The sequence below is a fragment of the Caloenas nicobarica genome, chromosome 4 (genome assembly GCF_036013445.1).
Source record: "Caloenas nicobarica isolate bCalNic1 chromosome 4, bCalNic1.hap1, whole genome shotgun sequence".
NCBI classification, from domain to species: domain Eukaryota; kingdom Metazoa; phylum Chordata; class Aves; order Columbiformes; family Columbidae; genus Caloenas; species Caloenas nicobarica.
The window spans coordinates 79,341,604-79,464,247 of record NC_088248.1 but is presented as its reverse complement, the minus strand read 5'-3'; the positions used below and the strand labels follow the sequence as shown (position 1 = coordinate 79,464,247).

Genomic DNA, 122,644 nt, shown 5'->3' with positions numbered 1-122,644 from the left:
GAGGTTCTCAGGACACAGGGCAGTGCCAGGGGCAGGGGAACAGTTGGACTCGATGATCTTGAGGGTCTGTTCCAACCAAAATGATTATGATCCTATGGTCCCGGCCCTGCTGGGAGAAGCATGAGGGTGAGGAAGGGCCCGTGGAGCCCAGCGCGGCTGTTCTGGCCTGAGGCAGCCCCCAGCACGGGTGGGGAGATGGGGCGAGGTGCTGATCCCCACACAGAAACAGCAGCAGTGTCACCAAGCAGAAACCCCACCAGCCCCGCGGGTGCAACCCACAGCTCTCCAGTCCCGTGGCAGAGAGGGAACAGAGCCCGGCAGAGCCGGGGCGGCGAGCAAGGACGTGACACGTGGGCAAAGGGAATGACACTTGGCTCTTGCAGCTCCACAGGTGCTCAGGTCCCACCCGCAGCACAGGCAGCTCCAGCTCCTCCCGGTGCTGCGGGCAGACCCCCTGTGCAGGGCCGGGCAGCAGCGGGGCCGGCCCTGGCTCAGCACGAGAACACGCTGCGGTCAGCGCTGCCGGAGCAGCGACGTGAGAAACGCGTCCGGCGTCTCAGCTATTTCCCCTGCGCAGCCGGCGGGGGCTGGTGCCAGGGGAGCAAATTCCTCCGGCGAGGCCAGGGCGGCCTGAAAGGAGCCCTGTTCTCCAGGCAGGGGGAGCGGCTCCCGCCACAGCACCCCAGGAACTGTGCGTCTTTCATCTCCTAAAAATAACAGGCAGGGCCGAGGGCTGGGGAGCCCCGTCATGGGCAGGGCCTGGCTGGACGGACACATTCCTCCAGCTGGAGCTGGGCCGGACACAGCCCTGCAGGCAGCCCTGCCTGTGGTCCTGTGTGCAGCCTGCAGCCCTGGCCGGAGGGGCGCGGGGGCTCTTCCAGGACAGCAAGGAGTGTCTGGAGCTCCTCCTTCCCAGCAGGGCCGGCCGGGCTCCAGCCACCAGCTGCAGAGCGCAGAGAGGGCGCCGGCTGTCCCCAGGGCCCGGCTCCTGCGTGGGAGCAGCATTGCAGCACGGGGGGCACAGGGCTGGGGGGGAACGCGGGGCTGGGGGGTGACACGAGCAGCACCGATGCAGCAGCACAGCCCTGTCCCAGCTCGCGCATCCCGTCCTCCCACACGTCAGGGCCAGCGAGATGCTCTCGGCCGCCTCCGAGCCCAGGGACTCCCTTCCAGCACAGCCAGAGCTGCTGCGCGGGTGCAGACGTGGGTTCAGAGCTCAGACACACGGTGCTGGAGGTCCCTACAAAAGTGCTTTATTTGAGTTCAGAGGGAACGGTTGTACCACGAGTCCACCCCAGCACCGGGCCAGGCCCCTCTGCCCGCCCCTTCCAGCCCCTCAGTCTCTCCCTGACCACCAGACACGTCCTGCGTCCTTGGCTCCGGTGGCACCGCCAGCCCACGCCCGGCAGCACCGCTACTCCGTCACCTCGGGGACGACGCTCACCAGCAGCGTGTCGTAGCCGCGCCGCACCAGCAAGGCCAGGCTCTGCTGCGTCCGCACGGCCTCGTACACGTCCTCCGCGCGCCGCGACGGCTGCCCATTGATCTCCAGCACCACATCGCCCGCCTTCAGCCCTGCCCTGCGGGGACAGCGGTGACAGGAGCACACGGTGAGCGGGGGGACGCTCGGCTCCGTCTCCCCAGCAGGAAGGAGCACTGGGCACCACCACAGGCTGAAGCTGCCGCGCCGGGCAGCCCTCCTGCCACCACGGCACCCGGCCCGGGCAGGGTCACCACTGGTTTCTGCTGCAGACTGGAGGCCCCAGCCCTGCTGCTCTGGAGCTAAACACGTCCCACCCCGCTTAGCTGCTCCCTCACGGCACCCTCGAGGCACGGGGCAGCACTTACTGATGGGCCGGGGAACCGATGATCACCCTGTGGATCAGCACCCCGTGCGCCACGTCGGGGAAGCTGGGGTCACGCAGCTTCAGCTCCGCCAGGATGCTGCAGGGGAGAATCACCGTCAGGCACAGCCGGGAGGCGGACGGGGCTGCAGGGGCAGCAGAGCACAGCAGGAACCTCCTCCTGCATCCTGAGCACAGAGCAGCCACAGACCCCGGGGACCCAAACCCCACCATGTTCCTGGCAAAAACCGGAGACAAAAGTCCTGACTGCACCAGGGAGAGCGGGGAATGGCAGAGCGGCTGCCAGCTGGCTGCTGGCGATGCACGGCCCAGCCCAGCGCCCGCGCCAGATCCCAGCGCCCGCACCAGATCCTAGAGCCTGCGCCAGATCCTAGAGCCCGCACCAGATCCCAGCACCCGCACCAGATCCTAGAGCCCGTGCCAGATCCCAGCGCCCGCACCAGATCCTAGAGCCCGCACCAGATCCCAGCACCCGCACCAGATCCTAGAGCCCGCACCAGATCCCAGCGCCCGCACCAGATCCTAGAGCCCGCACCAGATCCTAGAGCCCGCACCAGATCCCAGCGCCCGCACCAGATCCTAGAGCCCGCGCCAGATCCTAGAGCCCGCACCAGATCCCAGCGCCCACGCCAGATCCCAGCGCCTGCGCCAGATCCTAGAGCCCTCACCAGATCCTAGAGCCCTCACCAGATCCCAGCGCCCGCGCCAGACCGTCCTCCCCGGTACCAGACCCACCGTCCCCTGCTGCAGCTTCACTTCTCTGCCTCTGGCCAACACAACAAATGCTACACCCCTCTTTTTGCCAGATGTGTCAAGCAGTTGTAGCCACATCTCTCCACTGGAGTCTATAGACTAAACAGCCCCAGTTCCCCCAGTCTTCCCACAGATTACGTTTTCTAAACCTCATTTAAATTCTGCACCTTCCACTGCTCCTCTTTGGACTCTCCCCCTGCTCCTCACCCCTCGTGAAAGCACCAGAACCGGACACAGTGCTCCTGCGGGATGTCTCCAGAGCAGAGGGACTGTGCACCGTGTAGCACCATTCCTGCCCCAAACACAGCGTTCCTGCCCCAAACACGGCGTTCCTGCCCCCAAACACGGCGTTCCTGCCCCCAAACACCGCCCCAGCTCTGATGGGATGCTGAGGAGCTCGTACCCAACACTGAGGTTCTGCTTCTGCTTGTGCGAGGGCCAATTTCTCACCTTCCAAACAAGCACGTTCGGGCACTGTATTTTAAACACCCGATTCCAAGCTGAGCAACCCCTTGCTGGGAGATGTTCCCAGTGCCCGGGCACAAACAGGCCCTGCAGCCAGACGGCTCCCCAGGAGCAGCTGCCCGAGCCCGCGCTGGCTGCGCTGGGGCTGGACCTGCGCCCCAGGAGACACGTCTCCAGTGTTTCCCGCTGCTTCCCCAACAGACTCTGCCCTGCGGCCTGGCCAAGTCCCAGCACCATCTGCTGGGCACACGGACATCTGCTGGGCACCCAAATGTCTGCTGAACACCCAGACATCTGCTGGGCAACCAAATGTCTGCTGGGCAGGCCAGCAGTGCTGAGGGTGCTCTTCCGCACCCCATGGCCCAAATCCCGGGAGGCACAGAGAGCATCTGCTCCTCCCTTGGGCCGCTGAGACTGCCCGTGGTGTCCAGAGGTGCCCCTGCACCCAACCCACACGCAGGAGCCTCGGAGCTTTCACAAGGGCAGAGCACACCCCTGAAAGGCGTTTCTGTGGAGCATGGGACACCCACCAACCCCGCGGCACGCTGAGCCCCAGCAGAGGGTGAAGGTCTCCGGGAAGAGCCAGGACCAGTGCAGCTCTGCCCGTGGACAGCAGAGCTGCTCCCAGGGGTGACACAGGCCTCACGGCTCCAGCGCTCGCTGCACGCAGGGGCTGCTGGCAGAGGCTGAGGCCACAAGGGTGAGGAGCCTCAGGCCCACAGGAATTCAGCTCCTGCCCCTCGGCAGCGCCGTGCCGGCAGCACACGACTCCCAGCCTGCCTCCTCGCACCCGCCGCTCCCTGCGGCAAACCTGCCCCTTCTCGTCCGACAGTCCCGCGTTCTACACCTGTTCCTGCGCCACGGCAATTCACCAGCAGACCCCTCCTCCCACAGAGAACAACCTGCCCTGTTGTTTCATCACGACTTTTGGTTGGCATATTGCGTATCTGTTAATTACACAACGTTTCTGGTGGCTTTTCACTCATGCTGTTGTCAGGGCTCCTGATCAAACTCCTCCCAGTGACAATTACAGACTGATCTGGCACTCTGAGGGTTGGTTCAGAGACTTTTAATCTGCTTTTTATCTACAGGTTCTGCCACAGGTGTAGAAACTGGCAAGCTTCTAATTTACGCCTGACACAGCCTAGAGTCTAAACACAAGCACAAAGACATCTGAGAACAGATGCTCCAGCTGTGCAGACAACCCTCCCCAACCCGGGCACCCTCAGTTAGTTTGGAAGACCCGTCACGCGGCCGCCGCGCCCAGTGCGGCCGGTCTGCTGGCCCCAGACACGTACCTGGGCGTGAGCGTCAGCATCATCACCCCGATGTAGCGGCGCTTTGTCTCTGTGTTGCCGAACCAAGAGCCTGTTGAAGGGATGGACATCAAATGACAGGGCTCAAAACAGACACGTGCTCCCCAGAGCCCACGCACCTCACAGCAGACAGGGGGTCACTCCGAGTCCCTGCCAACAGCTTATTTATGTTCCTTTTGCCAGGTGGAGCTTTGCAGATATTGCAGACTCCGCTTTCTTGGTGTGAGCTGTCATTTTTTTGACTGAGAACACCACTCCATGGTGTCAACATGACAACCAGATAGCAAGAGTCTGCATTAAATAAATTATCACAAACACAAAGGAACAAAAACAAGCAATGTTCGACATGACCAAATTAACTGCCTGTCCTTCACAATACAGCTGAGCCCAGCCCCTGCATTTCCATCAGCACACAGGGCTGAGCAGCCCCACGTTCTGGGTCATCCTCTCCCTTTTGAACACGGACACACGGTTCATTTATTTCCCATACGCTGAGATCTAATGAAAAGTAGCAACGGGCAAAAAAAATATTCCTCACTTACTCCTGGGTACTTAAGCACAAGCTCCTTGGGACACTTCGTAAGTCTGTATCGCAGCAGGTGCCCCCAGCCCCCTCCTCGCCGTCCTGCGGCAGGGACCAGCAGCAGAGCGTCCCCGCGGCAGGGGGGCTCCCCGCCAGGAGGAACCTCCTCACCCCCAGATGCTCTCAGAAGGGCCCGGAGCTCAGCTGTGCCAGAGCCTTCCTCTTCCATCCTCCATCCTCCTCCTCCCTGCTCCCCCCGCCCATTAAGGGGGCACCCGACTCACCCTTGCGCTGCTCCTCCTTCTGCAGGAACTTGCGCAGCCGGTCGGAGGGGATGGCAAAGGAGATGCCCGATGTCACCTTCATGGTGTTGACCCCAATCACTTCGCCGTCCTGCTGGTGAAAGGCACCACGCTACCGCCTGCAACGGGGTGGAGGGGGAACCGCTGTCCCTGCTGCAACCCCCTGCGGCTGAACTGCAGCCCCCCCAGGCAGGGATCCCCCATCAGAGCCCGAACAGCTCAGGGTCCCCAGAACAGACACCACACAGGGCTCCCGCCCCAGGCTGACCCCCCACTCCTCCCCACAGCCCCCCAGCAGCCGCGGCACCCACGGGTGCTCCCGCTGAGGGACATCCCTGCCCTGGCTGGGGAGGGGGCACAGAACTCACCAGGTTGACGAGGGGGCCCCCAGAGTTCCCAAACTGCAGCGGGAAGAGAGCAGTGAACAGGCTGTGAAAGCCACATCCCGGCACTGCCGGAGCCGCGCGGGAGGCAGAGCCCAGAGACGGGTCAGGCCGGGAAACGCGGCCAGCGCCGGGGTGACCGGCCCGAATCCCCCATCTCCCCGCGCTCCACGTCCAGCTGCCTCCCCGGACCCCACAGCACCTGCGGCCCTTCCCCAGCTGCCCCCTCCCCACAGGGCAGGGACGAGGGGCAGGGACGAGGGGCAGGGACGAGGGGCAGGGACGAGGGGCAGGGACGAGGGGCAGGGACGAGGGGCAGGGACGAGGGGCAGGGACGAGGGGCAGGGACGAGGGGCAGGGACGAGGGGCCGCCCCGCGGGCTGCGCTCACATCGATGGCAGCGTCGGTCTGGATGTACTCCATGTCAGAGGCGGTCAGGCCCAGCTCCCGGCTGCCGCGCTGGGCCGAGCTGACGATGCCGGAGGTGATGGTGTTCTGCAGGGCGAACGGGCTGCCCATGGCCACCACGAACTCGCCCTGCCGCACCTCGCAGGAGCGCCCGAGGGGCAGCGTGGGCAGCGGGTGCTGCAAAGGAGGAGGGCGGTGAGCGGACGGCAGGGAGCGCAGGGAGCGTCTCCCTGGCCCCAGCGCGAACCTTCGCCTTGATCTTGATGGTGGCGATGTCCGCGACCTGGTCCACGTCCTGCACCACAGCGTCGTACTGCTCGCCGCTGGCCAGCTTCACCCGCACGCGCCGCCGGTTCGCCACCACGTGCGCGTTGGTCACAATGAGCCCGTCCGGAGACACCAGGAAGCCCGAGCCATTGGAGATGGGCACGTCACGGCCCGAAAAGGGATGTCTGCAAGGGGGCACGGGTCAGGGAGGGGTGGCGGGCAGGGGCCAGGCGGATGGGGTGGCCCAGAGGTCTCGAAGCGGGGGTAGTGAGGATGTCTGGGCAGCAGCACCACGGGGGAGGCTCCTCCGCTGTCCCTCGAGTCTGCAGCAGGGAACCCGCAGGAAGAACCGGAGCCTGCACGCAACACGCAGGCTGGATCCCGCGGGGACAAAGGGCGGGGGGACGTGCGGGAGCGGCAATTGAGGCGCTTTGGAAGGAGCAGGGAGGTGGGTCGGGAGGCTGTGACATGCCCGGACACACCGAGCCTGGCCTCAGAGCGGTAACAGCCACTCAGAGGCGGTGGGCACCTCTTGAGACAGCCAGACGGACACTTGGGACCACAGGCCCTGGTCCCCGCGGGGCACATCAGTCACCCTGACCTCTGCAGGATGGCCCGGTGCTGAGCGGGGCACAGCACACAGTGACAGGAGTCACAGGGAGGGCTGCGGTGATCAGCGCCCTTTTGCCTTGTTCCGCCCAGCTCCCGGTGTCCTGAGGCAGAGCCCATGGGAACGCAGCGTCACACAGAGGAAGGTCATGGGAGGGGACGCTGAAGCCAACGGGACACGCACAACCCACAGCACCGGACAGGATTCACACGAGGGGGCGGCCGATGTTCCTGCTCAGGTGTCACCGTGGGAAAGCGGGCTCCTGGTCACTGGAACAGGGCAAACGTTACACCAGCCTGCAAGGCTGCTGAGAACAAGGGTCCTGAAAACTGCACATTGGTCAGCTTCGTCCCCATTGCTGGGAAATGTGTGGAGCAAATGCTCTCAGAAACACTTCCCGGCACACAAGACGGGGACAGGGAGCAGCCGGGACAGACGTACAGCAGCTCGTCTGCTCAGCCAGCCCGGCTGCCGCGGGCAGAGCAGCAGCTCTGCTGGCACCGGGTGGGCAGCGGACACGGCTGCCCCGGGGAAACCTCCCAGCCTGCTCCCCGGGGCACCTGCGGCCGCGGGGGACACCTGCCAGCTGCTGGGGACACCTGCCAGCTGCTGGGGACACCTGCAGCTGTGGGGGACACCTGCCAGCCATGGAGGACACCTGCCAGCTGCTGGGGACACCTGCCAACTGCTGGGGACACCTGCCAACTGCTGGGGACACCTGCAGCCACGGGGGACACCTGCAGCCACGGGGGACACCTGCAGCCGCGGGGCACACGGGGGCTGGCAGCCCGGCAGGGGAACAGGCGGGACCAGCCAGGTGCAAATCCGGCTGGTGGCGGCTACTGCCACCGTGTCCCGGGGGCCGAGGGCAGCGACGCCACCACCGAGCGCTGCTGTCCCCTGGCGCGGGACGCGCGGGACAAACGATGGTTCTGGAGCCCAGAGCCGAAGCCACAGCCGTGCTCTGGGGCGGGCTGCCGGGGCTGCCGGGGCGGCTGTGCCCGAACGGCCCCGGGACGCGGCGGGGCGGCCGCGGCGGGTCCCTGCGGTGAAGGCGACACCGGCCGGCGGTGCACGGGGGAACGGGCCCGCCCCAGCCGGGCCGCAGGGGCCGGGCCGGGCGGAATGGCCTCGCGGGGCGGCGGCCGCCGGTGCCGGTACCTGCCCACGATCTCCACGTAGACCAGCGCCGGCGCCGTCTTCTCCACCACGTCGGCGATGAAGTTGAAGGCGGCGCGGGGCGAGGCGGGCGGCGGGGCGGGCACGGCGGCGCGCAGGGCGGGCAGGGCGGGCAGCGGGGCCCGCCGGGCCTCGCTCCCCCGGAGCCACAGCAGCACCAGCGCCGCCGCCCCGGCGCCCAGCGCCGCCGCCAGCGCCCGGGCCCCGGCGGACGGAGGAGGCGGAGGAGGCGGCGGCGCCGAGGCCCCGGCGGAGGGGCGCGGAGGCGCAGGGGGAGGAGGCGGCGCTAGGACCCCGGGGGGCCCGCACAGCGCCCGGCACCAGCACCGCGCGCGCGGGACCCGCGCCCCACGCGCCAGCGCCGCCATGCTGCTCCGGCGCGGGGCACGCCGGGAGCCGGAGTCCCGCCGGAAGCTGTGGTCCGCCGCGGGGCACGCTGGGAGCTGTGGTCCCGCCGGGAGCCGCAGGACAGCGGCCGGCGGGGGGAGGCGGGCGGGGTGTGCGGCGGAAGCAGCTCACCGGGATCACCGGGATCACCGGGCCCGCCAGCCCCTGCCCGGTGCCGGGGGGCCGCGGCGAGAGGGCGGGAGCAGGGGCGGGGCGGCGCGGTGCACACCGGGAAGGCGCTCCCAGGCTGCCCCGCGCGGGCGGGCGCGCGGCCGCGGGAAGATGGCGGCGGGCGCGGGGCGGCGCTGAGGCCGCGGCGCGGCGGGGATGGAGCCCCCGGGCCCGGGCCCCGAGCGGCTCTTCGACTCGCACCGGTGAGCGGCGGGGGCCTCGCCGGGCGTGTCGGGGGCGGCCCGGGAGTGCCGGGGTGTCCCCGGGGCGGCCCCGGGGCCCGCTGGGGAAGGGTCGTCCCGCAGGAGCTCTGGGCGGGGGGTCGGGGTGTCCGTGGGGCTGGTGGGGGCCCAGGGAGGGGCCGGTGTCTCGCTGGGCCCCGGGGGGCAGCCCGGGCTCCGGCCGCCCCGGGTGTCCTGGCCCGCTCAGGTCGCTCTGCTCCTTGGCCCTGCAGGTTCCCGACCGATGGGTTCCTGCTCCTGGCCCTGCTGCTGTACGCGCCCGTGGGGCTCTGCCTGCTCGTCCTGCGCCTATTCATCGGTGCCCACGTCTTCCTGGTCAGCTGCGCCCTGCCCGACAGCGTCTTGCGCCGGTGCGTGAGTGCGGGGCTGCGGTTCTGGGGGCTGTGGGGTGCGGGAGGGCTGCCCTGGCCCCGGGTCCTCAGCCACGGATGCCTCTTGTGGGGATGCACGGGGAGCTCTGCTCTCGGGACTCCTTGCCCAGGCCCCGTGAATGTGTCTTTCTGCCAAGACCAGAGCTGGTAGTTGCCTCTCGAATGCTCAACGGCTGATCTGAGACACTTGGATCAGCTGAGTCCTGAGTCCTGCTAAGAAATTCTATATGCAGCTGCTGCCCCGTGTTTTGTGCTGCAGTTACAGCTCTGTGGGCATCCTCCAGCCCCAGCTGCAGCCCCAAACAGCGCCTGTCCCCAACACCCGTCGTATCTTTGCACCACTGCCCTCCTGCAAGTCACATGAACTCCTGGGTCTCTGTTCCGGGTGTGAACACCAGCAGCGGCTCAGGCTGCAGGACCTGAGGAAATCGCTGTCCTGCCCTCTCAGGTTTATTGTACGTGTGATGTGCTCCGTGCTGGGCTTATTTGTGCGGCAAAGCGACCCCCGGCTTCGCGACGCTAGCGTGCGTGTGTACATCGCCAACCACGTGACACAGTTCGATCATAACGTCATCAACCTTCTGACCTCATGTAACACGGTGAGTGACACAGAGCCCTGCAGCAGCTCTGCAAGCAGCTCTCTCCGTAGAAGCGCAGACAGAGCTCCTCCAGCGTGGAGGCGTCGCCGTGTTCTTTGGTTCTTATTTGTTAACCCAGGATTGTACAAACTCTGAGTTTTTTCTGTGGTTCAGTGCCGCATTTTTGGGCTCTGCATGAGAAAATGAAATGGGGCGGGGAGGGACAGGGAGCGTTACTGTGGGTATTGGCTTTATGGAAAGAGAGGGGACAGACCCTGGAGCTGTGTCGTTTTCTGCCCCGTCAGAGTGGTGCTGTCAGGGCAGGTTTGCTGCAGGGTTTTCCTGCAGCGCCAGGTGCCACATCTGTGTGGAGACAGTGGCTGTGCAGGGAGCAGCGGGGCTCGGGTTGTGCTGCTGGGCTGGTAGTTGTGTAATGTCCCCTGCGCTCTTGTGAAATCCCTCCTGTGGAGTTCCTGAGGCAGCAGGCTCCGAACGTGCCTGGGAGTGAGCAGGCTGGTCCACGTCCTGAACAGCAGTAGATTTGCTCCTCACCTGGAGAAAAGTCACTTTTGACAGTGGCATGTCCTTTGCCCTGCTTGTCAAGAGCCATGAGGGAGAATGTGGGGAAATGTGGTTGTTGCCCAGGGCATTGGGAGGTTCATTTCTCTGGCAGACAGAACCAGTCTGGACTGAAGACTAGGCATTGAACCCTGGGGAATCGGGGCCAGAGCAGCTGCTGAGGCCCCGGAGGGGAACAGGGCACATTCCTGCCTGACTGTTCTCCCCGCAGCCCGCGCTGAACGCTGCCCCCGGATTCCTCTGCTGGTCGCGGGGGTTCCTGGAGCTGGGAGCCGGCAGCCGAGCAGAGGAGCTGGTGCATTCTCTGAAGGCGTATTCGTCCCACCAAGCCAACCCCCCACTGCTGCTCTTCCCGGAGGAGGCGGCCACCAATGGCCGGGCCGGCCTGCTGCACTTCAGGTACCAGGAATGGGCACCGTGGAGCAATGCTCGCATGGTGTTGGCTTTGGGGTCCCTCGTGGCCGCATTCTCCAGCTTTGGGGTCCCTCATGGCCGAATTCTCCAGCTCTGGGGTACCTAACAGCTGAATTCTCCCTTTCCAGCTCCTGGCCATTCTCCGTGGCAGACGTGGTGCAGCCCGTGGCCCTGCACGTCCAGAGGCCCTTGGTCACTGTGGTGAGTGGGGGCTCAGGGTGGGGGATTCTGGGGACGTGCGCTGTGGGGGTTCCTGGGGATGTGTGTTGTGGGGGTTCCCGGCTGTGCCCGTAGTTCTGCTGCTGCCCATGGTAGCTCAGCCTGGCCTCGTGTCCAGACTGCTCTTTGGTGCCTTTCCCAGGGATCTTCTGCTGAGTCCAGATCTTTTAGTCACTCTGGCAGTTTTGATAGATGTTTTAGCAGCTCAGCTGTTTAGCAGTGCCGTCTGGCTCCCATGTCTGCAGTATCTCTGTCTCATCTCTGTGAGCTCCCCTCCTCTAAGGTGCTTTGGCAGCAGCTCCAGCCGCCCTGGTGACCGGCCAGGTGCCGGCGGTCGTGCAGCGCTCTGGAGCAGGGTCTGGAACTCCCATCTCCAAATGCAGACACGTAACATGATGCCACATTAGTTTCAGAAAAGTGGCAAAGTTCATGAGCATGATACTGGTGCTGCTAAATAGATTGCAATAGAACTGTTCTCAGCTTATTTACAGAGCGAGATTTTGTTGAATTTCTTATTTCTTGATACGATTTATGGATCTACTTGATTACGTTTTATGTTTGTCTGACATTTTAGTTGATGCTCTCCTGTCCGTCTCTTTAGGCCAGTAGGGCACAGCGGATGGATTTAAAGCCCCTTACCAGCAGGTCACAAAACGTCGCTGCCCGCACTAACACACCAGTGTGCGGGTGTTCCCAGCGAGGCTGTGTCAGGGGTGGTTCTGTGCCAGTGCTGTTCAGCGCTGACACTGATGCTGCGGGTGACAACACTGAGATCTCTGCTGGGAAAGTTCGTGTTGGTGACTAATGAAGCAACCGGGTTATTGATTGTGACCCAGGGAACGGCCGTTACTTGTAGGTGTAACGTGGTCTGCGGGTGCGTAACGAGGAGTATCTGTCGAGGTGAGGAGCAGGGTGTGAGCTGGTGTGCGCAGTGGTGGAAACTGCTGTGATACGATGGCAGCTTTGGTCACCCCGCTGCTGGGGGGCAGCAGCAGAGCTCAGGGAGGGGTCAGCGTGATGCAGAACGCAGAGCAGCACCTTAAGGCTCTCAGCTTAATCACCTTATCAGAGAAGCGGCAGAGAGGTTATTGTGGGCAGCTGGTTGCATGTTGGAGAGGAGGCTGAAGAGTGAAGAATTCTTAGTTTTTTTCTGACAAAGCAGCAGTCTGCAGATGCTGGGACTATGTGTTGGGACTGCACACGTTCAGGTTTCAGTTAAGACACTGTTTTCTAACAGTGAGGATGCTTTACCTTTTTGAATGACGACCCCAGAGAAGTGGCAGAGCTGTCCCATTCTGGACAAATTTCTCATCTTTTTATAGTTTTGGCTCCTCTGAAAAGTTCTGTGATGTGCGACAGGGTGTATATTTGACTGTGCATCCTTAATGAATGTCGGGGAGAACAGCGAGCACACAACTGCAGAGCTGCGTGGAGATACTGGTTTAGTCATTTGTTGGCTCGGGTTTTCAGCTCCTGATGCCGAGCGGGACGTTTTGCCCCTGCAGCACACGGGCTCAGCAAGTCCTGGTGGGTTTGTCCTGTAGCTGTGAACCAGCAGGATCTTCCAAGGGCTGGAGCTGGGATACTAACAGTGGCTCAGTCAGCACTTTACAGCAAGCTTCCTTGGACACTTACGTGATATTTATCAGACACTGGGCTGAGCAAACCGCCACATTGGGGTTTAAGGATGAATTTTCTCCGGCTCCGACTGGCTGGACCCTCATCGGAGGCGGCTGCTCTGAGGCACGGAGCAGCGCAACTCAGGTCTGGCTGTCGGCATCACCGTAAGGCCTTTGGGTTTAGTTCCTCAGGTCTGTTTATCCGGCAGATAAGGTTTCTTCACGTTGCCCTCGGTGTGGTCGCTGGGCTTTTCTCATGTACAACAGCCCTTTCCCACTGTGGAACAAACCTGTCTGGGAAGCTGTGCTGCTGCGGTCGGGATGGTGTTGGGAGTAAAAGCGGCCAAATGAGCTGCACCATGAGCCGCGGACCTGCAGATGGTCTCACTGGCTTGTGGCTGTGCGGTCGCTGCGGGATAAAAGCAACCAGCTACAGAAATCCTGGAAACAACCTCCATTCAGTGGCAATTTCTTCAGAATCATTGGAAAGTGTAGATGTGGGGAATCTCTGGAAATCTTCAGCTTTCTGCTCGTGGTCAGACTGGATCCGAGGACGGTCCATCCGCACGGGGCTGTGTCTGCTGGAGGACAGAGAGCCTGTCGCCTTGGAACTCTGCTGCTGGCAGCGGAGCACTGCTGAGGGAAAGGGTATCTAATCGTTTTTAGAAATGAGAAGAAAGTAATGCATTACAGCTTGCCTTTAGTGAATTGTCTTCGAAGAGAAGAGTAGTTTGAGACTTCACAGTGCAGCCTGTTTGGAAATGGAGAGAAAAAGGGTATGGGGGCTGAGACATCACGTGGGCTGTTCCCATCAGAACACGGGAGGATTGTTCATGATTCTAAGGAAGCATTAATAGGTCTGAAGACATTTTTGGTCCCTTCCAAAGGCACAGTCTAGTAGAGAATGTCGGAATATCAAGGGAAATTCTGGCTGTTCTGGTGGGAGGAGCAGATGGCTTGGGGCAGGGGAAGCTGTGACTTGCACCCTGCCGGGCGCAGACCAGCAAAGGTGCAGCTGCCCTGGGTGTCCCTCGCTGTGCGCTGTGTTTGTGTTTCCTCTGCGCTGGGTTTGCGTTCCCTCCGTGTCTCTGCGCTGGGTTTGTGTTCCCCCGTGTCTCTGTGCTGGGTTTGTGTTCCCCCCGTATCTCCGTGCCCATGTAGCTGCTGCTGCCGAGGCTGAGCCGTGTTCTGCCCCTGCTTCCCCTGGAGACCCAACCAGCCCTGCGGTGCCATCTCACTGCACTCTCACTGTGCTCTCACTGTGCTCTCCTCCCCAGAGCGTCGCTGACTCCTCCTGGATCACAGAGCTGCTCTGGACCTTCTTTGCTCCCTTCACAGTTTATCAAGTAAGGTACTACGTCTCTTTCTCTCATTTGGGGCAGGGTTCAGGGTGGCCAGAGCACCTGACGTGTTTGCTGTTACAGTAAGAGATCTTTTGGTGTGCACTAACACGCGTGCCTGGTATGGTATCTCAGCATGGCTTTGCTCAGAGTCATTTGTCCGTGTGAGGTCCAGCTCCTGGACCAGCTTCTGAAGTGGAGGGGGCTCCTGGCTCCTGTGTTCTGTTGGTGAAGGAGAGGAGTCTCCCAGGGCTTTCGTGTCAGGTTTGCTGGGTGTATTTTTGAGGCAGCTGCTCTGCTGTGGTTCATCCCAGGACTGCTGGTCCTGTGGGTGGTTCCCTGCGGCAGCTCAGTCCGTGTGTCCTGCTCTTCCCTGCAGAGGTGGCTCAGGCACCGGCCAGGGCCCAGCTAAGCCCGACTGCCAGGGCAGCGCTGGGGCTCGGAGTCAGACTGAGGGGTCGGGGTGTTTCAGTAAAGGAAACTCTTGTGCGTAGCCTTCCCCAGCCACATCTGCTCGAGTCCTGCTGATCTGTTTTCTACTTCCATGTAAACAGCAGTGTCTCCTCATTTGGGGCCTTTCTGGGAACTTCCTTTGGGAGACACTTTGCATGTTACGCTTGAGTGCTAATAAAGATTCAGTCAGCCAGTTTTGTCTCTGGGCCATGCCTTGCCCTAGCGCTGAGGTTCGTTGCTCCTCGTGGAGTGAGCAGGGAGGGCTGGGGGCCACACGCTGCGGTGAACCCATGGGGCTGGTTCCCCAGCAGCCCCTGATGCTGCCAGCCCTGCGCTCTTGTCCCCATTCAGGTGGCTGCCGTCTGTCTCCAGACGAGCTGAAGAGCCAAGCGAGGATTTTGCGCTCCGAGTTCAGGAGGTAGGAGGATGGAGTGGGAGAGGGCTGTGAGGACTGCTGCGATTTGGGATGGTCCCAGAGAGCGGGGTGCAGGAGTTGCCAAGGGCATTGCTGGACGGGTGTATCAGTATGATGGGAACTGGCCCCTATTTATTGCCCCTTATTTTTTCCATGGCCTGTTTGTGACCCCCCATTTATCCTCCTGCCTGTTACCAAGGCTCTCCCCATCCAGTTCAAACCTTTCACTCCCTGTTCATAACACCACAAATCAAATAAAGCAATTGTTTCTCCACCTTTCCCTCATGTGCTGGCACTTCATAGCTCCTGTACCAAAGATCTCGTATCTCCCTGTCAGCCTGTTTTGGCAGGATGCTCTTGCCTACCCTGGTCCTTCATGTGCTCCAGGCAACACTGAAATGCACCACTGAGGCCCTGCAGAAATCAGTTCCCCGTGCTCTTGCCCTCGCCGTGGCTCCACGCAGGCCTGTACCGCTGACACCCCGCGAGACGGGGCCGCCGGGGCCGCGCGTCCTGCGTGTCCTGTACATGTGGCTGTTTGCGTTTCTGCAGCTCCTGGCCGTGGAGCTGGGTGTGGTATCCACACGGCTCACCGCAGCAGACAAAGCTGAGCACATGAAGAGGCTGAGACACACGTCGCTGCTCCCCTTCGCCCCTGGTAGGTTCCTGAGTGGTGTCCTGACTGCGGAACTGCTGCTTGGGCTTCGTTACTCAGGTGTGGGGGGAACGGAGCAGCACTTTCGGTCTCCTGGGGAGCAGGGGCTGCCCATGTGCTCCAGGCTGCGGCTGTCGCTGCCTGAGGGGCAGGCAGCACCGCTGTGAGTGCAGACACGATGGTCCCGTGCAGGATGTCTGGCTTTGTCGGACCAGCTCATCCTGGAGAAGCGCAGCTGTTGCAGCTCAGAGGCCGCGCACCTCTAGGCTGCCCCTGTGCCCACTGCTCTGCTCTTGCAGGCTCCAGCCAGCCCCTGGCAGCCCGGCTCCGGGTCCCCTCCGGCCTTGGCGCTGCTGAGGACATGCGGATCGTGGCGATGGCGCAGCGGGTGAAGGAGGTGCTGCCCCACGTGCCTCTGGAGGTCATCAGGACAGACCTGGGTAAGTGATGTTGGGGTGTGAGCATCACCATCCCTGCCAGGTCTGTGACACCTGAACAGAAACTGTCCCTGCTGCGCAGGTGCAGCAAGACTGTGGGTGTCCCGCGCAGCAGCTCCCTCTCTGACAGATCCCCTTGTCCCCGCAGCCCGTACCAGCTGTGTGGACACCACCATTGCCAACCTGCTGGAGGGCAGCGTGCCGTTCTGCCCTGAGAGCGGGGAGGACAGCGCTGACCTGCCTGCCCCGGCCCCCTCCCCGCCTGCAGCCGCGCCCAGCGCCCAGGGCTCCGCGGCAGCACCTGCCCAGGTACAGCTGGTGGGTGGTACCTCTGCTCTGGTGGCCGTGGCCAGAGCACCATGGCCTGTGTGCAGGACTGGCCGTGGTGTCTGGGGAATGGAGCATTTTAACCTGGAGACCAAATTGTCAGTGGGGCCCTCGCGGAGCCACTGCGGAGGTCTCCCAGCTGTGTGTCTCCTGACGGCTCTCGCACTTTCTGTTCCAGCCAGCCCCAAAGCAGTTTGCAAAGTCCCCCGTGGAGCGGCACCTGTCCCTGCAGGAGCGGAAGCGAGCGCTGTACGACTACGCCAGGAGGTGAGTCTGTCTGTCCGGTGTCACGTCCCGGTCCCCAGGAGAACCCGGGTGTGTGCCATGCCGGGGTCAGCCCCATGCCACCTCCTGCCCTCCCATCCCCTCCTGTCTCCTCCCGCTCCTGGCCAGTGGGGCTTGGCCGTGCTGCAGTGGAGCAGGCAGATGTGTGTCTGTCCGTCCGTCTCCCCCAGGCAGCACTCTGGCTCCTGGGCTGCCGCAGGGCTTGTGGTGCTGGGCCAAGCTGGGACAGCAGCTGTTTGCCAGGAACAGGGCTTAGCAAAAAACCTCATTTGGTTCTTTGGTGTAGGGGGTTTGACTGATGGAAATCATTGTGGGACTAGAGATTTATTTGAAATCAGTATTGACGCCCTGGAACACTCATTTTAGAAGTTTGCAGTTTGGCCCCGAGGGACAGTGCGATTAATCTCAGTGCAAGCAGAGAATGACAGAGAACAGGGAGCGAGTGTGACCCTGTGCCTGGTTTTGAGGCAAATACTGGAACAAGGGCTCAGACCCGGTGTCTGAGTCCTTTTTTTAGAAAAGAAACAGAAAATTCCGAATGAGTTTGGCAGGGAAGTGCAGCGTGCTGAGCTTGCTGTGAACGAGCGGCAGAAATGGGGGTAACGGCAGAGCAGTAACGGGGGTGAGAGCTGGGAGCGGAGAATTTCCGCGGGGACGGGGCGGCTGTTCCTGCGGGAACCGGAGGTCCCGGGGGCTCCAGCCACACAGCGGGATGGGAGGCGACCCCGGCCCGGCTGCCCCAGCGCGGGGCGGGCACGGAGTCTCCCGGGGGCTGGGGGTGCGGGCAGTGCCGCTCCCTGACGCGCCGTGTCCCGGGGCCGCTCCCTGACGCGCCGTGTCCCGGGGCCGCTCCCTGACGCGCCGGGGCCGGGGCCGGGGCCGCTCCCTGACGCGCCGGGGCCGCTCCCTGACGCGCCGTGTCCCGGGGCCGCTCCCTGACGCGCCGGGGCCGGGGCCGCTCCCTGACGCGCTCTCTCCCCGCAGCCGGTTCGCCCAGAAGCTCCGTGCGGCGCGCGGCGGCCCGTGAGGCGCGGCGGGGGCACCGGAAGCGCCCGAGCCCTGCGCGGCCGGGCGGGGCGCCCCCTGGCGGCAGAAATAAACGGCGGCAGCGTCTGGCGCGGCTCGGCTCTGCGGGGGCGGGGCCGCGGGCGGGGCGGGGCCGCGGGCGGGGCGGGGCCGCGGGCGGGGCGGGGCCGCGGGCGGGGCGGGGCCGCGGGCGGGGCGGGGCCGCGGGCGGGGCGGGGCCGCGGGCGGGGCGGGGCCGCGGGCGGGGCGGGGCCGCGGGCGGGGCGGGGCCGCGGGCGGGGCGGGGCCGGCCCGTCTCGTCTCCGTGCGGAGTCGCACGCGTCGCGGCTGCGGCCCGCTCGCGCACGGCACGTAGGCGCCACTTAAAGGGGCAACGCGGTGGAGCCGGCCACTCCCGCGGCGGGGGGGCGGGCAGCGGGCGGGTGCGGTCCCGGGGCGGTGCTGGCCGGGAGCCCCGCGTGGGGCCGGCGTTCCCATCGCTCCCGCCCGGGTGCGGACCCCGCGGGCCCCACCGGACTCGGCCGGTGCCCTTTTAAGACACGGGCTCCCGGTGCTGGTGGTTTTATTTACATGGGGGCTCGCGGGCGTCACGTGACTGGCTGAGCGCGGCGGCACCCGCGGGGCCATGGCGCGCGCCGGCGACGACGGTCCGTGGGGAGCGGGGGCCGGGGATCCCGGGGGGGCCGGGGATGGGGATCCCGGGCGGGCCAGCATGACCCGGGTGTCGGGGCCGGTGGGATCGCCGGGCGGGCAGACGTGCGGGTGGGGGTCCGGGTCAGCGGGAGTCGCGAGAGGGCTGCTGTGCTCCGGGGAGGGAGCCCGGGCGGGAGTCCTGGGTGGGCCGACACGCACTGGGGATCCCGGGACGGCTGCACGGGGGATGCGGTTCCGTGGGGTGATGTGCGTGGGGGAGGCGTGGATTAATGGGGGTCCTGCATGTGGGGCTGACATGCACTGGGGGGCCGGGGCTGGGGGGCCGCGGGGAGCAGCCCTGGGTGGGTTGGGGGGGGTGGGTGTCCCGGGTTAGGCCCTGGTGCTCCGTGGTCCCGGGCAGCGGTGCCAGATGCACCGGGAGGGCTCCGGCCGGGCTGAGCCCAGGAGGCCCCAGGGGCGGTGGGGAAGTGGGGGCTGCGCTGAGCTGACGGCCCCCCAGGCTCCTGGGTGGAGCTGCGCTGTGGCCCAGCGTGCCTGGAGCCCGAGCGGTTCTCCTCCTGCCACACCGACGTGGAGCGGATGCTGCTGGAGGCCCAGCTGGAGCCGGACAGCGGTGACGGGTGAGTCCCTGAGGAGCCCGGGCACCCGCAGCCCTGCCCGGCTGGGCAGTGTTGGGGCCAAGCGGCAGTGCGGGATGGTGACAGCGGGTTGTGTTTGTAGGGCCCTGCTGGCGCTGGGCTCCCCAGCCTGGGAGGATGCTGGAGCCGGGCAGGCGAGCGAGCAGCCTGGGCAGAGCGAGCTGCCCCCTCCCGGCAGCCAGCCCCAGCCTGGCTGGCCCCACACACGGCAGGTGAGGGGCTGTTGCCGCTGCGCTGTGTCCCAGCTGCGCTGGCTGTGCCGCTGTCCTTACCTGCCCTGCGCCTCCTTCTAGCAGGACGTGCCGGAGGAAGCTGAGCGGAGGGAGCAACGCCTGCCAGCATCCCTGACCGGGACCTGCGCCCGCCACCCACTGCATCTGTCCCCAAAGTAAGGCCCATGTCCCCTGCCAGCAGATCACAGTCTTACTGTCAGCCTTGTTACCCCTGTCCTGTTGTCCCCATGCCCTCCTGTGTGCTCTGCCCTTGCTCCTCCTGCCCCCTTAACCGTGCACTTTCCCCAGGGAGTTTGCCTTTGTGTGCTCCCCCCAGCCAGTGCTGTGGAGCCTGCAGGGAGGTACAGTGGGGAGAAAGAAAAGACTTTTCAGTTCGGAGCTGCTGCTGCTCTTCATTCCCTCGCTGCTGCTCAGCCACCTGCTAACCCTGGGCCTGGGGTGAGTTTCCAATGGACCTGTCAGTGCTGCGGGGCGGCCGTGACCAGGACCGGCCCCGTGGTGCAGCGGGGCGAGCCTGGTGCTGCCTGGGGTGTCCGGGGGCCTCGATGGCCCCGGCCCGGGGGGCTGTCCCCAGGAGGGTGGGGGGAACGCATCTGGATGTGGATCCGTGGGTGCCGTTCTGCACCACTGCTCCCAGCAGCCGCAGTTGTCCCCGTGGCTGCTGCCCTCTCCTGTCACTGCTGGCCCGCTGAGGCCAAGGTGCCTGTCCCCCTGCGGGTTCCTGTCCCCCTGCGGGTGCCTCTCAGCCACTCTCTCCAACGCAGGATCTACATTGGGAAGCGGCTGGCAGCCTCCTCGACAAACCCGCTGTGAAGAGCTGGGCTCAGCAAGGATGGGCGGCTCCGCTCAGCGTGTGGAGGGAACCCGGGCACCAGCGCAGCGCAGCTGCTCCCAGACTCCATGTTGTGGCACGAGGCGGCATCTCCCTTGTCCCTTTTTAGCCCTGGTCTAGGGAGCTGATTCCCCCACGTAGACAGGCCCTGCTGACGGCAGCTCCCTGCTGCAGGCAGCCCTGCCCTCCCCAGCCCTCGGTTACGGGTCCAGGTTCCTTCTCTTTAGCACAAGACTGTAAATACGACTCCTGAGCCTACAATGCCACGTGTGAATAAACAGCCTATGCCAGCTTGGCAGGCAGAGCAGCGTGCGGCAGCCACTGCGCCGGGCCCGGCACAGCCCAGCCGTGGCAGAGGAGTGCGCCCCAGTGCACCGGGTCCCCGTGGGCTCTCCCTGTGTGTGCGGGCAGGGATTGTGCTGAGGCTCACACAGGGTGTCCAGCCCCACCACACAGTGCCCAGCTGATGCACGAGTCCTTTATTAGCTGGCCGTGGCTGTGTCCTGCTGCAGCAGGCAGGCAGCGCAGTTGGCCGAGGCAGCAGCACCATCCCGGCACAGGCGGCTGCAGCACCAGGGCCCAGCAGCAGAGCTGGCACCATGCGGAGGTGACGCTGCCCAGGGCCACCCGCAGAGCAGGCCGGGCACAGTGCCAGGGCAGGAGCATTTGTCCAGGGCTGCAGGATGGGGTGGCCGAGGGCCGGAGCTGCCCCGGGATGCAGAGCAGGGGCGGGAGGAGCTCGGGTGTTCTGTGCATGGTGGGTCTGTGGGCAGGTTGGGATGCGGGGATGGACAGACGGACAGATGGATGTCCTTGGTGCAGTGCAATCGCACTGGAGGGGCTGGGGGGAGCTCAGCACCGCTCTGCATGGGGACGTGTCCTGGTGCAGCAGCCGGAAGGGAGCGCAGCCCCAGGGCTGTGCAGGGGTGGATGTGTGTGGGGGACAGGCGGGTCCCCGCACTGGGGACACCGGGGGGTGGCAACGGCCGGAGCTGCAGGACACAGGACAGCGGTGCCCTAAGCCACCCTGGGTGCCAGGACATGCAGGGGGTCCTGTGGTGTGCGGGATGCTCTGGTGCGGGGGTGCGGGGCTGCATCGGGCAGGACCGCGCAGCGCCGTTCGTCCTGCACCGCAGGGACCGGGACCCGCGGGGTCCGTGTCCCGGGGCCGGCAGCGGGTCAGAGCTGTGACAGTCGCCTGGACTTGGGCGGCGGCGGCGGCGGCGACTTCAGCGCTTTGTTTCCTGAGGGCGATGCGGGCGGCTGCGGGCAGAGCGGCGGTTACCGGGGGTGACCGGGGCACAGGGGCCGGGGCGGGGCCGGGCGGTACCTTCCCCGCGGCGGCGTCGCTGAGCTCCAGGAAGGTCTCGTACACGGTGGGGCTGATCCTGCGGGGCGGCGGGGGGGCCCGGCTGGCGCTCCTCATGCGGCCGCCGAAGCCGGTGGGGGACAGGGCCAGCCCTGAGGGGAGGAGCTGGGCAGAGCGGCCGGACCGGCACCCCGGGGGGGGCTGGCGGTGCGTCCCGGGCTGCCGGAGCCAGCTGGGCTGGCGGGGGTGCGGGACTGGGAAGGAGCTGGCAGCGGGGGGCACGGCGGTACCTGCGGGGCTGGGCTGGGCACCGGGCGCGTCTCGGCTCGGCGGGGGCTGTTTCCCGTCGGAGTTGCCCAGGCTGCTCTCGCTCATGTTGCGGGACAGTCTCCGCTTCTCGTCCTGGGGCACAGGGGCGTTTTCAGCGCCTGGGGTGGGCCGGGCTGCATCACAGCTCCCCAGCGCGCTGCCCGCAGCCCTGGGGCTCCAGCCTGAGCCCCCCAGGCTCTGCTCCTGCAGAGGGTCCCGGCTGTCCCCAGGCTCCGGGTGCAGCAGGATGCCGGGGGGTGCTGAGCATCACCTGGGGCTCGGGCAGCTCCGAGATGGACTGGCGCGGGTCCTGCCGCCGGTACCCGAAGAAGGTGCTGGAGCGGCTCTCCCTGCGCTCACTCCTGCGGTCCTCGCTCTCGGGGGTGCGAGGGGCCGGCTTTGGGGTCGGGGGTGTCTCTGTGCTGTGGAGCGACTGTGGCTGGTAAGGGGCAGGCGGGCAGGGGGGAGCGGGGAGCTGGGTACGCCATGGGCCAGCACCGACACCAGCCCCGGCAGAGCTCAGCAGTGGGTGCTCAGAGGGGACAAGCACTGATGGCTCAGGTGACACCAGTGTCCAGGTGAGCCTGGGGGTGCACATGGGATGTCTCTGCTCCATTTCCCCCCCACAGGACAGGGCCACTGCGGTGGCAGGGCAGGATGGAGCCCTGAGATGTGGTTTGGCACAAAGGGAAGCTGGAGGACGGGGCTGGGGAGGTGGGAGAAGCGTCTGGGGTGGAGGGGAGTGAGGACGACCCAGCGGTGCAAGGCCAGAGGGGCTGAGGGTGAGGAGACGGGGTGTCCTGGGGCCAGTGTTCCCCGTGCAGCACTTGCCTGTCCCCAGCATTGCTCAGTCGGTCCCAGTCGGCTCCCCACGCCATGGACCGGGGTCGTCCACTCCGACGGTCCTCGAAGCAGATCTGAGAGCACAGGGAGCCCGAGAGAGCCCAGAGGGATGGGGACGCGGAGCCTCCCCTGTCCTCCCTCGGCTCAGCCAGGGCCAGCAGTGCCCCTGCTGCCACCCCACGGCACTGCTGTCCCCCCACCCAGGGCAGGCAGGGACCCCAACGTCCCCCATGCACAGGATCCCTCACCCCGTCGCTGCTGCAGCTGCAGCCCCATCGAGCTGTTCCCTGCTGGCCCAGACCTGTGGTGGCTTGTCCGGTGTCATCCCATGTGGGCCGTGCACCCCCTGCCCAGCCCCAGCTGCGCCTGTGCCACACTAAGCCCCGGCACTCACCATCTCCCGCACCCCGTACTGGCTCTCCACTTTGGCGCGCAGCTGCATGAAGCACTGCTCCATGCGCTCGTGGAAGGGCCGCAGGTCCTCCGTCACCTTCCGCCCGTGGATGCGGATCCCCTCCGCCAGCAGTGGGGCCTGCGGGAGGACGGGGCAGGTCTGCCCGGGCTTGGGGGGCTCCCCCAGGACGGGGACGCCCTGGGACAGCTGTCCCCTCTGGTGTTGGAGGGGTGCTGGGGGCTGTACCTGCCAGGCGATCAGGTCCTTCAGCTTCTCTATGTTCCCCTCATCCTCAGGGTGCTCCTGCAGGTAGGACTCCTGGAAAAAGGCCTGCAAGGACCCCTCTCAGTCCTGCGGACGGGCTGGCTGGGCTGCGTGTGGGCAGGGGAGGGCACGCAGCGGTGCCAGTGCCTGTGGTCACCAGCCCTGAGCGTGCCCATGCCAGCCCCGTGTCCTCACCGCCTCGTACTTGGCGAAGCCGCCCATGACAGCAGGGTCCACGATGCCGTTGAGCAGCATGGAGAGCGGGTTGATGGGCAGGCTGGGGTCATTCTGGTGCCGATTGATCTCACTCATAATTTTCTCATTTGTTTTCATCATGGTCTCGATGGCGTTTTCCAGGGGGGAGATGACGGTCTGTGCCCAGGAGGGAAGGTCAGCAGCCCGACCCAGTGACCTGCCCGTCGTGCCTAGTGCTGACATTGGGGCTCTTCCCAGCCCCAGGGCTGCACATCTAACCCCACAAAGCCCCTCGGAGCCCTGGGACCAGCTGCTGGAGCTGCAGGAGCTGAGCCAAGGGCTCATGGGGGAAGCACTGGACAGGTTGGTCCCCGGCTCTGAGCACAGGCTGTGGGCAGGGTCAGTGCTGCAGGCAGGGTCAGTGCTGCAGGCAGAGTTAGTGCTGGCAGGGTCAGTGCTGCAGGCAGGGTCAGTGCTGCAGGCAGGGTTAGTGCTGGCAGGGTTAGTGCAGGCAGGGTCAGTGCAGGCAGGGTCAGTGCTGCAGGGTTAGTGCTGCAGGGTTAGTGCGGGCAGTGTTAGTGCTGCGGGCAGGGTTAGTGCTGCGGGCAGGGTTAGTGCAGGCAGGGTTAGTGCTGCGGGCAGGGTTAGTGCTGCGGGGTTAGTGCTGCAGGGTTAGTGCTGCAGGGTTAGTGCTGCAGGGTTAGTGCGGGCAGGGTTAGTGCTGCGGGCAGGGTTAGTGCTGCGAGCAGGGTTAGTGCAGGCAGGGTTAGTGCTGCAGGGTTAGTGCAGGCAGGGTTAGTGCTGCGGGCAGGGTTAGTGCAGGCAGGGTTAGTGCTGCAGGGTTAGTGCAGGCAGGGTTAGTGCTGCGGGCAGGGTTAGTGCAGGCAGGGTTAGTGCTGCAGGGTTAGTGCTGCGGGCAGGGTTAGTGCAGGCAGGGTTAGTGCAGGCAGGGTTACTGCTGCAGGGTTAGTGCTGCGGGCAGGGTTAGTGCAGGCAGGGTTAGTGCGGCAGGGTTAGTGCTGCAGGGTTAGTGCTGCGGGCAGGGTTAGTGCAGGCAGGGTTAGTGCTGCAGGCAGTCCCTGGGCTCTGTGCTCTGGGGGTCTGTGCTCGCACCCCGCTCTGCAGGCGGAGGGTGCACATGGGACCTGGGTCCGTGCTGCCCCAGCCACGCACTGAGGAACCGCAGGGGCACGGGGCGAGCTGGGAGCCGTGGGGTTTGGGGGCTTAAGCACTGGGACAGGTTTGCACCAAGAGCAGAGACTGACAGAGACCAGGGACCAGGTCAGGGGCTCGGCCGGGTCACAGCAGGACACGCTCCCATGCTCTGGCTCCAGCTTCTTGAGCTGGGGAAGCCTGGAAGGGGCTGGGGGCAGCGCCTGGACCTGGGGTTTGTGCCGCTGCCTGGGAGGGCCCCGCTCCCCCCCCAGCCCCTCACCGTGGTGGTGGACGTCACCGCGAACCAGCGCAGGATGCCGGGCAGGGGGTAGGCTGTTACGAAGGTCGTGCGCTCGATCCACATGTTCTGCGGGAAGGGCAGTTGTCACCCCCCGCCCTCCTCCCCATCACCCTGGGGCACCCCAGGCTGCCCTGTGGGGCTGGGGGCTCCTGCTTCCCCTCCCCACAGGCACAGGACCGGCACCTTCCCCATCCCAGGACCGGGGCACCCGCTGCCTCTCCTGCATCCCCCTTCCTCTGGACACCTGGTTCCACGCAGGTCCCCCCAGCTCTCCCTGTCCCCCCCAGCCAGGGGTCCCAGCACTCACTGCAAATTCATTGTCTGGATCCTTTGGGCCTTTCTTGAAGGGCCGCGAGTAGCTGAACTTCTGGACGTGGTTGGCTTTATAGAAACTGCGGGGAGGGAAGGGGCAGAGGGCGGCAGAGGTTCCCCCTCGCGTCCCCCCGCCACGCAGCGCCAGTGCAGCCCCCCGGTGCCAGGCACTCACTTGGTGATCTGCTCCGGGATGCTCCGGTCCTTGAACCGGCCCTTGGCTTCCTCCGCCGGCTGCACGGTGAAGCACTGGATGTCTGCGGGAGTGAAGGAGCCACGGGCACCACTGCAGGGACGGGGCTGTGGGGGCTGTGGGGAGAGGGGCCCGGAGGGATCCCAGGGGTGTGCGGGACCCGCACGGGGGGCGATGGCAGGAGGAACGAGCCGCCCGCCCAGCCCCGTCCCCACGCTTGGAGGATACACTGGCCCGGGGAGCCGGTGACGTCCTGTCCAGGTGGAGACGTGGTCGTCAGCTTCTCAGCGTTGGGGAAGGGGCTCAGCAGTCGCATCTCAAAGTCCTCCCGCCGCTCGTACTCCTTGCCCCGGTAGATGAAGACCTTGTTCTGGGGGGAGGAAGGCAGCAGCGGGTCCCAGCGCTGCAGAGCCCTCACCCCATGCTCAGCTGCAGGAAGCCCAGGGGTGCAGGTGCTGACAAGGCTGAGCTGCCAGCCAAGGGGGAGACCCCCTTCCCAAAAAAAACCATTTCCCCAAACCCAGCGACCAGAGGAAAAAGGAATTAAAGGGTGGGCTGGCTCAGTCAGCCGGGGCTCTGCAGGGACCATCTTTGGCTGGGCACAGAGCAACTGGGGGCTGTGGTCGGTGGATACAGAAACCCACCCAGAGACAGCACGGAGCCCCTGACAGCCGCTGTGACCTCGGTGACAATGATGCCACCCTGGCTGCAGCCGTAACAGCGGCTGGGAAAACAAAGACAAACACTGCGATGGAAGAAACCCACCGAGCACGCCAAGTTACTAATATAGGAGTGGATTAAAAAACCTAAGGAATGTGGTAGGAGTGAACGGGGGGTGACTCTTTGCTCTCATCCAGAAGGACGAGTCTGGCCCTTGTGGTGACACCAGGAGCCAGGTTGGCAGAGCGCAGAAAAGGGAAGGGGCTGAGCAAGGCTCTGCCCGCGGCACCGGCCGGCGGGGACGGGAAGGGGGTGGCGGGGAGAGGGTCCAGCAGTGTCCCGTGGGTGCGGTGTGTGGCTGCTGGTGTGGTGTGTGCCTGCTGCCCGGTGTGTTCCTGCTGCCCGGTGTGCGGCTGCTGCCCGGTGTGCGGCTGCTGCCCGGTGTGTGCCTGCTGCCCGGTGTGCGGCTGCTGCCCGGTGTGTGCCTGCTGCCCGGTGTGTGCCTGCTGCCCGGTGTGTGCCTGCTCCCCAGTGTGTGCCTGCTGGTGTGGTGTGTGCCTGCTCCCCGGTGTGTGCCTGCTGCCCGGTGTGCGGCTGCTGCCCGGTGTGTGCCTGCTGCCCGGTGCTGGCTCGGCGCAGCCCGGAGCCCTCACCCGCAGGAAGGTGGGGAAGCCTTGGCCGTAGTAGCCCACGGCGAAGTAGTCCGGGCTGGGCCGCAGCACCTTCAGGATCTTCTCGTAGAACTTGGCTTCCCGCTGCTGCAGGGAGAGGGGCAGGAGTGGAGGTGAGATGGGGTCCTGCTGTGGGACAGAGCCCTGCAGACCCCCCGCCCCCCATGGCCCACACCCCCAGCCCACGGGCACTCACCAGGATGTCACTCAGCATTTCGTAGTCAAAGACTTCGCTCTCGTACTGCTCCGCCAGCTCCTTGCAGATGTGGATGGCCTCCTCCCACATCTGCAGAGACGGGGCCGGGGGGCCCCGCGGTGCGGGGTGAGCTGTGGTGGGCGCAGGGGCTTGCAGAGGAGACCAGCCCCACCGCGAGGGCACCCGCGGCCCTGCTCCGGCTGGGCTGGTGGGCAGCGGCAGGACGTGGTTTCTGCTGTACTAGCACCAGAGCCCCCAGCACAGGCAAAACCCTCTGCTGGGGTGTCCCAGGCAGAACTGGGACGTGGGATGGGATGGGAAGAAGCGGGACGGGCGGGATGGGGTTGGAAGGACAGCTGCGGCAGCTGGGCAGTGTGGTGACCGTCCAGCCCGGGCTGGCTGCAGGGCAGCTCCAGCCCCCCAGCAGTGGGGGCCGAGTGGCCTGTGCTGAGGCTGGGGGCTCGGCAGGGGGGCCAGTGGTGGCCAAGGAGCCGGGTTAGCCCTGGGACAGCCCAGCTCCCGCCAGCGAGACAGAGTGAGGAGTGCCGGGGGAGCTGCGGGGTGCGCGGCCACGCTCACCTTGCCCTGGTCGAAGTAGTCGACGATCTGGTTGTACAGAAACTCCTTCAGCTGGCGCTGGGTGTGCAGGCTGGGGCTGTGCAAGCCCTGCATGGGGGCTGTGTTCGCCTCGTCCGACCACTGCAGAGGCGGGGGGGCCTGTCTCACCGAGCCCCTGCAGCCCCCGTGTCCCCCCACAGTCCCCCCCGTCCCCTGCAGCCCTCCCACGTCCCCCCCATGCCCACCTTGAGCAGCCGGGCGTGCAGCAGCAGGGTGTAGGCTCCCTCCGTGTAGTTCTCGTAGCTGATGTGCAAGTCCTTCAGCTTGTACAGGTACCTGGGGTGAGGGACCGTGTGCAGGGCACAACAGCCGGTGCCGGTCAGGGTGGGGGCAGCGCGGGGCCCAGGGACGCCCCCCCAGGCGATGCCGGTCTCCCCGGGGCCGTGCTCACCTGATGTACATGGCCTGGCGGTCAATCTCCTTGTAGAAGTTCTGGGGAAGAGCAGACAAGGCTGTTTGAGTGGCCCCGGGGGGGCACATGCTGCACCTCCCATGCTCCCACGCTTTGCTCTGGGTCTCGGTGCTGCCAGGACCGTCCCCAAGGGGAGCACCGTGTGTAACCCATCCCTGCTGTGCCAGGGCCACTGCGGGACCTGGGGACCTGGGGGGACGTGGGGCTGAGCCCCGCTGGCACCGGGGGGCTGGGGGACGGGGAGGTGCCCACCAGGAGGTTGACGGTGCAGCTCATGCTGTAGGTTTTGTTCTCGTCATTCATCACTGCCCGGTAATCAAGGAGCCGCTCCAGGAGCCCGGTCACCAGCGCCACAAAGTTCTCCCCAGGCTTGGCCAGCTCGGGGTGTCCCCGGCAGCAGCTGAGCAGGCTGGGGACAACAGGAGGTCCTGGGTCTGGCTGCACGCTCAGCTCCGCAGCGATCCCACCAGTGCCCCAGCTCAGCTCCTCAAGGTGCGGGGAGCTGGGGGGGACAGGCCCCCCCAGGGAGGGTCAAAAAGCAACGCCTGGTCTGCAGCGAGACAGAGCCAGGACCGTGCTGTCCCCAACAGCTACACCAGGGATGGTGAGAGACCCGACAGCTCCAGCTGCCCTGCGCTCCAGTCTGTGAGGGACACGGGGCAGGAGCAAAGCCTGGACAGGGGCATCGTCTGGGGCAGGGCAGGGGTGTCGCCAGGGCAGGGACATTGCGAGGGGCAGGGGCATTCCTGGGGGCAGGCCGGGCAGCCGCACTGTACAAGGGACACGTTGCTGCCCGGGCAGCAGTTATTTCTCTTCTCAGGTCCCGCTGCCCTGAGACGTGCGCTGGGTGAGAGCACAGTGGAGCTGGTGTCGGGGATAGTGCCGGGGCAGGGGCGCGGTGGGCAACAAAGGGTCGTGCAAGGCTGCGGGGGTGTCCCTGCACACTCACATGCTCTCAAACAGCTGCTTGTACTGCTCGTCGCCCCGGCCGCCCTCCACCTCGCTGTCCAGCTTGCGCAGGATCTCGTCCTCAAACTGCAAGACGTGTGTGAGCGCGGGGCCGCGGACGTGCTGGGCGCAGCCCTGGGCTGTCACAGCTGCACTGCTGGGACGTGGCCACAGCACAGGGACAGGAGCGGCTGGGGGGCTGGAGCCAGCGCAGGCCCCCAAGCAGCCGCAGCCCCTTCCCCGGGGCACAGACTGTCCCTCTGTCCCCCTCCCAGGCAGAGCGAGTCCCCGGCTGCCCCAATACAGAGGGGCCTCATCCTGTTCCGCGGGTCCCCGTGCCATAGCAGGGTGGCTCAGGGACACCCTCTGTGAATGTCTCATGTCCCCAGCCCCGCCGTGCCCAGCAGCGCTGCCGTGGCTGCGGAGCCGGGAGCGAGCAGGGGCCGGGAAGAGGCTCCTGCAGGACCCGTGGCACCGAGGACAGCCCCAGATCCTCTCCCCCACGGGACACCCCAAACGGGCAAAGGGCTTCCGGCTCAGTACAGACAAACGCCACCTCATCACGAACTGGAGAAGCCTTTTGCATGGAGAAAGCTCAAAGCAGCGAGGGAGGATGAGTGGAAATGCAGCAGTTTATACTGAGCTCCCCTCCCACCACGTTCTTGTTTCCAGGCAGTGCTGGGACCAGCTGAGTGACACCAGACCTGTCCCTGCTGGTCCCTGGGAAACGCTCTGTGTCACCTGGTGGCTCTCCCTGCTCTCATGACCCTGCCAGCTCCCTTGTCCCTGTCCCCCGTCCCCCCCGCTGCAGCCCCACATCCCGGATGACAGGGGGAGGCTGAGCATCGCCTCACCCACCCGAAAGGGACAGTCCAGCCCGGGTGAGGAGCAGGACCGGCCGTGCTGGCTCTGCCACGGCCCCACCGCAGCCCCAGCGCTCACCCGGCTGAAGCTCCGGGTCAGCTCGTACTCGCAGAGCATCATGTCGAAGAAGATGGGGATGGTGGACTTGCGCAGCTCCAGCTCTGGCACCAGCGTCATCTCCAGGATGGGGCCCACCATGCCCGGGATGAACTCGATCTTGTGCTGGCCTGGGGGTGCAGCGAGGGGGCTTCTGCAGCTGCTCCCTGGGGCCAGCCCTGGGCCCGCAGCTGCGATGGGCAGCGACGCGGGGCAGAGGAGGGGAGCGGTGCCAGGAGAGCTGGCAGAGCCAGGGCTGGGCGTGCGGCAGGACCCTGGCACTGTGTCCTCCCTGCCTGGCCCCAGGATGCTGCAACAGCACGACTTGCACTGTGCAGGGGACACAGAGCAAAGCAGGAGCCCATGGGGCCAGGAATGGGGAGGCAGAGCTGAGGGCAGGTGCCAGCCCGAGGACGCTGCCCGCAGGGTGTGCGAGCTTGGGAGCGGTCACAGCACCTGCGGGTCACAAACCCACGGCCTCGCACACCTGCAGATGTGCACATCCCATGGGCTGACACATCCCACAGATTGCACCTCCCACAGATTGCACGCCTGCACATACGCCTGCAGATACACACACCCTGCTCACGCCTGCAGGCTCCTGTGACCCACGCAGAACATCGCACTCCCCAGCACCCATTCTGGGGACAGTGCCGATGGACGCCAGCCTGCAGGGGCTCACCAAGCCTCCTCATGGCTGGCCACTCTGCGGCTCACCTAGGTTGTACCACATGTCCCGAATGGAAGCTCCGATGGCACCTCTCATGTCGCCGTACCTGTCGGATGGGTGTTGCTCAGCACGGCCCTGCAGCCCACGTAGGGCAGCAGCCCGGGGCACAGACCGGGAGCCGAGCACAGAGCGGGGCCCTGAGGTGCTGCCCAAGGTGGGGGCGACTCACTTGGCCAGGATGCTGCTGCGCTTGGCCTGGGAGAAGTTCTCCAGCTGCAGCGAGTCCTGGGTGAGGAAAGCCACGGCCAGGTGGAAATAGTTGTTCCAAAGCTGCAGTGAAAACACGGGCTAAACGCCTGGCTGGGGGGCACAGGGCCAGGGTGGGCAGCCCAGCACCTCACCCCCAGCACCGCGGCCCAGGCCAGGTCCCCTCCCCATCCCCGCGGGGCACAGGCAGCAGCCACTCACCTGCAGCTCGAAGCCGCTGTTGCTCAGGAACATCTCTGTGAGGGTCACGGCAAAGTGGTTGATGGCGCGCAGGAACTCCCTGTGGGGCGAGCGGGCGCTGAGCGGCACCGATCCGCGGGCAGGGCTGGGCTGGTGGCTCCCGGCAGTGGTGAGGAGCGGTGGGTGGCAGGGGGACCAGGCCTGGCAGTGCTGGGGCTCGCAGGGTGCTCCTGCCCGCACCCGCGCTTAGCTGGTCCCTCCCGCCCGCCGCGGTGCAGCCGGACACCGCCGGGGTGCACCGGTCCTGCACCCACGCCGTGCACCCGCTTCCTGCTGCCCCCGGAGCCCCCCAGCGCAGCGAGGGGCTGCAGAGCAGCTCTGCCACCCGGCTCCTGGACGGGGCCAGACTGTCCCCAGACAGCATGGACCCAGGGCTGCTCAGGGGGCTGGGGGGGCTGAGCAGCCTTAGGCTGGCTGACACAGCCAAGCTGCCATGAGCTGCCGTCCCTGCACATCCCCTGCCCAGGTCCCAGGTCCTCCTGTCCCAGCTCAATGTCCCTGTCGGCCCTGGGGTCCTCACCGGTTCTGCACCATGTTCATCACCACCCAGTCGCAGGGATACACTGTCTTGCCGATCAGGTCCTTGAAGAGGATGAAGGTCTCCATGAGGAAGTCCTGCAGGGAGGAGGAGACATCAGGACACCCTCCCGGGGCGATGCTGCACTGAGCGCTGGGGACCCAGCAGCGAGAGCTTCACCTCCGTGGAGCAGGACATGGGCTGTGCCGGGGATTGGAGCGGGACGTGGGCTGTGCCGGGGACCAGGGCGGGTGACACCCACGCCAGGGCACTGGGACCAGTGAGATGCCCCAGCTGGGACATGGGGAGGGGAGGTGATGGAGCACCCAGGTCTCACTGCTGCAGCAGTACTCACCATCAGCTCGGCCCGGGAGGGGAACGTCTTGATGTAGGAGCTGTAGTGGTCCTTGTCCATCTGGCTCAGGATGGCGGCCATGCAGGCCACATAGTGGCTCTGGGGAGAGGGTGGGTCAGGGTGGTGGCACCATGGGGTGTGCTGGGGACAACAGGGTGTCCCCCGTGCCTGGCACCGCGGGGCGTGCTGAGGCCCTGAGGGACCTGTGCACCCATCCGTGTTCCTCCAGGCAGTTCCCAGCCCGGAGCCCCGGCTGCCCCGGTGCCCTCGCCCCCCGCCACTGCGGTCCCCTCCTTCCCAGCTCCCCAGAGCTCCTCCTGCCCCGCTCAGCCCAGCTCCCACGCCAGCTCCTCCTCTCCCGTCCCGCACACCCTGCTCCGGGGTGGGACAGCTCTGATACCCGCTGTGATGCTGGGGAGGACACAGATGTGACTCTCTAGCGTATTTGCTGTAGTGTACATCTGTAATTTTTAAGGTAATTTAAGGCAACATGTGGATGTAAGTGTATTTCTCAAATGGCAAGCAGCTCCTGTCTGGAGGCCAATGTATCTCAACCGCCTCCAGCGAGGGGTCCCAAACTGAGCCATGATCTCCGCTCCTGCTCTGGGCGCTCACAGCTTTGCTGCAAGACAAGCCATGTGGCGGTGGCGCCCGTCTCTGCCCGAGTTCTGCGCCCGTTTCTGCCCGAGTTCTGCGCCCATCTCTGCTCGAGTTCTGCGCCCATCTCTGCCCGAGTTCTGCGCCCGTTTCTGCCCGAGTTCTGCGCCCGTCTCTGCTCGAGTTCTGCTCAGCTGCATCACCCATGGATCGAGCAGCACGGATGGCAGGTCCAGCACCCCCTGCTCACCACAGAGCCTCAACTTCCCTTCGGCTAACAAGCACATTTTCTTGACAATACTTCTAAGGCAAAATCTGAGTCTGCAATAGACTTCAAAGCAGTTTGAGTATTGGCTCGTTAAGATGAAGCTTTGCTCTTGGGACAAAGCTGCAGGAACCTCCCTGAGGAACCGACCTCAGGAGTCACCCCACAGGCAGCCACCCGGGGACGCAGCAGCCCCAGTCCAGCCCCCACAGCAGCAGAGTCAGCGTGCGGAAAAGCCGTCTGCTCTCAGCAAGGGTGCTGTGACCACACAGACCACACCAGAGCCACACACCGGGGAAAACACAGCCCAGCCCCCTGGAACTGACATGGTGCGGCGGGCCAGGCAGAGCCCAGGATGGGCCGGGTCACCCCAGCACGGTGGGACACCTGTCACTGCTGGGGCTGAGCGGGGCCAACGCTTGGGCACGAGGATGCCTGACGCCTCCTGTTATCTTGAGTCCTGGGGTCAGTTCTGTGCTCCTCATGCCAAGAAAGGCCTTGAGGTGCTGGAGCGAGTTGAGAGAAGGGAACGGAGCTGGTGAGGGGCTGGAGCACAAGGGTGATGGGAGCGGCTGAGGGAGCTGGGGGTTCAGCTGGAGAACAGGAGCTGAGGGGAGACCTTCTGATCTCTGACCTGCCTGAAAGGAGCTTGGAGCCAGGGGGGGTCGGGCTCTGCTCCCCAGGAACAAGCGCCAGGACCAGAGGAAACGGCCTCAAGTTGCACCAGGGGAGGCTGAGGTTGGATCTGGGGAGCAATTTCTTCCCCAAAGGGCTGTGGGGCATTGGAACAGGCTGCCCAGGGCAGTGGTGGAGTCACCATCTCTGGAGGGTTGAACAGACGGAGATGAGGTTCTCAGGACATGGTTTAGTGGCTGCTGCCCGTGATCAAGGACCCAGGCTCAGCCCCTGGCTCCGGGCAGCCCTGGCATGGAGCTGGGGAGCCCTGGGAAGGGCAGCAGCGTGTGCAGGGATCACTGCAGGGACATGCTGCTCACCAGGACCAGCCCTGGCTGCCCTCAGCATGTGGGCAGGTTTGCAGGGAATTATTTTGTGAGAAGCGAATGAATAAAACCCCAACAGATCCCAGTGCTTTCAGCATCAAAGTGAAGCCACAGACCTGCGGCCTCCCTGCTGATCACCGCACACAGCAGCGCCGGCAGTCCCCGCACACCGGGAGGTCGCACACGCCGCAGCAACCCTGCAGACACCCTGGTACCGGCTGCCTCTGGGAATCCCAGCCAGCACAACTCGCCTGGAAGCCAAGAGCAGGTCCCTCCTCACGGCGCAGTGTGACCTGCTCCCACCACCCAGCACCCCTGCAAGGGAGCAAGCACCAGGCACTCACAAAGTGAGGAAAGTACCACAAATCCACCCGCGTTCCCTGAGCACCCGTGTGCATGTCACCACAGAGCCCTGGTCTCAGGATCCCCGTCCCCACTGCCACTGCCCAGCCGTGCAGCCCCTGGGCAGAGCAGCACAGCCCGAGCCCCTGCTGAGGTCCTGGGGACATTTCTCACGTGCCAGCCAGGAGTGGACATCACTCACCATCACTGCAGAGAGAAGCGCTGCTCAGCCCCACGGGAAGCATGGGGTAAGGCGGGAACACGACAGGAGAAAACTTTTGCAGCAAGACAGGGTGTTCTGGGGATTTGATGAGATTAGTTCAGTCGTGTGGAAAGAGCTGTTCTGGTGGCTGCTGGAATTAGCTTCAGGTGAACTCCCTGCACCACCTGCTACACCTTCTTCAGGGGAAACTGTATTTATATTTAAATTACATTATTGGGAGCCGCGCATCGAAGCACTGCTACGCATACGGATGCGGTTTGTCCTGTGGATGGCACATGTGTGGGGAACAGTCCCAGGGGTCGCCCAGCACGCAGTCCTCAAACCCCTGGGCGCTCACAGATATGAATGGTCCCAGACAGCCCCAGCCGAGCCACAGTCGCACTGCCCAGCACCTCCTGGAGCCACCGCACCAGCTGCTGCGGCCCCGGCACAGCCCCCGCGGGGCAGCGGGGCAGGGGATGCTCCGGGAGTGCAGCCACCGCACCGTCCGGTGAGCCTGGCCCGGCCGACAGGCTGCCGGTACCGGGGCGCGGGGCACGGCGGGGTACGGGACGGTGCGGTACGGGACGGCGGGGTACGGGACGGCGGGGCGGGGTGCGGGACGGCGGGGTACGGGACGGCACGGCACGGCACAGCACCCAGGCGCCTTCCCCGCCGCGGGGCTTCCCGCGGGCACCCCGGCCCCGCAGCACCGCCGTCACCGCCCGCCCGCCGCTCCGGCACCGCCCCCCGCTCCGCCCCGGTACCGGCGATCCCGCGCGGCCCCGCCCCGCCGTGCTGCGCGCCCGCCGCCGTCCGACCCGCGCCGCTACCGCCGAGCAGCAGGTACCGGGCGGGCTGGGAGCGGGGCCGCGGGCGGCGGAGCGGAGCGGAGCGGTAGCGGGCGGGGCGGCGGCGGCCGGGCCGGGCTCGGCTCTGTGGGCATCGGCCCTGCGGCGCCCGCTCCCTGCGCCGGCAGCGCCGGGGGGGCACCCGGGGGGTACCCGGGCCGGGACCGGCACCCCGGGCGGCGCGGGCACCCGGAGCGGCGTGGCAGCCCCGACCCGGCGCGGGGGGACGCGGGGACGCCGGGGCGGGGCGGGGACCGTGCGGCCGGGAGCCGCGGAGCGGTTCAGGGAGCCCCCGGACCGGGACCCGCGGCGGGGCGGGGACCCCGGGGGCGCCGGGGCGGTTCGGGCACAGCGGCAGCGGGGGCAGCGGTGGCCGGGGCGCGGAGTCGGGCTGGGCGGGCAGGACCCCGGTGCCCGGGCGTTCGTGCCCCATCCAGCCCTCCGGCGGTGCGCGGTGCCCGACCCCGCAGCGCTCCCCGGGTCCCCTCCTCGTCTGCCCCGCCGCGGAGCCGCAGCTGCCCGGGACGCGCGGGAGGCACGGGGCCGCTGGCACCCCGCACCCAGGGGACCGGTGGCACCCGGCCCCGAGAGCCCTGTGCCAGGCACCCTGCCCTGGGCACCGGCACCCAGGGGGCTGGTGACACCCAGCACCGAGCAAGCCGCTGGCTGCCATGGCCGGGGTGTCAGGGGGACACAGCCACGCCAGGGGCGGTGGCGTGGAGTGCAACCAAGGGAGATAAGCCTGTGAGGAGAGCTGCTGTGTTAGAGGGGCCGCAGCCCCCCGGGTCAGGCCCCTGCCCCGCTGCCCGGTCCGCCTGCGCCGCGGTGCTGCCCCGGCTGTGGCGGCTTCGCTCACAGCAGCTCCGAGCAGGGGTTTGGGGAGGGAGCTGCGCTCCGGGAGCTGCTCAGCCCGGCTGGCTGGCGCTCTGCTCCCCCTCATTAGGAGACGTGTCCATCAGCCTGGGCTGTGTTTGGTTGACACATGCACACACATGATCCCAGGGATGTCACTTTGTGTAGCGCACGCCGCACTGATGCCGGCCCAGGGTATGGCTGCTCAGGCTGGAGGGATTCAGCCCACGTTGCTCCCAGCAGCTTCCGTGCTCTGCGCTCAAGGCCTTTGTGTTCTGCCAGTGGGGCTCCGGCAGCCGCTGAGGCAGGAGCAAAGCTGGGCACAGCCTTGGCTGCTCCCCATGAAACAGGAATGTGCAGCTGTTGGGGCTGTCCCAGCCCCTCTCCTCCCTGCAGGAGTGCACACAAAAAACAGTCGGAGCCACGGCTCCTCACGGGGGTGCAGGGGGAGCCTGGAGAAGGGGTCTCCGTGGAGCCGTTTTCTGTTCAGAGCATGAGGTGGACACGTCTGAGTAATCGCCGGGACCCGGGCTTTGCCGGTATGTGCCCGCATGGGGACAGCGGTGTCAGCCGGGCTGCTCTCCGAGGCACAGAGCAATCCTTGCCAGCTTGTGCTCCCGGCGGTCTCCACACTCGTTACCTCCCGGGGGCACGGGAGTGAGCCCCTTGGGCCAGCCGCGATGGCAGGGGACGCTGGGGACCACCAGCTGTGCTCCTGCTGTCCTTCCTCAGCACGTCTGCTCTGCAGGAACCGTTTGGTGCTTCCAGTGCGCTCCGAGGAGTGGAGAGGATTTAAATGCAGAAGCTCCTTTAGACTGAGGTTATCTTCTTCATGAATTGTAATTATTATAATTACTTAATTGTATGGTAGCATCCAGAGGCCACAAATAATTAGTGGGTCTATTCCCTTCTGTAGTAACAATACTATCTCAGTCCTGACTGGTGCTTTTGGACAGGGTCTCTCTTACGTGTTTACAAAGATGGTCTGTGTTATCCTGACTGTTTAGTTGGTGGGGAAACCGAGGCACACAGTGAAGAAAGACACTTGTTAATTCCTAAATTCCCCCAGAAGCCAGTGTTGTCTAAAGCACATAAAGATAAAGGGGGGGGCAGCTGCTAGATGGCATTGGGAATCCACTTAAAGGCAGGAATTTGTATTCTGAAATGACGTTCTCCCTATCTGTGCTGGGAGGCTGCAGCCGCAACGGCTGCTGCGCCGGCTGCCAGGAGCGGGGCCAGGCGAGCGCGGCGGGACGGGGGGTTCCCCACGGACGGGGTTCCCAGGGGGTGGGGGGCTGGTCGGGGCGGGGATGAGGCCACAGGGGGCACACTGCCTGCGCCTGGACTGGTGCACACAGGGTCAGCCAGCACGCTGCCATCGCCTCTGTGAGCTGCTGGGCAGTGAAGCCTTTCCAGCTTTTTCCATACTGTGCTTTGTGGACAGCTTGTGGCTTCCTAACAAGATCTCTGGCATGCAGAGGAGCACACGGAGTCCCAGTCTGCCAGGGCTCCCCGGCCCCGCCGGCTGCTCCGCTTGCTGGGGTGGTTTGGCTCCAGATGGGCGCCGAGCGCCTTTCCCGAGGGGTGCGACGTTCCTCGCCGGGGAGCGCAGGGCTGCGGGAACACTTGTGATGAGCCGCGTCTCTTGTGGCTGAAGCCTTTGGGCCGTGTCCTGCTTCCCTTGCCCTGTCACCCCTGCAGGAACAGCGTGTCAGAGGCGCCAGCAGAGCCTGCGTGCTTCGGTGCTGGGCACCAGCCGAGCTCTGCCACGCTCTGGGCTGGATCTTGCATCCGTGCAGCCACGCAAGGCGTCTCAGGACACGGAGGAATGTGATAGTGCCCACGCCACGTTTGCCGGGAAGGAAGCAGCCAGACACGGTGTTTGCTCCTCCCGCGGTGGTCGCTCCTGTAGCCCCTGGGAAAGGTGCTGAGCCGCGGTGCCCAGGACGCCCGCCGGCTCCTCCACGGGGGTGGCCGAGGGAAGACGTGGGTCCTCCTGACCTTGTCCTGCTCCATATGGGCTGTGTGCCGCGGTCTGCCCGTGTTCCCCTGCGCAGGTCACCCTGCCTCTTCAGGTACCATTTAAAATGGTGACACCAGGGCTCCTCTGCGGGCAGGGAGAGGTGGGGAGCAAGCAGGTAGCGCTGAGAACAGAGACACGACTGCCACCACAGCCCTATTAGCATCCACAGGAGACAGAGGAATAATTTGCCTTCTGCAGGTTTCTGAAGCTTTGTGCAGAGGCTTTGTACTTCGCTGTGTCTCCTGACCACATCAAGTCTCTGTCTGACAGCACCAGCGTATCCGTAGCTGACAGAGCGATGCAGGTGCGAGTCGATGACCTCTGTGTGGCGGGAGGAGGGGGTTGTTGCTCCGTCCCTCGTTGCTGGGATCCCTTCCAAGGGGCATCCGCCACGGCGCATGGCAAGGGTGGCCGGGAGCGCCAGGCAGCCCCAGAGAGGTGCCGCAGGGCGCCCGGGGGTGCTGGCACCGCGGGGATGGGGGTGACGGGGTCCCTTCTCCAGCGAGTGACGAGAGCCGTCTCCTGGGCCCTGTGGCTGGGAGTGACTGACGTTCTGCAGAGCACTTCAGCCAGTGACCTGAATAGAGACGTGTGCGGATCCCTCGGCTCGTGCGAGCTGCTGCCCGCACCAGACCCGGCTGGCGCAGGGAGGACCCAGGTGTCGGTGACACCCTGGAGGCCCTGGCGATGGTGCCAGGGGTGCTGCAGAGTGCAGGGCATCCCGGGCATTGCCCGGCACGGGGGACCGTGCCTGTGCCTCAGCCGGGCCAGCACAGTGTCTGCGGCAGAGCCCAGCGCTGCGTGCAGAGCACGAGGACCTGAACGCTCTGGGATGGAGGAGGTTCAAGCGCTGCAGGTGCGGAGGAGGCTGCGGGGACCACAGGGACACGGGGAGCCGGCCCTGGGGACACTGGCAGAGCGGGCTTTGCTGAGTCCTGCGAAGCGTGGCCGGACAGAGAACGTTTGTCCTGTCCACGAGCACACGAGGACGCTGAGCAGGGAGCGGAGCTGCTCGGCGGGAGCGCGGTGCTGGCACCAGCACAGGCGGGTGTGACTGCCCATGATTAAGTGCCTGCAGGAAATTAGAAGGTCTGTGAGCCGCTGGGCGCTGGAAGAGCCTCCAAGAGAACCACGAGGGCAGGCCACGAGCTGGCTTCGTGGTGGAGCTTCCTCAGTGAGGAACCGGATTTTGGGTTTGCTCGCTGCCCGAGGAGATGCTCTTAGTCCTCCAACCGCAGGTCCCACAGATGCTCCAATCTGAGTACAAACACACCGAGTCCTCTCGGAGCCAAAGCGGGATTAAGCTCTGCTGCTGAGGGCTGTGTCCTGAGCCTGGTTCCTGCTGGTGCTCAGCCAAGAGCAAATGCCTCATCCTCCAGTGCCACCCAGTTCCAGCGCCACCTGCACCCCTGTCCTTCTCAGGGATCAGGAAAAGCAAAGATTTTGTCCCAGGAGGAGCCATTGTACCCAGCGAGTGGAGCTGGGTAATTAGCTGTTCTCTTCTGCCGTTCCAGGAGAATATGACTTCCTCCTCATAAATCTAATCTCCCAGCTTCCTGCGTCTTGAGGAGAAGATTTATGTGTCTGCTCTGGTTCTCCCTCTGCCACAGACATTGCCAGGAAGACAAGGTGGAGGATGGGTGGCCGGGGGCAGGCAGGACTGTTGGTGGCTGCGGGGGCAGCCGGACCGTCCCTCGGTGCCCGTGGTCCTGCTGCTCGGTGGCCGCAGCCGGGTCTGCCCAGCAGCCTCCTCGGCCCCGGGCTGGTCCGTCCTGCAGGAGCCTGAGTCCGAGCCAGGAGGAAGAGCTGAGCTGGGCCCTGCTGAATGGAGGAGGAGGAGGCAGCTGGAGGCTTCCCCTCCACTCTGCAGGGCTCTGTTCCTCTGAGCTCAGCCCTGCAGCCCAGAAGACATGGGTCTCAAGATACAAACCCGGAAGATTTAGTGTCTCCGTCTCACAAAATTCACCATCAGGTGCCCCAGTCATGGGGCCACCGGCTCTCCCAGGGGACCCACAAGCCCATTGCAGCTGCAGCAGGAGCTGACAGCACCGCGGAGCACGGGGCGATGAGGACCAGGGTTTGGACCCACCAACCGAAGCATCACGGCAGGTTCACGGATCTGAAGGGCTCCGGGCTGGGATGCTCATAAATCCCCTTGTTCTAAGGAGTGTTTGATGTTTGCGGGGAGCGAGGACGATCTGAGGACTGCGTGGGAGTCGGCACCTGATGTTCAGCAGTGTCCATGGGCAGGTCGCAGGAAACAGTCCCTGACGGTTCCCGGGCTTGTTCAGCAGAGACGTCGCTCCCAGCTGAACCGAGAGCCCATCGCTGAAGCACTCGTGTCATCTATTGCATTAGAGCGGCGTCTTCTGGTTTTATCCGTACATCATCTGATGTGACCTGCTGTCTCACCTCATTCATGTGCTCGTAATTCCCATATGAACTACAGGACAAAAATACTCAGACCTTAAAAAATTGCCAAGACGGAGGATCCACCACTGTGCAAATCCTTTCCAAGTTGCTCTGGCGCTGGCTGGCCTCATGTTTTAAGAAAGTCGCTCCTCTGACTGTGCTGAGCCCCGATTTTCAGTGTTTTGCTGCACTTTACTGCTCAGCAGAGAGGAGCCCAAGGCTCCCACAGCAGAGACCCCTCCTGCACGGCGTCTGCTCTGTGCTGCTCTCCTGCCTCTGCCTTTGTCTTTTCCTTCCTTGGCCTTCTCTCAGTTTGGGATAATCCGCACGTTTTCTCAGTGCTGGGCTTTTCCTGCGAGGCCGGTGAGAGCCAGCGCCTGCACGGGACTGGCTGCCCCTCTGCAGGACCTGGGCAGGAGCACAGCTAATTGGCGACAATCGCCGGACGATTATGTCTTGAGACATGCTGGTTAGTCCATTTTTAATCCATCTAATGCATGCCACGTTGCTTTCATATTATTCCGCATTCTTTGTTGAAATGTCAAATGCCTCACAGAAATCTGAGTCTGCTCCATCGGGGCTTTTACCTTCATCGGCCAAACTTGGAAACTCGTCAAACCAGACAGCAAACGGGTTTGATCAGCCGTGTTCTCCCTGGCCTCATGCTGGCTGGTACACGCTGCATCCTTCAGCTGCGACTGTCACACTCCCAGCCCGGTCCCCCGGCCACCCTGGGGCTGGCAGCTGTGTCCCCCGGCCGGGGAGAGCTGTCCTGAGAGCCACGGGCACAGGGCGCCTGGGGACCAGCATCAGCCGCGGCGTGGCAGCCAGGACGGGTGTCCTTCAGCCGTGCCCGCCCTGCCCACCTCGTCCCCGGTCCCCGTTGTCCCCTGGGGAAAGGAGCCACCGCAGCCCTGAGGGAGCGGAGCTGCGTGCCGGACACATGATACATTGGTGGGGTGGCCGAACACGTGGGGGCTGTGGGTGAGCGCGTGGCCCCGGGAACAGGCACTGAGAGCCATTTCCCAGTAAATACACTTGAGGATTCACTGCAGGAGGGGGGCCCAGCAGGTTCCACAGCGCTGGGTTGCACGTTCCTGGTTCTGTCCTGCAGCAGGACTCGTTATCAGCACTCCAAGGTACCGGCATGCTGCAAACCGCCCAAATACGGCACAAATCCAACCGTGCCGTAAAGCATCTGCAGAGGGACAAGGGGGAGGGTCCCAGATTTCGGTGTTTGACATCCTCAGAGCTGTTCCCAGCTGGAGTTGGTGCACGTATAATTTATAGCCTTTCTCTTTGTCCTCGTGGCTCGTCTCCGATCTCTCCAGCGGCGCGGTTCGCGGGCACAGGGTGCCTCGGCGGAGGCCCCGCTAATGACAGCGTCGTGTGTGCCGCGTGGGCAGCGAGCGGCCTTGTCTGGCTCTGCTGTCAGCCGTGGCTCGGGGAGGTCCGCACAGGCTTGTGGGGCCATATCTGTGCTCGGGTTGTGCCAGGAGCGCTCCTGCCCCGTGCTCAGTTGCTGGAGCAGCTCCTGGCACCCTCTGCCCTGTGCCCGTTAGCGCTCCCGTTAAGGAAACCTCTGGCACGGGCTGGCCACACGCCGGCTGCCCTCCGGGAGCGCTCAGCCCGCTGCGCTGTCCCAGGCTGTGCTCAGGCCAGTCCGGCACAGAGAGGTGACAGCCGTGTCCCCTCTGCCGCTCGGCGCGGTGCCCTCGCTGGGGATGCTGAGCCCCGGCACCGGCCGTTGCTGCAGTGTGAGAGGTGACGCTGTGGCTGTGGCAGGGGCTGGGGACGGGCTGTCCCCGCAGCCCCTCGCTGTCCCCATCCCCGCAGCCCCTCGCTGTCCCCTGGGCTCTGCCCCGTCCTGCAGGGCTCCCCAGGCTGCGGCAGCGCGGGGCAGGCGCTGGCTCCGTCCTGGAGCTCACTCCGCTGCCTGTTGCTGTCCATACTAACGAGGTGGCCGTCCCTGCGCTGTGTCTCCGTCGCGTCCTGCCTCACAAACATCTCCCGGTGTCTGGGCACAGCTCCAGGCTCGGGAGGGAGGTGCCGGGCGGCTGGGTGGTGCATGGAGCAGCATCCCGACTAATGCTGGGGGCGCAGGGGTGTGCGGTGCCAGGGCAGGGGCTGGGGGCTGCGTAACCCCCGCTCCGCTGGGCTGGTGCTGGGCACCGGCACGGTCAGTGCTCGGGACGTTTGCTCCTCGGCGGCGCAGGGTGACTGCGGGTGCTGTGCTGAGTCAGCAGCTTCCTTATAGCGGGAGCAAGGCGAGGGGGCCGGGGAAGCTGGCCGGGGCCGTGTGTCTGTCCGCACAGAGGGCAGGAGGGCTGCGGCTCGGTGTGCCCAGCAGGGTGCGGGGCCACCGGGGAGCAGGGATCTGTGCTGCGAGATGTGGGATGTGGTGTGGTGCAAGGGCTGAGTCCGTAGTGCAAGGGGTGAGTCCATGGTGTGAGGGGTCAGTCCATGCCACGGGGAACCCACGTCGCGCTGCTCCTCATCTGTGCCGCAGGTACCTCTGGGTGTTTGCAGCCCTTGAACGCTGGGAGACCAAACCGCCACGCGAAGCAGCACTGCTGCCCACCAGGCACCCCTGTCTCACCTGCCCTGTCCCTGCACTCCTTCCCAAAATGAGCAGTCAGGCTCTGCTGCACCCCTGGGGCGTCCCAGCAGGGCTCCCGTGCGCACCCCGTGCTCGGCAGTGTGACGGGGCAGTGTGGCAGGCCAGGGCAGTGTGATGGGTCAGGGCAGTGTGATGTGCCGGGGGCAGCAGCCTCCCCAACCACAGCCCTGTGGCAGAGCCCGGGGCAAGAGCTGGAGAGACCCCAGCGACTGCCCTTCTCCAGGGTGAGGGGCAGGGAGCGATCGCCATCTCACCAAAGTCACCGCCTCAGCCACGGTGTCTGTTCTCCCTCCCGGCTGGTTCTCACACACCCGAAGTGGCTCAGTGTCCTCGAGCCACGGTCTCCCCACGGCGCTGGTCCCCCATGTCTGCAGCCCCGCCAGCCCTGCCGCACCCCTAGGGGGTCCCACGTGCCCACCCCAGCCGTGCCCCACGCAGGACATGTCCCCTGTACCCGGTCTGGCCACGTCCCACGTACGATGGGTCCCCTGTGCCCACCCCAGCCGTGCCCCACGCAGGTTGGGTGCCCCACGTGCTGTCCGGCCCCAGGCAGAGCCGGTGCCCCGTGTCCCCATCCGTGCAGCAGCCCCTGCCTGCCCCGCTCTGCCCTCCGCTGCCGGCACCCCGAACGCACCGCCCCGGCGAGGCCCAGCTATTTTTAACAGCTGCTTCTGCTTGGTTTGAGCTGTGAACTTGTAACGTGTTTATGCTAAAGGGGTTTCTTTTTTTTCCGTCTCTCTTTGTGCTGAAGATGCAGCGCCGGAGATCAAAGCTTGTCTCTTCGCGTTTGGTGATGGCGGGGCTGGCAGCGCGCACGCAGCGCGGCACGGGGCAGCGGGCGCGGGGGGACGCTGAGGGGGCACTCTGGGGGGGACGCTGCAGTGGGGACACAAGGGGAAGACACTGCGGTGGGGGGCCGGGGCTGACACTGCTCTCTCTGTCCCTGCAGGTGCCAGGAGCCATGGGCAGCGACAGCCAGCGCCTGGTGCCGTGGGCCACCCGCCGCAGGGGACACTGAGCAGATAGACCATGGGCAGCCGGCGGCAGCTGGGGGGCCCAGCAGCGGGCAGGGCTGTGGGCGCAGCGAGCCAGGGGCTGTAGGGCCGGGCGGTGGGCAGCATGCCCGGCAGCCCCTCGCCCTCCCGCGCAGCGTCGCCTATCCGCGGTGGCGCGGGATGAGGCCGCCCGCTGCCCCGGGCAGCTCCGGGGACGGGCGCAGCCCAGGGCTCCGGCCACCGGCGCTCGGCCCCCCGTGCCCTGCCACAGCACCTGGCCGCAGGGCAGCAGCCCCGGGGCCCTGAGCCATGGTGAGCCGGCAGCCGCGGCCCAGCCCGGCCCCCGCCGGCGAGGGCGGCCAGGAGAAAGCCATGACGGTGCGGTCGGTGCTGCTCAACCGTGACTCGCCCGACATCGAGAGCCGCCTCCGGCGCCGGCGCAACCGCACGCAGCAGGTCCGCTTCAAGGACCTGGTGGAGGGCAGCGAGGGGCCCGCGGCCGCCCCCAGCCCCAACACCCCACGTGCCTCGCCGCCCCCCAGGGACGCCCCTGAGCCGGCGGCTCTCCGTGCCTCGCGGCGCAGCTGGCCCCAGGCGCAGCCGGGCTCGCTGACGCTGCCCATGCCCAGGAAGGCCTGCATGAGCACCGCCATCCAGACCTCCCCCAGCCTCCAGAAGCCCTTCCTGGCCCCCCAGCCCCGCAGCAGCAGCGCCTGCGACGTGGCCAGGGATGCGGTGCTGCCGACTGCCCTGGGGAGTGCCCGGTGCCCGGGGGGGGCTGTGCCCACCGGCACCGGCCGCGCTGTGCTCCCGCAGGGGCCTGGCAGCCTCCTCACCCGCGATCACGCCGCAGCCCTCGCCCAGCACGCCGCAGCGTGCCACCTGCCACCGCCAGTGCCCAGGGATCCCTGTCCCCCCTATCCGGGCACGGCCAGATGCCCCGCTGCCCGCTGCACCGCCCCGGCGCAAAGCTGCACCCCCGAGCCCTGCCCGCCACCCCCGGCCTGCGCCCGGCTCCGGGCAAACCCCGGGGGCAGCCACCGGGCCACCCCGCGCCCGGCCTCGGTGCCCTGCGGTCAGCCCCAGCCGACCGCCCGGCCGCGGGGGCTCGGCCGCAGCGACTCAGAGCGGATCTTGCCCCGCGGGCGCCCACCGCCCCAGCCCTCGCCGCCACGCCAGCTGCCCGTCCCCGCCACGGACGCCCACGGCCTCCGCCAGCCAGCTCAGGGCACCCCGCCACCCCAGCACCAGCTCTGCGGCATGCCCCGGGCGGGGCCCTGCTGCACCTCGCCAGCGCCCACCCCACCAGCACCGGGCTGGCACGGCTCTGCCACTGCCACGCCGGAGAAGACACCAGCTGCGCTCGGCTGTCAGGATCCCCGCGGCACCTGCAGGCAGCTCCGTGCCACCAAGCCCGGGCTCGGCCGCGCAGGACTGGAGGGGCCCAGGGAGCCGCTGCCCCCAGCCCCACCAGGTCCCCGCGGGGGGACGCAGCCGGCCGGGTGGGCACCGGAGATCCCCCAGCATGGGCAGCCCTGCCTCACCGCCGAGCAGTCGGAGACACTGCGCCACGTCCAGGACCTGCTGCAGCTGGTGGTGGCAGCCAAGGGACCACCGGCGCGGGACGAGGACACCCAGACATCTCAGGGAGAGGCCCCGCGGGGACCCGGGGCGCAGGGGGAGCTGCAGTCCCAGCTGCAGTCCCTGGAAGGGGTGCTGGAGACCAGCCAGCAAACCATCCGCGTGCTGCTGGACGTCATCCAGGACCTGGAGAAGAAGGAGGCCCAGCGGGACGGGTGAGCAGGGGACGGGGGATGCTGATGCGCGGCGGGGTGTGGATGGAGGAACGGGGTCCCTCCCAGAGATTTGGGTGCTGCTGCCCCTGGGTGCCAGGAGCCACCGTCCATGTGTGTGGCACCATGTCTTGGTGCAACATCTCACCTGCCCCGGCTTGTCCTGCTTGTGCACGGGGTGTCCCCCCCTATGCCCGGGGAAGGTGCAGGGGGTGCAGGCCAGAGGACGAGGGGAGCTGGGCCCCTGCCCGGCTCCGGTGCAGCTGCCATGCCCATGTTGGCTGTAACTGAAGCACCAGCAGAGCTGCCCCTGCCCTCCCAGAGCAGGGCTGGGGGTACGGGACCACCGGAGTCCCTGGTCCCGGGCCGAGGTGACGTGGAGCATCCCTTGCACTGGCATGGCCAGTACAGCTGTGCCCTGTGGGCAGAGCCCCGGGCACCGGGACAGGAGCGCTCATTAGGCTGGCAGCTCATTAGTTTGGCCTCACAGACTGAGAGGGGCCCACCCTGCCAGGACACCGAGCTCGGTGTGTGCCATGGTGGTGTTGGTGTCTGGTTTGGTTCTGGGGACATGGGGTGGCACACGGTGGAGATCTGGACCTGCCAGATGGGCAGCGCTGGGTAGTTCCGACCCGGTGCCTGTGCACATGTTTGTTTTATCTAAAACAAATGACTGCTAAGTACCCCCTTCCAATTAGGGACAGTAAAGGTGACGTGGATCCCACAGAGGTGTTAGCGAGAGCATGCAAGCCCGCGGGGTGTTTCAGCGGGGTGGGCAGCACCATGGTCCCCCCCGGCACAGGCTGCCCAGCCACGGGCACAGCCCACGTGTCCGGCACAGCCGGAGCCACTGGCAGCCCCGGGGCAGCGGCTCCCACGGCCCTTCCCGGTGCCCTGAGTGCCCGTGCCCCCAGCTGCCCCGCTCGCCTCCGTTCCTTCCCTGGCCGCTGCTGCCCGGCACGGCACAGCCGAGCTCTCGCAGGGGAGCGTGTCCGGGGCTCGGCCCCGTTCTCCCTGGCACAGGGGCAGCACCTGCAGCCCGGCACAGCCCGGTGCAGCCCAGTGCCCTGGGGTGCAGCACCCACCTGTGCTCCTGCACCCGCCAGGTTTGGCAGAGCAAAGAGCTGGCAAAGTGTTGCTGGTGGGCCAGCACCGTGGTGCTGCTGCCGCTGTGACGGGAGCCGAGAGCAGTGCCAGGGTCGGGGCTGGGGTTTGCTGCCCTGCGGGGGCATCTGCAGCGCGGCGAGCTGAGAGCGCAGGTTTGCTCCCCGAGTCAGAACTGAGCTTGTCTGCTCGGGAAGTGGGTTTAGCTTCACTGCAGGCAGATTCATTAAGATCCCAGCTCCATATTCTGTTGCAGTCAAATGAGCAAACAAGGTGCCCAGAGACATAAGGAATGGGATAGGAAATCACATCAAGAATTATCCGCGTGTCCTGGTGCTGCGGAACAGTGTGGCCTCATTTGCCGCGGGTCAGCGTCCTGCAGACGCGCGGTGGCTCCGGGGCACCCGCTGTGCACCAGCGCGGTGCCACCAGCCCCGACACCGCTCGCAGTGCACCGTGTCCTCACAGGGTCCCGGTGTCTGCCGCTGGCAACAGCCCCCACCAAACACCCATCCGAGCGTCAGAGCTCATCCTGGTAGAGACGCGCAGCTTCTACAGCATCAGACACCCGCACACACGCGTATTTATGTGCCTTCTCTCTATATATAAAAGGTATCATGATCTAATTTATGTGCTAAGAGTATAATCCCAATTGTAATACATAATTTGGTGCATTAAAAGACCTAGTTTCCAAGGGCTGAGAACAATCATGATCAAGGTCGAGTAACAGGGAAAGATTTAACGAGGAAAATGTGACTGCTATGTGGGGCACGGCGGTGTTTGCTCAGCTGCCCTCCAAGAGCCGCAGCCTGCTTGGCCAGAGATGGCAACAGAGACGTGGAGACGGGGTCTGCAAGGTACCCTAAAGCATCTCACAAGGCCCTCGCGTACAGCTCTGAGAGCAGCTGGAGTTGGGCACCACCGAGGAGCGCCCGCCGGCACTGCTGGGGCGCTGGGGGCTGCGGGCAGCTCCTCGGCACAGCCCCACACAGGCTGCTGAGCGGGGAGAGGCATCGGGGACCCTTTCCCCAGGGGTGGTGGCTCTGTGCTGGCAGCAGGAGCTGGGCTGGCCGTGGCACAGGGAGGCTGCCAGCTCAGGGGAGCACCGGGCTGGCACTGTGGCCAGCGAGAGGTTTGCTGCCAGTCCCGGTGTCCTGGGGCTGCAGCCGGGGACACGCCGCACTCACAGGGTGGCAGGAGCTGGGACATGCTGTGGGCAGGCCGTGGGGACACCGAGAGATGCGTCGGGGAAACATTTGGGGTGCAGATACCCTCTTCTGTGGAGATCTGCGGGGAGGACTGCTTTGGGCTTGAACTGAGCTTTGGGGCTCGTCAGTTTAATTTGAGTCCCACGCACCTTCCTTGGCAGAGGATGTTTCTCTGATACGAGTTTGGCGTAGGCTGGAGATTAGTCTGGACCATCTCCCACTGCTGCCCGTGCCCGCACAGACCTCGTGCCGCTCACGGTCCCGCTGTCCCTGTGGCACCGTGTGGGGAGATGCCCAGTGACCCGGGGTGGCCGCGGGCAGGAGGAACAGCTCTGGGTGGAGATGAGAGGAAGTGGGAAGGATCTGGGGCTTCGGCTGTGCCTGTCTCTGCTCTGCAACCAGCTGTGGAATCTGCGGAGCTGAGAGGCACCACACTTGGCCCAACATCAAACGGCATCGCACCGGGGGAGCTGGATCCGGGGAGAGGAGCTGGATCCTGGCTCTCTCTGCTGGAGCATGAAGCTGGGATGCAGCTGAGGGGCCTGGGGGTGGCTGGGGGGTACAGACAGACCTGCTGAGTCTCCAAGCTCATGGCACTTCTGCTCTGTTGCAGGCGACACTCGTACCGGACAGGACAGGACATTGCCAACTGCGGGACATGCCGGGACTGTGCCTGCATCATCTACAGGTGAGAGCCAGCTCCGGCACCGCCACGCACATGTGGGGCCCCCATTCTCCTCCACCCCCAGGCTGCTGATGTGGCTGTGAGGTGGTTTGCGAGTCATCGCTCCTGGGGACCGTGCTAGGGAGCAAGGGGACCTACCTGCGCCCCATCTCCTGTCCCTGCGCCCCATCTCCTGTCCCTGTGCTCCATCCCCTCATCATAAGAAAGATCTGGAGGTACTAGAGAGAGTGCAGAGAAGGGAATGGAGCTGGTGAGGAGCTGGAGCACAAGTGTGATGGGAGCGGCTGAGGGAGCTGGGGGTTCAGCTGGAGAACAGGAGCTGAGGGGAGACCTTCTGATCTCTGACCTGCCTGAAAGGAGCTTGGAGCCAGGGGGGGTCGGGCTCTGCTCCCCAGGAACAAGCGCCAGGACCAGAGGAAACGGCCTCAAGTTGTGCCAGGGGAGGTTGAGGTTGGACCTTGGGAACGATTTCTTCCCCAAAGGGCTGTGGGGCATTGGAACAGGCTGCCCAGGGCAGTGCTGGAGTCACCATCCCTGGAGGGGCTGGACAGACGGAGATGAGGTTCTCAGGGACATGGGGCAGTGCCAGGGCTGGGTTATGGCTGGACTGGATGATCCTGGGGGTCACTTCCAACTGACATGGTTCTATGATTCTATGATCTCCTGACCCTGCCAGGCTGTGGGTGCAGCCGGTAGGTGCCGATTTACCAGAGAAAAGCCATTGCCAAGGCCCCCGTGAAATGCACGTGCAGCTGAGGGCCTGGGGCAGTGCCAGGGACAGGGGTGCTCACCAGCGCTCCGGGCAGCGCAGGGCGACCTGTGGCCAGGGCGGAGCTGGGGACACATTCCCATGTCTGGGACCAGGCTCTGTGGCAGCAGGTGCTGAGCAGCGGGCACAGACCCGTCCCCAGCTGGGCTGCTGCACCAGGGCAGGTGGGACGCGGATGGCCAGGACAGAGATGCCCCTTGAGCCAGAGCAGAGCCCGGGCTGTGCTGAGGGCAGGGCGGCAGGGCTGCCCGTCCTGGGGCTGTTTGTCTTTGCCAGGAGCCCTCAGGGGCTCCAGGGCTGCTCCCCAGCAGCGGTGTGCTCTAGCGGTGAGTGGGCAGCTTCTCCTCACTGCTCTTCGTGGCCCTAAAGCAGCAGCATCCCCAGAGGTCACAGTGCCAGGTGTCGCGGGGGAGGTTGATTGCACCAGGGCACAGTGACACAGCTGCCGTGCCAGCCCCATGCCAGGCAGGACGGTGCCGCCGCCCCACGCATGGCAGCAGCCGGCATGCGGGACCCCTGGGCACCAGGTTTGGGGGTGCAGGTGCCGCTGTCCTCAGCACAGGGCTGGGGGAACCTCAGCTCTGCTTTCCCCACTTGGCTTTGGGCAGGGGCGTGGAAGCGCTTTCCTCCGCTGCCCTCTCTCCTCCTTGCCCATCGGTCTCAGGGAAAGGCGCCTGACCGTCCCAGCGCAGGCAGCAACGCGGCTGCGACCCTCTGCCCTCGGCCCTGTGCAGATCAGGGGCTGTGGTTCTGCTCGAGCTTCTGCCTGTCCAGGAATCCGGGGGTGTCCGTGTGCCCCCCGGCCATGCAGCCTCTCGCCTGCCCCTGTGCACGTGCAGACGTGGACAGGTGTGTTCTCATTTTGCTGTTAATTAGGGTTAGGCAGTGCACAAGGCTGGCGCTGAGCAGCACTTGTGGTGTGTGCACAGGCGGTTCAGCTGCTGCCCCACAGGGCTGTTGTGTGTCCGTGTGACAGATTCACCCACCTCCCCTGGGTTCCTCGGGGCGGGGGGCGCCTCGGCCCCCCGCGAACCAGCACCCTCGCACCCCTGCACCCCTGCACTGCCGCGTCTGCCTCTCTTGTTCTGCACTTATTGACACCACGACCCCCCGCTGCAGCTCGGGGGGGCCCTCAGTGCTAATTGGGACTGACAAGCCTGTCTCCGCACGGCACCGCAGTGGGGAGAGATGTCACATCGGGGGGAGGTGGCTCCTGTCATTGCCAGTCTCCCGCTGGGAGACGTCCGCGTGACGGGGAGAGGCACCGGTGGGACACGGGGAGTGCGGGCAGGACTGGGCACGGGGCAGCGCATCCAGCACCCGCCTCGGGGTCACCCCCAGGGAGGGCGCAGAGCTGCCCGCCGCACCCCAACCTGGGGACGTCACCCCCTGGTGTCCCTGAGCCCTCCTCTCTGCCTGTGCTGGGGACTCGGGTCCCTCTCCACGCTGCCCCGGCTAAGGGCTTGGCCTTTGTCCTAGAGACGGCTGTGACAGTGTCCTCACAGGGTGAGATGACGGGAGGTGACGGGAGGTGTCAGCGTGCCACGCGGGGCGCTCCCCGTGTGCGGGGCGGCTGTGCCACGTGCGTGGTTCCGGCACACGCGGCAGCACCTCGCTGATGCGATGGGACGTGGCTGGTGTGGGGACGTGGAGTGCTTTCGGGTGAGGACACACCGCGGCACGTGGCCCCGGCAGCCAGCCCACGCCACGGGTGCTGCAGGGACACCGGGACTCCAGCACTGGCAGGAAACCGGGGGGTGACACAGCCCCCCTTGCATCCCCAGACCTAGGGCCCCAGCTTCTCGCGTCACCAGGGTATGACAGGCACAGCCCTCGTGCCACCTCCTGACGCCGCAGCCAGGGCCAGGCACAGCACCGGTGGCAGCAGCACTGGCACGAGATGCCCTGTCCCCAGGGACGCGCCGCCCTGCTCTGGGGTGCCACGGGGGTCCCACAGACCCTGGCTGTCCCCTGTCCCCAGCGAGGGCGGGTGGCAGCTCCCGGCCCGTCACAGGCAAAGTGTCGGCACGTGTCCGTCCCGGGGTGCAGGCGGGCGCAGGGCCGTGGCAGTGGGGGCGCCGCGGTGACCCCTCTGACGCTGTGCCCCCGTCCCTGCCGCAGCGTGGAGCACGATTTCCGGCAGCAGGAGGGCCGCTTCCAGCGCGTGCTCAGCCACATGGAGCCCGACGCGGCGCCCGGCTCCCCCGCGGCGGCACCCGGCTCCCCCGCGGCAGCCGTGCCACCCAGACAGGAGCTGTCGCCGGTGACGAAGCTGCCGGCGAAGCTGGACACCAAGAAATCCCGGCGCAAATGTTTCTGGTTCCTGTGAGGCAGCCATGCCGCGGGCACCATCCCAGCACTGACCCCCTGCCCACCCCTCCCTCCTCTCCCTCCGCTGACGGTAGGGTTTGGGTAGCACCAGCTTTTATATTTTTAAATGGTCAGTTTGATGTTTTGAAGCCCCTGTGTAAATAAGGCAAGGGGAATAACAGCTGTATTTAATGAGAATTCAATAAATTCTACGGAGACGCTATTTTTGTTACATCCTCTCCCAGCTGTGCACTTCTGTTCTGGATGAGGATGAGGAGGGGGCCAGCAGCCATTCCCCTGCCCAGCCCGGGCACTCACAGCCCCTCGGCGAGAGCAGCCTCAGGCCCTCGTCTGCCTCGGGTCTCCCCATGGGCACCCGCAGCCCTGGGGTCCCAGCCCGTCCCGGCAGCCGCACTGGGGGCTGTTCCAGCCCCTGCCTGCTGCAGGTTGACCGGGAGCAGCCGGGATTTGTCCTGCAACCCCAGCCAGAGACAGTGGGAAATGGTCGGGTTTCTGCAGGACCCGAGCTGGGAGAGAGACTGGACCCTGAGCCCCCAGAGTGGGTGGGTGGGCTGGGGAGTGCCAGGGGACAAGGCTGTCCTTCCAGCCACTGTCTCGCGGTGATGCCGGGAACCGAGACCCGCACAGCCCGTACCGGGGCTGCCACCGGAGCGGGGGCTGGAAACTCCCTCCCTGGCTGCAGGATGCGCTGGCTAATTATGGGAGAAAGAAATTAGCAGCTCAAATACTCCAGCCTCTGCAAAGCTGCCCCAAGGGGAGAAATTCGGTCTCAGTTTAACGAGGTGCGGGATGGGAGCGGCTGCAGCAGCAGCGGGTAGCGAGCGCGTACCCAGCGCGGTGCATCCAGCGCGGCCTCCGCAGCCCGCGGTGTGCCCGGGTCCCTGGTCCCCTCTGCCACCCGGGAGGCCGGGGCCAGCAGTGCCCAGAGCCCGGGGCCTGGCGGTACTACATGCATGGGGCACCGGGGCTCCCACCTCCGCGTCTGCCGGCGCAGGAGCTGCCATGGCTCTGCCAGCGGGGCCACCAGCCTCGGAGAGGGGACATTGCCCGGCCTCCTCGGGCCGCAGCAAGTGACCGTTGCAGCCACAGGGTCTGGCAAGGGGGACAGAGGACGGGAAGGTTTGGCCGTGGCCTTGCCAGCTGGTGCTCTGCACCCTGGTACCTCCAAACCAGGAGACTTGCATGTGGAGGAGCCAACGCAACGTTAAACCACCTGTCACAGGCAGACACAGCACACCCGGCAGCTCTTTGTGCTCTGGCTTCCCCTGGTGCTGAGCAGCTTGGGCGCAGAGGCTGTCAGCACATCGATACAAACACCACCCGCACGCGTGTCCTGCCGGGTCACAGGCGGATCCCACCCCAACGCCGAGAGCTCACCGTGCCCCGGCACAGCCCTGCGGCACAGCTTTGGCAGCAGAGCCAGGTCATGTCTGGCGCAGCGGCACGGCCTGGCCACGAGGCACCTGTGCCGGGGCACGTGCCAGGGACTGCGCCCACCATCAGCTCGGCTGGCAAAGCCGCTGCAGGACCGCAGGGCCGCTGCTGGAACGGTCACCGCAGGGCTGCGGTGCCGGGGCTGGGCAGGCTGAGCCGGGGGGGACCCTGTACCTCCCCTGTTCCTGGGGTACGAGAAGGGGTCACCAGGCAGGGAGCAGCAACGCCGGTGCCTCAGTGCATTGGTGGGACACACATGGAGCCGGGCAGCCTCATCGGGATAACGCTCCCGTCCTGCCCGCCGGCCTCATCGCCTGCTCTAGCTAGGACTTCATTAACAGGAACAAAACCAGGATGGCAAACCTGCAGGCTTAGCCCAAGACGGCTCAAGGAAAGGGCCAAGCTGCCGCTCTGGACGGCCACACCTCCTCGGGCACGGCACGGCGTGGTGCTTCCCCACAGCATGGCTCTTCCCTGCAGCACGGCACAGCGTTTCCCTGCGGCGCGGCACAGTGTTTCCCTGCAGCACGGCACAGCGTTTCCCCGCGGCGCAGCACAGCGTTTCCCTGCGGCACGGCACAGCGTTTCCCCGCAGCACGGCACAGCGTTTCCCTGCAGCACGGCACAGCGTTTCCCTGCAGCACGGCACAGCGTTTCCCCGCGGCGCAGCACAGCGTTTCCCTGCGGCGCGGCACAGCGTTTCCCTGCAGCACGGCACAGTGTTTCCCTGCAGCACGGCACAGCGTTTCCCCGCGGCGCGGCACAGCGTTTCCCTGCGGCGCGGCACAGCGTTTCCCCGCAGCACGGCACAGCGTTTCCCCGCAGCACGGCACAGCGTTTCCCTGCGGCGCGGCACAGCGTTTCCCCGCAGCACGGCACAGCGTTTCCCTGCGGCGCGGCACTTCTCCCTGGCACAGCACGGCGTTTCCCCACTGCTGCATGGCGCTGCTGCTCACCCCCGGCTCACAGAACACAGTCGGGCCCACTCCTCAGCACACCAGCTCTGCCACATCCACCCCAGCGTGCCTGCGGACCCGCGCTGCCCACAGCCCCCATTCCCTCCGTCACGGTGAGATCCTCACACCGGGGCAGCGGCTCTGCCTGGACCTGCGGCTGAGCCGCGCTCGGACCTGCTGCCCCCCCAGAGGTGGGGGTCCCAGCACATTTCCCCCGCCTGCTCTTGGCATGTAAAGTTGTGACGGTTCACCAGGTCCAGTCCCTTGTTTTCAGGAGAACACAGCCCAGACTCCTTCACCTGCTGCCCACACGGCCTTCCTGCACCACAAACACCCAGCCGCCCCTCCTGGCCCCAGCCCCGCTCCCGGCTCGGCGCAGCGCGAGGCGGTGACGGTGACACTCACCCGCAGCGCGTTCTCCCGCTCCAGGACGACCAGCCTGCGGTTGACGGTGTGCAGCAGCCGCTCCAGGATCAGCTGGACGTGTTTCTTCACCTGCGCCTGCAAGGCACGAGGTGTCACGGCCGGAGCGCCCGGCGCTGCCCCGTGTGGTGCCGTGGGAGGGCACAGGTGGCAGCACCGTCACCGCAGCCACGGGAATCACCCCCGCGGCACAGAGCTGGCACGTGGTCCCCAGCCCCCGCGGGCACCGGTGCTGACAGGCTGGGCCGGGGCCATGGCAGCGCCATCGGCCCCGCGGCACTGCCGCAGTTACTGCGGTTCACCAAAAACAGCAGGCGAGGAGAGGGCAACATGTTCACAGTGACACTTGGCAGAGGAGCAGGAGCCGGGATGAGGACACGGGTTCCCTGGGCAGCTGGAGAGCCCCGCGCGGGGGGAGCAGCTCTGCTCCGCATGGGACGAGCCCTGTGCCCGGGACCCTCAGCCGGGGCACCAGGCAGCTCTGGTCCGTGGCGATGACACTGCCAGGAGGGACAGGCTGTGGCACCTCGGGAGGTGCGAAATCACGAGCTGACTAAAGATTCGTCATTTATATGAAATACCAAAATAAGACTTGTCCGCTCCAGCACAGCCAGTGCAGCTCGTTCAGTCACCGCAGGGGTGGCAGCACCAGGGCTGGAGCTGAACAAGGTGACGCTCTCCAGTGTAAATATGGGATTCAGGGTCTCTGCACAGCTCAGCCTCGTACACCACCCTGGGGACAGCTGGGGACAGCAGCACCCGCATGAGGCAGAAAAAGGTGGGGTTCAGCTCCTGTGACTTGAAACTAGAGCAGGATCCTCCCCCATGAGCATCCTCACCATCCTCTCCTTGAGGAGTATTTCAGGTCAAAAAGATAAGGCCAAAAGGAGACATTTCAACCCAATTTCCAAGCTTTCCCTTCCCTGCTCGGGCTCCCAGTGCCACAGAATTCTGCAAGCCCCGTCACGGAGCCCTGGGCATTCACACGTCAGCCCGAGCACCCACAGCACCGGGGCAGGATCCCGCACGGAGAGACACGACCACCGGTCACGCTGCCTCGGTCACCGGCTGTCACCGCTGCGCTTGATCTTTCGTACACGGCTCCCAGCACTGCAAACCCGTACTCTGTCCTCCCAGCGCTGGGGAGCAGCGAGTTCCTGCCGTGCAGGAGCGCTGCTGGGCCCCCCTGCAGCCCCGCTGCCCCCCGAGAGCCACGAGCCCCCCTTGCTCCTTGCACAGAGCTGGAGCGGCCCGAGACCCCCCGCCAGTGCGTGGCACCATGGCTGCAGGGCCAGGACAGCGGTCTGGGCACAGACACCCCCCAGGACAGGACAGGGACACAGAGGGGTCACCACGAGGCCAGAGCCACACAGACCCCCGGCCCCCACCCTGCAGGCACCCTCCCCGGATCGACCCCGTCACTGCAGCGTCCCCACCAGCAGCCAGCGCAGCTCCGAGTGACCGCACAGGGATTGTCACGGCAGCCGTGCAGACAAGCCCGTCACGAACGCGCAGGGGCACCCGGCTCCTTCCCACCCGCCGAGGGGCACTCACCAGCTCCGCGTCCCCGTGCCGTCCCTCGCCGGCACCGCAGTGCGCCCGCAGCTGCTCCGCTCGCTGCAACACACAGCACCGGGACATGGGGCTGGCACCCAGCACGGGGGACCCTGCCCCACCACAGGCCACCTGGGACAAGTGACATGTGGGCAGCCAGGCCCCCACAGCAGCACCGTGCCTGTCAGACACCCCCCGAGCCCCGAGGATCACCAGGGTCTGTGGTCGTGGTGCCCCACGCTGCAGGAGCGTCCTGGGGCAAGTGCAGAGCCTTGTATCTGGGCAGGAACATCCCCAGGTCCCAGTGTAGGTTGGGGAATGACCTGTTAGAGAGCAGTGCAGGGGAAAGGGACCTGGGGGTCCTGGGGACAGCAGGGTGACCATGAGCCAGCACTGGGCCCTTGTGGCCAGGAAGGGCAATGGGACCTGGGGGGATTAGAAGGGGGTGGTCAGTAGGTCAGAGAGGTTCTCCTGCCCCTCTGCTCTGCCCTGGTGAGACCTCATCTGGAATATTGTGTCCAGTTCTGGGCCCCTCAGCTCCAGCAGGACAGGGAACTGCTGGAGAGAGTCCAGCGCAGCCACGAAGATGCTGGAGGGAGTGGAGCATCTCCCGTGTGAGGAAAGGCTGAGGAGCTGGGGGTCTGAGCTGGAGAAGAGGAGGCTGAGGGGTGACTTGTTCATGGGGATCAATATGGAAAGGGGGAGTGTCAGGAGGATGCAGCCAGGCTCTTCTGGGTGACAACCAATGATAGGACAAGGGGCAGTGGGTGCAAACTGGAACACAGGAGGTTCCACTTAAATGAGAGAAGAAACTTGTTCCCGGTGAGGGTGCCAGAGCCTGGCCCAGGCTGCCCAGGGAGGTTGTGGAGTCTCCTTCTCTGCAGACATTCCAACCCGCCTGGACACCTTCTGTGTAACCTCCTCTGGGTGTTCCTGCTCGGGCAGGGGGGTTGGACTGGATGAGCTTTCGAGGTCCCTTCCAGTCCCTGACATTCTGGGATGCTGTGATTCTGCCTCCAGGGCCGTGCTGTCCCTTGGCTTGGTGGCCTCTTCCCCACCACTGGGACTGACGGGAACTCACCAGACACCAGCTGAGGGGGAAATCAAAAGGGCTTTACCCTGATTGGGGCAGGTTGTCACTGGGAGGGGGCACCAACAGTCCCTTCTGACTCCGGCTGGACCACAGTCGGCCCCAACCACCTCATGGCCGGTGACTTGTGCTCAGCCCCACTCAGAGGGGCTCAGGCAGGTGATGTCTGAGGTGACAGCTGGGGAGGGCAAAGGAGCAGCAGGGCAGGCGGGCGTTACCTTCTGGGCCGTGTACAGCACCTCCAGGATGCTGCTGAGCAGCTCGATGCAGGCGTCCTCCTCCTCGCCCCTCTCGATCAGCTCCCGCAGGATGGGCACTGCTGTCTGCAGCAGCAGCTCCCGGCACTCTGGGGACAGGTGGGGACACGTGGCTGGCGGGGATGTCAGCACCTCCCAGCGCAGGAGGGGACCCGGAGGAAAGGGACCAAGAGGACGGACAGGACCACAGGACGCCTGGGCTGGGCTGCGACCCAGGCGCACGGAGCTGCCAATGTCCTTGTGGGGAGCAGGTTTTGGGAAAACACCAGATCCTGGTGCGCAGGTGTTACACAGTGACCTCCCTTCTCTGCTAAAGTGAACTCAGCCTGAAAACTCCTCTGAACCTCTCTTGCTCCAGCTCCCACCCATGGACCTTGTCCCGAGTCAGCCCGGCCGAGCCCCTGGCCCCAAACCGCTGCCCCTGGCTCCATCCTCTGCTCACACAGCGATTGCCTTCACAGGGTCGGTTTAACTTAAATAGGGTCTGTGTCTTTCAAAACCTTTTCTCCAACTTGTTGAGATTATTTAAATCCCAAGTCTGCCCCCCAGCACACCTGCGGTCACTTCTGCCTCGCAGGGCAGAATCTACCCCGTTTGCTCTTTTCTCCATCACCCACAACCCTGCTGAGACACCCAACCGCCCCGGGGCAGACCCGGGAATCTGCTCGATAAGCCCCTCCGGTCTGGCAGCCCCTGACAGCGTCCCCAGTGAGCCCCGGCCCTCCAAGGGCAGTGCCACCGGGACCCCGCTGGCCCCTCACCGTAGGACTGGAAGACCTTGCTGGTGACGATGTCGCACAGGGACTGCAGCTTCTGCTTCAGCAGCCGCTGGGGCGGCAGGTTCCCAATGAAGTCCCGCAGCAAGGCCCTGCCACCAGGCGAGAGGGTTTAACGAGCGTTAATTTAATGAGGGTTGCAGAGCCCCACTCACTCTGCAGCCCAGTCCTGCTCTGGGAAGCAAAACCCAGACCCACCGTGTGCCCTTGCCCCAGCTCGGTGGCATCAGCCTGTGTCCCCACCGGCTGCTCGGGACGGGGTCACTGCGGGAGGGGGGTCTCTGTGGGATGGGGGTCTCTGCGGGATTTGGCGGTTACTGCAGGATGGGGGTCACTGCGGGAGGAGGGTCTCTGCGGGATTTGGGGGTCACTGCGGGATGGGGGTCACTGTGGAACGGGGGGCTGAGGGGCTGCGGCAGGCACAAGCACACTGCAGAGCAGGGCTGGGGGGCCGGGGGTGCCAGGGGTGACAGGACCCTACCCCAGCACCGAGGAGTCGAGGATCCCGAACACGTCCCCCAGCACGGACGGCAGGAACTTCAGCGCCGCTCCCTGCGGAGACACGAGGGTGGCCCTGCGCCGGTGCCCGCGGGCAGGACAGACGGACACCGCGCGGGCAGGGAGTGACCCTGGGCTGTGGGCGCTGAGCCAGCACCCGCCTCCTTCATCCCCCTGGTCACAGCAGCTGCCGGCCCGTCACCCATCGCCGACCCCAGGGAGAGGACGTCCGGCTGGAGCCACCTCGTGCCCCCAGCGCCTGGCACCGCCACCGTCCCACAGCCCGGCCATCGCCAGAGCAGCTGTCCCCACATCTCACTGCCAACCCACACAACCCCCAGTGCCGGGTCCATCCACCCCGGCCGCGCTGTCTCGTCACCCCCAGACATTGCCATTTAACGCCCTTTGCGGCCACATCCGGGGACTGAGGGCCAGTTCCCCGGGACCCAAAGGAAATGCCCATCCCAGCAAGATGGTTCTGCACTTGAAATTCCTTTTTTAGAACTGAGAAGATGTATTTTAAGGAAATGAAAAGTAGTTATTTTAATAAACTTACGCAATGCTAATTTTAAGTCAGAATGCAGTATGAAGTCAAGCAGTTGTTAGTCTCGCCTATTATGTCAGTTATCTTAGCCTGTCACATTTGCAACTTCAAAAAAGTAACAGCTAAATTTGATTTTTTTAAAAATTAAACTCCATGCTTAGTACAGCTGGACTGATTAATATTAATTATCCTGCCATCCTTTCACTCTGCATTGATTGCATGCTCTCCACGGCTGCGTGGGATCAATGGTCAGCCCTTTGCTCTGCACTTAGCAAAGGCATCGGATTCACTTTCTAAAAAATGAGATAATAGAGTTTTTTTTCCCATTCCTCGGGAATTTTTCTGGTGTTACAAGACTTCTTCAATACCAGCATCTACACCTCAGAGAGGATTTCCTGCAGAAACTTGTTCTGGCTTTTACTGCAGCTGCCGAGGCACCTGCCTGGCCTTGCAGAACCAAAATGTCTGGTTTTCACAGCAGGAATGAGCTGTCTCCGAATGGGGTTTTGCGGCAGGATCGTGTCCGTCTGGCCACGATGCACAAACCGTGTCCGAGTTCCCCCAGCTGCAGGACAGCAATGGCCCCTCACGCCAGCTCCTGTCCGTGTGTCTGTGTGTCCCTGGGGACACTGCTCACGCCAGCTCCTGTCCGTGTGTCTGTGTGTCCCTGGGGACGCTGCTCACACCAGCTCCTGTCCGTGTGTCTGTGTGTCCCTGGGGATGCTGCTCACGCCAGCTCCTGTCCGTGTGTCTGTGTGTCCCTGGGGACGCTGCTCACACCAGCTCCTGTCCGTGTGTCCCCAGGGATGCTCCAGGCGGGGGACCCGGTGGGTTGGTGGCACCAGGCAGGGAACGGCCAGCAGGGAGCCCCGTGTGGAGCGGTGACGGGCACAGAGCCGGGGATACCGGCTGGGGCAGGAGCTGCTGGTGTGCACGTCAGTGACTGTCACCGCTGTGTGACACCGGTGTGTCCTGCAGAAACCCACCGGTGTGCCAGCATCCGTGGGGAAGAGCCGGAGCAGCCCGGGAGAAGCGCTGCAGCCACTACCAGCTCTGGCTGGGGCTGATCGATAATTGCAGCTGCAACTCGAGTGGGCAGAGCGGGATGAAGCTGCGTCAGACCTCTCAGGTACCACCCGCGGCTGCTGGTGCCGGGGCTGCCAGCTCTGCCGAGCAGCTGCCAAGTCCAGCCAGAGAACACGAAAAAACTTCCTTTCCCCAGAGTCCCTGCTCAGTGTGTCCAGGAGATGCTGCTGGAGCTGGAGCCAGCAGGACCAGCGGGGGACCAGCAGGAACAGTGCAGGACACGGCACAAGAACCGTGGCCGGGGTGACCATGGGTCAGGACACCAGGGACACCATGGGACCCTTGGAGCCCATCACCCTGCATTTAAAGTTAAGGGATTTCTTGCTTTTAATACCATTTTCTGATTTTCGCTTCCACGCTGATTAATTCCATCTGGGCACTCTGTCCTCAGTGAAACCCTTTGTGGGTGATGTGGCAGAAAAACCCCGTCACCATGACACCCACGGAGCAGCAGAGTCGGTGGCAAGTGCCGAGGGGGACAAGTGACGGTGAGGGACACCCGGCTGACACCACGCTTGGGGTGAGGTGACACCGCGCACCGCGATGTGGCTGAGCACAAAGCCATGCTCAGAAATACCGAACACACGAATGCCACAAAACGGAGGACTTTAGAGCTGGGAGGCAAGGAGCAAAAGTGACTGGGAGAGGTCAGCAAGAAGCCACCCTGATGCCACTCCGCTCTGATGGAACAAGTCCCCTTCCTGCCACCTCCAAGAGCCACCACCAGTGACCTGGTGACGAGATCTGAGTGCCGGTGCTCATACCAGACGGACAGGAGCAGAGGGAAGGTCTCTGAGGGACCGTGTCCCGCTGCTGCCCGACACCGCAGCCAGCACAGAGCGTGTCCCAGCACCTGGACCTGCCCCACGCTCCAGCCGACCCCAGGGACGAGCCCTAGGGCTTCTGGGGCGACGTTTCCCTTGGAGGGAACAGCACAGGTCTGCCTGACAGCGTCAGTCTCTCCTGCTCTAAGTGACAGCAACCAGAAAGGCTGTTTCCACTGGTAAAGCCCCCGCTCGGCAGCTGGGACAACACTGCAGAGTCTGGCTGTTTCCAGGAGAAAGCGCCGCTGGGCTCTGCAAACCCAGCACCAGCACCAGCACCAGCAGCAGGGGCCAAATGCCCGAGCCCCATCCCCAGTTTACGACAGGCTGTTCTGGGCAGAGAGTGGCTCCCACTGAATCCTTACCCTGAGCCAAGGGATCCTGCCCCGAGCCACAGCAGTGCCACAACATGTGAGGAGATGCCGCTTCCCAGCCGATGTTTGACCGACGCTGCGCTGCCATGCGCAGCCACGGTGCCTCCGGCAGCCGCGGAACCGCAGCGGGGCTGCACCGGGAACACCGTCCTGCTGGGACGGGCAGCGGCTGCCGGCTGAGCCCAGGGGCTGCCCAGAGCTGGGACACCCGCCAGCTGAGCGACCGCGGCCTCGGCTTCTCCAGGTAACAACACCGACCACGCCAGGCTGCAGCCTCAGGCGCTCGCGGTGAAGCACACGCAGGCCTCCCCATGCCTCAGCCGGACCCACGCACAGCTGGATCCCAGATGTGGCTTAATCTGCTCCTGGGTCCCAGATGTGGTTTAATCTGTTTCTGGATCCCAGATGTGGCTTAATCCGCTCCTGGGGCCCAGATGTGGCTTCACCCGCTCCTGACTGTCCCCTGCCTCCTCCCTGACACCAGCAGCAGGCGGGTCCGTGCCGGGTGGCAGAGCCAGCAGCACCATCCATGCCTGGTGGTGACCCTGCCACTCCCCGCGTCCCTCACGCTGTTATTTGCCATCACCGCTGCTCCCGAGCCCGGGCGCAGGCGGCTGCAGCGATGCCAGTTCTGGTGGCGCCTGGGCAGACCCTTCCCCTCTGCCCGGCTCGGTGGCCGCTCTACTTGGGATGCGTTTGAAGAATTATGTTCCTTGGCCCTGCACAAGGTGCTGAGTGACGCGGACACGGCCCACGGGATGTGCTGCAGCCAGGTTACCATGGCAGAGTCTCTAGAGCAACAGCATTGAGATGGAAATCAGAGCAACATCGGGGGAGAGGCATGGGAGGGACAAGCCGCCTCCTCTCCGCGAGGATAGCTGTGTGTTGCTCTTCAAACTACTATTTCTTTTTTAATTAGATTAATTTATAAGGAATTATCTAAGAATGCCATGAAATAACGCAACGCAGGAGCTCCAGCTGTCCCTGGGCACATCCCAGCCTGCAGCCAAGGTCCCCGCAGAGTGCGGCCCCATCCTCACCCTGTGCGGCACCGAAGTGGCGCCAACCGGGCCTCGGCACCGGCTCCTCCTCCTGGCACTGACCGACTTCACCGAGCACTCATGGCTCCATGAGTCACATTCAGCTGCCACCCGGCACCGTCACACCGGCGGCTGGAGGAGCTCGACACCGGCTGCCAGCAAAGGAGGCGGCCGTGCCGCAGTGCAAGGGGCATCGCCCCCACTCCCCGGCCCCCCGTGCCAGCCTGGTCCCCCCACACAGCAGCGCTGAGCCCCCGCGGCCCCCGTCCCGCCGTACCTGGGAGAGCAGCGTGGGACCCTCCAGTGGGGACTCCATCAGCTGGTTCAGGGCCAGGAAGAACCGCTGCAGCGAGCGCTGGAACTCAGCCGTCTCCTTCCCCTCGTACAGCCTGCAACAGCCAGAGTCACCGCGCTGCCGCCGCGCCCACCCGCCGGCACTGCCATGTCACCCGCCAGCCAGTTCATTGTGCTCCGTGGTGACCGTTTGCCACAGCTGGGCTAGCAGTGAGCGCTGGCACAGCCACTGTCCCGGCACAGTCACAGCCCCAGCACAGTCACTGCCCAGGTACAGCCACTGTCCCAGCACAGCCACTGTCCCGGCACAGCCACTGTCCTGGCACGGTCACTGTCCTGGCACGGCCACTGCCCAGGTACAGCCACTGTCCCAGCACAGCCACTGTCCCGGCACGGTCACTGCCCAGGTACAGCCACTGTCCCAGCACAGTCACTGCCCCGGCACGGTCACTGTCCCGGCACGGTCACTGCCCAGGTACAGCCACTGTCCCGGCACGGTCACTGCCCAGGTACAGCCACTGTCCCGGCACAGCCACTGTCCTGGCACGGTCACTGCCCAGGTACAGCCACTGTCCCAGCACAGTCACTGCCCCGGCACGGTCACTGCCCAGGTACAGCCACTGTCCCAGCACAGTCACTGCCCCGGCACGGTCACTGCCCAGGTACAGCCACTGTCCTGGCACGGTCATTGTCCCAGCACAGTCACTGTCCCGGCACGGTCACTGCCCAGGTACAGCCACTGTCCCGGCACAGCCAGTCACCACAGTAACCCGCGGTGAAACCCAGTGCCTCTGAGCTGACTCGCCCTGCGCAGGGACCTGGGGGACGATGTGCAGGGACAGACGGGGAACGGGACAAAAACTCATCTCCCCACGACCGCCACTATGGCAAGAGAGAGGTGTTTGGTTCCTAATTGCGTTCTGGTTTCTAATTGTGCAAACAGCAGCAGAGCAAACAAGATCTGTCCAGTTTTGCTGAACAGCTATTTTTATTGAGTCGAGTTCTTGTAAAAACTTGGCTGCTTTGACTTATGTAATTACAGTTGGACAGTTCTCCTTTCACATTCTCCTTCCCTACCTGGTACCCAGCCCAGGGGAACCCCTGAGCAGGCGGGTTTGGCCGTGGGAACAGCCTTTGATCCACTTTGGGCACCTCGGACGTGCCCAAACGTCCGGGCTGCGCCACAGCCAGTTCACAGCCCTGGTCTGAGCCCCAAGCCAAAGCAAAGCTCAGTTAAGCCAAGATCAGGGCTGGTTTGCATTGCTGCAGCAGACGTGGGTCAGCGCGGTCTCTAGTTTATCATCAGCTCTTGGTTTGGAGGATTTCCTCAGGAAAACTGCCCAGCAGAGCCCAGCCCTTGAGCCCTGTGCCTCTGGGGTGCGAGGACACCGGTTGCTCCCACCCCGCTCCCACAGCGTCAGGCTCCGCACGCAGCCGAGCTCGAGCCGTGGCACAGGAATCCTGGCACAGAAACCCCGGCACAGAAATCCCACCAGCACCGATGGCAAAGAAGCAGGAAAAATCATCCAGCCCCCAGCTCACACGGCAGATTAGCATAAACTGCGATAAAACCATGCTGGACGGGGTTTCCTCGGAAAGGGACACACTGCCTGAGACCCCTGGAGCTGCAGCCAGAGCAGTGACAGCCTTCGGGGACCCTGGCAAGGTCTGGCGGAAGGGGCCATGGGGACAGCCAGCAGCTGCGGGGTCCTGGCGGCACAAGTGACTAGCCGAGGGGGCAAGGGGACGGTCCTCGCCAGGGCACTGGGCTGCCCCGGGGACAGGAGAGGGGTCGAGGGGGCCGTGGCAGAGCCCGCGGGGGCTGAGCGCTCGCTCAGGGGGCTGCGAGCTGTGGGGCAGGTGGCTGCGGGGGGACAATGATGACAGCGGGTGACATCAGCTCCCCCCACACCATCAGAGAGCGCGCCCCGCGCGGGGCGAGCCCTGGGGTGACAACAAGCACTTTCAGGAAAAGTTTGCCCCCGCGGTGGCAGCCGAAAAGCAGAAGCAGCTGGAGGAACTGCAGGGAGGAAGCAGCGAGCGGGAGGTCACGTCACCCACCGTGTCACCTAACCCGGCCCCCCAGCCCCCGGGGCAGGAGGGGACCGGGGAGCCCCTTCCCACACCGCGGCCACGTGGGCTGGGCGCCGCTGCCACCGTCCCCGCAGCCACCCGGCAGCCCCGTACAGTGACTCCAGCGGTTCCGCACACAGCCAAATAGATACAGCGATCTGCAGTAGCTTATTAGAATTACAATCTAATTTCTTCAAATTACAGACTGTGTACAAATTGTAGCACCCTTTAAAGTATTTAGAAGATCTGAGGAGTTCATGTTATTGCAGTGTTAAGATCACTAATGTAAAGGGAAGATGAATAAAAATGCTAAATGTCTTCAGGGATGTCTTAATTCCAGTGCAAAATAATTCACAGGACTGCTTGCAAATGCGCCGTGTAATTAATTTTCTCTGCCAGAGGTTCCATAAGCTGGGCGATTTGCTCTGTATTTTCCCATGACAAGGAGGCAGATACCTCGGTCAGTGCCGGAGCACCCAGAGCCCAGAGCAGCCGCCTGGCCATGGACGTGACCCCGGGACGCACAGTGCAAGCCATGGGGGAGACGTGCGAGCTGCACGGGGAACGCCAGCAGACGCCAAAGCCAGACAGCGAAGACAAGGTGGGGACAGTGAGGTCTGAGAGCTCCTGGGGGTGCCAGGACCCCCACGCAGCCCCTCGCTGCACACGGGGCACCCGCGGGGACACTGACACGCAGCCTGGCACCTCCCAGGTGCCACCCCGGGCTCTCACTCCCCGGATCACCCCGCCGGCCGAACCGCAGCCCCCACACAGGGCAACCTCGCCGCTCCCTGGCAGGGGCTGGCGATGCCGCGGCACAGGGACCCCCCTCACGCCTCTTCCGGGGCCACTTCGGCTTTCGGTGCCATGTACAGGGAATGAAAGAGGAACGTAACTGGCTTTTTCTGGTGACACTGACTGGTTGTGTTTTCAGTTTTTGAGCCCAGCAGCATGGCCGGGCTCACCCACGCCTGCCGGGGGAGCCTCGTTTGTCCCATCACGTACATTAGCACGGGAACCTCATGGCCCCGGGGAACAAATCAAACCAGGTCCCGGGAGGAGTCTGGAGATACCGGGGAGACTTCGACCTTACCCTCAACAGCAACAAGGAGCCATTGGGGCTCCGACCCCTGACACTGCATATCACAGGATCACAGGGTGGTTTGGGCTGAAGGGACCTCAAAGCTCCTGTCCGCAGTGTGCTGGGAACTGGGCTGTCACCCCTGGGTGCCACTTCTGGCCCAAGCAGCCAGCACCAGGCAGGTCGAGGTGCCAGTGCCGCATCCGCAGGGCCAACGGTGAGCACCAGCACCGCTCCTGTGGCACAGGGACCCCCAGGACCTTTCGTCTCCCTCCCCAGCGGCTGGCACAGCCCCCGGCAGAGCGCGGCACCAGACCGGTGCAAACCCTCGCCAGCACTTACTGGGCAAAGAGGCGCCGGGAGCGGACAATGAACTTGAACACGTACTCCAGGGCCTTGAAGGTGCGCAGGAGCGGCTCGCAGGGCTCCCCCCGGCTCGCGTGCTCCACGTACTGCGTCAGCACCGAGAGCAGCTTCCTGCGGGATGGGGACACATGGCCAGGGCTGGGCGGGATGGGGACACATGGCCAGGGCTGGGCAGGACGGGAACGCATGGCCAGGGCTGGGCAGGATGGGGACACATGGCCAGGGCTGGGCGGGATGGGGACGCATGGCCAGGGCTGGGCAGGACGGGAACGCATGGCCAGGGCTGGGCGGGACGGGGACACATGGCCAGGGCTGGGCGGGACGGGGACGCATGGCCAGGGCTGGGCAGGACGGGAACGCATGGCCAGGGCTGGGCAGGACGGGAACGCATGGCCAGGGCTGGGCGGGATGGGGACACATGGCCAGGGCTGGGCAGGACGGGGACGCATGGCCAGGGCTGGACGGGATGGGGACACATGGCCAGGGCTGGGCAGGACGGGGACACATGGCCAGGGCTGGGCAGGACGGGGACGCATGGCCAGGGCTGGACGGGATGGGGACACATGGCCAGGGCTGGGCAGGACGGGGACACATGGCCAGGGCTGGGCGGGACGGGGACGCATGGCCAGGGCTGGGCGGGATGGGGACGCACGGCCAGGGGTCGGCTGAGCAGCCTCGGGGCAGCGCTGAGCCGTGCCGCGCTGCCCGCCGGGCACTGCCCAGGCTCCGGCCCCAGCCCAGCCCTGTCCGTCCCCACACCTGTGTCCCAGCCCCGTCTCTCCTGTCCCCCTGTCCCCACACGCACTTGTAGGCCAGCGTGGCGCTGAAGTGCTGGCGGATATAGGCCTCCAGGACTGCGTTGAAATGCTGGAACTTCCTATCGGCCACCAGCCCCACGATGAAGACCTGGGGAGCGGCAGGGACAGGCTCAGAGCGGGCAGGACACCTGGGGACGCCAGGTGGCCACAGCCGTGGCCAGAGCAGCATTGACCCTCCGTGGGGCTGCTGGGACCCCAGAGCCCCCTGCACGCCCGCCCAGCCTGCCGGGATGGACAGAGCTCCAAGGCCAAGAGCCCCAAATGAGCCCCATGGCCACAGGAATCTCATGGGCAAGCTTGTGCAGAGCTCGTCCTGTCACCGACCCCGGTGTCCCAGGAGAGTCACCACAACCCTGACCCTCCCCTGGGCCCGTCGCTGGGGCTGCTCCTGTCTTGCTGCAGGAGAAGCACTTCTGGATCTTGCTGGAATTGTCCGCTGCAGGGACAACGTCCCCATCAGCCACAGCCCTGCCCTGTGCGGGGTCAGCCGAGCTCTGCCGACCCGAGGGAGGAGCCGGGGGGCTGCGGGCTCTGAGCACAGCGCGGGGATCAGAGCAGTGACCCCCATCTGAAACCAGCCCAGGGCCCGTCCTGCACCCGCCGCTGGGCTCAGACCCGGGCTCAGACCCGCGCTCAGCACTCGCAGGGACGCAGGTCCTGCTTACCAGGGCATCGAACACAAGCGTGTCGTAGACATCCGTGTCTGAATTCTCCATCATGATGGAGAACAAGGCGTCCAGCGTGTCCTGGAGGAACTGGGGGAGACAAGAGGATGTGAGGGCTCAAGCATTAACTCTCAGCATCGTGCCAACACGCCCCTGGGAACTGTCACATCCCGGTGTCCCCAGGGAGCAGCCACATGGGGACATGGCCGAGAGGTGAGTGTGGGGGCTGGGAAGGGAGGAGGTGGAGGGGAAGATCCTGCGCGGGGGAAGATCTGCCCTACCTTGATGACCTCCCCGCCGTCCACGTGCATCAGGTTCTGGAGGTTCCCGGCGAGCAGGCTGGGCTGGGAGCGCCACTTGAGCAGCCCCAGCAGGTTCACTGCGCGGGAGGACGGGACGCTCAGCTCGGCCTCACCCGCTGCCCGACCCCGCCGCGACCGGCCCCCGGCTGCCCCAGCCCCCCGAGAGACCCCGTCCTTGGGGACAAGGGGTTACTCACTGCTGGCCCCACGCAGGGTGGGCACACGACAAGTGCCTGTTGTGACCAAACACCCATCGTGACTGAGCGACCACCGCCCCATCGTGCCAGGAGCAGCCAGAACCCCCCCAGCCCCCTGCACAGCAGCTGCTGGGCACCCAGAGCTCCCTGACCTCAGTACCACAAAAGCTGAAACCCAGCAGAAGAGCAGGCTGGCGCTGCAGAAGCTGTAACTGCTGCTGTTGCTGCAGGGAGGGAATTAATGGAACAGCGACAGCCCAAGCCCGGCTCACGCTGAGCTGCAGAGGCCCTGACCCCGGCAGTGATGGGTCACAGCACCCTGTGTCCCCAGGCTGCGGGGCTATGGTGTCCCCAAGCCCTGTGCCAGGACTGCTGTGTCCCCAGCTGTGTCACTGCGCTCCAGCACCAGCTGGACGCAGAGTTTCTGTCCGTTGGCCTCGCAGGGGAGCTGCTGGAACGGGGGAACCCTTTGTCCCACTGCCCGTCCCCTGTCCCAGTGCCACAGCCACCGGTGCTCCCTGCAGCACCCAGCACTCCCGGCAGACAGAGATGTCACCTCTGGGCGCTTGTGTCACCCACCCCGAGGGACGGGTGGTGGCTGCAGGGCCTCCTGCAGGGACACAGACATGCACTGACAAGGTGGCAGTGGCCCCAGCACCAGCATCACCACACGACACAGCACGGTGAGACCCGGCAAACAGCCAGGCTGCTCGTCCCCGTCACCGCAGAGGTGTGTGCCGTGTGTCCCCAGGCTGGACACCTGCCAGGGCGCTGGGAGCACAGCCCCGTCAGCCCCCGTCCCGGCGCCCCCTGCTCACTGCCAGCCCTGCGGGGAAGCGTTTGGTAACGCCAGCAGTTCCCCAAGGCTGCCAACACCCCCTGGTTCTGCCACCTCCCAAAACATTCCGTACAAGGCAAAATCCATCTGCAAACGCTGCTGCGTCTGTGCCGAGGTGGCTCGTGCACTCTCGGCTGCAATGGAGCTGCACAAAGCGCACAGGGCTGGAGCCAGCGGACAGAGAACGGGTGTCAAATCAGGAGTCCCGCTCCCACCCGGGCTGCGGGGGCCTGAGGAAGGTCACAGAGCACCCAACAGCTCATCCAGCGGCTCCATCCTCCGGGGCAGGAGCAGATTCATCCCCATTTGCAGAGTTGGTGAGGCCGTGGCCCTGCTGAGCACCCGCAGCCCCGGCAGCGGCTGCACACCCAGCGCTGGGAGCGCCTGCAAACACTCGCAGCCTGTGATTGTTCGTTCTCATTCCCACACCCTGCGACACTAATCTGCTGTAACTCAGGAGGGCTCAGGAGACAGATAAGCTGAAAGCCAACCTTCATGAAAAAGAGAAAAAAAAGAGCAACTCTCCCAGTTACAGCCTGGAGCTATCGACCCAGCGATATGCAAACAGAGCTGGCAGCAAACCACAGCCCAGCCCAGCGATGCGGGCGCCAGAGCGGCACAGCACAGGGCAGGTGGCAGCGGTGGCACAGGGCAGGAACCGCGACCCCAGACTGCTGGCCCGCGGGCAGGGCGGCGGCAGGCAAGGCAGCAGCGTCCCGGCTGCAGGCGCCCCTGCCCAGCACCGCCCCTCCTCAGGGGACACAGGCCACCAAAGCACCGTGTCCCACAGCAGCACCGTCGCCACGTCCCACAGCAGCACCGTCACCACGTCCCACAGCAGCACCATGTCCCACAGCAGCACCATCACCACGTCCCACAGCAGCACCGTCACCACGTCCCACAGCAGCACCATGTCCCACAGCAGCACCGTCACCACGTCCCACAGCAGCACCATGTCCCACAGCAGCACCGTCACCACGTCCCACAGCGGCACCATGTCCCACAGCAGCACTGTCACCATGTCCCACAGTGGCACTGTGTCCCACAGCAGCACTGTCACCACGTCCCACAGTGGCACCATGTCCCACAGCAGCACCGTCACCACGTCCCACAGCAGCACCATGTCCCACAGCAGCACTGTCACCATGTCCCACAGTGGCACTGTGTCCCACAGCAGCACTGTCACCACGTCCCACAGCAGCACTGTCACCACGTCCCACAGCGGCACCATGTCCCACAGCAGCACCGTCACCACATCCCACAGTGGCACTGTGTCCCACAGCAGCATTGTCACCACGTCCCAGAGCAGCACCATGTCCCACAGCAGCACTGTCACCACGTCCCACAGTGGCACCATGTCCCACAGCAGCACCGTCACCATGTCCCACAGTGGCACTGTGTCCCACAGCAGCATTGTCACCACGTCCCAGAGCAGCACCATGTCCCACAGCACTGGCAGCACCGGCAGGCAGTATCTGCAGAGCCGCTGCCAGGAGCAGAGCAGTCCGGGGTGGGACACAGCGGTGGGGGACACATGGCCCTGCTGCCACCCCCGCGGAGTCGGCACTCACCGTTCTGGGTCAGCTTCGTGGAGCAGACGAGCGTGGAGATCTGGAAGCTGTCCCGCGCCGACACGATCAGGCCCGACGCGGCCCCGCTCATGCGGAAGGAGGAGCCGGAGAGGAGCTTCGGCTCGGGCAGGTTCCTCACCGAGGGCAGGGACAGGTACGCGCTGGCGTCCTCCATCCTCCTGCTGTCACCCTGCAGGGCAGAGAGGGGCTGGCACTGGGCAGAACAGCCCAGGACCCCCATGGACAGGGCTGCCCCTGGTCTTGGTTCTGACCCCACGTCACGTCCCCTGCGGGGGACTCTGCTGTGCAGAACAGGGCAGGGCACAGAGGTCAGCGGAGCTGGCGGCTCCCACCTAACAGCACCCTGACAGCTCAGGGACCTCGGGCTCGTGGGAGACACTGGGACGAGGAGCCAGACGGGGGAACTGCTGCCTGTGCTGCGGAGCTCTGAGCATCCAACAAAGCTGCTCCCTGCAGGACTCCATGGGGACCCACACTCAGCCGGGACAACCGGCCGGGAGAGACACGAATCTGTCCGCAGGGAGGACACAGGAACCAGCGGAGGAAAAGCACAGGGGAGGCCGGTGACACAGAGGAGCTGGGGCCGGGCAGCAGCACCGGGAACGGAACACACAGCTGAGCACTGCCGATGGACACACAGCAGGACAGGGGCAGGACACCGGGCAGGCAGCAGGACACCGGGCAGGACACCGGGCAGGCAGCAGGACACCGGGCAGGACACCGGGCAGGCAGCAGGACACCGGGCAGGACACCAGGGCAGGACACCGGGCAGGCGGCAGGACACCAGGCAGGACACCGGGCAGGACACCAGGCAGGCAGCAGGACACCGGGCAGGACACCGGGCAGGACACCGGGGCAGGACACCGGGCAGGCGGCAGGACACCGGGCAGGACACCGGGCAGGACACCAGGCAGGCAGCAGGACACCGGGCAGGACACCGGGCAGGACACCGGGGCAGGACACCGGGCAGGACACTGGGCAGGACACCGGGCAGGACACCGGGGCAGGACACCGGGCAGGACACTGGGCAGGACACCAGGCAGGCAGCAGGACACCGGGCAGGACACCGGGCAGGCGGCCAGCGCAGTCCCACAGCATCACCAACACCAGCCTGACGGGACATTTCCTGCCCGCATGGGCACACCGGGGTCCCTCCACAGCACAAAAGAGCACATTTATTTGTGTCCCCTACTCTGAAGTAGAAGAATTAAGACGACGTTACAGCCGGGAGGACCCACTGGGTGACTTTCTAAACGATCCTTCCTTGCTCGCTGGCAAGACTGGGACACGGGGGATGTCCAGAGCCGGGCGGACACGCGAGGACGGGCGCAGCCATCTGCCGCCAGCTCAGCAGCACTCGCTTACAGCCTGGCAACAAACGGAGCGTCCATGCTCCCTGCCTGCAACCTCACACGATAAAATCCTTCCCGCTGAAGGGCAGATGGAGATCACAACACTGTTTGCTGCTGGCTTTTCTCCCCACCAAGCGTCCCCATGGCACGCAGCCGATGTGCGGGTGGCCCCGCGCTGCTTCCGAGGGCACGGAGCCCTCACGGGGTGAACCGGCTGCACTTCAGACATTTCCTGACCAACACGAGATCAAGAGGTCTGAGGAGCTAAAAGCTCATCGTTCACATTCCTCTGGCAAACAGATAAAAAGATGAAATAGCTTCTGACTTCCAGGATCAAGCCCCAGTGTTTGCCGGGAAGAGCAGTAGTTGGCCACGGTGAGGACAAAGCCGTGCACGTGGCTGTCACCGCTCGGGGGGTCACCGGGGAGCACGATGGTTCAGCGAGGGCAGCGACAGCCCTTTGAGGAGAAGCCACAGCAGGAGGGGGAGCGCAGGGTGCGACCGCCAGCACCGGCACAGCCTCAAGGTGCTCCTGCCGCAGCACTGGCTGCAGAGGGACAGTCCCCGAGAGCCAGGGACTGTGTCTGCAGCTCTGCGGGCTACAGCAGCATTCAAAGAATCCGGGTGTTTTGCCCAAAAATACCAGGAGGAGGGACACAGAAACTATTTCAAATGCACAGGAGCTGCTGGGGAGGGAATACATGGCTCTGTCCCTGTCCCCTGGCTGGCCGGGCACTGTGGGTCCCTGTGTGAGGGACAGCGGTGTCATAAGAGCAGGAGATGAGCAATGGGAACGGCAGCGCCGGGACGGAGTGAGCAGGGACGGCTCGGGGACAGCTGGTCCTGCCTGGGGCAGGAGGTGGACGAGATGGCCCCAGACAGACAGAGGGACACTCAGCCCCTGCGGGGCAGCTACATGAGTGTGGGGCAGGAGCACCCTGAGGTGACACCGTGTCAGACCCACCACGCGTCCCTCCGACGTGGGACAAGAGTGCGCTGGCAGCAGCCACTCTGCAGGGACACCCCGGCTGCTGAGACGTCCCACAGCTGCAGAAACAGCATTGAGGGCCAGGAGGGAACTGCGGCAATGAAGAGGAGGTGATGAAGAGGAGGTGATGAAGAGGAGGAACTCCTCTGTCCAGCTCAGGAGAAGCGCTGGCTGAGGCCAGCTGCATGGGTGATGAAGAGGAGGTGATGAAGAGGAGGAACTCCTCCATCGAGCCCGTGGGGAGCGCTGGCCGAGGCAGGCTGCGCAGCTGCCACAGCAGCCAGGAGACAGACCTGCTCATCCGCAAAGATGCGGGCTTGGGAAGGGAGATGGGTCAACCTCAAGGAACTGGTCACATCACCAGGAACAGCAGGAAAACCAGAGAAAACTCCAGCTAAATGTAGAGCAGCCCAGGGACTGAGGTGGGACAGTGACCCCCGGGAGGCTGGAGCTCCGTGCCGGTGGGGAACGCTGCAGCGAAGCCGACACACCGAGCCCTGAGCTCGCCCGGGCGGGGGGACCCACTCACACCTCCCGCTGCCCTGGCAAAGCCACCCGGCTGGGAGAGGGGACACGGGGGCGCGAGGGGACAGTGCGGTCACAGGGTCTTTCACACTCCAGCCTCACAGCTGGCTGCATTTTTTCCAAACACACACTGAATTTTCCCTCCTCGCACTCTCTGCTTTCAGAAGAAAAAGTGAGTGGTTTTAGGCAGAGGAAGCCTGGTGAGATCAGGTAAAGCGCAGCAAATATCTTCACGGAGACATTCCCTCCCAAGTCAGTTCAATTTAAGTTACTGTTTTCTAAACAAAACTTGTCATTTGCAAAGGAGCCACGTGGAGATTAGAGATGCCATGTGCTGGGAGCAGTGACAGGAACCCCCACCACCAAGGACAGAAATGACAGGAGGGAGGGAGGGACCGGGAACCCTCGGGGACTTTGGGGACGTGCCACCAGCACGGTGGCTCTGGCAGGGGCTGGGGGCCCACCCCGCAGCCTCCCCGCTCCGAGGGCTCTGCCTTCCCCGCACCTTGTACAGAACCAGGTCGTGCTCCCCGTCGCGCAGTGTCGTGCCGTCCGGGCGCATCAGCTTCACGAAGGCCATGGAGAAGATCCGCTCGCTCTTGTCCTTGGCTGTGGGGACAAACGCAGGGTGAGGTGACGCGGCGCAGGAGGAGCCTGAGGCTGCACCGCACGGGCAGGGAACAGCAGCACAGCCACAGCGGCTCAGGGCTGCGGGGAAATCGTGGTTCTTGTCCCGGAGCCCACGGGCTGTGTCCCCGGCAGTGGGACCCCCGGCACTGGGGAGGAGCTGCTGCAGCTATTTGGGAGCCTCAGAGCGGGAGAGGGGACAGATGGCAGCGATGGCCGGTGTGCAGCCAGAGGAGCTGCCAGCCCCTGCGTGTGCTGCCCGGGCAGGGGCCACCAGAGACACTGCTGCGGGGACAGAGGGGCTTGGGGCTGGCACGGCTGGCGACAGGCAGGGCTTGGGGTAGGCAGGGCTTGGGGCTGGCAGGGTTTGGCTGGCACAGGATCAGGCCACCAAGCAGCAGCTGCAGGTTGCTGCAGTGGCCCTGGGGAAGATCCCTGCACCGCAGGACATGCCGCACCATGTCCCATCGTGTCGGGGTTCAGCGCTGCGAGGGTGCAGCCTGCGGCACCGCAGCCCGGTGGCAGCTGCAGCCCCAGGCTGGGGGGGGGGGGCCTGGGATGCAGAGAGAGGGCTCTGCGATGCAGGGCGGGTGCTCTGGCATGCCAAGCAGAGGGTCCAGGATGCAGAGCGGGGGCTTGGGGAGCCGGGCACAGACACAGCACCCAGGGAGCGGCTGCTGTTGGAGGCCGTGGTGTCCCAGGGCTCTGCTGCTCCCTACGGGCAGCGGGGACCGAGCAGCGCGGGGTCGGCTGCCTGCCTTCCACACATGAGCCCAGCACCCCACGTACCCCGCACGGTGCTGGGGGGCTGCTCATGGCCCCCCATTCCCGCAGCCCCTCTCCAGCGCAGCCTGGCCGGGAGCTGCTGGGGAAGAGCTGAACAGACACTTACAGTCGCTGGAGGAGCGGTGCCGGAAGGTGAATCTCAGGTGGGTCTTGTGGACGTCCTCGATGGGAACAGCGATCTGAGCGAGAACAGGGGGCGTGTGAGGACGAGAGGGTGCAGGCTGAGCCACCTGCCTGGCCCGGACCCCTGAGCTTGGGCAGCAGCTGCGCTGAGCTGCCAGCTGATAAATCCAACCCCACGCGCTTTCCTTTCCATTAACGAGGCTGCACTGATGCCACAGGTGTCTGTGCAGGGCCACTGGCATGTCCCTGAGCCCGCGGGGAGGGGCAGGAGCGATGCAGGGGCATCAGCGGTGACACGGTGACCCAGGGGACATCGCCTCCCTGCTGTGGTCACCTCGGTCCCCGTCAGGGGTCAAGCCGTGACACCAGCAGCGCCTCCCATCCCCCTCGAGCCGGGCACTTCGCCCCTGATGGGGTGTCCCCCGCGACGGCTCAGTCCTGCTGCGCGGGAGAGTGAGGGGCACAGTCTGGGGGGTGGCAGCCTGGGGGGTCCCACCCCAGTCCCACCCGTCCCCGCGCGCCGGGGCCGGCACAGACCTTCACCGTCTCCATCCAGCGCTGGTGCCGCTGCTGGTAGTAGACCACGGAGCGGTACTCGCTCGATGGCTTGTCCCCCGCGCCGTGGTAAATCACGTTCTGCAGGGAGGGCAGTGGCATGAGAGACATGTCATAATCAGACCAAATGAACTCCAAGGGCTGAGGAATCCCGTGGCAGCCCCGCACACTCCAGCCCCCCGAGCTGCTGTCCCCACCTGAACTCCCAGCACAGGTGTCGCTTTACAACAACCAGCCCGCACGGGGACATCTTTCCAACTGCCCCTTTCCAGCCAGGCGCCGAGGGGCTGCAAAAGGCTCCCCTGTCCCGTCCCTGTCCCCTCCACCCCCACCAGGCTTTGTCCCGCTGCCAAAGGGAGCCAGTGATGGACACGCGTCCCCCGGGGCAGGGTCACGGCTCGGCTGCCCAGTGGGACGGGCACTGTCAGGGAGGTGGGGGCTGTGCCCCCGGACCAGCCCAGCGGGACCCTCAGCAGCGTGCAGCCTGTGCCCTAGGAATGGTGAGAATGGTGCTGGAAATGAGAGCAAACGCCCTGGAGAGAGACGGGGCAACAGCCTGTCCTGGGCTGGGGGGAACCGGGGCTGAGCCGTGGCCTCGGGGGGTGGCCAGGGGCCTGGATGTCCCCAGGGGAGGGGGACTTTCTGTTCCTTTCCACTGCTTTCCCAGTTCTTTGTTCTAAAGGGCAGCTTCAGGGGCTCCAGTAGCCACAGAGGCTGCTCCAGCCGGTTCCTGCTGGCACCAGTGCTGCTGCCTCTGCCGCAGTGGGTGACAAGGGGGACAGCCAGCCAGCCCAGGGCTGATCCAGCGCCTGCCGTACCTGCACCACGCTGCCCGACTCGTCGCAGACGCACACCGTCACCTCCACGTTCTTCTGCGTCTTCTTGCTCCCCTTGTCGAACTCGCCTTGCACCAGCGTCAGGTAGATGTCGTTCCTGACGTCTCCTGCGGGTACAGCCCCATCAGCAGCGGGACTCCCTTACCCCCACACTGGAACCCCCAGAGACCACCCCGGGTGGCCCAACGTGCCGCCCTGCTTGCCTGGCATGATGACCTCTGGGTAGCCCAGCTTGCGTGCCACCACCGTGCTGCGGTCCACCAGGTGGGGATGGTCCTTCCGCACCTGGCTCAGGTCACCCCACAGCATCTTCAGGGACACCCAGAACCCTGCAGGGACAGAGACGTCGGCCCCACGGAGCCACCAGCGCGGCTCGGGCTGCGCCACGTCCTGCTGTGCCGGGCTGCGGCCACACGTGCAGGATGTGCCGGGGGGCTCTACCTTGTCCCTTGTGGTTGATGTCCTTCCCCTCCACCGCCTTCCTGATCATGTTGTGAAGAAAATCGTTGTCACCAGCTGCCCTGCAGATCCCAGAGCGGGCAATTCAGAGGAGCTCACACACACCGGGACCCCACGCCTGCTCCCGCGGCCAGCACCAACCCCAGCACAGGGACCCCAACCTGGCCCCCACGGTGGCTCCCCGGCAGGATGGCATCACAGAAACACAGATGGTTTGTGTTGAAAGGACCTTCCCAGCTCCCCCAGTGCCCCCCCTGCCATGAGCAGGGACATCTGCACCAGCTCAGGTTGCTCAGAGCCCCGTCCAGCCTGGCCTGGGATGTCTCCAGGGATGGTTCAGCCACCACCTCTCTGGGTACCTGGGACAGGCTCTCACCACCCTCAGGGCCAACAATTTCTTCTTCACGTCCAGCCTGAATCTCCCTCCTTTAGTTTAAAACCATCACCCCTTGTCCTATCGCAACAGGCCCTGCTCGAAAGTCTGTCCCCATCTTTCTTATCGGCCCCTTTTAAGTCCGGAAAGGCTGCAATAAGGTCTCCTCGGAGCTTCTCTTCTCCAGCTGAACGGCCCAACTCTCTCAGCCTGTCCTCACCCACCGCAGCCCTGGGACCCCCGCACCGTGTGCCCGAGGGGGACAGAGCTCTGCAGGGCTCCCATACCCCTGAGTGCATCTCTGCCCACAGAAACACCTCCTCTGTGCTCTGGGGTCCTGGACCTGGTGACATCGTGTCCCAGGGATCCACGGTCCCTTTGCAAAGCCACATTCAATGGAAAAATCTTTTATCTTTCATCTGGTACCTCTTGCCCCCCTTGCAGCCGATGTCCTCGTGCCAGCCAGGCCTACAGAGCACTGCCCCCCGCCCCACAGCCCCCCACCACCTTCTGCCCCCGCGGGACTCACAGGTGCACGGGGATGAAGTGCTGCTTGTCCTCGTCGCTCTCACACTTGCCCTTGGTGATGTCCGTGATGTCCATCACTGCGGCACAGAGGCGCAGCGTGGGGGAGCTGCCAGGGGTGCTGGCACCCCCAGCCCAGGGCCCTTCATGCCGAATCCTCCAGGGACCAGCACCCAGGACAGTTTTGTCCCACCCCGCAGCCACCGCTGTGCCCGTGTCCTCAGCTCTGACACTGCTGTGCCCTGGTCCGTGCCCCACAGTGGGGTCATCCTGCCCCACTGAGACCCCTCTGCCGCCCACAGACACTCCAAGCTGCTCGGGGCTCTTGGCAGGAGGAACCCAGCACGCACACAGCACCGCGGTGATGGCCGTGCTGCCAGCGCGGGCTGGACCTGGCACCAGGCACAGCTCATCCGCGGGGACGCTGCGGGGAGCTGCGGCAGCACCAGCCCCCGGCACGGCGCAGGGTCCCCGCTGGGGAACACCCCCCGGCAGCCCCAGGGCCTGCCCGCGCTCCCCCTCCTCGCCCAGCACTTCTCTGGCTGCTGGGGACAGCACCCCTGTCCCTCCAGCTGCGCACCTCTGCGGAACGGCACAGAGATGGTGCGGCCACCACCGAGACCGTCACCACAGGTGACCTCAGAGCTCTGGGGCAGATTTGGGCCGAAACAAGCCATATCCAGAACCCTCCATCACCCACAGACGGGGGTTCGGTGCAGGACGGACAGGTCACTGCAGAACAGGCACCAGGACAGTCCCTCTGTCCCCTCCACAGGAACACACTCAGCTCGGAGCCCAATCGGCCACCGATACATTGGTAATTCATCTGGTAACTTCTCTGTGGCTGAGGTCCCAGCACACGCTAATTAGCCGAGTAAAATAAATATTTTCCTAGCACAGCCACCCGATGGGGCTGAACAGCCAGAGCAGGACCAGGGGGCTGTGGGTTGGGCTGGGATGGGGACACAGGGCATCGAGCGCAGGGATCAGGGCAAGCACAGCCGTGCCAGTGGGGTTGGGGTCTGTGTGCAGGATGGGGGTGCCTGGCAGGGGCAGGAGCAGCCCCAAACCCCCACACCCCCCAACCAGGGAGCCCCACGGAGCCCAGCAGGCAGGAGGCGGGTGCTGGGGGTGCTGGTGCAGACAGCGGGGGGGTGTCCTCTGCACCACACAGCCCCTGCGCTCACCAGAGATGCCGAAGGGCCGCCGCAGCCCCGTGCTGAGCTTGCGGCTGAAGCTGTCCCGCAGGTCCATGCGTCCCACCCGGATGATCTGGCACACCAGGAACAGCCGCTCCCGCTTCAGGTCTGTGCTGCCCAGGTCCTGGGGGGGTCAGGGGCTGCATGAGCCGGTGGCACCGTGTGGGATGTGCCTCTGCCAGCGTCGGGTGGCCGCGGGGTACCAGGGTGTGTGGGAAGGATGGGCCAGCGGGTGAAGAGCCACCCCGGGTCCCTGCTCCTGCCACCCCAGCTCTGCCTTCAGGGGCGGGGAGTCTCCCTGCCCTGTGCCCCACGGAGGGGCTCGGCTGAGGGGCACACACCGCACTGCCCCAGGGAGCCTGGGGATCCTGTGCAGCCCAGGCAGCCTGAGCCCAAGGGACAGGGACAGCGCTGGGGCTGGTGGAGACTGATGGCCACGCGGGGCAGCCAGGGGCAGGCAGCACGGCCAGGGGGACACGTCGCCCTGGGAGGGGACAGCTCTGACATGGTGTGGGGTTCGGGGGGTGGCCATGCGCCCCAGTTCCAGGCACCCCATGGGGGCCGGGTCCTGCAGGGGCCAGCCCTGCGCTGTGGCACGGGGTTGTGGCACAGGGCAGGGTCACGCCGCGGTGCACAGGGTCACGCTGCAGCGCGTGGGGACGCGCGGCCGCCGCCAGCAGCGGGCACGGGTCAGAACTGGGCGAGACCCAGGGGAGCTGGGCTGCGGGGGCTGGAAGTGCTGATGCTGCTCATTAGCATTGATTTCCCTGGCTCATCTGCATATCAATGGCTCCGCTTGGGCCGTCCTGAGGGTCAGCTCAGCTCTGCTGGCGCAGCGGGAAAATCGCTGGGTCAGCAGAGCTGCTGGCGCTGCCCGCGCCTGCTCCGGCCCGTGGCCAGGGTCCCTGAGCCCGGCTGTGGGCAGGGACGGAGCAGAGGCAGAGGCACGGGCACCCCAACAGCCCCACACACCCTGAGCCGGAGGGGGGGCTTTATAGGCAGCCCCCCAGCAGGTGCCCCCATCCCAGTGCCAGCACTGGGGTCCATGCCAGAGCCACAGGGCTGGCTGGGCTGCGGAACATGGGGGGAACGGGCAGCAGGGAGAAAGCAGTGGGCAGCAGCGGGGGTTTGGCTGCTCGGGGGCACATGGGCTGTGGCGAGGCCTGGGGGTCCTGTGCGGGGTGCTGGATGCACCTGAAATTCTGGGGGGGCACCCCTGCAGGCAGCGGGGAGCAGGCGCAGGCAGTGCTGGGGGGAGCGGCAGCTCCTCAGGGGCTGCGCTTACCGTGAAGATGGCCTTGAGGTTGTTGAGCAGCTCGATGTCCTGGGGGACGCCGGTGCTGGCCCAGCGGATCACGTAGTTCTCGCTGCGGGGGGAGGCGAGGGGTGAGGAGCCCACAGCGGGGCCAGGCACCGCGACGGCAGAGCTGGAGCTCAGTGTGTCCCTGGGTCCCACAGACAGCGGCTGCGGCCAGCGGCCCACGGGGAAACACCACAACGGGGGCTGGAGGCTCCGGCCACAGGCAGGGTGCTGCTCGGGCCCCAGTTCACACACCTGGCCTCTGCCAGCTGCCCCCACACAGACCCCTTGTCCCACCGGTGGCCCCAGTGGTGACACAGGACTGGCCCAGCCTGGCCATCCCCGGCAGCAGGACACTGCCACCCAGCCCTGCCCGCGGGACAGGCAGCTCACCGCGCTCAGGACATGTCAGCTCACGGGTCCTGTGCATGGGGCCACGCTGCCCCGGTGGCACCTGCGGGCTGGCACGGGCTGAGCCGGCTCCTGCCTGCCGCGGGCAGATCCACGCAGGGCGGCACGGCACAGCGTGACGGGCCATGGGGTCTCGGGCACACAGCACCCGAGCAGGATGAGCCACAGGTATCCCACGGGACAGCTCTGTGAGCCACAGGTGTCCCATGGGACATGCACAGCCTGCACACTGTGACAAACCCTCCCACTCTGGAGGAGAAAACCCTGTGGAAGGGACGAGCCTGCAGGGCAGGCAGCCAGGCTGGGCAGGACGGGCAGCCCGGGGTGGGCAGGGGAGTACAAAGGGGCGTCCCCGCGCAGGGAGCCAGGACAGGGACGCTGCAGGGAGCAGCAGATGGGCACCAGCCGAGCTGGTGGCAGGGTCGGTGGGGGGCTGGTCCTACACCCTGGGCCCACCTGATGATGCGCTGCTCGGCGGGGTCGTACAGCGCCATGAAGAGCTGCGCCTCCTCCCCGATGTTGCAGACGAAGTTGCGCACGCAGAGGTAGAGGCTGTGGGATGGCGAGGCCGCCCGGCGGGTGCTGCAGCCCAGCGCGCTCTGCTGCGGGCTCTGCGGGCACGAGATGGTTCAGCCCCACGACACGGCCCCACGGCACAGCCCCTGGCATGGCACAGCCACACAGGGGGCAGCAGGCTCTGGGCAGGGGGGGTCAGCGTGCCGGAGCAGTGCTGGCTCTCACCGTCTCCTCCTGGATGCGCTGTGTGACGGTCTGCGCAGCCCTCCGGTGCGCCTGGAAGAGGCTGATGACGCTGGTTCTGTCAGGGTCCAGGATGTTTTCATCCTCGTCCCGCACCACCAGGTCCAGCGCAAGGATCCTGGGGAGGCCAGGACAGGGTGAGGCTGAGGCAGGGGACATGGGGCTGTGCACCCCAGGGGGACCCATCTGACATGGGGCTGTGCACCCCAGGGGGACCCGTCTGACATGGGGCTGTGCACCCCAGGGGGACCCGCCAGCCCCGGCACAGGCTGGCACGGGGCCTGAGGGTGCAGGACAGACCCCAATAGGTCCCAGCAGAGCCCTGGCGAGGGGACACTCTCCTGCCCCAGCCAGGGCCTGTTGCCAATAGCCCTTGGCCAGGTGGCTTTCATGGCCACCAGCTCTCACTGTCCCCAGCCACCACAGGACAGACAGCCAGCACAGTGGGGACACAGGGTGCCCCAGGCACTCCCAGCCAGGGTGATGGAGACACAGGGACAGCCAGGCCGGCAGGGACACCACAGCAGAGAGGCCGAGTGTCCCTCAGCACTGTGCAGCCTGTGCTGGGCTGCAGGTGCCCAGACCCCCATCCTGTCCCCGCGCTCACTTGTTGCCGTAGTCGATCTTGCCCGTCACCTCCTTCTTGAGCTGCAGGAGCTCGTCCTTGGGCAGCGTCCCCGAGAGCAGCTGCGAGCGCCGCTCCATCAGCTCATACATCATCTGCTTCACCTGCCGGTACTGCTCCATCTGCCCCACCTGCGGGCAGCTGCACCAGGTCACCGCGCGTCCCCGCGGGCCCCCCAGCGCCCACATCCCCCCGGCCCTCACCACGTAGAGCTGCTTCCAGATGGTGGCCCACTCGCGCAGCGTGGTGGTGATCTCCTGCACCATGGGCATCTCAGCAGGAACCAGGCTCTCCTCCACCCTGGGGGGGCACGGGGAGCCCTGCAGCCCCGCAGCCCCCACACTGGGGGGCTGAGGGGGCACCCCCATGCCCTGCCAGTACCTACCCCCTGCGCTGCACCACAGCTGCCTTCAGGTGGATGAGCGAGGCCGGGAAGATGCCCTGGGGGAGCCGGAGCCGTCAGTGCCCGCAGGCTGGGCAGGACTCAGCCCCTGCCGGGGCACGGCCAGGGGCCCTGTCCTGGGACTGAAGGTCCCAGCCTGGCCATGCCACGGGTACCCAGCGTGTCCCCAGCAGGGACTGGACAAGCCACCAGCTGTCCTTGGACCCCCCGCACCCCCTCACCTACCCGGGCAGCCCTGTTCCGGAGCGAGTACCCGCGGTACCAGCCTGCCAGGGGAGGGACAGGGACACGTCAGACGGGCTCGGGGACAGGCAGCCCGCGGCACGGCAGGGCTGGGCGCCCCCCGGCAGTGTGGCTGAGGGAGGGTCACCCAGCCCCGTGTCGGGGTGCAGCCGGGGGCCCCTTACCCTCGGAGGTTTGCAGGATGTGCACCGTCTCCCCGATCTGTAGCGGGAGGTGATGCTCGCGGGTGCGTGGGAAGTTCCACAGGGCTGTGGGAAGAGGAGCGGGGAGCTGAGAGCCGGGGTCCCTCACCCAGACCCCTCATCCAAACCCCTCACCCTGTGCCCTTCTCAGGGGCAGCGTGCCCTCCACCAGCCTCCCCACAGGCAGCAGAACCACCACAACAGCCATCGCTCAGCCCTGAGAGACGATGCGGGGTCCCAGCCCCACAAACACAGGGGGAGCTGGCAGGGGCAGCAGGGTGGCAGGGGGTGGCAGGGGGTGGCAGTGGCAGCAGGGGGTGGCAGTGGCAGCAGGGGGTGGCAGGGGGAGCTGGCAGGGGGAGCACAGGAGCTTGCCGGTGCCCAGACGCTTCCTGCTGCAGCACGGGCTGCACCAGCCGTGCTGCGGTTAGTCCTGCCACTATTTCTGGTCCCAGGGACAGGGACAGCTCTGTCTGCTGGAGCCAGCCCTGGCTCAGCCTCAGGACCAGCTGCACCCCGTGCTGGGGACAGTCCCCGTAGACCCGCCTGCAGCCGGGGCCCCAGCTGGGACCCTGCCTGTGCCCTGTGCCCAGCGCCAGCCCCCGCCGTGATGCTCCCAGAGCCACATGGCTCCTCGGGCCCCTCGTGCAGGCCCCAGCACACCCCACAGCACCAGGAGTCCCGAGGTCACAGGGACCCTCCTGCCACCCTACAGTCCCCACGAGAACCCCGAGCCAGCCTGGACCAGCCCCAGCCCCACTCGCTACCCCCAGCCCCTTCCACCCCCAGCGCCCACCGGGCCAGGCTCCCTCCCGGGGCTGGTGACACCTGTGGGGACAGGCAGGAACCCAGACTGGACCCTGCTCCCGGTGCTGTCCCCTCACTGCCCATGCTGCTGTCCCCATGGGGCTCTGCCCTCGCTCCTGGGGCTGCTAGCAGCACAAGGCGGGGGCGGGAAATGGCCCCTCAGAAACAGGAAAGGGTGCAGGGCTGCACGGGCCAGCGGGGGCACAGGGAGGGTGCTCGTACGGGGGGTGTTCATACGAGGGGTGCTTGTGTGGTGGGTGCTTACACGGGCTGGGGTCGGCACGGGGACCCTGGGCTGGGGGTGCAGGGTTTTGTCCAGGGCTTTGCTGGCCCCGATGCAGAGGCCGGGAGCAAAGCCCCAGCTGGGACCTGGGGCACATTCCTGGGGTGGCTCTGGGGTTCCCCAGGACACGTCCCTGAGAGCAGGTTGCTCAGGAGCTAACTATCCCTGTTAACTATCCCTGTTAACGAGACAACCAGCCCTTGGGGAGGCTTCTGCACTTCAGCAGCCAGGCCCAGCCCAGGCCCACAGCTCAGGGGGGCCGGACGCTGTGCCGAGCGCCTGCCCCAGTGCTCTGCCTCTCTGCTCAGCCCCACAGCTCCCAGCCCCACCAGCACCAGCCACGCTTAGTGTGGTCCCACTGACCCCTGCCGTGCTCAGCCCCGTGTCACCTGGGCCCCCCATCCCCAGCCCTGCAGCCTTCACCGGCACCCCCATCATCCCTGCGCCCACTGGCCCCCCAGCACCAGCAGTGACGAGACCCGGCCCCTACCCTGCACTCCCCCACATCGCCACCAGCACCCAGCCCGGCACCACCAGCACCGTTCACCTGCAGCTCCCCACCATCGCCCAGCTGCCATCATCCCCCCCTCCACAGCCCACTGCCATGGGGCCACCACAGCCATGCTCAGTGTCATCCCAGCCACCAGCACCATTCCCCCCACCCTGCACCCTCCAGGGAGCCCAGTGGCACCCGCGCAGCGGCACTCACCCACGCCATACTTCTCCTCCTTGGTAGGCAGCCACGGGGCCATGGCCGGTTGCGCCGTGGGACCAGGACCCTGTGTGGGGCGGCTGCTGGTTCCTCCTGCCGCGGTCCCCGGTCACGTGTATCTCACCGGCTTGTGCAAACCTCCGCTTCCTCAAGGCGCAGCAGGGTGCTGCAGGGACCCACCCAACCAGCTGCACCCCACATCGAGCCGGGCCACGGGTGGTGCGGACAGACCCCCCGGGACCCCGCCACACCACCCACTCAGGGCCAACACGCAGCGGGTCACTGTCCCTGCCGTGGGGGCGATGGGGCTGCTGGCCCGCGCGATGCCGCAGCACCACGAGCCCCTGAGCTGAGCTGTCCTGCCAGAGCCCGGCAGCCGGCGGGGAGCCGCAGGGAGCTGAGCACTCGGGCCAGCCCCGCGCAGGGAGCAGCACCACAGGGAACAGGCCTCTGCCTCCCCAGCCCGGCTGGTGCATCCTCAGCCCTCGGTGCACAAAGCTCGGTGGCGAATGCTGGTGTGGTGCACGGCTGCAGCCTGACCCGTGCCCAGCCCTGCACTCCCTGCGGCTCCAGGATGGTGAGCAAAGCAACGGTTCAGCATCAACCACTTCCTTCCTCCTACCCGCTACAAACCGCGGCTGTCCAGCACCCACGGGGATGATGCTTGTTCCCTGGCCCTGCACGCCAGATCTGGCTGGACCCTCTGTCCCCACACAGCCACGCTGACCTGGGACCCGTGTCCTCCCGAGAGCTGCTCCGGGGCTGCTGCAGCCGGATTGCTGCTCCCGCAGTTTGAGCCACTTTTCCATCACTTCTCCATCTGCCCTTTCAAGGCAGCATCAGGCTCTTCCCTGTGCCTCCCTCAGCCCCCACCTGCTCCCCCAGCCTGAGCCTGCAGCGCGGTCACCCCGGGAGTGGCTCCCCCAGCCCACGGGCCACCCCGGCCCCAGGACAGACACCTGTCCCGGATTCTGCCCTGGGCAGCCCTCCTAGACCCTGCAGCCTGGGGAGGGGATGGAGGGGACGGGGAGGCCATGGGAAAGGGAGCATGAGTAGCTCTGGGTGAGCCGCCAGAGCTGGGGTATGGGGAGCAAGGAGCTGGCCGGGAGCATTGTGAAAGGCCCCCGAGCACAGAGAGCTGGAGAGGACAACCCGGGATCGTCACCGCTCTGCCAGTATCCTCCGTTCCACTGGGTCTGTTTGTGGGCAGTGGCACAGTGGGGTCCCTGCCAGGGTGGCAGTGCCAGCAGAGCGCGGTGGGATGGCACCGCGGGGTCCCTGCTGGGGTGGCAGTGCCAGCAGAGCGCAGTGGGATGGCACCGCGGGGTCCCTGCCGGGGTGGCAGTGCCAGCAGAGCGCAGTGGGATGGCACCGCGGGGTCCCTGCCGGGGTGGCAGTGCCAGCAGAGCGCAGTGGGATGGCACCGCGGGGTCCCTGCCGGGGTGGCAGTGCCAGCAGAGCGCGGTGCGATGGCACAGCACAGCCCGGGACACTTGCCGCGGGGCTGCAGCGGAACCTTCGGTGCAGGAGCTGCTGCCCGTGGCCCAGCTGCGAGGGCGGGAGCCGCAGCCCCCAGCGCCTGCCGGCAGGACCGGCCGCACCGGAGCTCGCAGCACCGGGTCAGGCAGCCGGCACAGCGGGGCGCGGGCACGGCGGGGCCGGCGGGAGCTCCGCGCCGGGTGCGCGGGCGGGCCGGGCTGTAACGGGCCGTCTGCCGGGCCGGGAGCTCCACCTGCCGGCACCGCGAGAGCCCCGCGGGCTGAGGCCGCCGCTTCGGGCGCGGAGTCCCGGGCACGGGATGCCCGGTAACGGGATGGCCGGCACGGGTACCGGATGCCGGCGGGCTCGAGCTGCAGCCGAGCAACGGGAGCGCTCACCGGGGCCTGGCAGCGGAGGGGCGGGCAGCGCGGGGCTCCGGGCGGGGGCGGGCCGCGGCGCGCAGCACGGGCACGGACCGCGGCCACAGCCACACACGGACACAGCCACGCACGGACACAGCCATGCACTCTCACTCACTCACTCACTCACTCACTCACTCACACTCACTCACTCACTCACACTCATTCATTCACTCACTCACTCATTCACTCACACTCATTCATTCACTCACTCACTCTCACTCACTCACTGACTCACACACACTCATTCATTCACTCATTCACTCATTCATTCACTCACTCATTCATTCACTCACACTCACTCACACTCACTCATTCACTCACACTCACCCACTCATTCACTCACTCACTCATTCACACTCACTCACTCACACTCACTCACTGATTCACTCACTCACACTCATTCATTCACTCACTCACTCACACTCGTTCATTCACTCACTCACTCGCTCACTCATTCACACTCACTCACTCAGTCACACTCACTCACACTCACTCACTGATTCACTCACACTCACTCATTCACACTCACTCGCTCACTCACTCATTCATTCATTCACTCACTCACTCATTCACTCACTCGCTCACTCATTCACACTCACTCACTCATTCACACTCACTCACACTCACTCACACTCACTCATTCACTCAGTCACTCACTCACACTCACTCACACTCACTCACTCATTCACTCATTCACTCACTCATTCACGCACTCACTCATTCATTCACTCACTCACTCATTCACACTCACTCACTCACTCATTCACTCACTCACACTCACTCACACTCATTCATTCACTCACTCACTCACTCACACTCACTCACGCTCACTCACACTCATTCATTCACTCACTCACTCACTCACACTCATTCATTCATTCCCTCACTCACTCACTCATCCACTCACTCACTCATTCACACTCACTCACTCCCTCATTCCCTCACTCATTCACTCATTCACGCACTCACTCATTCATTCCCTCACTCACTCACTCATCCACTCACTCATTCATTCATTCCCTCCCTCACTCACTCACTCACTCACTCATTCACTCAGTCACTCACTCATTCCCTCACTCACTCACTCACTCATTCACTCACACTCACTCACACTCATTCACTCACTCACACTCACTCACTCACTCATTCACTCACTCACACTCATTCATTCACTCACTCACTCACTCACACTCACTCATTCACTCAGTCACTCACTCATTCACTCACTCACACTCACTCACACTCACTCACTCACTCATTCCCTCACTCATTCACTCATTCATTCCCTCACTCACTCACTCACTCACACTCACTCACACTCACTCACTCACTCATTCCCTCACTCATTCACTCAGTCACTCACTCATTCACTCACTCACACTCACTCACACTCACTCACTCACTCACTCATTCCCTCACTCATTCACTCAGTCACTCACTCATTCACTCACTCACACTCACTCATTCACTCACTCACTCACTCATTCACTCACTCACACTCACTCACACTCACTCACTCACTCACTCATTCATTCCCTCACTCATTCACTCATTCACGCACTCACTCATTCATTCCCTCACTCATTCACTCACTCATTCACACTCACTCACTCACTCACACTCACTCACACTCACTCATTCACTCAGTCACTCACTCATTCACTCACTCACACTCACTCACACTCACTCACTCACTCATTCACTCACTCATTCACTCACTCATTCACTCACTCACACTCACTCACTCACACTCAGTCACTCACTCATTCCCTCACTCACACTCATTCATTCACTCACTCACTCACTCATTCACTCACTCACACTCACTCATTCACTCAGTCACTCACTCATTCACTCACTCACACTCACTCACACTCACTCACTCACTCACTCACTCATTCATTCCCTCACTCATTCGCTCATTCACTCACTCACACTCACTCACACTCACTCACACTCACTCACTCACTCATTCACTCACTCATTCCCTCACTCATTCACTCATTCACACTCACTCACTCACTCATTCCCTCACTCACTCACTCATTCACACTCACTCACTCACTCATTCCCTCACTCATTCACTCAGTCACTCACTCATTCACTCACTCATTCACTCACTCACACTCACTCACACTCACGCACTCACTCACTCATTCCCTCACTCATTCACTCATTCACGCACTCACTCATTCATTCCCTCACTCACTCATTCACTCACTCACACTCACTCACACTCACTCATTCACACTCACTCACTCATTCATTCCCTCACTCATTCACTCATTCACGCACTCACTCATTCATTCCCTCACTCACTCATTCACGCCGCAGTCCCGCGCGGCCCGCGCGCACCCCCCTGCTCCCGGGGTCGCGCGGTCCCGGGCACGCCCCGCGGCGCTGATTGGCGGCCGTGGGCGGGGCCACGTGACGGCGCCGCGGTCACCTGACGCTCTCCCCCCGCAGGGCCCGAGGTGGCGGCGGCGCGCGCAGGTGAGCGGCGGCCGGAACGGAACCGGAACCGGAACCGGAACCGGAGCCGGAGCCGCGGCCCGGGGGCCTGAGCCGGGGAGCCCAGCCCCGTCCCGTCCGGTGAGGTCCGGTCCGGGTGCTCAGGTGCCCGGTCCGTTCCATCCCGTTCCCCCCCCCGGCCCGTGCCATTCGGGTCCGCCCGCCGGGACCGGTCCCGAGCTGCCCGCCCGCCTCCGCGGTGTCCGCCGTGTCCCGCACCCTTGTGCCCCGGCCCGGTTCCCCACGCACAGCCCCGTCCGGCTCCCCGCACCCCGCTCGGTCCTGGACCGGGCTGATGCTCCCGCCTGCCCCGGTCCCCCCGGCGCGGCCCCCCCAGCACGGCCCCCGGGCTGTCCTGCTGCCGCTGCCCGGGCCGTGTCACCCTCTGTCCCTGCCCTCCTGCCTGTCCCTGTCCCCTGTGTCCCCCGCGGGACGGGTCGGTGGCCGCACCGGCTGCTACCGGGGCGGGGAGGGTCAGCAGCGGCTGCCTCGGCTCTGCCGGGACCCGGCGGGCCCGCCCCAGCTCCCGCCTGTCCCTGCAGCCCCGGTGTCCCCGCCATGGCCGGCAGCGGGGCCCCCGGCTTCCCGGCCCGGCAGCACGGCCCCGGCTCGGCACTGGAGGAGGAGGAGGACGAAGACCCGGCCCTGGGCGGTGATGGCGACCTGGAGGTGAACCCGTACGACGGGCTGCCCTTCTCCTCCCGCTACTACCAGCTGCTGCGGCAGCGCCGGGAGCTGCCGGTCTGGACCACCAAGTACAGCTTCATGGAGCACCTGGAAGGCAACAGCGGTGTCATCCTCGTGTCCGGGCCCCCTGGCACCGGCAAGAGCACCCAGGTGAGCGCAGCTCTGCTGGGAGCACCTGGTGCTCACCCTGGCATCAGCACCGTGTGCTGCCAGGGCTGTGGTGCGGTGGGGAGCCGGGAGCCTGGGGCTGTGGGCAGAGGCACAGGGACAGGGCTGCGGCTGCACGACAGCTCCCGGACCCTGCGGCACCATCTGAGCTGGCGGGGGAACGGGAGGTGACGGGCCCTGCAGAGCTTGGGCTCCACCGTGGTACCGGCAGCGTGTGGCTGCGGTGAGCCCAGCACGGGGCAGAGCCGGGCAGTCACGCGCCGGGATGTGCCGGGGCAGGCGCTGAGGCCCTGGGCAAAGCCTCGGCACGAGCCAGGAGGTGCTGCCGTGGCTGCCTGGGAGTGGCTGCCACGGCAGCACAGGGCGTCGGGTGGGCACAGGGGAGGAACAGCCCGTCCCTGGCACTGGGCTGGTGCACGGGGCGGCAGCAAGGCCAGGGTGCCGGGATCCCACCTGCCCGCCCCAGAGAGCCGGTCCCTCCGCCAGCCCTGCCACGGCACCACAGACATCGTCACGCAGACTTTGACCCGGTGAGGGATCACCCAGGAGCCGCGGGGACAGCTGTGGCCTCGGCCCCAGGGCCGGGCGTGCGCTGGGTGACATGGCAGCTGCCGGTCTCTGGGGCCACTGGGGTGTTGGCAGTAGCCTCGGGGCCACTTCCCAAACCACCTCCCCTGGGTGTGACCCCGCTGCAGCACAGGCCTGGACTCAGCCCGCGGCACTGGCCGCCCGTGGGGTGCCGGGTTTGGGGAGTAAAGCCCGTATGCAGGCTGGCCTGGCCCCAGGGCTGGGCTGCATTTGGACACAGGCACCTGCCCACAGTCCCTGCGGGGCCGTGTGGGGCCACCAGCACCCCTCAAATGCCGCATTTCCACCCAAAGCTGAGTCTCTTCGCCTTTGTTGCAGCTGGGGGCTGCCTGTGCAGTTAAACAGCAGACCCCTGCGCCCCGGTGCCTGAGGGACGTCGCGTGGCCCTGGGACCGTCCCGCCTGGCTGGGTGCTCGGGCAGCGGCCACTCCTGGTGTTTTCCTCCCTGCCTCTCACCACGGGTTTCCCGGGGTGTTGTGGGGTCCCTCTGGCCCCACATGAGGGAGCTGGAGCCCCTGGCCCAGGTTTGCAGCTGCCGCAAGGTCTGGATCGTGCAGATGTGGCCAGTGACCACGGCTCTGTGCTAGAGCCAGCTGGGACCTGCCCGGGGGCACCGGAGAGGAGCTGGGGCTGCTGAGAGTGAGCAGGGCTCGGGTTGGAAGGGACCAGCCGCATCGTCTGTCCCACTGCCCACAGTGCCAGGGCTGACCCGAGTCACAGCGATTGTTCAGGGGCTGTCCAAACACCTCTCAAGCACGGGTTGGTGTCCCGTGTCCTCATTGCGAGGGCCGGGCTGTGGTATCCCACAGCGAGACACAAAGCTGCAGGCGTGGGGCGCTGGGGCTGTGGGGCTTGTGTCACAGCCTGTTGGGCTCAGAAGTGACAGTGCCGGGGAGGGACGGTCCCACTGGGGCTGCTGGGTGCTCCTGTACGGGCTCTGCAGGGAGGTCCTGCAGCTGCGTCTCAGGGGGCGGCTGTGGGGAGGGTCCCCCTGCCCTTCTCGGGGGGCACAGGGGGACGTCCCTGCGCTCCTGCCGAGGCCGCACTGTCCCCAGCCCCTGTCCTGTTCCCGCAGATCCCGCAATGGTGCGCCGAGTACGCGCTGTCCCTGCAGTTTGCCCACGGGCTGGTGGCCTGTGCCCAACCCCACAGCCTGGCCGCCCTCAGCCTCTCCCTGCGCGTGGCCGATGAGATGGACCTGAACCTGGGCCACGAGGTGGGCTACTGCGTGCAACACGAGGACTGCTGCACCACCGAGACCATCGTCAGGTATGGCGGGGCTGCCTGCGCCGCGGCGCTAATCCCACTGAGCTCTGGCTGCAGCCTAATCCCTTAATCCAGCCTGGCCTCGTTAGGGAGCGAGGAGCGGGGCTGCCCCGCCCCCCCGGGGCCACGGTGGGGGCTCCTGGCATGGAGGGCTGTGTCGTGCTCCCCTGGGGCTGCCTGCAGGGACGCCCGTGGGATGCAGCTCCCAGAGCCACGGGTCCCCTTGGTCCCCACGCTGATGGGCCGTTGGTGGCAGGTTCTGCTCGGATGAGATGCTGCTGCGGGAGATGACGTCAGACCCGCTGCTGCGGCAGTACGGGGTGGTGGTGCTGGACGAGGTGCAGGAGCGGACGGTGGCCAGCGACGTGCTGCTGGGTCTGCTGAAGGACGTGCTGCGTCAGCGCCCCGCGCTGCGCCTGGTGCTGGTCACCGCGCCCGCCATGGAGGAGCGGCTGCGCGCCTTCTGCGGGGACCCACCGGTGGTGCGGGTGCCGGCACCTGGGCCCCCCCCACAGCTGCTGTACCGTGACCCGCATGCCCGTGGACACGTGGCGGCCGCCTGCCAGGCCGTGCTGGACATCCACCGGCGGCGGGAGCCCGGCCACGTCCTGCTCTTCCTGGCCAGCGAGCAGGTGGGCTGCAGTGCCCGCTGCGGGGCCTCACCATGCTGGGGGCCGGGGAGGGAAGGCGTGGGGGACCCCTCGACTGCATGCAGGGAGCCCTGGGGGTTGCAGGGAACTGAACCGCAAGAGCCTGGGCCCCTGTGCCTGGGGGCTGCAGGCACCGGTGGGACCCGGGTCTTGCCCCGCATGGCACAGCACTGGGGACAGGGCCACTCCAGGTGCCAGCGGGTGTCACTCACATCCCCTGTCCCTCTTCAGGAGATCACCGAGTGCTGCCGGGCCATCCAGAGCGAGGCCACAGCGCTGAGCCCGGCGCTGGGCCCGCTGCTGGTGCTGCCCCTGCACCCCGGCGTGGGCCGCGCTGCGCAGAAGGTGTACGAGGCACCGGAGGAGAGCGGCCGGGAGCGACGGGTCATCGTCACCCACTGGCTTGCAGACTCATCCTTCTCCCTGGGCACCGTGCGCTTCGTCATTGACTCGGGGCTGGAGCTGCGCAATGTGAGTGCCGGCCTGCGCCGGGGCACCAGGACAGGGCCAGGCGATGGCGAGCAGGGGGCTGGCTCTGCGAGTTGGGGGGAGCGGCAGGGCTGTGGTGGTCTGTGTCTGTGCCACCTCCTCATCCCGGCCCTGCCAGATGCCCCAGGCTGGGGGATGCCATGCGGGGTGCAGGACCTGCCCCAGGGAGGTGGCAGCGGCGGCGCTGCATGGCCAGTGTCTCCTCTCACACCGTGCCCACAGGTCTACAACCCCCGCATCCGTGCAGAGTCGCAGGTGCTGAGGCCCATCAGCAAGAGCCAGGCGGAGTCGCGCATGCAGCGAGCTGCTGGCAGCCCCCCAGGTGAGCCCCGAGTGTGTCCCCACATCCTGGGGTCTCCGGCAGCCCCTGCCTGCACCTGCTGCCCCGTGGCTCAGTCCCTGCCGTGGCTCACGGCCCCGCTCCGCAGGCACCTGCCTGCGCCTCTACTCAGAGCCGTTCTACGAGCAGCGGCTGCCGCCCAGCCCCGCGCCCCACGTCAGCGAGACCAGCCTCAGCCGTCTGGTCCTGCTGCTCAAGCGCCTGGACATCGCCGACATGGGCCAGTGCGACTTCCTCGACCGGCCAGGTAGTGTGCGAGGGGCCGGGTGCAGCGTGCGGAGCTGGGGGCTGGCTGTGGCTGTGGCCATCCCTGCAGCCCGGGGTGTCCCTGGGGAGGGGCTGGGGGTCCCATGGGTGCGGGGGGAGGACAGGCAGGGCTGCCCACGCCTGGCAGCTGGGTGACGTCCCGCCCCAGCCCCCGAGTCGCTGATGCAAGCACTGGAGGACCTGGACTACCTGGCGGCCCTGGACGACGACGGGAACCTGTCGGAGGTGGGGATCATCATGTCGGAGTTCCCGCTGGACCCGCAGCTGGCCAAGGCGCTCATCGCATCCTGCGAGTTTGACTGCGTGGAGGAGATGGTCAGCCTGGCCGCCATGCTCACCGGTACCGGCCAGGGCGCGGCAGCTCTGCTGCTGGGGGCTGGGGGTGCTGGGGAACACATGGTGACCTTCCCTCTGTGCCATCCCCAGCGTCCCCCTGCTTTGTGTCCCCATCCACGCACCTGGAGGAGGTGGTGACGCTGCGCCGGCGGGCCCTGCTGCACCCCCACGGGGACCACTTCACCCTCATCAACATCTTCAACGCCTTCCAGCAGCGTGAGTGCAGCCGGGCTGGGCTGCGGGGGCTGCGTGTCCCACATCCCTCCACAGGTCCCACAGCCGCCCCATGTGTCGCACAGCCCCTCACGTGTCCCCTCTCCTCTTGGGGACAAGCACTGCAGCCATGTTCATGACCCCATCCGGGTGCCCCAGCCTGACTGCAGGGTGTCCCAGCCCCAGCCTGGGGACTGTGCTTTCTGCATGGTCCCTGTCCCCGCTGCACAGAGGGGACATGGCCCGTGGGAGCAGCAGTGCCTGGTTTCACGGCCCATGAGCCCCCAGCCAGGCCACCCGCTTCATGCAGGGTCTGCGCTCACCCAGCCCTGTCCCCGCAGTGTGACCCCACTCTGTCTCTGCAGACAACGGGGACGAGGGCTGGTGCCGCAAGCACGGGCTGAGCGGGGAGGCCCTGCGGCTGGCAGGCATCGTGCGGGCAGAGCTGCTGGAGGTGATGCGGCGCATCGAGCTGCCCGTCTCGCCGCCCGCCTTCGGCACCGCCGCCAACGCGCTCAACCTGCAGCGCGCCCTCATCTCCGGCTACTTTCTCAAGGTGGGTGGGGGCTGCGCGGGGCCTGGCCGGGGGTCGTGCCAGCGGCCCCGCTGCCCTCCTGCTGCGCTCCCCAGGTGGCCCGGGACATCGACGGCTCCGGCAACTACGTGATGCTGACGCACAAGCACGTGGCCCACCTGCCCCCCGCCTGTTGCTACCTGCTGCGGCAGCCCCCCCGGCGCCCGCCCCCCTGGGTGCTCTACCACGAGTTCACCATCTCGCAGGACAACTGCCTGCGTGTGGTCTCTGAGATCCAGCCCCAGATGTGAGCACCTTGGGGATGGAAGGGACGGGACGTGCCCGGGCTGTGTCTGTGCATGGCTGCGGAGCTGGCGGAGCCCTGGGGCGCGATGCTCGGGGACAGGGCGGACTGTCCCCGTGTGGGGGAGCGAGGAGGCTGCTCCAGGGTGACTCTGGGGCTGGGTCCCCTCCTTGACCCCCCCATTTCCGCAGGCTGGTGGAGTTGGCACCCCAGTACTACCTGAGCAACCTGCCGCCCAGCGAGAGCCGCGACCTGCTGATGGAGCTGCGGGAGAAGCTGGTGGCCGTGGAGGATGCACCGGCGGTACCGGAACCGCTGAGCGAGGCGGCGGACAGGGAGGATGAGGAGCGGGAGGTCTGCGTGCTGCAGTGATCTGGAGCTGCCAGAGCCCCCGCGCCGGGGCCACCTGGGCTAGCCTGTGAGCACCGGGGCCCGGAGAGCCCCGGGGAAGCCGTGCTGCTGTGGGGCCAGCTCGGTCCCCAGGGAGGTGCAGGCAGAGCCGGCTGCCACCACAGCTCTGCGCCGTGGTCACCCTGCCAGCGGTCACGGGACCGGCCCCAGCATCACCCCTGGGGCCAGAGCCGGTTCAGGGAGCGCTGGCCCCGGGTCTGGGGGGTCATGCGGGGCCCCCGCCCGGCTCCTTCACCCCGTGTTTCCCCGGGGCTGGGGCCACGGCCCTGCCCGTACCATTCCCCCCATGCTGGGGGAGCAGCGCCTGGGGCTGAGGGGCCACGTGCGGGTCTGTCCTGTATAAAGTTTTGTGACGTTTGCTCCTGGCCCCGTGTCCCTCATTGCAACCAGGAAGGCTCATGCCGCAAAGAGCTCTGGCGAGGGTGGGCTCTGTCACCCCCAGGGTCCTGCCCGCAGTGGGGCAAGGGCTCCCCACCCCTGCTGTGCACCCCCCAGCCTCCCCTCTCATGGGGGTTTCTGAACATGAGGCGTCCCTGGTGTTGCTCACGTCCCGGCCCCGGTTCTGGGTACCGCCGAGGGCAGCCCTGGCCTTTGGACGGGGCTTCCCCCCCGTGGCCACCCCTCTTCTGCAGAACCGGAGGGGAAGCTGCGGCTGGCGCAGAGGCAGGCGCCAGCCTGGGTGTGCAGCCAGTCCCTGCCCCCCCCGGGACAGGACAGGGCACGGTGACACCCCCGGGGCGTGGTGCCCCTTCGCTGCCCCTCCTCGGGGTCCCCTCCAGCGAGTTGCACAGCTCCCGGCACCACAGCACAGGGCTGTGCCATCTGGGCAGATGCCCCTCCATGTCCTCCCTCCCATCCCCTCCTTCCCTCCCACACCCACGTGTGGGGCTCCACTGTTCCTGGGAAGGGACCCGGAGCCCCCGCCGCCCTGTCCCCACCACAGCGCCTCGAAGGTTGGGCAGAAAGGTGAGGGCTGGGCCTCCCCGCAGCCCCCACTTCCCCTTTGCTTTCTAGGAACTGCAGAAAGTACGTGAGCAGGAGCAGCGAGCCCCGCTTGCACCTCCCACCCCGCCCGGGCTGCCTATTCTGGGGGCTGCCCTGTCCCGGGGGGCCACCCTGTCCTGGGGTCTGCCCGGTGCCTGGTGTGGGTGCAGGAGCTGAGCCGTGCTTGCCGGGATGGCAAAGGGGAAGCCAGTGGCTGTGACTGCCTGTAGCCCCATGTCCCTGTCTCAGCATCCTGGGGGACAAGCACCCGGAGCAGCCGTGTGGCCTGGGAGGGGGAGAAGGGATGAGACAGCAGGTGCCTGGCGATGCAGCACCCCAAGCCTCCGTGGGGACCTGCTCTGCTCCCCAGACCCACGGCAGCCCGAGGGCTGGGGCCAAGCACCGCACCCCTGGGACAGGTGCTGCCAGACCCGGTGGTCCCGTCCCCGCGGTGGGGGCAGCCGGTGCTCCTGTGGCACACGATGACGTGCAGACCCGCAGCCCGGGATCGCGTGGGGGCAGCTGGGAGCACCCAGGGTTCCAGCACTGTCCCTGGTGCCAATGCTGCCCCTTCACGCAGCAGTTCCCAGGACAGCACCTGTCCTCACCACTCTGGCAGTGCCCTCGGTCACAGAGTCACAGAATGTCCTGAGCTGGAAGGGACCCACACAGATCATCGAGTCCAACTCCTGTCCCTGCACAGGACAACCCCACAGCTCACACCGTGTGTCTGAAGACGTTGTCCAGTCTCTTCTTGAACACTGTCAGGTTGGGGCCGTGACACCTCCCTGGGGAGCCTGTTCCAGTGTCCAGCACCCTCTGGTTGAAGAAACCGAGGTGGGTCAGGGCAGGGCAGCAGGTCCTGGTGCCCCCCAGCTCCCCCCAGCTGGGGAAGTACAGGCGGTGAGTCCTCCAGGCTGGGTGGGGGGTCGGGGCTGAGTGTGGGTCCCTGCTCGCAGCTCCACCCGCACAGCTCTCTCCTCTTCTGAGAACTGTGATGCTGCTGTGGTTTGGCTTCACCTTGGGGCAGCCCCGCGGGGTCCCACTCTGCTATATACCCGGCCCCAGCCTGGCCAAGCCCCCAGAGCAGCGCACACCGTGGCGGAGAGGTAGGCACGGCTGGGGGTCTTGCACCATGGCACTGGGAGGGGCTGGGTGCCAGGGATCCCCAGGGACACTGCAGCCCCCTGCCCAGGGGGACCCAGCAGGGTGGCGGTGGGAAGGGTTGGGTTGTCATGTTGGGGTGTCACATCGGCTGCCAGCCCTGTGCGGGGCTCCCCCTGCACCGCTTCCCCTCCTGCTGTCCCAGGGCCGAGGGCTCCACCCTTACTGGTCCTGCTGGTGCACCCCAGCTTGGTGGCTCCCCATCCTTGGCGGTATGGCTAGAACCCCCCAGCACAGGGCTGCCCTTGCCCTTCCTTCCCCCCAGATGCTGGTGCTGGTAGGGCTGGTGCTGTGCCTTGTGTCTGCAGACGCCCTGACTGCCTTCCCCCCAAAGTGTGAGTCCTGCCCAGCTGGGCACTGTGGTGGGCTTGGGGGGAAGATACCCCAGGGGTGGGGGCTGTGGGACCTGCACAGCAGCGGGAGGGAGCACCCGCCTCCCTCTGACATGGGGTGACGTGAGCCCAGGTCGGGGCCACGCTTCTGGTGGGGTGGGGGATTAGAGGAAAGGCAGGAGAGTGACGGGGGGAAGTGGGGTGAGGAAGCAGGGGATGCATGTGGGGTGATGGGGCAGGGTGGGGATGTATGTGGGATGATGGCGAAGGTGTTGAGGAGCAGGGCTGGGGACCGTGGGTCAGGATGGATGCGGTGGGTCAGGACAAGGGGCCCTCATGCCATTGTTGGCGGGGGGCGGGGCGGGTGTCGGGTTGCCCACCTCACAGCCCATCTGACTCCAGCCTCTGCCTCCGATCTGCAGTTCAGGTGGGGAAACTGAACGGGGACATGGTGGTGAAATGCAACACCTCGGTGCAGCACGTCAGCTGGACGCAGAACGGGGAGCCCGAGCCCATGGCCGAGATGGTGGCTGAGGGTCGGACCCTCACCATCCTCGGCCTGGACCTGCCAGCCACTGGCAACTACAGCTGCTGGGCTGGCCCCGTCCTGCTGGACACCACCTATGTGGTGGTCAGCAGCACTGGTACGTGGGGAGGGCACGAGGGGCGGGCAGGGCCAGGCAGGGGACGCAGGGGGTGACGGAGGGAGCAGGGGGCAGGCTGGGGACCAGGAGATGCTCGTGCAGCTGCAGATGTTGGTGCCCAGCCCGCGAGGCTGTGGGGGATGAGCCGGGCAGGGCTGTGCAGGGCCGCGGGGAGCCCAGGTGTGGGGGCAGCCACGTCTGTGCCGTACGGGGAGAGGGCACTTCTCCCAGCCCCGTGCAGCCCCCGAGCCATCAACCCCCTCAGGCAAGGAGGGGATGAACGTCTCCTGCCAGGCTGAGTCCTACCGCGGCTCCTTCCACTGCTCCTGGATGGGTCCCCGCTCCGCTGTCTTCCGTGCCCGCCTCACGCGCAGGTGGGTGCCCCAGGGACCCCCCCTGCCCACCCTGGCCCCGTGAGCACCCAGCCCTCACACCTGCCTCCCCCCGCAGCGACGGCTCCTTGGGGCAGTGGGTGCCAGCAGCCGGGCGCCGGGGCCGGTTCAGCGCCAGCCTGGCCGATCCCTCCTTCTGCCCCTTCGCCGAGGAGCTGCGCCCCATGGAGCTGCAGCTGGAGGGGCTCTCAGACACCTCCTACCTCAACTTCTCCTTCCACTTCTTCATCCGCGACATCGGTGAGCTCAGCCCAGTGGCACTGGGGCCCAGGGAGGGTTCTGGGGCACTGGGGGCCCTGTGGGTTTGACCCCCAGGCTGGGCAGCACTGGCCTGTGCTGACCCCGCTGTGCCCGCAGTGCGGCCCGACCCACCGCAGGAGCTGACTGTGCAGCGGCGAGGGGAGCAGCTCCACCTGACCTGGGCTCCCCCGGCCTCCTGGCCACTCCCCAAGTCCTACTTCGCTCTGCTGTACCGGCTGCAGTACGAGCTCCACAACAGCACCCAGGTAACCACGGGATGCCCGTGCCCTGCACACGTTGCCCCGCGTCTTCGCTCTGCTGCGCCCACCCTGCCCCAGCCTGGGCTCTTCCCGCTGCCCAGGGGGGCCACAGGGAACAGAGACTCACCGGGGGCTCAGCAATGGCCCCCTCCCCACTCCACTGCTGCTCCCCTTGCGGGGGTGCATGGTCACTCCTGGCTGTCACCTCTGCTCTGCCCTCCAGCACTGCCCACACCTGGCAGCATCACTGCCCGAGTCAGGGAGGTCCCCGTGTCTGCTGCCCCTGAGCCCCAGCGCTGAGCTCTGCTCCTGCCCTGTTCCCCCGTCCCCACAGCCTCACCCCCCGCAGCCCCGGTGCCTCCTGCCCCACCCCGGTGCCGGGTGCTCCCCGAGGCTACGAGCTGCCCCGCTTGCAGGTTGACAGGTATGTGGAGGGCATGGAGGAGCTGCGGCTGCAGGAGCGGGTGCGGCGGGTGCGCATCAGCTGCCAGGACCCCTACGCCAACCCCGCCTGGAGCCCCTGGAGCACCTGGCAGGACGTCGATGCAGCTCGGCAGTCCCAGCTCCGAGCACAATGACCTTGCACACGGACACCCCTTTTCCCCGCGCACCGTCCCCACCCCACTGCACCCCTGTGTGCACGGGGACGCTGTGGCCATGGCCCCCCTGGAGCTGGGGCTACAGCAAAGCATCCCCCAGGTGCAGCTGCCATGGGCAACTGACACCAACCTTCCCCTTCCCCTGTATGGTTTGGAAGTGGATTTTTACCCATTAAAGAGCTGTGCTTGACGTTACCACAGCCTCTGTCAGTTTTTGTGCAGGGTGGGGGGTGCTGGGCCCCCTGGTCCCCATGTTCTGGCCAGGTACACCGCAGGCAGGTCTGCTCCCTGCCCTCCTGCTCAAGGTGCCCAAATGATGCCAGTCCCACAGGGTCACAGGCTTGTGTGGGTCCCCACTGCCCCACAGCTCCCCGATGGGCCCCCTCCCTGCCAGCACTGGGCTGCCAGGCTCAGCCCCTGGGGTCCTCTCACATGGCTGAGAATACACGTGTGACACATGTGAACACGCACCAGCCTGGGTGGGTGTCCCCACAGCCCTGCCCAACTGCCTGCCATGGCACACAGGCACCCTGAACCCCCCTGTTCCTCGTCACCCGCCCAGATCTGCCTCCTTCAATGCAGCTGCAGCAGGGCATCATCCCCAGCCCCAGTCCCCACCAAGCGGACATGCCTTGGTGGGCCGCACCCCCTCCCCACATCCCAGGCTGTAAGATCCCTGCCTGACCCCAGGAACGTCAGTCCCAGGACAGGACACGGCCGCAGTGGGGGTGGCCAGGGACCACCCGCCAGCACTGGGCGGGGGCTCAGCTCCCTCTGGGGCACAGTCCCCTCCACCACATGCCCACGGTTGGGTGTCCGTGATGTGCCCCACTCGGCATCCCCATGGGGTGCCCAGCCCGGGGGTGAGGGGCTGCAGCCAGGCGGGAGGGAGCCAAGGCCCCCCAGCCAGGCAGCCCCCCCACCATAGACGGGCCAGCTCTGGGTAATGCCATGGGGCTTTATTGAGGTGCTTCCACGCAGGCTGGGGCTGGGAGCCCAGCCTCGCTGCTGCTCCGGAGAGGCTGGTGAGAGTGTGCGGCCCTGTGGGCGCTGCCCTCCTGGGGGGCTGGGGTCTCCCGGGGCGGGGGTCTGGGGAGCCCGGTCAGCCAGGGAGCCCAGGAGTCCAGGGAGCCCATGGCACAGGGGACAGAAGGACCGGGGCTCCAGGACGCCAGAGGGGCCGGGGGTCCCTCGGCCTGGGCGTCCGGGGGTGGAGATCCCGAGGCACGAGCAAGGGGGACCCAGGGGACCCCGAGGCACAGAGTCCAGGGTCTGGGGGCCCGGGCGGGGGGTCCCGCAGGGGCCGGGGGTCCCGTCACGGTGGGGCCAGGCAGCCCAGGCGCAGCTCCTCGCCCTCCAGCATCTCCCTGCAAGAGACAGGCCCGGGCTGAGCCCCGCGCCCCGCCCGCCCCGCCGCCCCCCCCCGCGTACCGGTACGCGGCGATCTCCGCCTCCAGCGCCATCCGCAGCCGCAGCAGCGCCGGGTATTCCCGCAGGCACCGGGCCATCTCCGCCTCCGCCGCGCCGATCTCCCGCTCCAGCTCCGCCACCCGCTCCTGCCGCCGTCCGTCAGCACCGCCCGGGACCCCCGGCCCGACCCCTGCCCCGCACGGACACTCGGAACGCCCCAGCCCCGGCCCCTGAACCCCCAGCCCCATCCCGACCCCCTGCCCCACCTGAATCCCTCTCCGCAGCCCCATCCCGACCCTTGCCCAGCACGGACCCCCGGCCCACCTGAATCCCCATCCCCAGATCCTGCCTGACCCTCGTCCCGCAACCTCACCCGGACCTTCCTCCTCAGCCCCATCCTGACTCCCTTCCTCCCACCGCCCCCCGGACGCCCTTCCCCCTCTCCAGCCCTCCGGGCGTCCAAGCCCCGCACCACGCCCCCCCCAGTGCCTGGGCTCCCCCCTCCAACCCCAAATCTCCGCCCCCTTCCCCCAGCCCAGCCACCTGCCCCCTCCCAGACCGCCTGCCCGCCCGGCGCCCCCGCACCTGGTACTTGGCGAGCTCCCCGCTGCGCCGGTCCCGCAGCCCCTGCAGCTGCCGGTGCAGCGCGCCCACGGCCCCGCGCAGCGCCTCCACCTCGGCCGCGCGGGCGCGGAGCAGCCGCCGGTACCCGGCAGCCTCGGCCCGGGCGCGCAGCACCGCCTCGCCGCCCCGCCGGCACCGGGGCCAGCCCTCGGCCGCGCTCATCCCGCCGCTTCTGCGGCGGCGCCGCCGCGGTTCCGCCCCCGGTAAAACGGGGCCGCGTCACGGAACCGCAGCCAATCCCGCTGCCGGGGCACCGGCACCGGCTGCCCGCCTCCCGCCGGGCCCAACGCGGGGGCCGGCAGAGGCACCAGGGACAGCGCCGGGGTGGGAGTCAAGGTCAAGTTTGGAGTCCCGCTGACCAGGCACCACATTGGCAGAGCGGGCGGGACAATGGCCCATCCCGGCTGGGGCTGGGCGGTGGCTGAGAGGGGAACAAGGCAGGGGTGGGGACCGCCAGCCGTGGCTGGGGACACTCAGGGGATCACCGGGGAAGGAGGACAGATATTTGCTGGGGGGGTGGGGGGTCAGCCCCCAGTGCACCCCTCTGCCTCCCCACGAGTGTGCTGTGGGTCACGTCAGATTGAGGTTCAGTCTGACCCCAGCGGCCCAGGCGGAGGTGAGGGGAGTCCCTAGAGCCAGAGACTGGGGGTTGTGGACACAAGGGCAGCCCTGTTTGGGGGGGCTGGTGCAATCCGAGTATGTCGCGGGGTGCTGTGGGGGCACGTCCAGGCCCGGGGCCACAGGGAGCCAGAAAACCAGTGGGTGAGGGGCCGCGAGTGGGCGGGAGCCCAGCCCACGGAGAAGGTGAGCCCGGTCCATCAGTCTGTCCCACTGCTGGGGGGGCAGGGGCTGTAGGTTCCTCATCCAGCCCAGGGGCTGCAGCTGGGACCCAGAGCTGGCAAGCTCCAGCCAGGATAAGGCAAGTGCGTGTGGGTGGTGCAGAGCCCGCAGCAGCCATCACTGTGGGCGGGGGGCTCCCTGCACAGGGAGCTGGGAGTTCTGGGTAGAGGCTGCTGGGCTGGGGACTCCTGATGGGTGGGCAGCAGGTCCTGAGCTGGGACCACCCAAGGAGCTGCCCCCAGCATGGAGAGCCCTGGGGAGGGGGCCTGGTCTCACAGAGCGGGGTGCGGGGTCCAGCCCTGGGCTCTCCAGAGGGTCCGGGCAGGGGGCTGCCCGCAGCGGTGCTGCAGGCAGGGTCCAGGCAGGGGTCGACAGAGCTTTGGAGTCCAACCAGGGCCACATCTGCCCACCCGGAGCTGCAGGGTGGCCATGGGCCCGGGGGGACAGCAAAGGGGGCCCGGGAGCCATCCCACGGTGGGGAGGGGGCTGCCGATGCGGGCAGCTCCTGGGAAGCAGCAGCCCCATCCCTGCCGCAGGCCCGAGGTGCTGGGCTCAGACCACACCGGGCTCCAGCCGCCCACTGCCGCCTCCCGGCGTGTCCACAGCCCCCAGGGACCTCACACCACAGAGGCCACCCCTGAGACGGACGTCACCTTGTTGTCCTCAGCCCAGGGCTGCAGGTTCTGCAGGGCGTAGAGGGAGGAGTTGTGCATGCAGAGCGGGTCCTGGGGCAGCGGCTGGCTCAGGCTCTTCTGGAAAGCCTCCTGCTGCAGGTGCAGCATCAGGCGGTTGGCCTGCTGGCGCTCGGCCTCACGCTCCTCTGCCGTCTGCCTCCTGCCAGGAACACAGTCTGTCCAGCACTGCCCCGCTGCTTGCAGCCCCTCCAGCTGCCAGCACCGCTGTGCACCAGCCTGGCACTGCCCCAGAGCCTCCACCCACTGCCCGTCCCTCCTTTGGCACCACCGCGTCTCATCCAGCCAGGCACAGGGGGATGACGTGGGGACAGGTACAGGGGATGCCATGGGGATGGGCACAGGGGATGCTGCAGGGACAGGCACAGGGGATGCCGTGGGGATGGGCACAGGGGATGGGCACCAGCCCAGCCTCTCCTGGGGGTGGCCGCCATGGGGAGCGGTGGCTGCTGGAGGGGGCAACAGGTCAGAGCTGTGAGGGCTGCAGCAGCCGCTCCAGGCCCAGCTCCGTTACCTCCACTTGGTGCGGCGGTTCTGGAACCAGGTCTTGACCTGGGCATCCGTCATCTTGAGGGCTTTGGCCAGGGTGGCCCGCTCGGCCGAGGCCAGGTACTTCTGCCGGTGGAAGCGCTTCTCCAGCTCGCAGATCTGCACCCGGCTGAAGGAGGTTCGTGGCTTCTTCCGCTTGGGCGGCGTGCGGTTCTGGTAGGGATGCCCGATCCGCCGGGTCGCTGCGAAGGGCGACAGTGCGGCTGCAGGCAGAGACAGGGTGAGGGGCTGCTCGGGGAGCCTTGGGCAGAGACCCTGCCCACCACTGCTCCACACAGGCAGGGGCTGGGCAGGGTCCCTGCTGAGGGCAGGGCAGGAGCTGGCACAGCATGGAAGCCTGGAGGGATGCTCGGGGCCATGGGGACAGGGAGCTCTGGAGGGGCTGTGGGGGCAGGGAGCTCCAGGAGGGCCACCAGCACTGCCTGGCAGAGAGGAGGGGAGGAGGAGACCCCAGGTCATCCCCGCCTGCTCCCAGAGCCCAGAGACACGTGGGGCAGCTCAAGACATGGCCAATCCCAAGCCCACAGCCACAGCCCAACTACTCCCCCAGCCCAGTGGCTACGGGCTGGGGCCAGCGGGGCAGCCAGGCAGGCCCAGTCCCAGGGCCAGTGTGGGGCCGGCAACACTCCCAGCAGCACAAACCCGCCCTTCCCTGCATGCCGAGCCCTGTCACAGCCCCAGAGGAGCATCCACAGCTCTGCAGTGACTTCCCAGCCCTCCTGGGGAGGGGACAGGACCCCAGAAGCCATCAGGAGGCAGTCAGTATCTCCTTCCATGTGCTGGCAGCGGTCGGTCTGGCCACCACCAGCTGCCTGGGGGCTGGGGGCTGGGAATGGGCTGTCCCCGCATGGCCAGCATGAGCCAGGGACAGCAAGTCTGGTGTGCCGCATGCAGACATGGATGCAGCCAGAGCCACAGGGAGTGTCAGGGCAGCGAAGTGGCACAGACAAAGGCAAGAGCTCAGTGGGGTGCAGCACCCAGTTCCTGCTCCCCTCCTGCTCCCATGGCACCCACAGCCAAGCCACAGCCCTGCAGCACTGCGGCCTTCACTAGCGCCGGCACTGCATGGGCAGGGCTGCTCATGGCGCTGCCATGGGGCCGCAATGGTGCTGCAATGGGGCCACAGGGACATGGGCAGACCCTGCAGTGGCCCCAGGGACACCCCAGCGCCCAGCAGACCCTCCCCGCGAGGCCGGACCCTCCCTCCCGCCAGCACCCAGCAGGCAGCGCGGGCAGGGAGCCAGCCTGCCCGCCGGCGGGGGCGGACATGGTTGACGCAGGTGGAGCCGCGCAGTCGGGGGGACAGAGGCCCCCCACGCCTCCTCCCCATGTGGGGCGGCCCCTCGCTGACAACAGATGCCGACAGCCCACAGACCACCCCAAGGCCAGCGGTGCTGAGTGATGGCCACGCTGGGAGACCCCGTACCGGGGAGGGGCCGCCTCGTCCACCCACCACTGGCGCCAGGCAGGAGACGGGGACGTCACCCGCCACCCTGTGAGGGACGGTGCTTCGTCACCACCGGGATGGCGGGGTGGGCCGGGAGGTGAACCCGGCTCTGCTGGTGCCCAGGCTGGGCCCCTACAGCCCCCACACCCCACATGGCCCCAGTGTCTCCACTGCCAGCGCTCAGCCCCCAGCCCCGTGTGGCCCCGGGCCTCATCCCCGCATGGAGCCGTGCACTGCGGACGTGGCAGTGCCGCCATCTTGGGAAGGAGCCGAGCTGAGCTGAGCCAGGCCAGAGCTCCCCGGCACCCGCCTGGCACACAGCCCCCACGCCCAGCATCCCAACCGCAGCACCCCACACCTTGTCCTCCGGGGTGCAGCAATCTGCATCCCTACCCCAGCACTGGGTGCTCCAGCCCCCAATATGAGCACTCAGCCCCTGGCCCCACTGGCAGCACCAGGACCCTGCACCGCCTCCCTGACACCTGCACCATCACCCGCCCTCCCCAGCCCTGGCATGAGTCCAGCATCTCCCACGGCACCTGCACCCCATGCCCAGCGTTTGTCCCTGCACAGTGGGTCTCTGAGTCCTGTCCCCAGGCACCCCACAGCCGGGCCCCACAGACACCCACAGCACCTGCCCCATCCCCATGGGCACAGGGGACACGGGTACCTGCTCCCCGTGCCCAGTCCCGCACGCAGATAGGTTTTGCCCTGCAGCCCCACAGTGGGTCCCTGCACCCGCTCCCGGCACAGCCACTGTGCCCAGTCCCGCACGCAGACAGGTTTTGCCCTGCAGCCCCACAGTGGGTCCCTGCACCCGCTCCCGACACAGCCACTGTCCCCTCCCTACGCTCTGCAGCCCCCGGGAGGCGCCCGGTTACGGGTGGGATGGAGCCGACAGCCGGTGCCCTCGGGCCCAGACACCAGAGTCTGAGGCCAGAGCACGGAGGGACTGCTCGGCCACCGCTTGGAGCCGGACCCTGGCCCGTCCCCTGCCCGGAGCCGCCGGGAGACAGAGCGGGACCGCGGCGGCCGCATCGGCCCCGAGCTGCTCTCCGCGGGCCCCGACGGCGGCCGCGTCCCGCAGCGGCGAGAGTCCGGCCCGGCCCGGCGGGACCCGGAGGAGCGGGGCGGGGGCGGCCGCGGGCGAGGACCCCGCGCTGCGATGCCCGGCCGACCCCGTCCGGTCCCCGCGCCCGCCGCGGCCCCGCTCCGCGCCCGCCACGCCGCACCGACGGAGCCAGCGGAGCCGTCGGAGCCGCCGGTTGGCTGTCCCGCTGCGCTCACCTGAGAGCCGGTCCTTGGCGATGCGGCGCGTCGTCTCCATCCAGGGGAAGGTGAGCCCCGAGAGCCCGGGCACCGGCGGCGGGGCGGGCGGCGCGGCGGGCGCGGGCCGGTGCGCCGGGACGCGGATGACCCCGGCGGGCGGCGCGGCGGGCGCGGGGGTCACGTTGACGCTCACGTTCATGCTCATGTTGAGGTTGTAGGAGCCGAGAGAGCAGGCGGGGCCGTACCCGCCGCCGTAGAGCCCGTAGTCGGGCTCCCCCGCCGCCCGGGCCGGTCCCGCGCCGCCGCCCGCGGGCTCGGGGCCGCCGAGGATCTGGTCGATGCCGAAGCTGATGGGCTCGTGGGGCGGGGGGCCCTGGCCGCCGCCCTCCCGCGCCAGCGCCGCCGCCTCCATCGCCCGGCCGCGCTCAGAGCCGGCGGGGCGCGGACATGGCCGGGGGGCGGCGGGGGGCGGCGGCGGGCGGCAGCGGGCGGCCCCGCGCGGGGGCGGGAGCGGGGGTGGCTGGTTCGGGGCGCCCGCTGCGGGCCCGGCGGGGCTGGGGCTGGGGCTGGAGCTGGGGCAGGCTCCGGCGCAGGGGTCGGCTCCGGGGCAGCGGCCGGGTCCGGGGCAGGCTCCGGGACAGCGGCCGGGTTCGGGGCATGGCCCGCGGCTGCTGGCGGCCCCGGCGCGGGAGCGCGGGTGCGCGGCGGGTCCCGGCGGCGCGCGCTTTTCTGCCCCGCTCCATCTGTACCTGCCAAAATCCCGACCGCCCGCGCCCTGATTGGCGGCAGCGCCCCGTGATTGACAGCCCCGCGCCCCCGGGGGCGGAGGCTCGCGCATCCCGGGGCCACGCCCCGCCACCGGCCCCCCCCTGCCGTGGCACCGGGCCCCCGACCCGCCGCCCGCCGGGGCTCCCGCACCTGCTCCGGCCCGGCCCGTCGGGCCCAGAGCTCACGGCGCCCCAGCCTACCCCGGGACGCCCCCGGCCCCGCCGCGCTCCGGCCCGGTTCCCCGCCGCCGGGGAAGTCGCCTGACGTCCTCCGGCACGCAGCAACGAAGGGGCGGCGCGGGGGCCACCGAATCCGCCGCGATACCGGCGCCTCTCCGCGCTTCGGGGGCGTCGGGGCGCCCAGCGCGGAACGGCCGGGGCCGCCGCTTGCCCGCGCGAGGCGGAGCCGCGGCCTCCCGTCCTCCCGGGGCACACGGCTGCGCGTCCCGGGGCACACGGAGCAGTCCCCGGTCCGGGCGCCGTTATCCCGTTCCTGCATCCCGGGGCGCAGGGACCCGCACCGCGCCCGCCGCTCCCGGGGCGCGCAGGCTTCGTTCCGCTGACCCACTGTTGTCCGGGAGCACCGAGTCCGGTCCCACCGAGCTGTCCACCGCGGAGCGACCGGACCTCGCGGTCCCCGGCGCCGCCGCTCCCGGGACACGGACTCGGCGTTTGCCCCGACCCGCCGCTCCCAGACGTACCGCTGTTCCCCCGACCCGCCGGCCCCGGAGCACGGACTAATCGGCCCCTCCCGGTAGCAGGGACCCGCGCTCCCGGGGACACACGTTTAGCTTCCCCCGACCCGCCGTTCCCGGGGCACAGACCCATCTGCCCTGCCGAGTGGTTCGAATCCCGCTTCGCCCAACCCGCCGTTCCTGGTAGACGGACCCCGGTTACCGGGAACCCGCCGTTCCCGGGACACCGACCCCAGTTACGCCGACCTTCCGTTCCCGGGCCATGGATCACGTTTCCCCCGGACCCGTAGCACAGACCCCACTCTCCACGGACCCGCCGTTCTCTGGTCATGGATCCCAGTTCCCTCGACCCGCCGTTCCCGAGTCACGGACTCTGGTTCCCGCGGACCCGCCGTTCCCGGTAGTGCGCACTCGCCGTTCCTATTAACTAGCCGTTCCTGGGACACGGACCCCGGTCCCACCGACCCGCTGTTCCCGGGAGCGGAGCCCAGACCGGCCCGTCGGGACGCTCGTACCTGGCTCGCGAAAGTGGGGCCGGCTGCGGCCCCACCGGGTGCCCGGGCGCGTGGTGCGATGATTCTGCTCCGGGCGGGCTCAACCCCGGCCCGCGGACCGGCCCTGCTCCACCGGCGGCGGTAGCGGCCACCGGAGAGCAGCACGGGCCGGACCGGCTCGGACCGGGCCTCCCGGCGACTATCACGACAGCCGCTCCGCAAGCGGTGGGTCCGGCTCGTGAGGTGCGGCTGTGGGGCAGCCCCACGGGTCGGTCCCGGCGGCTCCGGGGCTGGGGTTCTCGGCTCCCGGGCGGGTCACGGCTCCGGGGCAGGGGCCGGCGAGGTGGGGCGGCTGCCCGGCCACCTTGGCGCCACCGGTCTGGGGTAAATGACATTACCGGGGCCTGCGCCTGTAAATCACGGCTGCACCGGGAACCGCAGCCGCCACATCCCGGGGGCACTGCGTGCAATGCACTGCATGTCCCAACGGACACTACACATCCCGGGGCACTGCATGCAATGCACTGCATGTCCCAACGGACACTACACATCCCGGGGCACTGCATATCCCAGGGTCACCAGGGCCCACATGCACCAGGGGCGATGGGTGGATTCAGGCTCAGCTGGATCCGCTGCAGTGTGGGGTGACCATCCCTGCTCCCGCAGCTGCTCCGGGGTGTGGGACAGCTGCGGCTGCAGGGGCACACACTCACCCAGTGGCATGGGGTGCTGATACACAAACATATTCCCCAAGGGCACAGCTTCCCTGCATACACGTGTGTATGCACAGCCTGCTGCACGCGCACACAGTGCAGATGCACACATATACACACACGCACACACACACATCCATTCCTGCCAGGCCCAGGCTGGGCACACACTGCCCTGCCCAACCCTCGTGCTGTGCCGAGCTGGCTGTGCCAATGTCCCACCACGATGTCGGGCAGGAGCAGAACTGCCCTTTTGCATGCCAGAGGCATTTCTCTTCCTGCTGCTCCCGCGGAGCCCTGTGCCACAGGTGCAGATCCCCATGTGCCTCAGTGGGGCGGATGCTGCGCACTGGCCTGTAGCACCAGGACCCTGCCCTGCCAGGGCCCGGCCAGGCTGAGCCCTGCGAGTTTCCTAGAGTTTGCTGCTCATGGCCCAGACAGGTGCCAGGAGAAACCCACCCAGTGCTCCAGCTGCACCCACACAGCACGGCTGTGGCTTTCCCACCCAGAGAGAGCCACCGGCTGTGGGCTGGTGTGGCAGAGTGGCTCGCCATGGCCCTGTGGACACAGCCAGCATTGACACTGGCACTGGCCATGGGACTGGCACTTGCGTTGGCACTGGTATTGGCCCAGGCCCCATCAGTGCTTGTCCCAGCCCTGAGCACTGGTGGGAGGGAAATGCCTGGTGCTGGGGGAGGGAGGCAGCAGCAGGTTAATTAAACCTGGAGCAGGAGGCAGATGTTTGCCGTGCCCAGGGGCTGGAATGCTGCCGGTCCTGGGAGATGGATTGGGGGACGGGTGACGGGGCCACGGGCCGTGCGGGCTCATGCAGCGCCTGCCTGCACCACAGTCCGCCCCACACCCATGGGGGTCTTCTGGGCAGCACCCCTGTCTAGAGCCTCACCAGCAGGGTGCTCCGCCCGACCCTGGTGCAGGGTGGGACCCCAGCACCAGGCACTGGCTCTGGAAGGATGGGAGGTGTCCACAGCCAGGGGTTGGGGCTGGCACCAGCAGGCGGGGGGGCTGGCAGCACACGCAGCCCCTCGGCTGGAGCACACACCCCTGCCCAGCTCCCCCCGGCACCATGGTTGGGGCTGCCCCAGGACAGCGCAGGGCAGGGAGAGCCCTGAGGGCTTGGGAAGGGCTGAGGGTGCTGAGAGCATCATGAGCCCTGTGCTATCCTGGCTGTGGGTGCAGGGGGTCAACCTTCCAGGGACTTCACTGGCCCCAAGGCCCCCCCCCCCCCCGTCACCTCCTCGTGCTGCTGGCTCTGTCTGCCCAGTGACCCTCAGGCCACCAGCAGCTGGACAGGGCTGTCTCCTTGTGCCTGCTCTTGGGTCCCCAGAGCCACCATGCAGCCTGAGGGGGTGGCCAGGCAGAGTCCCTGCCTCTGGCTCCTCCCGGCTCTGCCCCCAGCTTGATATCCCGTGGCCAGAGAGGCCTTGGGCAGGGGGACTCCCATACACCTGCACTGGGAGGACTGGGACCACCCAGCGTGTGCAGGTACAAACCTGCTCCTCGTTCTTCGGCCACAGTGTGAGCCCCTGTGATCCCCAGAGCGCACCCCCTTCTTCCCCACAGGGCTGGACCGAGGGTTCTCTATGGGGCGCAGGAAACATGTCCCCACATTGGGGCAGGCGTGTGACTTGGCACCTTGGTGGCCAGGATGGCCAGATGGGACGCAGCAGAAGAAGGGGCATTTGCCCAGTTCCACGTAATAAATCAACCTTCAGCCATGAAATTCTGCCTGCGGCCACAGTGGCACTGGGCCCTACCGGAGCTGCACCAGCTCCTGCCAGGGCAGGCTCCAGGAGTGGAGCTGCATCTCAGCATCCCGCCGCCCCACAACTCCACACCAGCCCAGGCTCCCCAGCCCTCGGCACACCCCAGGCAGGGGGCGGGCACATGGGGGTCTGGCTGCCACCCTGCTCCATAACAGGGTCCTGTTGGTGGCACTGCCTGTCCCTGCAGCCACCCCAGGAGCTGCCAGAGCTCCCTCAGTCTCCCCACCACCAGCCCCTTGCCCTGACCCACACTGTGCCTGCGGGTGCCCGTGGCCTTGGGCTGCCAGTTGCAGCCGATGCAGCTGCACGGCTTCACGGTGCCACGTCCCCGCCAGCCAGCCGTGCCGGTGTCCCTGTCCCCCGCAGGGACTCCTGCCGGGCTCAGGTGTTGCTGCTGGTGCAGGAGTTATGGAAACGGGTCCCTGACGGCCCCTCACGCTGACCATGGCCAGTGCGTGGCAATTAAGCGGCGGAGGCCTGGTAGGGCCCCACGTTACCATCGGCAAGATGCTGCCAAGCCACCCGCTCCCGCCCGCTCCCCCCCCGTAATCTCATTACCGCTGGACGTCCCCTTCTTCCTCCCGCTTCCCCCCAAACCCGCTGGCAAACTGTAGGGACAGTCAGCTCCTCTCTGGCTGCTGGGTTAATTCTGGGCTAATTAGATGAAGCCAGCCCAGATTGGATTACTTTAGCCTGCATTTGGTCCTCCAGTCCTTGGCTTGCGGCTCCCGGGGGAGCTGCTGGCGCCTCCTGCCTCAATCAGACACTTCTTAACCGCATGAAACACTCCCGGTGCCCCCCGCCGCCCGCCCCGGGCTGGGCGCCGGCACCCGGCCGGGGTGCGCGGGGTGACCGGGGTGGCAGCCGGTGGGCGCACGGTCCGTCCCCCCCGACCCGCCGGGAGAGCCGGGGCAGCGCGAGCAGCACCGCGCACGGCGGGAGGCGGCCGGACCGCGCGCTCCCGGGGCCCCGCCGGCCGGCCGGCACGGTGACCGCGGGCGTCTGCGCGGCGGCCTCGGGGAGGAGCCGGGTGCGACGGGGACGCGCGGGCGGGGAGGGACACCGGCCCCGGGCTGCGGGGGGGCTGCTCCGCCGCGAGCGGCCCCGGGCTGCAGCCCCGGGGTGGGGGACGCGGAGCCGGGGTTTCAGGCAGCCCGCCCCGCCAACCCGCCCGCCGGCCGCAGCAGCTGCTGGGGGCTGGGGAGGGGCTGGGCAGGAGGCGCGGGCAGCGGTGCCCCTGGCTCCATCTCCCCGCCTGGGGGAAGGTCGTGGCGGTGGGGGGCACCTACCACGGGCAGCTCCGAGCTCCCAGGCCTTCAGGGTGGCAATGGTTTGCGGGGGAGGGCTGGGGGGGGGGGCGATGGAGAGGGGGTCTAGAGGGGGTACTGAGGGAGGGGGGTCATGCACAGGGCCAGGCAGGCACAGCGCTGGCAGGATGGGCAGCTTCGGCCCCTGCCTGGCTCGCTCCTCCGCCCTGGTCCAGCGGTGCGGGAGCAGCGGGCAGGCACACGGGGATCTGTGCCGTACTCCGGCCTCCTTGGCCAGGCCAAGCGTTCCTTGGGGCACCGCTGCCCTCAGCCCCATCGCTGCCTTCCCCAGGGCCTGAGACTGGCTGGGGGGCTGCTGGGGGTTCCTGCCTGGCACGAGGCTGCAGGTGCCGGTGCTGCCCGTGCCGGGGTCCCATCAGGTGCTGGTAGCCGTGGCCGTGGCTGCCGCGGGGCCGTTGACAGAAGCCGTCGCTCAGAACCTCGTTATCAAAGGCCGAGGGCAGGTAATTGGATTCTGCAAATCCAATCAGGTGCATTAGGCAGGAGTTCAGTCCATAACCGCCCAGCCCCCCGGCCGCCCGCACCGCAGCGCACTGGGCCCCCTGCCCGTCCTGCCCGTCCTGCCTGCCCCCGGGACCCGCTGGCACCAGCCCGGCTGTGGTCCCTGCTGTTCTGAGCCAGGTCTGGCCATGGCCCCCACCTCTCCTGGCCCCGGGGGGCAGAGCACTGCTGCCCTGCACCCACTGCGGTCACAAGTGTGTCCAGCCTCAGCCCGGGCCTTGCTCGGCCCTGACGAGGGGCCTGGCCGGGAAAGCCCCCGGCAGCACTTACCAGAAGGATCCGCCCAGGCCCCACGCAGCTCCACGGCGGAAATGGAGCTGAATATTTGAGCAGGTCTCTGCTAAAAGCACTGGCCTGCCCGGCCCTGGAGCCTCTCTGAGGCTGGGAGAAGTGCCGGCTGCCGCCCAGGCATTAATTATTTACAGGGAAATAGAGCTGCGCGGCTTCATGCATGCCAGGCTGGCAAGCGCAGCCCTGGGGAGCGCTGGCTGCCAGGTTCCCCGGCCCCCATGCCCAGCACGAGCAGGGATCATGCGTGTGCACCCTGTCCTGGTGCTGTGGGACCCCCAGCCCCCCCACAGCCCCTCATCGCCGCAGGTCCCGTGCCTGGGCAGTGCCGGAGCTGCCCTGCAGACCCCACACCTCACCCAGGGCTCACAGCCCTGAGGTCAGGCTGGTGTGAGCATGGGGGGGCACACGGGTGGGATGTGTGCTCATGCACACGAACAGGTCCTTCATGCAGGGGCTGTCAGCACAGGTGACAGTAGGTGCAGGTGTGCGGCGACCTGCTGCCGTGAGCACGGGGGCGAGCATGAGGTGGGGTGTGAGGAGATGGCGTGTGGGGTGCAGAGAGCTCTGTGCTGGCGTGAGAGGGTCCCACAGGGACATGCACCAAGCAGGCACCACTGACCAGCACGTGCCTGTGGTTGTCCCTGTCCTGCTGTCCCCTCGCCAGAGCTGCCTCACTCTCGATCAGCACCACAACCCACCCATCCTGCTGGCCTGGGCCGAGGGCAGACACGGGGGTGCAAGGGGCGTGCACAGGGCACGCATGGGGCTGGGCAGCGGGCAGGCAGTGTTCACTGCTGTGCCGTGCTCAGGGCTTTCAGTACTGCTGGTGCTGCTGCTTGCTGCAGCGCTGGTGCACGGTTCAGTGCCAGTGCTGGTGCTCAGAGCGGTGCCGGTGCTCGGTGCGGTGCCGGTGCCGGGTGCAGCACGGCACCGGCAGTGAGCGATGCTGCCCTGCCCCAGGGCTGCGCTGGCCGGGCCATGACCTCCGCAGCCCCCAGCCCGACCGCTCCGCCCAGGAACTGCCCCTGGCAAGTACAAATGGGGACGGGTCCTCCCCAGACCGGGAGTCACCCGCCCCAGTCTCATTTCTCACCCCGCGGCGAGGAGGGGCCGGGGGGCCGGGCACACTCCGGCGCATAGTGGGTGCGTGAGTCGTGGGGGCCACGGTCCTGCCCACCTCTGCCCGTGGGGGTACCGGGGAGGGGGCCCACGCCGCTCCCAAAGGGGTCCCCTCCCAGGGCGCTGGGCTGCGGGTGCTGGAGCCCAGCCATGCACCGCGCTCGGCCCGGGCAGGAGGCAGGGGCACTGTGGGGACACGCCGGGGGTCACCGGGGCTCACGTGGTGCCAGCTGCACTGCACAGGGCCAGGCTGAACCACTGCGGTCGGTCACAGCGGGCCGAGACAGCCTGGCCAGCTGGACTGGGCCACACTGGGCTGACTGGGACCCGGAGGAGCTAAACTGACTGGGATCAGGAATGGAATGGGACCGGGACCAGGACCCGTCCAGGAGCACCCGAGCCGGGGGTCTCAGCCGCGCCGCCTGCTCGGTGTGTGAGGACGCTGGTGGTGCCGGGGACGGTGCGGGTTCACCCACGGGCCCCGCAGCTGCCGCTCCCCGCTGAGGCAGAGGCGTCCGGCCCCGCACACTCGATCAGGGGGGCAGATGTCGCCGGAGCCCCGTTAGCCCGCGCGGGGCCGGGGCCGGGCTGGCGGCGCGGCTGCGAGCCGAGGCGCTCCGTGCCGAGGCGCTCCGTGCCGAGGAGCTCCGTGCCGAGGAGCTCCGTGGCGCGGCCCCGCCCGGGCCAGCCCGCTGCGACGCGGCATTTGGGCTCCGCCGGCATTTAATCACCTCCCGGGAGCCCGCCGAGCGACAGCGCGGGCGCTCGGCCGATGCGAGCGGGGCGCAGGGGTGAACATCGGCTGCGAGCGGCGGTGCCATCCCGGCCCGGGGTCCCGCCGTGCCCCCGCCCGCTCCCACGTACCCCGCGGGGCAGCAGCCGCCCCCGCCCGCCCAGCCCCGGGGTCCCCGGGGGGGCCGCGCAGCCTCCCCGCGCCGGCGGCCCCCGCCGGCTCCCCAGGCGGCACTTGTTGCTCGGGATTGGAGCAATAATCGTAACCATAACGAGCCATTACGGCCTTTAACGGCTTCTGCTTTGCATTAGCGGGGCCGCTCCTTCCCCTCCAGAGCCCTGATCCAATCACCCCCCATTAGCGCGGCTCCAGGCTCCGGCGGGCAGCGCCAGGGAGCCCGCCCGCCGCCCGCCAGCGCCGCGGCACCGGCACCCCCATCAGCCAGCGCCGCAGCACCCCGGCACCCCCGGCCTGCCAGTGCTAGCAGCACCCCTTGGCCCCCCGGCCTGGGACCGTGCAGCCTTGTTCTCTGCCCCCCAACACGGCCCCCTCCACCTCCCCCTGACACAGCCCCTCGCACCCGCCCACCCCAGTACAGCCCTTGCACCCACTGTCCCCCAGTTCAGCCCCCTACGTGCCCCCCCAGCCCCCCACGCATCCCTCATGACCCCCTGCCCCAGCAGCGCCCGTGCAGAGGGGACACTGCCCGCTGCCAGCAGCCCTGCCCCTGCCATTTGGTCCACGGAATCACAGACGGTTTGTGTTGAAGGGACCTCCCCAGCTCCCCCAGTGCCCCCCTGCCATGAGCAGGGACATCTGCACCAGCTCAGGTTGCTCAGAGCCCCGTCCAGCCTGGCCTGGGATGTCTCCAGGGATGGTTCAGCCACCACCTCTCTGGCCAACCTGGGCCAGGCTCTCACCACCCTCGTGGGGAATAATTTATTTCTTACATCTAATGTAAATCACTGCTCTTTCAGTTTAAAGCCATCACCCCTTGTCCTGTCACTGTGTGGCCTTGTATTAATAAAAAGCCTGTCCCTATCTTTCCTGTAGGTCCGTTTAGGTGCTCTAAGGTCTCCCCGAAGCTTCTCTTCTCCAGCTGAACACCCCAACTCTCTCAGCCTGTCCTCCCAGCAGAGCTGGTCCAGCCTCGGGTCATTTCTGGGGCTCCTCTGGCCCCTCTCCAGCAGCTCCATGCGTGTCCTGTGCTGAGGACAGAGCTGGACCAGCGCTGCAGGGGGCTCACAGAGCGGGGCAGAGGGGCAGGATCCCCTCAAACCTGCTGCCCATGCTGCAGGTGACACAGCTCAGGACTTGGGGTGTCAGCTGATGAGAAGCTCAGCAGGACCCACAACGTGCACTCACAGCCCAGAACCCACCCAAGTCCTTCTCAGAGCTGCTCTCAGCCCACGTCTGCCCAGCCCGTGCTTGTGCTCGGGGCCGTCCCGACCCACGCGCAACACCTCGCACTTGGCCTTGACCTTCACGGGGTTCACACGGTGGGCTCGACCCCTCGCAGGGCCCAGGGCGCAGCCCGCACGGGGCGGCTCCGGGGGGCACGGCAGGGCTGGGGCACGGACCCCGCCCGGCCCCGCCGGGCCGCGGCAGGACGGGACCCTCTGGACAGCGGAGCCCCCGCGGAGCTCTGCTGCCCCCGCGCGGCGGGCGGCGGCACCCCGCACACAGCGGCCTCTCCGATTGGCGGCGCCTGCGGTCTGTCAAGAGAGCGCCCCCTGCCATTGGCCGGCGGCGGGGACACCCGCCCCAAAGCGGCTCTGCGGGGCCTGCCCGGGCCCCGCCCGGCGCGGTGCCCAACGACGCTGGCGGGGCGGGGGGTCCCTCCCACCGAGCGCCCCGGGCCTCCCTGCGGGTCGGGGTCAGCGCAGGGGCCAAGGTCGGCGCCGGGAGCGGCAGCGGGACCAGCCCAGCAGGGGGCAGCTGCGCCCCGCGGCGGCGCGGCGTTCCCGGCATGCCCGGCGGCGCGCGCGGCGCGGCGGGAGCTGTAGTCACCGCGTGCGCGGCGGCCCCGCCCCAACCCGGAAGTGAGCGGGGAGGCGGAGGAGGTTCTAAGATGGCGTCGCCTCCTCAGGGGGGCCCGATGGCGATCGCCATGCGGCTGCGGAACCAGCTCCAGGCCGTCTACAAGATGGACCCGCTCCGGAACGAGGCGAGCGGCGGCGGGCGGCGGCCGGGCCGGCGCATGCGTGGGCGGAAGAGGCCGCCGCGCGGCTGCTGGGGGGGCCGGGGCCGCGCAGGCGCTGTTCGCCCGCCCCGCGCATGCGCCGCGCCGCCCACGCCCCGGGAGGGCGGGGCCGCGGGGCGGGGCCGGGGGCGGGGCCAGGTGCGAGGGGCGGGGCGCAGGTGAGGGCCGGGGGCGGGGCCAGGGGCAGGGCGTGGCACAGGGGATTTAAGCCCTGCCCTGGCCGGCGAAGGGGCTCGGCGGGCTGGGCTGGGCTGGGCTGGGCTGGGCTGGGCTGGGCTGGGCTGGGCTGGGCTGGGCTGGGCTGGGCTGGGCTGGGCTGCGCTGCGCTGCGCTGCGCTGCGCTGCGCTGCGCTGCGCTGCGCTGCGCTGTCAGTGCCAGGCAGCCCCACTCCAGCAGGCGCTGGGCACCGAAGCAGGAGAGGGGTCAGCCACCAGCCCCGTCTCCCTGCCCCATCACAGTGGCAGCTCCACTCAGAGCCCCGAGGCCGGGCCGTGGGGTGAGGCCGGGCAGGGGGTGAGGCTGGGTATGGGGTGAGGCTGGGTACGAGGTGGCTCTCAGAGCCACTGTCCCACAAGCCAGGTCTGTGAGGGGTCCCTCTGCCCATGCTGGGTGGGAGCTGCCCCCAGCCCCATGTCCCTTTGCCGTGCTGTCCGTGGGGCACCTTCCCCAGTGTTCCGGAGGTTCCTGCTGACTGTGGGCTGTGTGGGGCAGGCGGGGGCTGTGTGGAGGATGAGAGCCCAAGCAGCAGGGCAATGCAGGGTGCCCGCAGGTGCCAGCCCAGCAGGCAGGGACTGGGTGACGGTGGCACATCTCTGCAGGAGGAGGTGAAGGTGAAGATGAAGGAGCTGAACGAGCACATCGTGTGCTGCCTGTGCGCAGGGTACTTCATCGACGCCACCACCATCACTGAGTGCCTGCACACCTGTGAGTCCCCACCTGCCAGGGGCAGCTGCCTGGTGGCTCCATCGCTGCGGGGTCCCCGGGGTGTCCCAGTGGAGCTGCCCATCCCTACCGGCGGGTCGGCGCTGCCCCAGGACCGGGGCTCCTGTCCGGGGGCCCAAGGGGAATGTGTCCCCTGGTCAGCGCTGGTGTCCAGGGCTGTGGGGCTGTGCCCCCACCCCGGCCCCTGACACCCCCCCTCTGGCTGCAGTCTGCAAGAGCTGCATCGTCAAGTACCTGCAGACCAGCAAGTACTGCCCCATGTGCAACACCAAGATCCACGAGACGCAGCCGCTGCTCAACCTCAAGCTGGACCGCGTCATGCAGGACATTGTCTACAAGCTGGTGCCCGGCCTGCAGGAGAGTGAGTGTCCCAGGCGGGGCCAGGATTGGGTGTCCCATGTCACCGGGGTCCTGCGGAGGAGTCAGGAAGGGCCCAGGGCAGGGGCAAGGGGAGGAATTGGATGTTTTGGGGAGGTACCTCACTGTGGGGTGTGGGAGACTGTCCGTGGGTCTTCAAAATGCTGCTGACCATGTCTGTGATGGCTACTAAACCTGGTGGGGAAGAGAGGGCGGGGGTGGCAGCTTATTGTGCCAGACTGGTTGTAGAGGGAAAGGCAGGACAAATGGTCTCCAGGCACGGCGGCGGGGGCCGGGTACCGTGGGGACCGTGCCCAGGAAGCACGTGGGGCTGCTCGGGGATGGGGAGCGGAGCAGGGGGCTCTGTGCTGGTACCGCACGGTTTGGGAGGTTCAGATGTGGGGACCCGCTGGAGGCTCCAGCTGTGCCGCGGCCCTGCACCTTTCACTTGGCTGTGCCGGTGGGCGAGCGGCTGCCGGATGGGGGGGAATGGAGCAGGGAGGTGGGTGCTGTGCCAGGGCTCAGCTCCCGGTGCTCAGCGCTCGGACTCCGGCCGTGCTGGGCACAGCGGGGCCAGGCGGTGGGGACGGAGCTGCGTGAGCGGCGTCCCTGGGGCCAGGCGCTGAGTGACAGAGCAATGAACCGGCAGCAGTGAACGCGAAGCAGCACGTGGGGAGGGCAGCCCCCGTGCTGCAGGCTCGGGATTAGCCACTGTCACTCAGGACAGGGACGGCGCTGGGGACGCCTCTCTGGAAATGTCACACTGCCACACGGGGGCTGGGGGCCTGGGCTGGATGCGAGGCACAGCGACATGCAGCGTGGGCCCTGGTCCGCCACCCTGCAGCAGAGAGAGGGGAAGTGGGGAAGGCGTGAGGGCGACAGCATCAGGGACATGTCCGTGTGGGCTGGGATAGGGACTAAGGCTCCCCCTGCGGCAGGGGATCGCTGGAGCTCCCCAAGGGCACAGAGGAGGAGACCGGGGAAGGAGGATCCAGTTTCTGGCACCGCTGTGCTGAGGCAGCCGGGGACCCACCTCTGGGTGCTGTGGGGTGGGGCCCATGGCGGGCTGGGGGGCATGCAGGCGAGGGGGTGTCCCTGAGCAGCACCGGCCTCTCGCTCACAGGCGAAGAGAAGAGGATTCGAGAGTTCTACCAGTCCCGCGGCCTCGACCGGGTGACGCAGCCCAGCAGTGAGGGTGGGTGTGCAGGGACCGTGAGGGGCCTGGGGGTTTAGGGGTTGACGGCCGGGCGGGAGCGGGGTGGGAGGTGGGGGCGTCTCGCTGTGGTAGTCGGGCAGTGCTGTGGTGCCGGCGAGGCAGCCGTGGGCTGATTCCTGTCCCCTCCCCTTGTCTCCCCAGACACGGTTGGGGGTGACCCCATGGGGCTGCCCTACAGCACCTTCGATCACTCCCGCGCCCACTACTTCCGCTATGACGAGCACGTCTCGCTGTGCCTGGAGAAGCAGAGGTGAGCGCGGGCAGGGCTGCGGGACGCCGGCAGAGCCGCTGCCCTCAGCGTGGCGGGGAGGGGGGCTGGGGGTGGCACCAGGATTGCAGGGTCCCCTGGCCCCTGCAGAAGGGGACATGGTTGAGCTGGGGGGGTCCTGCTGCCCCTCTGGAGCTGCCCCAGCCCTGCCCCCTGGGCCGCAGCGTTAATCACTGCCGGGCAGGCGCTGCGCAGCTGCCTGCCACTCCGACAACAAAGTCAATAAGCGGCAGCTCTGGGGGCTGTGACGGAATCGATGGCTGCAGCTCAGCTGCCACCGTGCTGTCCCCATGCCGCTCAGCCGTCCCCGGCTCCCTGTGTGTGTGACAGGCAGCGAGGGGGAGCGCTGGGACGGGCAGGGGGCACCCAGCCCAGGGCAGCCTGTGCCTCTGCAGGGGGCTGTGCCCAGAGCGGGGTACGGCCCACAGCCCCGCTCCCTGCTGCCCCTTCTCTTCTCTCCGCAGCTCCAGCAAGGACAAGAGCAAGGCCGTGCTGCAGGTGAGCCACCCTGCCGCTGCACTGGGCCCTGAGCCCCCAGGCTCTGGCCAGACCTGGCCCCACAGCCCTCACCCTGGGGTCGGCTTGGTGCGTGGGGTCCCAGGCAGGGGGCCGAGGGGAGCTGGGGCCTCGCCACGTGCCGGCGCTGGTCCCATGGGGCTGGGGGCACCCGCACCCCTGACCCACTCTGCCCTTGCAGCAGAAGTATGTGAGATGCTCCGTGCGGGCGCAGATCCGGCACCTGCGGAGGGTCCTGTGCCACCGCCTGGGGCTGCCGCTGCAGCACGTGAGTCTGGGCGCTGGATGGGGGTCACAGTGCCGGTGGGGGTCATGAACCCCCTGTGACGCAGCCTCGCTGTGCATAGGTGCAGATCCTGTTCAACAACGAGGCCCTTCCTGACCACATGACGATGAAGCAGCTCTGGCTTTCGCGCTGGTTCGGCAAGGTGGGCATCCCCCGGTGGGATGGGACCCACTGCCCACCCCACTACGGCCCCCACAGCACGGCTCGGGGTGCGGGTGGCCCCATCCCAGACTGGGGAGCTCCATGGGTCCGGTGGGGGGATTATCCCCGGGAGGCAGCTCGGGGCAGGGCTGGGCTGAGGCTGTGAGGCCGAGTCAGGAATCAGAGAGTCAAAGATGATTAATGCTGCTTGCTGGAGCGGCGACCCGGGTTGCCCACGGCCGCGCTGCAGCCGCCCAGCCCGCGGCTCCTCACGGGTCAGGAGGGGGACGGGTCCCAGAAGGGGTTGGACAAGTTCACGGGGCAGCCCTGGGGCTCTCCTTGCGGGGAGGGGTCGCTGCTGCCCGCCCGTGGGGTCCAGGGGTGGGAGTGTCTGCTCTGGGGTGGGCTGTACGGATTGTCTGCCCCAGGATGGGGGTGCCTGCCCTGGGGCGGGGGTGCCGGCAGCCCCGACACCCCCACCCCGCCTTCCCTTGCAGCCTGCACCCCTCCTGCTGCACTACAGCATCAAGGACAAGAGGAGGTAGGGGCTGGGGCTGGGCGCTACCCCCCAGAGTGCAGCCCTGCTCCCCTGCCCCCCGCTCTGCTCCCCCTAACTTAATATCCCTCCTGCTCAAGTATATTTTTTGAATAAAACTGTGGAAAATCCCCCCCGAGTCCTCCTTCCATCCTGGGCGAGCTTTGGTGGGGCTGGGGGTTGCTACTGGGGTCTTTGTGGGGGCCCTGCTGAGCCCCCCACACCTCCAGGAGTGGGCTTGGGGGTAGCAGTGCCCCCATGAAGGGCTGCGGCTGTGGGGGGTGCAGCGCTGGGAGAGGAGGGGCTGAGCCCTGGGGTGCGCTATGGAGAATGTAGGGGGGATGGTGCTGGGGGCCCTGGGGAGCAGATGCAGCATTGTGGGGCTGGGGATGCACGGTGGGCAGTGGGTGCAGGGAGGGGACTCGGGTGCAGTGGGGGGGTGCTGGAGGTGGGGATGAGGCTGTGGGGTTCGGGGGGGGGGTGCAGCCCCCTCCCCCGTTCCGCGGGGGCGCGCAGCCCCTCGCCCGAGCGCAGTTGTGCGGGCGCTCGGCAGATTAATCACCGTCACGCCTGCCTGGCGCATGTCCCGGCCCCCCCGCGCCGCCGCCGGTGCCAGAATCCCGATGAGGAGTGATGGGGAAATAACACGCCTGTCGCCTCGGCGCAGGCTGCGCGCCCCCCGCCGCCCGCGCATAATGAGCCGTAATAAAGTCATGGGCCCTTTGA

The 122,644-nt window shown here is 66.6% G+C and overlaps 9 protein-coding genes across 12 annotated transcripts; 5 read left to right on the top strand and 4 right to left on the bottom strand.

Moving 5' to 3' along the window:
* Positions 1 to 1,241: 1,241 nt before the first annotated feature.
* Positions 1,242 to 8,605, bottom strand: HTRA2 (HtrA serine peptidase 2). 2 transcript variants are annotated; one of them, XM_065634188.1, is made up of 8 exons: positions 8,054 to 8,605; positions 6,263 to 6,467; positions 5,998 to 6,192; positions 5,593 to 5,625; positions 5,207 to 5,318; positions 4,382 to 4,451; positions 1,849 to 1,944; positions 1,242 to 1,580 (listed from the first exon to the last, which is right to left on the bottom strand). In XM_065634188.1, the coding sequence occupies exons 1-8, from the start codon at positions 8,437 to 8,439 to the stop codon at positions 1,415 to 1,417; spliced, it is 1,263 nt and encodes a 420-aa protein (XP_065490260.1). In that variant the 5' UTR covers positions 8,440 to 8,605; the 3' UTR covers positions 1,242 to 1,414. The 2 variants fall into 2 exon arrangements, with proteins under 2 accessions (XP_065490260.1, XP_065490261.1); XM_065634189.1 differs by having other exon boundaries at positions 5,207 to 5,315.
* Positions 8,606 to 8,621: 16 nt separating this feature from the next.
* Positions 8,622 to 20,253, top strand: AUP1 (AUP1 lipid droplet regulating VLDL assembly factor). Of its 2 annotated transcripts, XM_065634187.1 has the most exons (15): positions 8,622 to 8,832; positions 9,084 to 9,221; positions 9,691 to 9,841; positions 10,611 to 10,798; positions 10,942 to 11,014; positions 13,929 to 14,002; positions 14,796 to 14,862; positions 15,247 to 15,517; positions 15,814 to 15,954; positions 16,100 to 16,260; positions 16,457 to 16,545; positions 18,964 to 19,093; positions 19,175 to 19,269; positions 19,403 to 19,552; positions 19,879 to 20,253. In XM_065634187.1, exons 1-15 carry the CDS (start codon positions 8,786 to 8,788, stop codon positions 19,925 to 19,927), a joined length of 1,824 nt encoding a protein of 607 aa, XP_065490259.1. In that variant the 5' UTR covers positions 8,622 to 8,785; the 3' UTR covers positions 19,928 to 20,253. The 2 variants fall into 2 exon arrangements, with proteins under 2 accessions (XP_065490259.1, XP_065490258.1); XM_065634186.1 differs by lacking the exons at positions 18,964 to 19,093; positions 19,175 to 19,269; positions 19,403 to 19,552; positions 19,879 to 20,253 and adding an exon at positions 17,548 to 17,665 and having other exon boundaries at positions 8,716 to 8,832; positions 15,412 to 15,517.
* Positions 20,254 to 21,125: 872 nt separating this feature from the next.
* On the bottom strand, positions 21,126 to 85,012 carry LOC135988304 (dedicator of cytokinesis protein 2-like). The gene is made up of 53 exons (XM_065634184.1): positions 84,938 to 85,012; positions 83,121 to 83,204; positions 82,939 to 82,979; positions 82,696 to 82,751; positions 82,514 to 82,610; positions 82,293 to 82,441; positions 81,668 to 81,803; positions 81,383 to 81,537; positions 80,501 to 80,582; positions 79,204 to 79,339; positions 78,021 to 78,096; positions 77,101 to 77,180; positions 76,863 to 76,988; positions 76,642 to 76,766; positions 75,806 to 75,904; positions 75,252 to 75,324; positions 74,238 to 74,341; positions 70,847 to 71,036; positions 68,220 to 68,317; positions 67,939 to 68,028; positions 67,261 to 67,361; positions 66,432 to 66,566; positions 62,919 to 63,030; positions 58,757 to 58,827; positions 58,261 to 58,367; positions 57,461 to 57,588; positions 56,153 to 56,215; positions 54,581 to 54,676; positions 31,736 to 31,834; positions 31,384 to 31,478; positions 30,825 to 30,903; positions 30,586 to 30,686; positions 30,404 to 30,462; positions 29,669 to 29,817; positions 28,728 to 28,813; positions 28,031 to 28,187; positions 27,758 to 27,798; positions 27,552 to 27,642; positions 27,328 to 27,447; positions 26,749 to 26,838; positions 26,535 to 26,639; positions 25,450 to 25,591; positions 25,204 to 25,285; positions 25,024 to 25,108; positions 24,696 to 24,782; positions 23,261 to 23,437; positions 23,048 to 23,131; positions 22,802 to 22,939; positions 22,396 to 22,481; positions 21,836 to 21,986; positions 21,546 to 21,657; positions 21,277 to 21,407; positions 21,126 to 21,209 (listed from the first exon to the last, which is right to left on the bottom strand). Exons 1-53 carry the CDS (start codon positions 84,978 to 84,980, stop codon positions 21,126 to 21,128), a joined length of 5,484 nt encoding a protein of 1,827 aa, XP_065490256.1. The 5' UTR covers positions 84,981 to 85,012.
* Positions 44,205 to 51,890, top strand: LOC135988305 (INSYN2B protein-like). Its single transcript, XM_065634185.1, has 3 exons — positions 44,205 to 45,691; positions 48,614 to 48,688; positions 51,576 to 51,890. The coding sequence occupies exons 1-3, from the start codon at positions 44,205 to 44,207 to the stop codon at positions 51,781 to 51,783; spliced, it is 1,770 nt and encodes a 589-aa protein (XP_065490257.1). The 3' UTR covers positions 51,784 to 51,890.
* Positions 85,013 to 89,287: 4,275 nt separating the features above from the next.
* Positions 89,288 to 95,935, top strand: DQX1 (DEAQ-box RNA dependent ATPase 1). Its single transcript, XM_065633645.1, has 12 exons — positions 89,288 to 89,433; positions 89,876 to 90,189; positions 91,871 to 92,064; positions 92,318 to 92,693; positions 92,943 to 93,182; positions 93,423 to 93,522; positions 93,629 to 93,787; positions 93,956 to 94,147; positions 94,234 to 94,359; positions 94,722 to 94,912; positions 94,987 to 95,177; positions 95,366 to 95,935. Exons 2-12 carry the CDS (start codon positions 89,911 to 89,913, stop codon positions 95,544 to 95,546), a joined length of 2,229 nt encoding a protein of 742 aa, XP_065489717.1. The 5' UTR covers positions 89,288 to 89,433; positions 89,876 to 89,910; the 3' UTR covers positions 95,547 to 95,935.
* A 2,063-nt stretch (positions 95,936 to 97,998) lies between these two features.
* On the top strand, positions 97,999 to 100,179 carry LOC135988739 (interleukin-12 subunit beta-like). The gene is made up of 6 exons (XM_065634904.1): positions 97,999 to 98,068; positions 98,488 to 98,709; positions 98,975 to 99,083; positions 99,160 to 99,341; positions 99,459 to 99,607; positions 100,018 to 100,179. The coding sequence occupies exons 1-6, from the start codon at positions 97,999 to 98,001 to the stop codon at positions 100,177 to 100,179; spliced, it is 894 nt and encodes a 297-aa protein (XP_065490976.1).
* Positions 100,180 to 101,156: 977 nt separating this feature from the next.
* Positions 101,157 to 102,431, bottom strand: LOC135988661 (alpha-internexin-like). The gene is made up of 3 exons (XM_065634787.1): positions 102,196 to 102,431; positions 101,632 to 101,756; positions 101,157 to 101,567 (listed from the first exon to the last, which is right to left on the bottom strand). Exons 1-3 carry the CDS (start codon positions 102,394 to 102,396, stop codon positions 101,516 to 101,518), a joined length of 378 nt encoding a protein of 125 aa, XP_065490859.1. The 5' UTR covers positions 102,397 to 102,431; the 3' UTR covers positions 101,157 to 101,515.
* A 1,260-nt stretch (positions 102,432 to 103,691) lies between these two features.
* TLX2 (T cell leukemia homeobox 2) lies at positions 103,692 to 107,869 on the bottom strand. Its single transcript, XM_065634597.1, has 3 exons — positions 107,050 to 107,869; positions 104,281 to 104,518; positions 103,692 to 103,908 (listed from the first exon to the last, which is right to left on the bottom strand). Exons 1-3 carry the CDS (start codon positions 107,867 to 107,869, stop codon positions 103,692 to 103,694), a joined length of 1,275 nt encoding a protein of 424 aa, XP_065490669.1.
* Positions 107,870 to 117,477: 9,608 nt separating this feature from the next.
* Positions 117,478 to 122,037, top strand: PCGF1 (polycomb group ring finger 1). 2 transcript variants are annotated; one of them, XM_065634290.1, is made up of 9 exons: positions 117,478 to 117,620; positions 118,476 to 118,581; positions 118,808 to 118,960; positions 120,080 to 120,151; positions 120,314 to 120,422; positions 120,905 to 120,938; positions 121,141 to 121,224; positions 121,304 to 121,384; positions 121,881 to 122,037. In XM_065634290.1, exons 1-9 carry the CDS (start codon positions 117,525 to 117,527, stop codon positions 121,926 to 121,928), a joined length of 783 nt encoding a protein of 260 aa, XP_065490362.1. In that variant the 5' UTR covers positions 117,478 to 117,524; the 3' UTR covers positions 121,929 to 122,037. The 2 variants fall into 2 exon arrangements, with proteins under 2 accessions (XP_065490362.1, XP_065490361.1); XM_065634289.1 differs by having other exon boundaries at positions 121,138 to 121,224.
* The last annotated feature ends 607 nt before the right edge of the window (positions 122,038 to 122,644 follow it).

Excerpts from the sequence above, each read along its gene's own strand:
- LOC135988739 (XM_065634904.1), top strand. The coding sequence starts at position 97,999 with ATGCTGGTGCTGGTAGGGCTGGTGCTGTGCCTTGTGTCTGCAGACGCC. Across the intron at positions 99,342-99,458 it reads CTTCTTCATCCGCGACATCG|TGCGGCCCGACCCACCGCAG; the intron begins GTGAGCTCAGCC and ends CTGTGCCCGCAG. Across the intron at positions 99,608-100,017 it reads AGCTCCACAACAGCACCCAG|GTTGACAGGTATGTGGAGGG; the intron begins GTAACCACGGGA and ends CCCCGCTTGCAG.
- LOC135988304 (XM_065634184.1), bottom strand. The coding sequence starts at position 84,980 with ATGGCCCCGTGGCTGCCTACCAAGGAGGAGAAGTATGGCGTGG. Across the intron at positions 82,442-82,513 it reads TCTGGAAGCAGCTCTACGTG|GTGGGGCAGATGGAGCAGTA; the intron begins GTGAGGGCCGGG and ends AGCTGCCCGCAG. Across the intron at positions 78,097-79,203 it reads GCGGCCCTTCGGCATCTCTG|TGATGGACATCACGGACATC; the intron begins GTGAGCGCAGGG and ends TCTGTGCCGCAG.
- AUP1 (XM_065634187.1), top strand. The coding sequence starts at position 8,786 with ATGGAGCCCCCGGGCCCGGGCCCCGAGCGGCTCTTCGACTCGCACCG. Across the intron at positions 16,546-18,963 it reads CTGTACGACTACGCCAGGAG|GGCCCTGCTGGCGCTGGGCT; the intron begins GTGAGTCTGTCT and ends TTGTGTTTGTAG. Across the intron at positions 19,270-19,402 it reads CCACTGCATCTGTCCCCAAA|GGAGTTTGCCTTTGTGTGCT; the intron begins GTAAGGCCCATG and ends CACTTTCCCCAG.
- LOC135988661 (XM_065634787.1), bottom strand. The coding sequence starts at position 102,396 with ATGAGCGCGGCCGAGGGCTGGCCCCGGTGCCGGCGGGGCGGCGAGGCG. Across the intron at positions 101,757-102,195 it reads GGGAGCTCGCCAAGTACCAG|GAGCGGGTGGCGGAGCTGGA; the intron begins GTGCGGGGGCGC and ends GGACGGCGGCAG. Across the intron at positions 101,568-101,631 it reads GCGGAGATCGCCGCGTACCG|GGAGATGCTGGAGGGCGAGG; the intron begins GTACGCGGGGGG and ends TGTCTCTTGCAG.
- LOC135988305 (XM_065634185.1), top strand. The coding sequence starts at position 44,205 with ATGGTGAGCCGGCAGCCGCGGCCCAGCCCGGCCCCCGCCGGCGAGGGC. Across the intron at positions 45,692-48,613 it reads AAGGAGGCCCAGCGGGACGG|GCGACACTCGTACCGGACAG; the intron begins GTGAGCAGGGGA and ends GCTCTGTTGCAG. Across the intron at positions 48,689-51,575 it reads TGTGCCTGCATCATCTACAG|CGTGGAGCACGATTTCCGGC; the intron begins GTGAGAGCCAGC and ends TCCCTGCCGCAG.
- HTRA2 (XM_065634188.1), bottom strand. The coding sequence starts at position 8,439 with ATGGCGGCGCTGGCGCGTGGGGCGCGGGTCCCGCGCGCGCGGTGCTGG. Across the intron at positions 5,319-5,592 it reads GGGGCCCCCTCGTCAACCTG|CAGGACGGCGAAGTGATTGG; the intron begins GTGAGTTCTGTG and ends GCCTTTCACCAG. Across the intron at positions 1,581-1,848 it reads ATCGGTTCCCCGGCCCATCA|GGCAGGGCTGAAGGCGGGCG; the intron begins GTAAGTGCTGCC and ends CTGTCCCCGCAG.
- DQX1 (XM_065633645.1), top strand. The coding sequence starts at position 89,911 with ATGGCCGGCAGCGGGGCCCCCGGCTTCCCGGCCCGGCAGCACGGCCCC. Across the intron at positions 90,190-91,870 it reads GCACCGGCAAGAGCACCCAG|ATCCCGCAATGGTGCGCCGA; the intron begins GTGAGCGCAGCT and ends CTGTTCCCGCAG. Across the intron at positions 94,360-94,721 it reads CTTCAACGCCTTCCAGCAGC|ACAACGGGGACGAGGGCTGG; the intron begins GTGAGTGCAGCC and ends CTGTCTCTGCAG.
- PCGF1 (XM_065634289.1), top strand. The coding sequence starts at position 117,525 with ATGGCGTCGCCTCCTCAGGGGGGCCCGATGGCGATCGCCATGCGGCTG. Across the intron at positions 118,582-118,807 it reads CACTGAGTGCCTGCACACCT|TCTGCAAGAGCTGCATCGTC; the intron begins GTGAGTCCCCAC and ends CTCTGGCTGCAG. Across the intron at positions 120,423-120,904 it reads CTGTGCCTGGAGAAGCAGAG|CTCCAGCAAGGACAAGAGCA; the intron begins GTGAGCGCGGGC and ends TTCTCTCCGCAG.
- TLX2 (XM_065634597.1), bottom strand. The coding sequence starts at position 107,869 with ATGCGCGAGCCTCCGCCCCCGGGGGCGCGGGGCTGTCAATCACGGGGC. Across the intron at positions 104,519-107,049 it reads CGCCAAGGACCGGCTCTCAG|CCGCACTGTCGCCCTTCGCA; the intron begins GTGAGCGCAGCG and ends CTCTGCCTGCAG. Across the intron at positions 103,909-104,280 it reads AACCGCCGCACCAAGTGGAG|GAGGCAGACGGCAGAGGAGC; the intron begins GTAACGGAGCTG and ends TGTTCCTGGCAG.